The sequence below is a fragment of the Dermochelys coriacea genome, chromosome 1 (assembly GCF_009764565.3).
Source record: "Dermochelys coriacea isolate rDerCor1 chromosome 1, rDerCor1.pri.v4, whole genome shotgun sequence".
NCBI lineage: Eukaryota > Metazoa > Chordata > Testudines > Dermochelyidae > Dermochelys > Dermochelys coriacea.
In genome coordinates, this window is record NC_050068.2 from 164,779,360 (window position 1) to 164,899,279 (window position 119,920).

The window sequence follows — 119,920 nt, forward strand, 5'->3', positions numbered from 1 at the left end:
GCCCTCTCCCGACCCAGAATCTCACCTCTACCCCTGCCCCTGCCCTTCTCCCGCCCACCTCCCGAGATATTATTGCCACCCCTGGGACAGTCTCCTTCCCCTTTCCAACAGATGACTCCCAGGGAATGGCCTTTGTGTTTGCCCGTCCCGACCCACCAGGGGCTGCTATCCTCCCTCCGCCGCCCCCTATCGCCCCAGCATTCAGGTCAACCCATCAAGAGCCCCGTCGGGGGTCCGCACCCTGTCTGCCCGTCCCGCTGGGCCAGGGGGCTGTACCAAGGGCCCCATCGGGAAGCAACCAGACCATAACCCCAGCCCCCCATGCGCTGCGAGAGGAGTTGCGGGAGTTCCTAGAAGACGTCCGTGGCTCCCGCAACAAAGTCCAGCTTGCCCTCCAGCGATGGGGGGACTTTAATCAAATCCTCCGGGCCGCAAGGGCCCTCATGGGGGAGGGGAAAAGGACCGGGAGACAGGGCGCCGCGGCCTACCAGCGGGTCCGCCACTTCCGTGACTCCTTACTCACCTACGGGGTGGGTCACGGACTGCTACGCGGCCCGCCGGGAGCCACGAGCATTCCTGCCGGCGAGGATCCCCCCCAGCCCTCCTCATGGCACCCTTTACCATCGCAACATTGAACACCCGTGGCTGTAAGATGGGTCTCCGCAGGTCCCAGGTGCTCTCCTTCCTTCGAGAGGGGAGGTACTCTGTGGTTTTCCTGCAGGAGACCCATACGGATCCGACCGCCGAAGACAGCTGGCGGCTGGATTGGGGGGACAGGGTCTACTTTAGCCACCTCACAGTTCATACGGGTGGAGTGGCGACCCTGTTCTCCCCCGACCTACGGCCCGAGGTGCTGGGGGTCGCCGAGGCTGTGCCGGGTCGCCTGCTGCACCTCCGGGTCCAAATGGAGGGGCTCGTAGTCAACCTCGTCAACATCTATGCCCCAGCAGCGAGCCCGGAGCGGCTGCAATTCTATCAGCAGGCATCCGCCTTCCTCGGCACCTTGGATCCTCAGGAGTGCCTGGTCCTGGGAGGGGACTTTAACATCACCCTTGAGGAACGGGACCGCTCGGGAACCGAGCAGAGCCCGGCCGCCGTGGCCGTCCTCCAGGAGATAGTCGAACACCACTCCCTGGTGGACGTCTGGCGCGACCACCACCCGGATGACACTTCCACGTTCACCTTTGTCCGGGTGGAGGCCCATCGGTCGCGCCACTCCCGGTTGGACCGCATTTATTTATCACGCTTTCATCTTACACGAGCCCACTCCTCCAGCATCCGGCCGGCCCCATTTTCTGACCATCACATAGCCACCGTGACAGCCTCCCTCTGCGCGGAGAGGCCGGGGCCGGCCTATTGGCATTTTAACAACAGCTTGCTGGAGGATGCGGGCTTCGTGGCGTCCTTCCGGGAGTTCTGGCTGGCCTGGCGAGGGCAGCGGCGTGCCTTTCCCTCGGCACGGCGGTGGTGGGACGTAGGGAAGGTGCGCGCTCGGCTCTTCTGCCGTGACTACACCCGGGGCACCAGCCGACGGAGGGATGCAGCGATAGAGCAGTTGGAACGGGAGGTCTTAGAGCTGGAGAGGCATCTGGCCGCCAGCCCCGAGGATCCACCCCTCTGCGGAGCGTGCCGGGAGAAGCGGGAGGAGCTCCGGAGCCTCGAGGACCATCGGGCCCGGGGTGCCTTTGTTCGATCCCGCATCCGTCTCCTTCGGGAGATGGATTGCGGCTCCCGCTTCTTCTACGCCCTGGAAAAAAAGAGGGGGGCTAAGAAACATATCATCTGCCTACTGGCAGAAGATGGCACCCCCCTCACGGATCCGGTGGAGATGTGCGAGAGGGTGAGAGCCTTCTACGCAAGCCTTTTCTCCCCGGAGCCGACCGATCCTAACGCTTGCAGAGTGCTGTGGGAGGAGCTCCCGACGGTCAGCGTGGGCGACCGAGACCGGCTAGAGCTGCCTCTCACTCTGGCCGAGTTCTCGGAAGCCCTCCGTCGCATGCCCACCACTAAATCTCCGGGCATGGACGGGCTGACCGTGGAGTTCTACCGCGTGTTCTGGGACGTCCTGGGCCCAGACCTAGTCACCGTCTGGGCCGAGTCTTTGCAGAGCGGGGTCCTCCCTCTTTCGTGCAGGCGAGCCGTGCTCGCCTTATTGCCGAAGAAGGGGGACCTCCGCGATTTACGAAATTTGCGTCCCGTCTCGCTCCTCAGCACGGACTACAAAATCGTGGCAAAAGCCATCTCCCTGAGGCTAGGGTCCGTGCTGGCGGACGTGGTCCACCCAGACCAGACCTACACCGTCCCGGGCCGCAGTATCTTCGACAACCTATATCTGGTCCAGGACCTATTGGAACTTGGGTGTAGGGATGGTCTGTCGTTCGCCCTCCTGTCCTTAGATCAAGAGAAGGCGTTCGACAGGATGGATCACGGGTATCTCCTGAGCACTCTGCAGGCGTTTGGCTTCGGACCCAGGTTTGTGAACTTTCTCCGGGTGCTGTACGCTTCCGCAGAGTGTCTGGTAAGGCTCAACTGGACCCTGACCGAACCGGTCAACTTCGGGCGAGGAGTACGGCAGGGGTGCCCCCTCTCAGGCCAGCTCTACGCTCTGGCAATCGAGCCCTTCCTCTGTCTCCTCCGAAGGAGGTTGACAGGGTTGGTGCTGAGGGAGCCGGAGCTGCGGCTGGTCCTGTCGGCGTACGCTGATGACGTGCTCCTCATGGTCCAGGACCCGGGCGACTTGGTGCGAGTGGAGGCTTGCCAGGCCATCTATTCAGCAGCCTCCTCTGCGCGGGTCAACTGGGTCAAGAGCTCTGGCTTGGTGGTAGGGGACTGGCGGCAGGCGAGCCCCCGCCCACCTGCGCTTCAAGCCATCCGGTGGAGCGCGGGTCCGCTGCTCTATCTGGGCGTTTACCTTTCTGCCACGCATCCCTCTCCGCCGGAGAACTGGCAGAATTTAGAGGGCGGGGTGATAGAGCGGCTCCGGAAATGGACAGGACTGCTCCGGTGCCTCTCCCTTCGAGGGAGAGCGTTAGTGCTTAATCAACTAGTCCTGTCCATGCTTTGGTACCGGCTCAACACCCTGGTCCCAGCCCCGGCTTTCCTGACCAACCTGCGGACATCGATTCTGGAGTTCTTTTGGTCAGGACTGCACTGGGTCCCTGCAGGGGTTCTCCATCTACCTGTGGAGGAGGGAGGGCAGGGCCTCAAATGTCTGCTTACTCAGGTCCATGTCTTCCCCTCCAGACCCTGCAGAGGCTCCTTTATGGTGCAGGTAGTCCGGCGTGGAGCATACTGGCGCACGCCTTCCTGCGCTGCTTCCGAGGGCTCCGATACGACCGACAGCTCCTTTATCTCCATGCGAGAGGTCTTCCGCGAGACCTCCCCGGGCTGCCGGTCTTCTACCAGGACCTCCTCCGGACCTGGAAACTCTTTACAACGAGCAGGTCCGTGGCGGCCACCGAGGGGGCAGATCTCCTCGCGGAGCCCCTGCTACACAACCCCCAGCTCCGTTTGCAGGTGGCGGAGTCCCGCTCGGTGCGCCAGAGGTTGGTCCTGGCAGAGGTCACAAGAGTCGGAGACCTCCTGGACTATGACCGGGGAGACTGGCTGGATCCCCTAACCTTCGCTCAGCGCATGGGGCTTTCCAGACCTTGTACTCCCCGATGCATACTTCAGGAGGTGAAGGCCGCTTTGCCGCCCGCTGCTCGGGTTTATCTCGACCGGGTCCTGCACGAGGGCACGCCCCGCCCACCCACTACCCCAGGCCCGCCGGACCTTTTAATTGGACCCCTCCCCCGTGGACCCAACCGATCCCTTCACCCCTTCACTAGAAGCCGGCTGCACGAGATGCAGCCGGTCTGTTTTCAAACCGCGCCAAGAAAACATCTCTACACGCTCGTGTTCCACACCCTTCACGCCCGCACCCTCGTGTCCCGCCCCGATACAAAATGGCGGGACCTCCTGCCACCTTTGGAGGGTGAGGAGCCCCGGTGGGCCAGCCTATATTCCATCTTAGTCCCAAAGCCCGCCGGGGATGTCAGTTGGCGGCTCCTTCACGGAGCCGTGAGCACGGGCGTGTACTTGGCGCGGTTCACCACAATCCCAGACACCTGCCCCTTTTGCGGCGTGAGGGATACCCTGGCACATGTCTACCTGGAGTGTGCCAGGCTGCAGCCCCTATTCCGGCTCCTCACCAATATCTTATTACGTTTTTGGTTGCACTTCTCCCCTCACCTTCTCATTTATGCACTCCCTATCCGTGGCCCCACAAAGTCCCGGGATCTCCTGGTCAACCTCCTCCTGGCCCTAGCTAAAATGGCCATCTACAAAACCAGAGTGAGGAGGTTGGCCGATGGAGTCTCCTGTGACTGTGGGGCTTATTTCCGATCCTCGGTCCGTTCACGTATCCGGGCAGAGTTCCTCTGGGCGGCGTCCTCTGACTCCCTTGACGCCTTTGAGGAGCAGTGGGCTCTGTCCGGGGTTCTCTGCTCGGTGTCCCCGTCCGGTTCCCTTCTTTTGACCCTTTGACCGCACTCCTGTCCCTGTTATTTTATTAGTTGTCCCCCGGAATTTTTTGGGTATCTAGGTCCTGTGGATCCCCCTTTTAGGCTGGGGGGGACCCTTTAGCAGTGGACGGGCTTCGCCCGCCCACTTCCCGGATCCCAATAAGACTGCTCTCCCATAGCCTCCTAGCTTGGAGGAAGGTGGGAAGCTGCTACTCCTGCTGCTACTAGGCCCTAAGCTCTCCCTGCTGCTCCAGCTGCTCCCCTGGCTGGGCCAGACACCCCCCATTCTCTGCTGCTTGGCTGCTGGACCCCCCACTCTTGGGTGCTGCTACTGGGAAGAACCCCTGCTAGCCAGCCCCCGGATGATGCCATGGAGGGCTGGGCCCTAGTCCAGGGGAAGCGGGGCAAGCGGAAGGCTCGAGCTCCGCTCCTCCCATCTGACGCGGAGGCCCCTCGGAAGACCAGGAAGGGGGACGCCGATGCCGAGCCTTCCGCTCTACCCACGGGTGTGTTCCACCCACCAGAGCCGGCTGGGGAAGACGTGGCAGCACTGGAAGGCGGTATCTCCCCTCCACGGGAGTCCCTCCCCTCCAAGACCCCCGAGGCACCATCTGAAACCCCAGTGTGCCCCGAAGTAACCATCGCGTCAGGTGCCGGTGGGGAGAATCCCGGGGTAGCGGAAAACAATTTCCCCTCTATATATGAGGAGATCGAGGCCCTGGGTCTGACCCCGGTCACCCAAGGGGAGGACGATCCTATGCCAGCGGGCCTCGATCTGGGCGACTTCTTTCCAGCCCCCCTTTCCCCATACTCCCTCCCCCTAACCGTTGCTTCTGCTCCCACCTCCGAGGAGCCCCTGGACTCCTCCATCAACCCGGTTGCAGAAGGCACCCTGCTGAGAGCCACCGAGCCAGTTGAGGCGACGGCCAGTGCCATGCGGCTGGAACCTGAGCCACCAGGGGCATCCCTCGCTGGTGAGGAGCATTCGACCTCCTTTCCGGGAGAGGACCCTACAGAAGAAAGTCCACCTCCTGATGCCGTGGCTGCCAAATCCACCAGACAGCTTGCGCCCGGCATCGGTGAGAGCCCTCTCCTGACCCAGAATCTCACCTCTACCCCTGCCCCTGCCCTTCTCCCGCCCACCTCCCGAGATATTATTGCCACCCCTGGGACAGTCTCCTTCCCCTTTCCAACAGATGACTCCCAGGGAATGGCCTTTGTGTTTGCCCGTCCCGACCCACCTGGGGCTGCTATCCTCCCTCCGCCGCCCCCTATCGCCCCAGCATTCAGGTCAACCCATCAAGAGCCCCGTCGGGGGTCCGCACCCTGTCTGCCCGTCCCGCTGGGCCAGGGGGCTGTACCAAGGGCCCCATCGGGAAGCAACCAGACCATAACCCCAGCCCCCCATGCGCTGCGAGAGGAGTTGCGGGAGTTCCTAGAAGACGTCCGTGGCTCCCGCAACAAAGTCCAGCTTGCCCTCCAGCGATGGGGGGACTTTAATCAAATCCTCCGGGCCGCAAGGGCCCTCATGGGGGAGGGGAAAAGGACCGGGAGACAGGGCGCCGCGGCCTACCAGCGGGTCCGCCACTTCCGTGACTCCTTACTTACCTACGGGGTGGTCACGGACTGCTACGCGGCCCGCCGGGAGCCACGAGCATTCCTGCCGGCGAGGATCCCCCCCAGCCCTCCTCATGGCACCCTTTACCATCGCAACATTGAACACCCGTGGCTGTAAGATGGGTCTCCGCAGGTCCCAGGTGCTCTCCTTCCTTCGAGAGGGGAGGTACTCTGTGGTTTTCCTGCAGGAGACCCATACGGATCCGACCGCCGAAGACAGCTGGCGGCTGGATTGGGGGGACAGGGTCTACTTTAGCCACCTCACAGTTCATACGGGTGGAGTGGCGACCCTGTTCTCCCCCGACCTACGGCCCGAGGTGCTGGGGGTCGCCGAGGCTGTGCCGGGTCGCCTGCTGCACCTCTGGGTCCAAATGGAGGGGCTCGTAGTCAACCTCGTCAACATCTATGCCCCAGCAGCGAGCCCAGAGCGGCTGCAATTCTATCAGCAGGCATCCGCCTTCCTCGGCACCTTGGATCCTCAGGAGTGCCTGGTCCTGGGAGGGGACTTTAACATCACCCTTGAGGAACGGGACCGCTCGGGAACCGAGCAGAGCCCGGCCGCCGTGGCCGTCCTCCAGGAGATAGTCGAACACCACTCCCTGGTGGACGTCTGGCGCAACCACCACCCGGATGACACTTCCACGTTCACCTTTGTCCGGGTGGATGCCCATCGGTCGCGCCACTCCCGGTTGGACCGCATTTATTTATCACGCTTTCATCTCACACGAGCCCACTCCTCCAGCATCCGGCCGGCCCCATTTTCTGACCATCACATAGCCACCGTGACAGCCTCCCTCTGCGCGGAGAGGCCGGGGCCGGCCTATTGGCATTTTAACAACAGCTTGCTGGAGGATGCGGGCTTCGTGGCGTCCTTCCGGGAGTTCTGGCTGGCCTGGCGAGGGCAGCGGCGTGCCTTTCCCTCGACACGGCGGTGGTGGGACGTAGGGAAGGTGCGTGCCCGGCTCTTCTGCCGTGACTACACCCGGGGCACCAGCCGACGGAGGGATGCAGCGATAGAGCAGTTGGAACGGGAGGTCTTAGAGCTGGAGAGGCGTCTGGCCGCCAGCCCCGAGGATCCACCCCTCTGCGGAGCGTGCCGGGAGAAGCGGGAGGAGCTCCGGAGCCTCGAGGACCATCGGGCCCGGGGTGCCTTTGTTCGATCCCGCATCCGTCTCCTTCGGGAGATGGATTGCGGCTCCCGCTTCTTCTACGCCCTGGAAAAAAAGAGGGGGGCTAAGAAACATATCATCTGCCTACTGGCAGAAGATGGCACCCCCCTCACGGATCCGGTGGAGATGTGCGAGAGGGTGAGAGCCTTCTACGCAAGCCTTTTCTCCCCGGAGCCGACCGATCCTAACGCTTGCAGAGTGTGTGGGAGGAGCTCCCGACGGTCAGCGTGGGCGACCGAGACCGGCTAGAGCTGCCTCTCACTCTGGCCGAGTTCTCGGAAGCCCTCCGTCGCATGCCCACCAATAAATCTCCGGGCATGGACGGGCTGACCGTGGAGTTCTACCGCGTGTTCTGGGACGTCCTGGGTCCAGACCTAGTCACCGTCTGGGCCGAGTCTTTGCAGAGCGGGGTCCTCCCTCTTTCGTGCAGGCGAGCCGTGCTCGCCTTATTGCCGAAGAAGGGGGACCTCCGCGATTTACGAAATTGGCGTCCCGTCTCGCTCCTCAGCACGGACTACAAAATCGTGGCAAAAGCCATCTCCCTGAGGCTAGGGTCCGTGCTGGCGGACGTGGTCCACCCAGACCAGACCTACACCGTCCCGGGCCGCAGCATCTTCGACAACCTATATCTGGTCCGGGACCTATTGGAACTTGGGTGTAGGGATGGTCTGTCGTTCGCCCTCCTGTCCTTAGATCAGGAGAAGGCGTTCGACAGGATGGATCACGGGTATCTCCTGAGCACTCTGCAGGCGTTTGGCTTCGGACCCAGGTTTGTGAACTTTCTCCGGGTGCTGTACGCTTCCACAGAGTGTCTGGTAAGGCTCAACTGGACCCTGACCGAACGGTCAACTTCGGGCGAGGAGTACGGCAGGGGTGCCCCCTCTCAGGCCAGCTGTACGCTCTGGCGATCGAGCCCTTCCTCTGTCTCCTCCGAAGGAGGTTGACAGGGTTGGTGCTGAGGGAGCCGGAGCTGCGGCTGGTCCTGTCGGCGTACGCTGATGACGTGCTCCTCATGGTCCAGGACCCGGGCGACTTGGTGCGAGTGGAGGCTGCCAGGCCATCTATTCAGCAGCCTCCTCTGCGCGGGTCAACTGGGTCAAGAGCTCTGGCTTGGTGGTAGGGGACTGGCGGCAGGCGAGCCCCCGCCCACCCGCGCTTCAAGCCATCCGGTGGAGCACGGGTCCGCTGCTCTATCTGGGCGTTTACCTTTCTGCCACGCATCCCTCTCCGCCGGAGAACTGGCAGAATTTAGAGGGCGGGGTGATAGAGCGGCTCCGGAAATGGACAGGACTGCTCCGGTGCCTCTCCCTTCGAGGGAGAGCATTAGTGCTTAATCAACTAGTCCTGTCCATGCTTTGGTACCGGCTCAACACCCTGGTCCCGGCCCCGGCTTTCCTGACCAACCTGCGGACATCGATTCTGGAGTTCTTTTGGTCAGGACTGCACTGGGTCCCTGCAGGGGTTCTCCATCTACCTGTGGAGGAGGGAGGGCAGGGCCTCAAATGTCTCCTTGCTCAGGTCCATGTCTTCCGCCTCCAGACCCTGCAGAGGCTCCTTTATGGTGCAGGTAGTCCGGCGTGGAGCATACTGGCGCACGCCTTCCTGCGCCGCTTCCGAGGGCTCCGATACGACTGGCAGCTCCTTTATCTCCATCCGAGAGGTCTTCCGCGAGACCTCTCCGGGCTGCCGGTCTTCTACCAGGACCTCCTCCGGACCTGGAAACTCTTTACAACGAGCAGGTCCGTGGCGGCCACCGAGGGGGCAGATCTCCTCGCGGAGCCCCTGCTACACAACCCCCAGCTCCGTTTGCAGGTGGCGGAGTCCCGCTCGGTGCGCCAGAGGTTGGTCCTGGCAGAGGTCACAAGAGTCGGAGACCTCCTGGACTATGACCGGGGAGACTGGCTGGATCCCCTAACCTTCGCTCAGCGCATGGGGCTTCCAGACCTTGTACTCCCCGATGCATACTTCAGGAGGTGAAGGCCGCTTTGCCGCCCGCTGCTCGGGTTTATCTCGACCGGGTCCTGCACGAGGGCACGCCCCGCCCACCCACTACCCCAGGCCCGCCGGACCTTTTAATTGGACCCCTCCCCCGTGGACCCAACCGATCCCTTCACCCCTTCACTAGAAGCCGGCTGCACGAGATGCAGCCGGTCTGTTTTCAAACCGCGCCAAGAAAACATCTCTACACGCTCGTGTTCCACACCCTTCACGCCCGCACCCTCGTGTCCCGCCCCGATACAAAATGGCGGGACCTCCTGCCACCTTTGGAGGGTGAGGAGCCCCGGTGGGCCAGCCTATATTCCATCTTAGTCCCAAAGCCCGCCGGGGATGTCAGTTGGCGGCTCCTTCACGGAGCCGTGAGCACGGGCGTGTACTTGGCGCGGTTCACCACAATCCCAGACACCTGCCCCTTTTGCGGCGTGAGGGATACCCTGGCACATGTCTACCTGGAGTGTGCCAGGCTGCAGCCCCTATTCCGGCTCCTCACCAATATCTTATTACGTTTTTGGTTGCACTTCTCCCCCTCACCTTCTCATTTATGCACTCCCTATCCGTGGCCCCACAAAGTCCCGGGATCTCCTGGTCAACCTCCTCCTGGCCCTAGCTAAAATGGCCATCTACAAAACCAGAGTGAGGAGGTTGGCCGATGGAGTCTCCTGTGACTGTGGGGCTTATTTCCGATCCTCGGTCCGTTCACGTATCCGGGCAGAGTTCCTCTGGGCGGCGTCCTCTGACTCCCTTGACGCCTTTGAGGAGCAGTGGGCTCTGTCCGGGGTTCTCTGCTCGGTGTCCCCGTCCGGTTCCCTTCTTTTGACCCTTTGACCGCACTCCTGTCCCTGTTATTTATTAGTTGTCCCCCGGAATTTTTTGGGTATCTAGGTCCTGTGGATCCCCCTTTTAGGCTGGGGGGGACCCTTTAGCAGTGGACGGGCTTCGCCCGCCCACTTCCCGGATCCCAATAAGACTGCTCTCCCATAGCCTCCTAGCTTGGAGGAAGGTGGGAAGCTGCTACTCCTGCTGCTACTAGGCCCTAAGCTCTCCCTGCTGCTCCAGCTGCTCCCCTGGCTGGGCCAGACACCCCCCATTCTCTGCTGCTTGGCTGCTGGACCCCCCACTCTTGGGTGCTGCTACTGGGAAGAACCCCTGCTAGCCAGCCCCCGGATGATGCCATGGAGGGCTGGGCCCTAGTCCAGGGGAAGCGGGGCAAGCGGAAGGCTCGAGCTCCGCTCCTCCCATCTGACGCGGAGGCCCCTCGGAAGACCAGGAAGGGGGACGCCGATGCCGAGCCTTCCGCTCTACCCACGGGTGTGTTCCACCCACCAGAGCCGGCTGGGGAAGACGTGGCAGCACTGGAAGGCGGTATCTCCCCTCCACGGGAGTCCCTCCCCTCCAAGACCCCCGAGGCACCATCTGAAACCCCAGTGTGCCCCGAAGTAACCATCGCGTCAGGTGCCGGTGGGGAGAATCCCGGGGTAGCGGAAAACAATTTCCCCTCTATATATGAGGAGATCGAGGCCCTGGGTCTGACCCCGGTCACCCAAGGGGAGGACGATCCTATGCCAGCGGGCCTCGATCTGGGCGACTTCTTTCCAGCCCCCCTTTCCCCATACTCCCTCCCCCTAACCGTTGCTTCTGCTCCCACCTCCGAGGAGCCCCTGGACTCCTCCATCAACCCGGTTGCAGAAGGCACCCTGCTGAGAGCCACCGAGCCAGTTGAGGCGACGGCCAGTGCCATGCGGCTGGAACCTGAGCCACCAGGGGCATCCCTCGCTGGTGAGGAGCATTCGACCTCCTTTCCGGGAGAGGACCCTACAGAAGAAAGTCCACCTCCTGATGCCGTGGCTGCCAAATCCACCAGACAGCTTGCGCCCGGCATCGGTGAGAGCCCTCTCCTGACCCAGAATCTCACCTCTACCCCTGCCCCTGCCCTTCTCCCGCCCACCTCCCGAGATATTATTGCCACCCCTGGGACAGTCTCCTTCCCCTTTCCAACAGATGACTCCCAGGGAATGGCCTTTGTGTTTGCCCGTCCCGACCCACCTGGGGCTGCTATCCTCCCTCCGCCGCCCCCTATCGCCCCAGCATTCAGGTCAACCCATCAAGAGCCCCGTCGGGGGTCCGCACCCTGTCTGCCCGTCCCGCTGGGCCAGGGGGCTGTACCAAGGGCCCCATCGGGAAGCAACCAGACCATAACCCCAGCCCCCCATGCGCTGCGAGAGGAGTTGCGGGAGTTCCTAGAAGACGTCCGTGGCTCCCGCAACAAAGTCCAGCTTGCCCTCCAGCGATGGGGGGACTTTAATCAAATCCTCCGGGCCGCAAGGGCCCTCATGGGGGAGGGGAAAAGGACCGGGAGACAGGGCGCCGCGGCCTACCAGCGGGTCCGCCACTTCCGTGACTCCTTACTTACCTACGGGGTGGTCACGGACTGCTACGCGGCCCGCCGGGAGCCACGAGCATTCCTGCCGGCGAGGATCCCCCCCAGCCCTCCTCATGGCACCCTTTACCATCGCAACATTGAACACCCGTGGCTGTAAGATGGGTCTCCGCAGGTCCCAGGTGCTCTCCTTCCTTCGAGAGGGGAGGTACTCTGTGGTTTTCCTGCAGGAGACCCATACGGATCCGACCGCCGAAGACAGCTGGCGGCTGGATTGGGGGGACAGGGTCTACTTTAGCCACCTCACAGTTCATACGGGTGGAGTGGCGACCCTGTTCTCCCCCGACCTACGGCCCGAGGTGCTGGGGGTCGCCGAGGCTGTGCCGGGTCGCCTGCTGCACCTCGGGCCCAAATGGAGGGGCTCGTAGTCAACCTCGTCAACATCTATGCCCCAGCAGCGAGCCCAGAGCGGCTGCAATTCTATCAGCAGGCATCCGCCTTCCTCGGCACCTTGGATCCTCAGGAGTGCCTGGTCCTGGGAGGGGACTTTAACATCACCCTTGAGGAACGGGACCGCTCGGGAACCGAGCAGAGCCCGGCCGCCGTGGCCGTCCTCCAGGAGATAGTCGAACACCACTCCCTGGTGGACGTCTGGCGCAACCACCACCCGGATGACACTTCCACGTTCACCTTTGTCCGGGTGGATGCCCATCGGTCGCGCCACTCCCGGTTGGACCGCATTTATTTATCACGCTTTCATCTCACACGAGCCCACTCCTCCAGCATCCGGCCGGCCCCATTTTCTGACCATCACATAGCCACCGTGACAGCCTCCCTCTGCGCGGAGAGGCCGGGGCCGGCCTATTGGCATTTTAACAACAGCTTGCTGGCGGATGCGGGCTTCGTGGCGTCCTTCCGGGAGTTCTGGCTGGCCTGGCGAGGGCAGAGCGGCGTGCCTTTCCCTCGACACGGCGGTGGTGGGACGTAGGGAAGGTGCGTGCCCGGCTCTTCTGCCGTGACTACACCGGGGCACCAGCCGACGGAGGGATGCAGCGATAGAGCAGTGGAACGGGAGGTCTTAGAGCTGGAGAGGCGTCTGGCCGCCAGCCCCGAGGATCCACCCCTCTGCGGAGCGTGCCGGGAGAAGCGGGAGGAGCTCCGGAGCCCGAGGACCATCGGGCCCGGGGTGCCTTTGTTCGATCCCGCATCCGTCTCCTTCGGGAGATGGATTGCGGCTCCCGCTTCTTCTACGCCCTGGAAAAAAAGAGGGGGGCTAAGAAACATATCATCTGCCTACTGGCAGAAGATGGCACCCCCCTCACGGATCCGGTGGAGATGTGCGAGAGGGTGAGAGCCTTCTACGCAAGCCTTTTCTCCCCGGAGCCGACCGATCCTAACGCTTGCAGAGTGTTGTGGGAGGAGCTCCCGACGGTCAGCGTGGGCGACCGAGACCGGCTAGAGCTGCCTCTCACTCTGGCCGAGTTCTCGGAAGCCCTCCGTCGCATGCCCACCAATAAATCTCCGGGCATGGACGGGCTGACCGTGGAGTTCTACCGCGTGTTCTGGGACGTCCTGGGTCCAGACCTAGTCACCGTCTGGGCCGAGTCTTTGCAGAGCGGGGTCCTCCCTCTTTCGTGCAGGCGAGCCGTGCTCGCCTTATTGCCGAAGAAGGGGGACCTCCGCGATTTACGAAATTGGCGTCCCGTCTCGCTCCTCAGCACGGACTACAAAATCGTGGCAAAAGCCATCTCCCTGAGGCTAGGGTCCGTGCTGGCGGACGTGGTCCACCCAGACCAGACCTACACCGTCCCGGGCCGCAGCATCTTCGACAACCTATATCTGGTCCGGGACCTATTGGAACTTGGGTGTAGGGATGGTCTGTCGTTCGCCCTCCTGTCCTTAGATCAGGAGAAGGCGTTCGACAGGATGGATCACGGGTATCTCCTGAGCACTCTGCAGGCGTTTGGCTTCGGACCCAGGTTTGTGAACTTTCTCCGGGTGCTGTACGCTTCCACAGAGTGTCTGGTAAGGCTCAACTGGACCCTGACCGAACGGTCAACTTCGGGCGAGGAGTACGGCAGGGGTGCCCCCTCTCAGGCCAGCTGTACGCTCTGGCGATCGAGCCCTTCCTCTGTCTCCTCCGAAGGAGGTTGACAGGGTTGGTGCTGAGGGAGCCGGAGCTGCGGCTGGTCCTGTCGGCGTACGCTGATGACGTGCTCCTCATGGTCCAGGACCCGGGCGACTTGGTGCGAGTGGAGGCTTGCCAGGCCATCTATTCAGCAGCCTCCTCTGCGCGGGTCAACTGGGTCAAGAGCTCTGGCTTGGTGGTAGGGGACTGGCGGCAGGCGAGCCCCCGCCCACCCGCGCTTCAAGCCATCCGGTGGAGCACGGGTCCGCTGCTCTATCTGGGCGTTTACCTTTCTGCCACGCATCCCTCTCCGCCGGAGAACTGGCAGAATTAGAGGGCGGGGTGATAGAGCGGCTCCGGAAATGGACAGGACTGCTCCGGTGCCTCTCCCTTCGAGGGAGAGCATTAGTGCTTAATCAACTAGTCCTGTCCATGCTTTGGTACCGGCTCAACACCCTGGTCCCGGCCCCGGCTTTCCTGACCAACCTGCGGACATCGATTCTGGAGTTCTTTTGGTCAGGACTGCACTGGGTCCCTGCAGGGGTTCTCCATCTACCTGTGGAGGAGGGAGGGCAGGGCCTCAAATGTCTCCTTGCTCAGGTCCATGTCTTCCGCCTCCAGACCCTGCAGAGGCTCCTTTATGGTGCAGGTAGTCCGGCGTGGAGCATACTGGCGCACGCCTTCCTGCGCCGCTTCCGAGGGCTCCGATACGACTGGCAGCTCCTTTATCTCCATCCGAGAGGTCTTCCGCGAGACCTCTCCGGGCTGCCGGTCTTCTACCAGGACCTCCTCCGGACCTGGAAACTCTTTACAACGAGCAGGTCCGTGGCGGCCACCGAGGGGGCAGATCTCCTCGCGGAGCCCCTGCTACACAACCCCCAGCTCCGTTTGCAGGTGGCGGAGTCCCGCTCGGTGCGCCAGAGGTTGGTCCTGGCAGAGGTCACAAGAGTCGGAGACCTCCTGGACTATGACCGGGGAGATTGGCTGGATCCCCTAACCTTCGCTCAGCGCATGGGGCTTTCCAGACCTTGTACACCCCGAGGCATACTTCAGGAGGTGAAGGCCGCTTTGCAGCCCGCTGCTCGGGTTTATCTCGACCGGGTCCTGCACAAGGGCATGCCCCGCCCACCCACTACCCCAGGCCCGCCGGACCTTTTAATTGGACCCCTGCCCCGTGGACCCAACCGATCCCTTCACCCCTTCACTAGAAGCCGGCTGCACGAGATGCAGCCGGTCTGTTTTCAAACCGCGCCAAGAAAACATCTCTACACTCTCGTGCTCCACATCCTTCACGCTCGTACCCTCGTGTCCCGCCCCGATACAAAATGGCGGGACCTCCTGCCACCTTTGGAGGGTGAGGAGCCCTGGTGGGCCAGCCTATATTCCATCTTAGTCCCAAAGCCCGCCGGGGATATCAGTTGGCGGCTCCTTCACGGAGCCGTGAGCACGGGCGTGTACTTGGCGCGGTTCACCACAATCCCAGACACTTGCCCCTTTTGCGGCGTGAGGGATACCCTGGCACATGTCTACCTGGAGTGTGCCAGGCTGCAGCCCCTATTCCGGCTCCTCACCAATATCTTATTACATTTTTGGTTGCACTTCTCCCCTCACCTTCTCATTTATGCACTCCCTATCCGTGGCCCCACAAAGTCCCGGGATCTCCTGGTCAACCTCCTCCTGGCCCTAGCTAAAATGGCCATCTACAAAACCAGAGTGAGGAGGTTGGCCGATGGAGTCTCCTGTGACTGTAGGGCCTATTTCCAATCCTCGGTCCGTTCACGTATCTGGGCAGAGTTCCTCTGGGCGACATCCTCTGACTCCCTTGATGCCTTTGAGGAGCAGTGGGCGCTGTCCGGGGTTCTCTGCTCGGTGTCCCCGTCCGGTTCCCTTCTTTTGACCCTTTGACCGCACACCTGTCCCTGTTATTTTATTAGTTGTCCCCCGGAATTTTTTGGGCATCTAGGTCCTGTGGATCCCCCTTTTAGGCTGGGGGGATCCTTTAGCTGTGGACGGGCCTCGCCCACCCACTTCCAGGATCCCAATAAGACTACTTTTCTATAACCATCTGGCCTTGCCCCGTCACACTATGCTCTATATAATCTGTATGTTCAAAAGGTTGGTTACAGCTCCCCCTCCCGCTTTGTCTCCTCTCCCTCTTTGAATATCTGTGAAGTGGCTTTCCTCCTCCTCCTCCCTCTCCCCCTTCCTCCCAGAACGCTCATGGGATGAATGAGTTGCTTGAGCAGCTGGAAGATCAGAAGAGCTACCAAGTAGACAAGGTGTCTGAGACTCTGATTAAGCAACGATCACATGCCCAATGCATGGAAACTGCCCGAGGTGGAGAATGACCAACCAGACGTGGCCGAGTCATCTCGTGTGGCAGGCTATGAGGAGCACATCCTTAAAAGGGGAAGGGGCCATGTGCTCAGGAGCGCACTCACAAGATTGTACCTCCCGTGAAGGCCCTTTGCCTGGACCACCTGGCCAGTAGTTCACCACGTTACATTCCATCGTGCCTCAGGAAGACTTACCTTCATCGCACCATCCATCGCTGCGCTGTGGGACACTTACTTTAAAGGATCCTGACAACTCCAGTACCCTGCCTGTCCTGGGAGCGTGAGTATGCGAATGTGAGTGTGATGCCCCCCTCCCCCTTCTTTTGAGCTTAGCTATCAGTCTAATAAGCATGCTGTTTTCTGCCAAACTCTGGTGGGTCATTAGTCCTCCCTAAGCTTACTAGCTGGCCCAATTTCAGGTAACAACTTACATATCTGGGGTTTTAGATAAGTAGTTCTAGGTATGATCTGATGATTTTCCATACCTGGCTTAAAGGTTCCTATAGCATTGCTGCTGTGTCTCTCCTCTCTCCAGAGAGCAGGCAGACAGACAGACAGACAAAGGGAAAGTTTTTTCCCCCCAATTTAAAAAAGTTCTAGCCCTCCCCTTGGCTCTTTGGGTCAGGTGCCTGCTCCCTTCCTTTTACCTGTGGACTTGTTAACCCTTTACAGCTAAAGGAAGTAGAGAACAGCTATTAACATGGATTTTGTAATTAACCAGCTGGCTGGGTGTCCATAAAAGGGAACTACCCCCGCACCCTTCATTTATCACAATAAGTGATCTTTATCATCACTTGCAGAAAGGGCAATACCAACGTACATTTCTGATGACTCTCCTTACTACCCCCCATCCAGCTTTGCAAAATGTATAAGATACCTATCCATTAATTGATGTGGGACTGGAAGCATGCAGAATTGACTGATTGTGGAGCTGCTGGCAGGTACAGATTTAATTGATAGGGGGCTGCGGGTGATGCAGAATTAATTTACTGGCATGTATGCTAGAGGAGCTGAAAGCCTAAGCCCCATCAAGCAACATTTTATTCAAATGTATGTAATTATATGCAAATAATGTTTTCCCCAAAAGATGCTTGCAGCTATACTCACCTGTACCATCAAACATGGTCAGCTGGTCAGACTAGTAGGGTACAACTGCTTTAGACAGCTCAAGGGTTAGGCCCAACTACTTCAGTTTAGCTGTATAGCATAGCTCAGTATGTGTGTTTGTATGGCTGAATAGGTCTCTAAACATACTGTAAAGTTATAATCTACTTCTTATCTTGTTTTTAAAAAGGGTAACTCACTCTCAGATGGAATACTGAAATCAATTGTCAGACCCAGTTTAGCTCATCTCTATTCCCTTGCTATAAACATCAAGTTTCAAGATAGATGTGGTGGAATTTCACAGTGGTTATAAAACCATTACAAGAAAAAGTTTGAGGCCTGACTCTAGCTAGGCTGTACAAGGGATATTCAACTTTTTGTATCTGAAAAGTGCTGAGGAAAGAGAAATACATACAAAAAGAAGAAGGAGGTAAGGAATATCAATCATTCATGTATGACCATGTCATTTTCTTTTCCAGTTGTTTGTCACTGTATCCATTAAAGCAGTTATGGATAGCACTATGTGTTGTTCAAAATATTTATGCAGCCTCTAGCAAGAGTAGAAAATTAGAGAAATTTGTCTGCTACTGTCTGGATCTCCATCATTTAGATGAATATGTTAGGCCAGCTTTGAATAAATGGTCTAGTTTCTGATAAACTCCATGTGATATTTATTTAAGACACCCCTCAAATAGAAAACATTAAAATATCACCAGAAGGTTTCCCAGGAATCACAGCTGACTAAGCTCATTTACTTTTTCCATTTATCTTTAGAGTCCTAAAGAAGTACACTACTAAGAAATTTGTGCAAGAAAGGGAGGAAGTTACTTTGTTTCATTTAAACCAGTGGTTCTCAACCTATTTACCATTGTGGGTCACAGGTTGAGAACCACTGTGCTAGACAGAGGGGCCTGCCCAGCCCTGTGCTGCCAGCATGCCCCTCGGGGGGCAGGCCTGCACCACATACCACATCGACCCCCTGCTCAGCGCCACCCCCCCACTCCCTATTCCCAGAGCTCCCCTGCCCAGAGACCCCCCCGCAGACTCCTATGCCCAGCACCCCCCACCCACACCCCTCCATAGACCTTACACAACTGCATAGTACCGTGCACACCATCCCCTCACCTAGCACTCCCCACCACCACAACTGCCCAGTGCCCTAACACACAGACCACCCCCCACGACCCCCTCACTGCCCAGAGCCTTGCCATAGACCCCTCCCCCCCAAAACCCACTCTCCCGTGCCCTGTCCCCCAGCCCCACTTATTGGCCCTGCTGGGAGATGACTGTGTCCACGGGGCTGAGCCAGCAGCATGGCCGGGGCTGACGGGAGATCGCTCTTGCCTCGTTGGAGAGGCACAATCAACCAGGAGGAGCAGGAGTGAGGCCTGCCCAGGCCTGGCTCCCCCAGGACCCACGTGCCCAGCAGGGCTCCCTATGTTGGGCTACTGAGCTCTTCCCCTGCCACAGGGGGCTGCTTTGCCTTTCCTGTCGGCAGGAAAGATCCAGCATGGCTCCAGCGTGACATCATTTCCCCCTCAGCTCGCCCTGCCCTCTGCAGGACTGGAGCAGGAAACTGAATTTTTTTTGAGCACACTGTTGCGCCACAGCAGGTGCTAATTGGGGCACATGTGGCCCACGGGCCGAGAACCATTGCTTTAAACGGACAACTGCTTTAAACAGATCAACTATCAAAAAACTTTTTTTAAATACATAGTTTATTTTGCCTATTCTTTTCAAGATTGAAGCTACTTTGTAGACAAGCTAAACAGAAAGTTTGCTAAGTGTGGTTGTTTTGAAGAGTTATTTTCTGGTAAAAAAAATTCCAATTTGCTTGCTAAAATTAGCCATCTAAAACCATATGTAACCATTAAGTAAATGTGGCCTAATTTTTCAGATGTGCTGAGCACTCACTCCAGTGAGCACTTATTTGAAAAGTCAGACTGCTTTCATTTAGTGCCTACATGGGGATTTAGGTTGCCAATCTTATGGAATTAAGCTCTAAAATGTTGGGACTAAATTTTTGATCAGTGAAACTCCTCATATCTTCTTAATTTGAAAGTTAATTTTTAAGTACATGAAAAACTGCTCCAGGCACTTCTGTGCAAGGGTGTGATATGGGAATTAAGCCTAACAAACATTTTATATGATATCTAAAAGTGCTTTATAAAGGAGGGGGTCCCCATCACTATTTTACAAAGAGGCAACATGATTTATCAGTCAGTTATACAGCAGGTCAATGACAGCGGAGAGGTCTCCTAACTCCTAGTCCAGTGGTCTATCTACTGGAGCACATTGATTCCCAGCTATAAGCTGCACAATTAGAACAACAGCATATTCAGAGCATTTACAACAGTATGAGGTACTTTTTAGTTAGCCACTACTTAGACTGTGAATATTAGGGGTTACTGGCTGGATTGTTAAGCAACTTTATGACATGGAGAGCACCATATACTTAATGTATATTGGTGACTAAAGTTATTCTGAGTATATGGTAAGCCTCCCACAACAGCATCCATGGGAGGGCAAAAAAAAAAACACACAAAGCTGGAAAAAACCCAGATGATATACCCTAATAGCGTATACTATTCTTCGCCCCGTTCTAGATTTTTGAAGGCACACTTACAAACATTTCAGATGTAATCTTGAGAGCCTTTTTTGAGCCAGAGCTCTTTATAACGAAGTCTTATTTTGTCCCTAGAACACCATTTACTTACCTGTATATTTTGCTGAACTACTGACTGGAACAAAGAGGAAGAGCCATAATTAGAACAGGAAAAATATTGATGGCATCTAACATTTTTCCTTCAGTATCTGTTACTGGAAACTTGCACACAAAATGGCTGGAAGCAGTCTTCCAGCCAGCTCCAGCCTTGTAAATATATCTTCACACATGAGAATTTTAAGCTTAGAGAGAAAACAGCCCTTTAGGATGTGAAAAATGACTTCAAGACACAATTCCATTGTTTGTTTTTACAGCATGCCAATAGTTTTTCCGTCAAGAGCCTCTACTCCTGTCTCTTGTCTTTATACAATACATGATAAACACTTACTGATGTATATAACAAACAACCAGTAAATATGTTTCAAAGTAATATCTGTTCTGATAAGTTTAAAGAAGCTTTGCTTGACAAGAATCACAAAAATGTCCATATTAGAAAAGACTGACATTTCTCAATGGTGACCTGAAGAGCTCTATAAAACTTGAAAGCTTTTCTTCCACCAACAGAAGTTGGTCCATAAAAGAAATTACCTCACCCACTTTGTTTTTTCTCAATTAAAACAGCTGGAAGGTAGAATAGTGTAAAATACTGACAATTTCCTCAATGGAAGTACAAACATTAATAAAGTATATATAAAATAGGCACCTTAATAGACGTGAGTATAAAAACAAAACGATCATGAAGATATTTTGAATATTACATGGGGAACAACACATAAGCAGTCAGCCACCTAACACTCATTCACTGAGGTTCTGAATGATTGACATATCAGTGTGAAATGGTGGTCAGATCAGATGTTGGTTTAACTCTTATCACTGATTACCCTATCAGTTTGACTGGTATTTTTTTGTTGGTTTCAACATGTAGAATGGTGCTAGAGACTTGAGGTATTTCCTGGAGATTAAGTGACCTGGCAGTAGCTGATAACCTACATCAGTGCTTTCTGACTCAGCTGCTATTATGCACAAAATATTCAATAGATTACATTTTCTGGTTTTTTTTTTTGATAATTACTTTTACATGGGGTAAACACACTTCACGCATATTGTGCTGGGCAAGTCAGAGAATGAAAGCCCAATTTGTTAGCACAAACACTCATCAGTGTTTCAATTAGCTGCTCATTAATTCACACCCACCCAAGAAACAATAAAGATGAAATATTGATTTAAACAAAGATGAATGTTTTCCAATTCACTATTTTATATAATGGTGCAAAGTAATACAATACTTTTTATATATACTCAAGTCATGTCACAAATGTAAACAAATACATAAACAGGATCTGTTTTTTATGGCAAGGGGAAAAAAAAGACCAGATTAGGCAGTTACAAATATTTTGCTTTGAACGTTCAACTTTTCCCCTTCTAGGGATTGGAAATCAACTCTCTACATTTATTAGTAGTTGTGCTTCTCTGCTCAGACCCTCATTCGACAAATTTAATGGATCTGAAAAGGAATGTCTCTTTACTGTCCTGTTTGAATCCCCCAAGTCAACACTGTCATACTTTTGAAGTATGGCTTGTTAGTATGCTACTGCACAGCCAGTAGAGGGAACTCAACAGATCAGGCTCTCTGTGGTCCCATTAAAAATGGCTATTTGGTTAAAAGTGTCATTTTATCCCATTTGCTTTCCCTAGCCCGAGAAGGAAAAACTTTATTATGGTTTCCTTGGAACAACTCTAGTTTTAAACTTTAAAAATTTCCTGTTTTCTTCAGCTGCATCCCCGACACTTTCTGATTTCATGCAAGGCTGGCATTTGCCTTGCTGTGGCTGATGTCTAGCACTCAATCTGTAGCACTGATCAGTGACTATACTGGCTGCACAGGACTTTGTGGGGACCAGTAAGCTTATTGCAGGTGAGGGTGCAGGATATCACTGGGGCAGGAGGTCTACTATCCAAACTACAACTGGATAGTAGAAGATGACAGCACCAATGGTAATATGTTTGAAGAGAGGGACAAGTGGGAAACAGCAGCTGAGAGAAGCTCACTAGGATCTCCCCTCTTCCTTTTAAGAGGTGCTCTGTACATCCTGGAGGCAGCAAAAGTGATCAGCAAAGATCATCAACAAGGAGATCTGTCACTGTTTGCTGTACTTGCATTAGGAATGCTGAGGAGTATGCAGAAAAAAATTATATATAATTTTAAAGAAAAGGATTAGGGTTTTACTTCTATGAAGCCTCACTGACAAACTGGATAATAGAGCAGAAATTCTGTGATAGTTATCAATTCCCCATTAGATTAAGATAAATCAAATTCTGGGGCCTACATAACTTATCTGGCAGCTTTAATTCTTCCAAATTACTAACCAATGCTTAAAACAGTAGTTCCGACACTCTCAAATAGTCATCATCATGAAGTCATTACTTGCTCACACCTGGCCTTACTGCCCTACTTACAGTGGAGACTGTTGAAATATTTAATGGTCTTGTAAAAAGTCAAGGATATCAGCATTCTAATTACTTTTTTTCTGCAGAGGAATAAAAAAACCCTCTGTTCATCAGTCCCACATTTTGATGGGTTTTGTTGTGAAATCAAGGCACATTGGCAATGAGCTGGCTTGGTACAGGTTCTGCCAATACATGCTCCGAAGAACCGAAATTCAAAAGTGACAGTCTTGACTGTCTAAAACTTCATTTTTTTTTAAATCAATTTCTAGTAAAAAAAACAACAGTTTTGAGATTCTGCCCCACTGGTTTTACTTGGAAAGGCCTCCTGTCAAATATAACCAATCAATTTATATGTGGAAAACAAGCAACTAAGGACCCAATGTAGCCCAGATGCGAGCACAGGAAATTACTTTGCAATACTGCGAATTCTGCTTGTGAACTGGGCTGCAGAATCAGGCCTGTAGGCAACACTGAATCAGACAGAAACTACAGAGACTAATTGCACTTCTATTGGTTTACTATAGATCCAAATACACAGTACCCATCAACATACCATCTGAAGTTAATGGAGAATTTTGGCCTGTAGAAACGGGTCAGTTTATTTCACACATCATAGTTCTGCTTCTTGCTGGAAAACTCTCAGATAGCTTTCTTGATACTTCTAGAAAATTACTCACATGAGAATAAGTTACAGCGCGTGGGAATGATTATAAAAGCAACAGACTAAAAAATAGTGCATTATGGTGACTTGAAATAAAGTCAGTGATAATAAAAGAAGAATCCATTAGTCAAATACAGAGACACGTCTGACCACTGGTGCTTGTCAAAACCTGCTACTGTACTTTAAATTCCTTGCTAGTGGCAGGGTTTTTTTTTTTGGGGGGGGGGGAGGGGGAGAGAAGAAAGCACAAATTAACAAGTGTAATTTTAAGTTAGTCTTCTGTGTATAGATTCTGTATTTATTCTGACAATTGTCAGTATGCAAGCATTTAAATATCCTTCCCCTAAATCCCCAAGTTGGTTGTAGGTCCCTCAAGACACAAACCTATCAGCTGGGAGATATTTGAGTGGAACAGCCTTAGACATACCTGGAACGTTCCCTAGCTAATGCTATTAGCAATGAGACATCGAAATTGGGTTTCCTCCCACTTACGGACATCCATTACTGGGATTGATGATTCTCTTTCACAACCCCAGCAACAACTAACATATGGCCTGCTTTGGAAATCTGCTGCAGTTACACGCTCTGTAAAACCCCGGATAGAGAGACTGGAACAGATGATAGAAAGCAGAGGGCCAAGGACAGAGCACTTTAGTTTGTTAATATTCCCAGTATCAGAGCCAGAGATTTTTTCCTTAGTTGAACCTGTTGGGGCAGCTTATGCCCTCTGCTGCTTTGTGCTACTGCATGAGGGTATAAAGGGTACAGCCACCCCCGACCTCAGTTCCTTCTTACTGGACAGAGTCCAATTGAGAGGGGAAGGAGGGCGGGTTGTGGAATACACATGCAACACATACTGAACAATAGTTACAGAACAGGTAGCTGTTTTTTCTTCAAATGATTGCACATATCCATTCCACTTTAGATGACACACAAGCAGATCAGTATGGAGGTGGGTTTTGGAGTGTACTTGAATAATGTCTAAAGGACTACTCATCTGAACTTGGCATCGTTCTGGAATACTAAGACATGGCATGAATGGTAAAGGTGCATACCGATTACCAAGCTTCAGCCCTACAAATGTCTGTTAAGGGCACCTTAGTTAGCACGCTCAGCTTCTATCACCACCCTACTTGGCAAGGTTACGTTGGCAATGTCATAGCACATACATATGCAAGAAGAAATCCATGATGAGAATCTCTGAATTGAGACTAGAACACCCTTCATCCGGTCTGTAATTACTATTAACTGTTGGGATGATTGTTTAAACAATCTGCCCAAGTAAAAAGCTAACATCCTTCTGAAAGGTATGGAGTCTCTCTTCATCCTTTATGAGAATGAGGTTTATGAAAGAAAGTTGGTAAATACACCGCTGGACTGAGCTAGAATTTCAGCACTACTTTAGTCACAAATTTCAGAGGAAGATGCAAGTAAACTTTGTCTTTATAAAAAAAACTTTGTAAGGAGGGACGAAGACCAACACTTGTAATTCCCTCACTCTTCTCACAGGAGGTAATAGCTACCAAAAATGCTTTCATGGACAGATGAAGTAAAGGTTTCAGAGTAGCAGCCGTGTTAGTCTGTATTCGCAAAAAGGAGTACTTGTGGCACCTTAGAGACTAACAAATTTATTTGAGCATAAGCTTCCGTGAGCTACAGCTGTAGCTCACGAAAGCTTATGCTCAAATAAATTTGTTAGTCTCCAAGATGAAGTAAAGAGCAGGTAGCCATCGGTTGAAAGGGTGGACTCATCAACTCAACACCAGATTCGAGTCTCAGGGAGGGATTGGATCCACCTCTTGGGGATATAACTTGTCCAGACTCTTTAAAAATCTAATTGACATCAGATTAGAGAAAACAGAACATCCCATGACCAGAGGTTGGAAATGGAGATAGCTACCAGGTGAACCCTCATAGAGCTAATGGATAGGCCTTGTTGTTTCAGTTAGAATAGTTCAGGACATTGCTGAATAGAAACCCAGGCGGGTGACACCTTTTTGCTGTGACCATAAGGAGTAAGTATGTATATCTAGTAGAAAGTTTTCTGCTATTCAGGAGCATGTTTTCCACATTCTCTGAACAGACCTCCTTCTGATGCGTTAACCATGGAGAAGCAGCAACCCAAGAAAAAAAGTGTCCTTAACTAGTTAATGTGGGTAGCGGAGGGGCAAAGGGAACTCTCATTACACACACTTGCCTGATCTGTTCACCAATTCAAGGAGGCTAACACTCCTACAGGCACTCAAATCAGCATGTCTAATGGGTGACGAGCCAAGTAGTACACTGAGCTTACCCAGCCCTACTATTTCCTGAGACAAAGTCTGGCACGCCAAACCACATATGTGCAGGGGGCCATTTGCCTCAGAAGTCTGAGTTTCTTATAGTGGTGATTGGATAGGCTTTTAGGTCTGTGGAGATTGTTAACATTTTCTGGCTTGAGGAAGGAAAGCCCTGGATACTGTAGAATCCTATAAATTCTATCCTCTGAACGGGGAGAAGACTCACTTGTCCCCATTGATTGACACACCCCAGAACACTGAAGACAGACCACAATCTTGGACATACTGAATTCACCCTGGCTCTTGGGCCAACCTCACACCAGCCAGTCCTCCAGATAGAGAAATACTTGCACCATGTGTTCGTTAGGAATTTGTCCACCACCACACAAATACTTGTGATGCTTTGGGAAGGCCACAGGGCAGGATAAAATGGTTACTTACTTTCTCGTAACTGTTCAAGATGCGGTGTTCATGTCCATTCCACATTAGTTGTGCATGCAGCGCACGCACACGTGTCGGAAACTTTTTCCCTGAGCGGCTCCCGTCGGGCCGGCGGGCCCCCCGAGTGGCACCACTGTGCCATGCATATATACCCTTGCCGGCCCGACCCCCTCCAGTTTCTTCTTGCTGGTGACTCCAACAGAGGGGTAGGAGGGTGGGTGGTGGAATGGACGTGAACACCACATGTCGAAGAACAACAGTTACGTGAAAGTAAGTAACCGGTTTTTCTTCGAGTGCTTGTTCACATCCATTCCACATTAGGTGAATTACAAACTTACCTCTGGAAGAGGGTAGGAGACATGGAACAACTGCTCGGAGGACCGCTCTGCCAACTGCCGCTTCCTTTCTGGCCTGCTGGTTGACTGCACAGTGAGTCGTAAAGGTGTGCACAGAGGACCAGGTGGCTGCTCTGCGGATCTCCTGGATCGGGACCTGTGTCAGGAATGCCGTGGAAGTCACCTGAGCCCTGGTTGATTGGGCCATGACCGTCAGGGCCGGAACACCTGCGAGCTTATAGCACACCCGGATGCAACTTGTAATCCAAGACGAAGTTCACTGTGCCGACACTGGGAGGCCTTTTATCCTCTCGGCTACAGTCACAAACGGCTGCGCGGATTTGCGAAAGGGCTTGGTGGCTCCAAATAGAACGCCAGCGCTCGACGCACATCCAGGGTGTGCAAGCTGCGGTGATTTGGGTCCGTATGGGGTTTCAGGAAGAACACCGGCAGACAAATGTCCTGGCCCAGATGGAATTGGGAGACCACCTTAGGGAGGAACTTGGGGTGCGGCCGGAGTTTCACCTTATCCTTGTGAAATACTGTGTACGATAGCTCAGAGGTGAGGGCCCTCAGTTCAGACACCCTTCTGGCCGAGGTAATGACAACCAGAAATGGCACCTTCCAGGAAAGGTGGAGGAGAGAACAGGTAGCGAGGGGCTCAAAAAGGGGTCCCATGAGTTTAGAAAGGACCAAAGTTCCATGGAGGGACTGGGGGACGGGAGTATGGAAACACCCTCTCCAACCCCTTAAGGAACTGTCCCACCATTGGGTGAGAAAACACCAAGCCCCCCGAGAACCCTGGATGGAAAGCGGAGATAGCCGCTAGGTACACTCTGAGGACAGGACTAGCCCTTGCTGCTTCAGGTGCAGGAGGTACTCCAGAATGGCCTGCACCGGGGCCTGGCCCGGTTGCACCTGTCAGGGTTCACACCAACACAAGAACCTTTTCCACTTGGCCATATAGACCGCTCTGGTAGAAGACTTTTTACTGCCAAGCAGAATCGACTTCACAGGAAGAGAGCACTGGCTCTCCAGGGCATTTAGCCACAGAGCCTCCACGCCATCAGGTGCAGTAACTGCAGGTTGGGCTGGAGAAGCCACCCGCCATCCTGTGTAATGAGGTCCCGGTGTAGGGGCAGGACTACTGGGGCCTCCACCAACCGCTCTAGGGGTGATGTGTACCAGTGTTGGTGGGCCCAGGCTGGGGTGATGAGGATCACCGCCGCCCTGTCCCTGTGCACCTTGAGCAGGACCTTGTGCACCAAGGGGAGCAGGGGGAAGGCATACATCAAGCCCCCTCTCCACGGGATCGCAAACACATCCGCGAGTGAGCCCGGGCTGCAGTCCTGGAATGAGCAGAACCGCAGGCACTGGCCCTGGTGGCAAACAGATCTACCCGGGGAAACCCCCACCTGTGGAAGAGCGAAAACAAGATGTCCGCCCTGAGCGTCCACTCGTGCATGCTGTACGACCTGCTGAGGGAGTCCGCCAGCTCGTTCCGCACCCCCGGGAGATAGGACACCTCAAGGTGAATTGCATAGGCTATGCAAAGGTCCCAGAGGAGGAGAGCCTTGCAACAGAGTGGTGAGGAATGAACCCCGCCCTGCTTTTTTATATAAAACATGGTAGTAGTTATCTGTCAGAACTGTCATGCTGTGACTCAGAATGGCATGAAACGTCTGGCAGTCGAGACGAACTGCCCTGAGCTCCTTCACGTTGATATGGAGCGACCGCTCTGCTTTGGACCACAATCCCTGCATTATGAGGTCCCCCAAGTGAGCCCCCCATCCATGGTCTGACACATCCGTCACCAGCATCAGGTCCAGAAGTGAGGTAGCAAAGGGGATGCCTTCGCAAACCACATGCTGGGACTGCCATCACAGCAGGGAGTCCAGCACATCCCTTGGGGCTATCACTACCAAGTCCAGAGGGTCCCTGCCTGGGCGGTACACCCGAGCGAGCCATGCCTGCCGAGTCCCGAGTCTCAGTCTGGCATGCCTGACCACGTGCGTGCGTGCGTGCATGCTGCTATGTGGCTCAGCAGCCGCAGGCAGCACTTGGCTGTCGTCGTTGGAAATGGGCGCAGGGAGGCCACCGCTTGCTGGATATCCCGGAATCGGGATACTGGAAGGCGGTGCAGGCCAGGGCAAGTGTCCAGGACCACCCCTATGAATTCCACTCTGCATGGGTACAAGCGTGGACTTCGGGACGTTGACCAGGAGCCCCAGTTTGCGGAACAATCTCAGGGCCACCTCCACATGGCCCCGCACCTCCGCCTCGGATCAGCCCGCCAGGAGCCAGTTGTCAAGGTATGGGTACACCCGGATTCTCTGCCTCCGTAAGAAGGCCGCCACCACCGCCATGCACTTCGTGAACACCCTTGGGGCCACGGCTAGACCAAATGGGAGAACTGCAAACTGGTAATGTTCTTGGCCCACGGTGAAGTGTAGGAACCGTCGATGTGCTGGGAAGATGGCAATATGAAAGTATGCATCCTTCATGTTGAGTCCATACCAGTCCCCTGGATCCAGGGAAGGGATGATGGTGCCCAGAGAGACCATGAAGAACCAGGCCTTGACCAGGAATTTGTTGAGCCTGCGCAGGTCTAGGATTGGGCGAAGGCCCCCTTTGGCCTTGGGGATGAAGAAGTACCGGGAGTAGAACCTTTTTCCCCTTAGGCCGTGAGACATCACCTCTACCGCCCCTGTCTCTAGCAGCGAGCAGACTTCCTCCTCTAGAAGATGCTCGTGAGAAGGGTCCCTGAAGAGGGACGGGGAGGGGGTTGAGAGGCAAACTGCAGCGAGTACCCGTTCCACACCGTGTGCAAGACCCAACGGTCTGATGTAATGGTGGACCACGCATGGGAGAAACAGGACAGGAGGTTCAGGAAACAAAGGGACAGATTCAGTGACTGGTCTGGTAAGCTGACCTCAAGCGCAACTTCAAAAGCCTGGCTTAGTGCTCGGTTGGGGTTTGTGCTGGCCTTGGTTCTGGCCTGGCACATTATGGTTATAATTGTTATTGAGCCATCTCCTGTTATCCCTGCCTCACCTACGGTAAGGCTCATGCCTATGGCAAGGCTGGTACTGGCGTTGAGGGGAAGGCTGAGGCTTAAAGGGCTTCCTCTGGGTAGCCAGGGTGTGCGTACCCAGCAACTTGAGTGTAGCTCACGAGTTCTTGAGGCTATGCAGCCTCGCGTCTGTCTGGTCTGAGAAGAGCTCGGACCCTTCGAATGGGAGGTCCTGGAGTGTATTCTGGACCTCGGGGGGCAGGCCTGACTCCTGAAGCCACGCCGAGTGCCTCATGACCACCCCAACACAATTGTTCTAGCCACCGCGTCTGTCAAATACAAGGAGGCCTGGAGAGAGGTCTTGGCTACTGCCTTACCCTCGTCCACCAGGTCCGTGAACTCCTATTGGGAACCTTGCAGGAGGTTATCCTTAAACTTCCTCACCACCGCCCAGGAGTTGAAACTGTGCCTGTTGAGGATGGCCTGCTGGTTAGCAATCCTCAACTGAAGGCCCCCAGATGAGTATACCTTTCTGCCAAAAAGGTCCAGGCGTTTCGCCTCCTTGGCCTTAGGGGCTGGGGCCTGCCGACCATGGCGCTCCCTTTTGTTCACCGCCGAAACCACTAGGGAGCATGGACTCGGGTGGCAGAACAGGAACTCATAGCTCTTAGATGGAGCAAAGTATTTACGCTCCGCTCCTTTAGCCGTTAGAGCGCTGGAGGCCGGGGTCTGCCATATAGTCTTATGGTTAGACTGAATGGTCTTAATGAGCGGGAGCGCTATTCTGGATGGACCTTCAGGGCTCAAGATGTCCACCACGGGGTCCTCCTGCTCAACCATCTCCTCGGCCTGCAACCCCAAATTTTGGGTGACTCTGTGCAGCAGTTCCTGGAGGGCTCTATGGTCTACCAGCGAAGGGCCGGACACCTCTGTACCCCCCACCGCCTCATCGTGGGAAGACGAGGAGGTTAGCTGCTGCTCGACCCCCTCTGGTTGGCCCTCCTGCTCCCCATCTCCTGTGATAGGGGCCTCCAGCTCAGGTTGGGGCGGGAGTCCATGGGACGGCATCGAGCTCGGTGCCAGACTCTCCAGTCTATGCTGGGGGGATGCTGAAGGCCTGGATACTGCTGCCTCCGGCACCGTCTGGTGTTGGTGCGGAGACTGGGACCACTGCACCAAGTAACTTGCCCTGGACAGGGCCCCTTGGTGCTCCTGATAGGCCCAGGGGTCAAGAAGGGCCAATGGCCTGGCGGCCCCCATTGAGGTTGCCAGCTCCCCTGAGGGTCCCTGCTTTCTGGGCCCCGGTGCGGGTAGCTATAGTGGCCGGAGCCGGACTGTGGCGATGCCAATCGCAAAGGCCATGGCGGTGCCAACGATCTGCACCGTCGGGAGAACAAGTGGCTCCTGGCTGAGCAGGAGCAGGAGCGCTACCGGTATCCCTGGGACCGGGATCTGGACCGGGACCATCTGCAGGATGGCGAGGGCCGTCTCAACTCCTCCCGGTGCCGGTCTCTGGGCGGTTCCGGCGAGCAGAGTGCCCTTTCTGGTGCTTCTTTGTGTTGACCCGCTTTCTGGTGTCAACCTCCTTCTGGGCCGCTGGTAAGTGGGAATCTGCAGAGTTGGAGCTCAACCGGGACCAACTCCAAGAGCGGTGCCAGGACGGTGTCTTCGCGCGGCAAACCATTGCCGGCTTATCCCTCAATGGCACCCGAGGCATGGGTGCCAGAGGGTTCTCCCCATATGAGAGGGGGCTTGCCACTGACAGCTCGATGAGGTCCTTTGCAGCCTCAAAGGTGCCAAGCGTAGAGGGCTGATCCGTTATGCCCTTGAGCCCATCGTCCGCACTGAGCTCACTTAGGTCTCGGCTCGGTGGGGCTTGTGCTACCGGGACCACCTTTGTCAGTGCCGGTACCGCGGCCTTCCCGTTCTTGTCAGCGCTCAGGGCCTTGGGAGGTGCCAGCCTCCTGTGCAGGGAACGATCACGCCTTCCTTTAGGCTGTGCCGGGGGCTGCACCGGGGAGGACGATCAGTGCCAGGGCCTAGCCTGGTGCTCTGGAGCCGACAGTTTATGGTGCTTAGCTTGCTCCGGGGCACTATGCACCGAGGAAGCCTGAGCCAGAGTTGGGCGCTCCAGGCCCAGCGCCTGCAATGCAGCCTCTATTAACAGTTGTTTTAGGCAAAGGTCTCTTTCTTTCCTTGTCCTTGGCTTAAACACCTTGCAAATCCTACACCTTTCAGTAGGATGTCCGTCCCCCAGGCAATCTAGACATGAGTCGTGGGGGTCACTAACTGGCATAGGTTTGTGGCACGTGGCACAAACCTTGAAGCTGTGGGCAGGTCCAACCTCCTTGCCAATGATGAGTGGCCATTACAGACTGCAGTTTACCCCAGAGAAAGGGGGCTAGATGACTGGCAGTAGCAACTGAGGCAAGGTGGGCATAGGTAGATCGGGGGCTCCCCAGGAGAGGACACCCAGAGTGTGGGGGCACTGCTGTGGGGCAGCGCCCCAAGACAAGGAGGCCCAAAGGGCCTGAAATACAGTGGTGGAGGATGAGGAAGCAGGTACCGGTAGGGAGATACCAGCCAGCAGGAGGCGCTCTGAGGCTGGACTGAGCTAATTCCTGGACTGACCAGCAGGAGGCACCGTGGTAGCAAGTAACCGCCATGTTACAGGGACCTAGAGGGAGGAAGAACCTGGTCAGAGGAAATCCCCATGGGTTCCAGTACTGCCAGTGGTAGAGCATAGGATCCCACCTCTACCAGAGGAAAGATCTGGATCCCTAGACCATGAGGGGACCTTTGCCTGGTACCGAGGGCAGAAACCTCTTAATGCAGGAGAGGCACCTTCTAGATTGAGAGCAAGTGGCATAAGAGCCAATTTCCAATTCTGACTAAGAGTCCAAGTTGCGAGAGCAGGGAGTTGTGGTACCCTGCAGCGCTAAGGACCGGTCATGTGTCCTTGGAGACATCAATACTGATGACAGCATGCTGGGCTTTCCTGTGGTGGCACTGGGTGAAGTAGTGCTGGACAGTCTGAAGTCAGCTGCAGTATTGAAGGCTGGATGCTACTCACAAGTATGCCTGAAGTCTGGGGATCAATCGGTACGAGACAACTTGTGTCATACAGTTGGGAAATCTGGTACCAAAAGGCATAGGAGATTCTCTGATGTCAGTGCTGAGAGGTTCCATGGTATTGCTGATGTTGCACTGAAGGGGTCAACCTCAATGGCACAGGCACTATTGCTGGAGCAGAGGACCTCCTGTGAGACAAGGCATTTCTTCTTCAAGGACAGTACATCCTGCCTTCCAGCCTGTTTGCTGGTAAACTGTACCAGGGACCTTGATCTTCTGGAGAAGGTTGGCTCCTTTGAAGCATGCTGTCTATGCTTCTTACGCGGTACTGCTCCCCTTACCTGATACTGAATCTCCACGATGTCCAGAGTGGCACTTCTGAGTAAGGTAGAAGTCTTTGGTGCCCGCCCCAAGCAGGTAGGCTCTGATAATAGACAACACCGTCTCCATGAGAAGGTGACCTCTCTATCTTTCTTAGTCCGGGGCTTGATGTCTCTACAGATCTGATACCTGTCCCAGATGTGACTAACTGAGGCACTTCAAAAACTTGGAATGCGGGTCATTCACTACCATTGACTTTTTCAGCCATTGCAAGAGTTAAAGCTCAAAGACCAAAGCATTTCCCAGTACTGTTAGCCAGTACCCAGAACAAACAGAAAACTAAGTAAAACAACAAAAGAAACTTATTCTAAAGCTCTACTATCTGATGAGTACGCTAACTATATACACAAGAGAAAAATTCCCTGAAAGGGAGAACACTTGCAAATCAAGCCAACAAGCTCTGACTTCTGATCATGGGAGGTAAGAAAGAAGGAAGGCGGGCTGGGACTGCTTTTGCCCATGATGTCATTGTGCAACAGTGGATGCAGGCACCGCATGAATGGGCACTGCTAAGGTAAAAATTTCTGGCTCCAGTGCACTGGGCATGCACACACTTGAAATTGAAATTGAATGGACATATTCAATCACTCGAAAAAGACAGATTTATCATTAAAAGAAGACTCCAGCATTGTGGAAAGATGTGTTACTAATGCAATCTTTGAAAGTCGACATACTTGTAGAACTATATATTCCTTTAGCTTTCAAACTCAGACATGAAATTCTGAAGTGGAGAGCAAGCAAAAAATTAGAACCCCTGGTAAAATCATGTGACTGGAGGGTCTTGCTAAATCAGAGCCAGATGCCAATTCCCTTTCAACCAATGACCCCCATGACAAGAATCCTCCCCCCACAAACCTACTTTACCACACAGAATTTCTAATTTTTAAGAGGAGACTCCTAGATTAGCATAATTACTTTGAAATTAAGAATTTCAGGCACAATAATCCAATCCAATCTCCTGCAGACTACCATATATTGAGAGGTCTCCTTATATTACTAAATATTTAGAAATGAAAAAAGTAGTCAGGAAAAACATTTCCCAGGGAGACTAGAAACATCATTCCCTAGAATGTTGGCATAGTGTAACCCAGGGGTTCTCAAAACTTCATTGCACCGCGATCCCCTTCTGACAACAAAAATTAGTACATGACCCAGAAGGGGGAACCGAAGCCTGAGCCTGCCCAAGCTCCGCTGTCTTGGGTGGGAGTGGGATCAAAGCCGAAGCTCAAGGACTTCAGCCCTGGCTGGGGGGCCTGAGCCCTGCCAGCTGAAGCCTGAGCCCTGCTACCCAAGGTTGAAGCCCTCAGGCTTCAGCTTTAGCCCTGGGCCCCAGCAAATCTAATACCAGCCCTGGCAACCCTATTAAAATGGGGTCGCAACCCCCTTTGGGGTCCTGGCCCACAGTTTGAGAACCGCTGGTGTAACCTATTTGAAATATCTATGCTAAATGAAAACATTAATATTTCTCAACAGAAATTGGCAAATAAAAGCAATAAGAAACTCATTTCCAAAAGACATTTTCTCATGCAACTGGAATTTTTTAAAAAGAGTATTAAATTGAAAAACAGTAGAGCAGCCCTTGGTATCATATGTTTGGAGATCCTCTAGACATGGATAAAATTACATGCCCAAATTTTTCAAACCTAGGTGACTAAAGAAAGGCTCCTAAGTTCAGAGTGGTCTGAATCTCAGATGTACTGAATCTCTACAGCTCCTACTGGAGTCCATGGTAAGAGGCAGAACTACCTTTTCACACCCTGAGGGGGTGGTTCCTTCCAAATAAGGGTTGAAACATTAGCAGTACAATGCTGCAAAGAAGATAGTACTGTTATCCGCTGCGTTCCTGTTCTGTGGATAGCAGACTCTAATGCCTCTGATGCAGCATCAAGTTCACTAAACACACCATGAACATTGGGGTTGTAAAATGGCAAACTAGTTTTCAGAGAGATTCAACTTCAGAAATTATTTTGCAAATTAATTGTGGGACTTTTTCCTCTACATCTCTATAGCTTTTTAACACAACAGATAGACTGGGAGCTACAGGGTTTTTATTTGTATGAAATTCACAGTCTGGAACTCTGAATTCCAAATTGTAGCGGGGCAGTTACCCCGCTCCTGGGGAAAAGGTAGGCTGATTGGGGAAGCGGTCACTGCTGGGGCCACACCCAATCAGGCCACAGCTGGCTCTGATAAAAGGGCAAAGGGAGGAGCTGGGTTAGTCTCACTCCAGCCTTGGAGTGGGAAGGACTTAGCTGCCTTAGAGCACAGGGTACCTGAAGCAGAGCAGTGCTGGGGAATGGCAAGAAGGAGCTGGAGAGATCGAGCCTGGCAACTCCCCAGGCTGAGGCCTTGTTAAAGGCTTAGGGAGGTACTGGGACTGCAGAGAAAGGCAGCAGGTCCAACCCCCTTGCCAGTGATGAGTGGACATTACGGACTGCTGTCTGCCCCAGAGAAAGGGGGCTAGATGATGACTGGACAGACTGGCAGTAGCCACTGAGGCAAGGTGGATATAGAGGGTTGGGGGCTTCCCTGGGAGGGGAGACCCAGAGTGTGTGACTGCCGTGGGGCAGAACCTCAGGGTAAGGGTCATGGGTCCGGGAAGGACATGGGGGTCTGAGGCAGGAGAGACACACGCCAGCAGGAGGCGCTCCGAGTGCTGGAATTGAGCTAATTCCCGGACAACCAGCAGGCGGTGCCGTGGCGTTGAGTGCTCCATCTGCTACACAAATCTTTTGGACGTTGATTTCTAGAAGTCAGGAATATCCCCACACATCCTCATTTCCAAGACAGCAATATAGAACCTGGTAGTATTAAATTCCTAAAGAGAGTATCCATGTACATGGGTTTTCCAACCTTCATGGAATACATCTGAATATTAATTTGGGCAGGCAGCACATGAAAGTATATGCCTCAACTGAGATTATCTACTTGATCCCACCAAATCAAGCCTCTGTTGGGAATTTTATCTTGTGGAACCAAACAGTCCGAGATGGTTGTGACCTGAGTCCATAGAGTTGTCCTGGTTGAATCCAAAAATTCAAAGTGGAATACTCCCATTGTCTTTGAACAGGTCATAAGGCATTTCATAAGCCTTATGTGCTGATCCGAGTCCAAAATAGGCACACAAAATTAAAGACGTCTCCTGTGACTAGCATATGCCTCATTCTTATCTGGTTATGCCAATATGTCCATACATGCCTATTGCATGTAATTATTTCAAAGGAAATGCTGCTCCTAGAAAATGAAGACTTGTTGTGACAACTCACTAGGTGACCACGCCAAGTTAAAAAAAAAAAAAAAGCCTTATTGCAACCTATTATTGCACCACATAAGCCATGGAAAGCACAGGTAGTTCACAGTGCACCAGGAAGTGTCAGCCTTTTGGTTCCAAAACCCGTAAGTGTATCCTCAGCATAGGAAGCAGGAACAATAAAGTGGTGTCAGTGCTTCAGTGCTACTGCAAGAAAAGTGCACGGAACTGCGCTTAGACATTCTGATGTTTACTGAGCTGAGAACGCATCAGAACATCTGCATACACCAGCATGTTAAGAAAAGCAATGAAGCCAGCACAAGCATCAAGATGTATTGGGCCATCCATCTAAGAAAGTGCTAAGTCAGGCTAAGGCAACACCACACCTTGCTATACCTCAGCTGGAGAAGATGATGACCTGAGAAAAATGTTGGCAACCTTTGAGACAGCATGAAATTTCTTCACCATTCAAATCTAATGTGCCTCTCCGTATGAAGTCCCTGGCATTCAAAGGAGATCTTCCAGATCTAATCAATGCATAGTTTAGAACTGCATGCTAACGATCCAATTTCAGCTGGAAGATGACAAAGCAATAATGCATCAGACTGCAAAGGAGTTTTGCAGATTGTGACAAACTAAAAGATGTCATTTATGAATAAGGTGTATGGCTATGGGTGTTTGTTGGTTGGGTTACTTGCTATGCTACTTCAAAAGGTGTGTTAGAGGAACCAAGTAGGAAAGGTAAAAACAACAGCCAAGAAAAGGAACATCCCACACAAACAAAACAAAAGCCAGAATTATATCAGGGAAAAGGCAACTCCTTGGCCCCAGCCCTGGTGACATAACTGTTTGGCTAAAGCTGACAGGAGAGGGATCAAAGGGAACACTAAAATATTAGAAAGCTTCAAAGATCCTAGAAAAGGGAGGCGGTTGTATTAGCTGGGGAACATTTTCAGGAGGTGGGGCTCAGTGAAAAGAGTACAGACGACAACTGAGACACACAGGGTATATCTAAACAAAACAAACCCCGTGGCAGCAAGTCTCAGAGCCTAGGTCAACTGACTTGGGCTTGCTGGGCTCACACTATGGGGCTAGAAACAGACATTTGGGCTTGGGCTAGAGCCCAAGTTTTGAGATCCAGTGAGGGGGAAGGGTCTCAGAGCCTGGGCTCCAGTCCGATCCCAAACATCTATGTGGCTAATTTTAGCCTCACAGCCTGAGACCAGAGTCAGTTGATCCAGGCTCTGAGACTGGTGGTTGTGGGTTTTTTGCTTTTTTGTTTTTGCTATGTAACATGCCCACCGAGTCAGAGACGTTTGCTGCAAAAGTGCAATTTGCCTTCTAGGCCAGAGCAAAAAGCTGCCTAACTAAGCAAGGACAACCTGATAAGTTAGGACACAGTTATACATTGAGGTTTGCTTTACCATTTTAACCCAATGTACCTAAAGACTGTATTCCTGTTGTCTAATAAATATCCTGCTTTGAAAAGGCTGTCCTGTGTCAATGCAAAACATCTGCTGTCTGCATAGCTCCCAAATGGCTAAATTTCCAACAGGTGTCCAAACGCCTTTGGACTTGCTGAATGGCAGGGTGAGAAAGAGGTGCTGAAGTCAGGGAACCAGTCTTAGAGTAGTGGGGCTTTCTGTGGAAAAAGTGGAGGCACAGGACCTATCACTAAGAATACACCTTCCAGAAAGACTGCACAGAAGTCAAAAAATTAACCATTACAGCTGTGATTGATCCCTTAAAAGGGAACAGGCCCCGTCCATCTGTGGTCAGTTAAGTGCCTCCTAATGGGGGGCATGCATCATATAAAATCAGATAGTTATTCAGAAGAGAAAGCTGAAACAAAGTGCCGGCATGGTGGGGAAAATAAGTAATCTTGGGATCAGTAAAGGAGTCTGCCTCTGGGGACAGCCTGAGGAGGCACCATGTGGGAAGGGGGGGTGGATCTGCCATTTATTCATTTTGCTGGGGACTGTACTTAATACTGTCTGACGAAAAAGAGCCCAGGAAGAGCAGATTTAAAGAGGATCTGTGCATTATTGGTTTGGCTTGGGACTATTCTTAAAGTGGTCTTAGAAAGAGGAGGCTGCAGAGGGCAAAAGTCCCAAGGGCCAAATTATTCTGGCTGGGCAGTTGGGGAATCTGTTGGGGAACTGGAAATTTACACTTGTGCCAATAAACAAGCCCAGGTAGGGATCTGAGAAGGGGGAAAACTGAAGCAGAGCTGCTGCACTGGTGAAAACCCAACCACAAGGGGGTGCTACAGAACATCTGCTGCTGTGATATTTAAAGTGATGAACAGATCAGCAATACAATGAATGTACTACCAAATATCCAGTAGGATGACACTATAGTTCAAGTTTGATATACACAGGTACAATACCCACTGAAGTCAGAAGAAGTTGCCTAAGCTAGTCTTACATCTGTAACTTTCAGAAATTTTTCAGCCATCAACAGTTTGATTATTTACAGTGAAATCCCTCATATTAAACACAATAATCTTTGGAAAACAGCTATAACACATGGAGCCAACGAAATCTGTCTCGCTAGTAAATGATCCATTTCCAAAAGTAATACTTCACCATTAGCCATTGAAATATCAACTGAAGTATTCTCCTTAGAAGAGAAAAACAAAACAAAAGGAAGACTATTTACAAAAAATCCCCCAAAATGGAAGAATGTGTTCCAGACTTAAATACTGCTGAAGAAATAGGCTATGATTAAGAAATGCTATTTTCAAAATAACTTTTTTGGGGGAAAGTAGTCCCAGGAGGTACATCTACAGCACAAAGCACTAATGGCTGCATAAACAAGAGGACGAGATGCAAAACTATATCAAATTACAATTTGCATGTACGACACAGTTTTATAGCTCCTTTAATCTAAGGCTCTCCCAGCACCGTCACAAACTGAGGTACAGCTAGTAAGTGATTTGCTCAAGGCCCCACTAATTGATAAAACCGTACATTTAACGCAGGCAATTCTGACTCCAAGTTCCCTGTTCCAAAAAGGAGCCAACACTGTCTTTTCCAAGGCCACAGTTACCTGCAGAAGTTAAAGGTGTTTTCTCTTCACCTGCTTCTTGAACATTTTTTTTTTTTGATCTAAAGCCAAAAATGTTTGTTGTAATAGAGCCAATTAGGTGATTTAGGAACGTTTTATGTCTACTTCTAAAACATTTGGCGCTGACCACCACCAGACACAGGAGGCTGGGCCAACGAATGGGGCAAAGACTGGGCTATTCCAATGCATCTCTTGGGAGCTACAAATTAATCTCTGTGGTCTAGCCACCACTAGTGACAAAGTGCCACATGAGGTAGGCATGGCTTACACATGTATCCTCCTATAGTAAAAAACCAAACTATTCAAAAGCTCAAGGGATGTCTGGTTATTTTCAATTTACCTACAATGTTAGGAAACAAATTTGCCAAACGTTCACAAGGGCATTAAAAAAAAAACAACCCACCTGATGGGGGGGGCGCAAAGAGAAGGGAATGGTAGAGGAGAGGAAGACACAAGAAAAACATTTCTACTCTGCTCGAAGTGCCAAAAGGTAAAATAATGAACGTTTAAATCTACAAGTAGTAAGAGGAAAATTCATGTCATGTCCAAATGCTGTATTTTCCTTTCTAACTACAGGTTATTATCCTAAGCAATCCCAGCCTCACTGTCACATTGTGTACTAAGCAGAACTATGCTGGGGGGAAAAAAGACATACTATCCTGTCCAATAAGTATTGAGGATTAAGCTGGGAACACCCACTTAGATCTTACAGATCAAAAATATTCAAATTTTGACAGACACCAACAATCACCTATAGCAAGTTATAAATTTACATGAAAGCTGGAAGAGTGTGTCCTGGTTCTTACCCAAGTCAACTTTCCCCATAAAACAGGAATCTATTTTTAAAATCCCATATGACAAGAATAAGGGTGGAAAAATTATCCACAAGACTGGAGTAAATTTTTTTCAAGTGTCAGTGCAGAATGCATCATGTTTTGTATAAACAAGAGCCCACTGATAAAGAAAGATCTGAGCTGGAAAAGTTTGTAAATGGCGAATATTATTGCTATTGTCAGTCCAGAGGAATTATAAATCAAACTAGTAATTGCAGCGCAATCATAATGAGAAAACTAAATTTACCCCAGCAACATACAAAAATCACTGCTTTAAATAATTCCTCTGTGTGTATGCTTCAAAGATGATTCAACCATACCAATATCTAGATATGTAATTGTGGCACCACAACATTAAAATCAGTTGGATTCAGGTTTATAAATTTTAGCAATCATTTGGCTCTATGGCGGGGGATTGAAAGGATCCAGTTTTCCAAAGCCACTTCCATTTGATGGTTGTGTTTGCCCTTCATTTACGATCAGTAGGAATTCAAGAACAAGTTGAAAATAAAATGTTTGTTATTTTCAAATGTAGGAGAGAATTTCACATTTAACTACATCTCAGCTGTGGGTAAAAATGTTACAACTTATGGGCATCTGGTTACTAAACAGACACAAGTATAAGCTCCCTAACTTGCTTTGGCATTAAAGTGCATAATAGAATTTGTTCCGTTCTTACAGGGCTGAGATTTTGCTTTTATGCACATCTAATCTGGAAGATCACTGTTTTATTCTGGATGTAGTGCTTGTTAGGCTAGAACGATCAAGACAAAGTTGCCCAAAACTATTCTTACAACAAGCATCCACTATTTTCCTTTAACTTCTCCAGCTAATATTTACCTGAGAAAAATCCCTTTTCTGTCTCTACCTCTGCATGTTAGCTGCATGTTTTTGATCTAAAGCCAAAAGTGTTTGTTGTAATAGAGTCAATTAGATGAATTAGGGATGTTTTATGTCTACTTCTAAAACATTTGTCTAGCTGAATTGTCTCGGAGGAGGGCATATTGATAGTAATAAGTTTAAAGTTCACAGAATTGACACGAGCACATACAATGGACAAGTGGCACCAGGAGTTCCAAGAGCAGGCTTAAGGAAGCTTAGCAGAGTTTTCTTTTGAGACCGCTGTCTACATATGTTGGCATCTACCACCAGCAACATAGATGGGCAAAGATTGTCTTTTCTGCGGAGACATCACAGGACTTTTGCTGATGTTATCAGGATCCACATGGTAAACAGAAAGACTAGTACTAAATACCAACCAAACTGGTATGTCAGAAGAATATCCTTTTCCTGGAGAAGCAGTAGTAATATTTGTTCCTCACATTTACGTAATTTTGCACTACTAAAAAGCAAAACCGGAAGCTTTAGGACCAACAGTTTGACATCATCCTGCCTTTGTCAGGCAAAGACTCTTCCATATGTAATGAGAACAGCAAAATGCTAGTTAGGCTGCCAGTCTCAAGTCTGAGGTTATGTTTAGTTATGCTGTTTCCTGTTCTAGCATTTCTTATAACACTTTAGTTCCAGAAGTATCATCATCATTAGAATAATTTCCTGAATCTCGAGTGCTCTGTTTAGAGGGTTTGTAGTCTTTAAAATCAGTTTGATTTGTTTCCTCTATAACAATACTCTCAATTATACAACAATTTTCTGTTGGCTCCTCTGAAGTTGACAGATACGGACTGTTGAAAGGTTGTCCACCAAGGCACTGCAGATAGGGGAGAATGGAAGGAGAGAGGAAAAACAAAATGATTAGTTATAAGCTTAAATATGGCTTTGGTTAATGCAGCTCTTTGCAATCTTGTTCCCATTATATTCTGTAGTACAATGATGTCTCTACTTATGGTATGGCACCTTTTTTTTTTTTTTTTTTAAGGCGTTAATAACTTAACCATAAAGGTTGCTTTGGTATGTAAATACAGACAAGTATTACAAAATGTCTCTAGATATGTCCCTAAACTAGTGTAAATGGTGGATTCTTGATAACTTGAAGTCTTTAAATCATGATCTGAGAACTTCAGTAATTCAGCCAGAGGTTATGGGTCTATTACAGGAGTGGGTAAGATTCTGTGGCCTGCAATGTGCAGGTCAGACTAGATGATCATGGTGGTTCCTTCTGGCCTTACAGTCTATATGGCCATAACTAATTTTTCTCTCTCTCTCTCTTTTTTTTTTTTTAAACTGTGCTTATAAGTATTAACCACTTACACAGTGTGCTCAGCAAAATATAAAAGAAAAGATTATACAGACACTCTAGCCTTTTGGAGCAGGGAGCTACTACGTCAACACCACAAGTACACACTTTGAGACCCAGAAGAAAAAAAAACTTAGCGCATTTGAGGACAGGGAAGTGGTGGTAATAGGTAGGTACATTTTTTTGTTTTAAACTGATGGGGATTGGCATTTGCATGCTTTGCAAGGGGAGAAAAGGTTCTGAGGAAAAATTTGAAAGAGAGAGACAGTGGGTGCTGGGGCACTTAGATAAGGGAAGGAGTTCCATCTAGTCTTATGCCCCTCAGTACTTTACAAATAGTGAACTGTTAACTCAACTCTAGACTAAAGTATTTAAAATCCCTTCCTATGAAGGGGACACTTATGAATAAAGCATTACATGAACTGTGTTGCCAGTCTACAATTGATGCAAACAGCTGAAATTTTGCCTTACAATTCAATTTACAGATAATTTGATAGTAGATATATTGTTTAAGTTACAACTTGACTGATACTAATGTTTGTAAAGCAGTATGTACTGTATATGCTAAGGGCTCCATTGACACAGAAGTGCACTGGGAACAAGGTACACTGTCCAAGTGACATGCCACCTTGTCAACAATATAACGTTCTCAGAGGCAACTGGGAGAGTACTGTGAAAGCTGATTCTTGCTACACTTTAGTATTTGAATGCTGTGAGCCATAATGTGTGCATCTTGTGAAGGTGCATGTGGAGGGAAAGGGCACTCTCAAGCAAACCTAAGTTTTATGTGAACAACAATACAACTTTAAAAAGTATTTCCATACAAACACTACCTGAATATGTACAGACTGAAGAGAGTTTATAGGAACTACCCCATGACAGTGGGAACTATTTTGAGGTAAAAGTGGAGCTTATGATTTGGAAGGAAGAAAAAAGGCTTCCTTTTGTTCCATGACTACTTGCATACAGTCCTCAACGTAGTTACCCCTGAGCCTCACCTACTCCTGATTTCAGTCACTGCAGCTTAAATGACCACAGGGTTATGGTTTGGGTGGGAGAAAGTGCCAGTGGCATCCCTCCCTTACAAGATATTTGTGCTCCATCATTTCTGATGTTACTAGAAGACAGTGAGGGGATGTAACCACATTCCTTTCATCATACTGTTACATAACTGGACGGACGGGTGAAGTCAAAGAACTTCGTCTCATTAACCCTGAAGGGGAAAATGAAAATTACTACTTGTAACTGGAGTTTGAGATTGATTCTGCACATTCACACTCTTGGGATGCACTGACTGGTGCAACTTGGACAGTGGACCTTCTTGTGGCAGTGCCAGAGTGCTTGTGTGCCCCTCCTAAGCCTCACATCAGCATTTGAGCATGTTCTGAGAGCGAGGCTATAAAAAGGGACACAGTCCCTTTATAGAGCAAGGAATTAATTAGGATTCCACAAAAGGGGGAAGGTGGGCAGGGAGTGAGAATACAAAGAATCCATATCAAAGACCTTTGGTTACAAGTAACCAACCTTTTTTGTTGAGTTTCTGCTGAACATTCCCTCTCATGAGATTGTTAAATACTGCTTGCCAAACTAAGGATGGAGGCATATGGCGTCCTAATTACATACAGATTGAAACACTGCTCTATCAAACTGAGCATCAGATCTAGATACCATATTTAAAACTGTAATGTTTAATGAAAGTGAGACATGAACCCCAATTGCAGCTTACATATTTCAAAAAGAGGAACATGCCTAACATGCCACACAGGTACCAACCACTCTAGTTGAGAGAGTTCCGAGACCAGCAGGAGGTGAGAGAGAAGAGATCTTAACTCTACTCTATATGCTCTCTAGCCCATCTAGACAAGGACTGTGCAGAAACAGCTCAGCCCCTAAAGTTTCCAGCACAGGAAATGAACAATTTGGGAAAGGCCTAAACTCCTTAGTTCTAGCCAGACAACAATAAAACTATGTCTGAACACTAATCTACACTCACCCTTATGAGCATGAGATCCAAGAAAGATAACCAGTATACTGATTAACATGAAAATCTGAAATTACTTTGGGATAAACTTTGGGTGAAGTCTGTGTACAACCTTGTCCTTATGAAAACAAACAATAGAAAGAGGGTCTACCATCAAAACATGTAGTTCCATAATTCTTCTAGATAGACTAACTCCTATTATAAAGTTGTTTTTATTGAGAGAGAGAGGTTTGAAGGGTGCACATAATTGCGTTAATACCAAGTTTAGATCCTATGGAGGAACTGGATTTCCTACTGGCAGATACTAGTTCAATAAACCCTGCAAAACCTTTTAACAGCCATATGAAAAAAATAGTTAAATGAAAAATCGCTATTGCTCCCAAGTGGACTAAGTGAGGAAACAGATAAACCCATAGATTTTAAGTGTAGTAAAGATTCTAAAATACATTGAATAAGAATGGATACAGGATCAATATCCTAGTCAGTCAGCCATAAAACAAATTTTTCCATTTAAAATCATAACATTTCTCTGGTCTACTTTTCTAGAATTGATTAAAAACCATGTTGCACACCTACAGAACAAGCTACAAAAATTAAGCTCCTCATCCATCAGCCACAGTGCAATTAGGAGTGTTGGGTGGCAGAGGAGAAGGGAACATGAGTTGGAGACTCAGAGGAACTCATGGGAAAGGAGCACTCCCCATGAACTTTCTTCATTCTCATCTACTCCACTTATTCTTTATGCATCAGCTCTAGAGGATGCAATGTCCCATAAAAAGTAGGTTTTTTTTTTTTTTTTTTTTTTTAAAAGCAAAACCTGAAGCTTGGAAGAAAAAAACATTTGCACAAAGGCGTTCCTTTATTTAAAAATAAAATTTGATACAGGCTTTTCCCTTCTTTGGGTCAGCTTGACAAGGCAGAAATCCTAAAACATTATTTTGTAATGGCTTTCAATAGGCTTTCCCCTTTTTTCCATACAAATTGAAATATCTGTTTATCACAGATTTAGAGAAATCAGTAATAATCACAAAAGAGATCAGACTAATTCACATACTTTATCATTAAACTCTTGGTATCTAATCCTGGCAAGTCTCCCTGACACTATGAAATACAGAGACACTATTCTTTAGAAAAAAGAAAAGGAGTACTTGTGGCACCTTAGAGTGGTATGATGTCCATCTGTTTGCATTTGGAGAGGAAGATGATGTCTGTCTGTATCTATGCGAGTTTTTTCATGAAGTTGACAGATTTCCACTCTATACGGCTAAATTCAGTGTCTTGCATAATGACAGGTTTCAGAGTAGCAGCCGTGTTAGTCTGTATTCGCAAAAAGTACTTCTTTTCTTTTTGGGAATACAGACTAACACGGCTGCTACTGTGAAAACTATTCTTTAGAACAATGAATCAGATATATTATGTGATGACATTCTACTGTTCTTTGATCCTTGAATAGTTACATTCTTGGAAAGATAGTCAAAATCTTACCTCTATGTTTGAAGGAGGTTTGCATGATGGAAAGAACGCATATCTGATCCGTCTAAATATATAATATATACCAAAAATCAAAAATGATACAAAAAAGAAGAAGACAATCATGGCGATTACAAAGGTTTTCAAAATAGTCCAAGGTGAAGTTTTATCTAAAAAAGAAAGGAATAATCATTAATCTATCTAGGTATTCATGAAGGGTCCTATCACCAAGATCTCTATATTTAAAGGTCATATACAATGTAAAGGCTATACCATAAGACTTTACATTTACAGTGTTTTACTTCTTGAAAGCATTACATGAATATGAATAAATTCTCACACCATCCCAATAGCTTAGAGCATTCTACTGAAACAAAGCAAAAAGGTTTTAGGCACCAAATTTAGGTAGATAGAAACTGCCATTTTGGATCAAAGCCAAGGTCCATCTAGTCCAGGTCCCTGTCTGACAGTGGCCAGTACAGATGCTCCAGAGTAAAATGTAAAAACCACACAGTAGGCAGATGTGGGACAGTCTGCCCCTCACATAGGTGTCTTCCTGATTAATAGTTAAGATTGCCCTAAACTTTGAAGCATGAAGTTTAATATCTCTTCCAAAATTTGACATCATTAATAACTCTGGATATTCTTGATATCCAATCTCTTTTGGAAACTTGTTAAATTCCTGGCTTCAATGACTTCCTGTGGCAACAAACGCCACAATAATTTAGTTTAAGCATTTATGGGACAAACATATTTTAAGAAATTCACCTACTGAAGAAATACAAACACTTAATTTTTTTAAAGTTTAAGCTCAGATGGAAAGGGGTAGCAGTGTCTCACAGCTCTAGGTATCCCCAGCAGCTTGTCACAGGACCATATTCTGCTGCCTTTAATCAGGATATTGTTTTCTCTATTTAAGGCTTCATCTTGTCAGGTACCTCAATCAGCAAAGCACTGCAGTGTGTGCTTAACTTTAAGCAGGTATGTAGACCACTGAAAGAATCGGGGCCAGAATTCTCAGCCCCCTGCAGGATCAAGTGTATTTTCCATTGGCATCAAGTAGATTTGTGGAATAAGATACTAAGTGTTTTAACATGAGTAAGGCTGGCAGAATCCAGCTCTTAATTCCAAAGAATTGTAAGCATCAGAGAATAATCTCTTTTGAGGAACCTGGAATTTACTACAAGTGTTTCACCCATTCTACTCTGGAATACGATCATTTTCTTCCATCATCTTTTCTCTCTTTCATTAGCTGTCTGCATTCTGAATATACTTTCAAAAGCTACAGGCAATGCAGCCAGTACTTTCCACTTCCAGATAAGTGATGTAAAAACAAAATCCTACAGCCTGATGTATGGGGCATTATGTGCAAACCAATGAAACAATTTCTCTTTATCGAGAGTGTTGGTAAGGCATGCTTGGATCCTGATTACAGATGTAGGCTCCTTACTGCGGAAAAAAAAATCCAAAGAATAGTAAAATGGATAAGGTCTGTCATATGAAGAGAAAAAAAATCCCACATTTGGGGATTATAAATGCCAGTATGTAATAGGTAATGTTCATATGGGTGATAGTTTTAAGACAACTCCATGTTACTCTAAGACAATTTTAATATTTGAAAACATTTCTAGCCATAAGATCAGTTAGAAATTCTACAATCATCATCCCTTTGTGTTCACATAGGACAAAAGTAATCCCCTATGCTGGCCATCTGTACATGGATGGGATTTCACTCAGTGATGAGCTATACACTTTGCCCCCTTTTACCAGTACAGGATCTTTTAAACTCTCCAAGAATAGATAAAGACACAATACAATAAACTTGAAAGTATCACATACAGTATAATTCATACTTTTCTAACTTAATTTTGATTTGCATTTACTTTTATTTTCATGGAGCATCCCACGTAACTAGTGTAAGTTAAATCATGCTGATTTTTGATGTCTCAATTCACAATAGTTACACTTCACATTTTACAGTATATGGAGAAATGTGTCTTTCCAGGGGTAATTGCATATTTTAGGTTAAGTCATTTTATTGTAGCCTAAATTATAAAAATTTTTGAACTGAGTTTCAATATATCCCAAACATATATTTAAACTTTTCATACCATTAAGTGTTTTAATACATGCCACATCACTAAAATGACCATCTTTTTTATATGCTGGTGAAAATGCTTGCACTTTCAAACAGTACAAAACCAAGGGTGTCAAGTTAGAGATTGTGAATAATAACTGTTCTTCTTCTTTGATTTTCTCCTGAAAGAAAAAGAAATGCGAGTTAAAAAAACAGTAGAAGATTGATTCAACTGTATTAAAATTGTAAGCAATGCAATACTATACTGAAAAAATATTTTTTGTATAATTTTAATTATACTTTACTATTTCAAATCAAAAAAAAGTTTCAATTTCAAAACTACATTTAGATAGTAACTAACTAACCATTTTCACTATTTTGAAAAGGTGCTTGCAATAGTACACTTCAAAGTTTGTGCTGTACATACAGGAAACTTTCTGGTATTTTTAAGTGTTCTGATATCTTTTCATGTGTGCATTCTTATAGTAGTCTTGTAAAACAAAGTTAAAGAGTTTATTACACAAAAGTTTAAAAATGGAAAATCACATCAAAATGTCACCTAAAAATGTGCAAATTCATAAATGCAGAGAAATTCAGTCTAACCTTAGCTCTGAATTAACTAGAAATGCCATACAAACTTCAGTGCTGAGAATTTAAAAGGAATATTTTTAGATCAACAGGGAAACAACTGAATTAGTGTTATGCCAGCTTTTTTGTCCCTTCTTGGAGTAACTGATATAAGAATTACTGTTTTTTGAACTGAGTGGCCATAAAACTGCCAATACAGAACTTCAGAAAGAAGTTATACTGAAGTAATTTTTTTCTCTAAAAGCCTGATCCTGCACCAGTGAAGTCAATGGGAGCTTTATCAATGACTTCAATGTGCATGGGGTCAGGTCCTAAATAAACTGCTTCCAGAGAGCCATGCAGTCAACTACTCAAAAGTGATCCATTAGCAGCCATTCATGCAAGATTCCTAAAATGACTGTACAGAGGCAATATCATGAAGGATAGCTGCCATCAACAAACCAATATTACCATCTCTTTGCCTACTTCATGACGTAAAATCTTGCTGGGATGTATATATTTTATGTGAGCTCTGCAACAAGAAAATCATATACAAGACTCTTTGTGAAATTAAATTTTTTAAGAGGGAAGGTCTTAGTGCAACATTAAAATCATGTTACTTATTATACCTTTTTAATTAAAGACGTTTGAAAAAGTTTTTCTACCTCAGTATCTGAAGAATTTTTCCAGTACAGAACGCGGTAAGATAAGTCATAAAATTCACTCATGGACTTATTTTCAGACTCTCCTGGAGGAGTGAGCTGGATACGAAGCGAATCCTCACTAGAGCTTACTGTTATGTTTGGAGGGCCAATTTCATCTTAAAACAATTACACACACACACAAAAAAAAGTTAAAAATCTGTTGGCTAAAACATGTAAATAAAAAGTGTTATGGCTGTGATTAAACCCATAACAAAGGTTTTCAGATTTATGGCTAGAAATCTGGCCTTTACTAGTACCTTTACATAAACAAATAGTGGGAGATGGGAAAACAGGCACAATGATGTAAACGTTTAACCCTAATGTTTCAGCATTAATATTGTATTTGTTGTTTTTGAGCTTTCAGTCACACTGTGAATGATATTTGAAGTTGTGATATATATCAGTCAAAATACAGCTACTGAAATTTTAAAACATGCATTGCAATATCTACTTGATAGTTTAATTTAATAGGGAGAGCTAATGAAAACATGAAAATAATTTTATTTATATTAGCAGGATAAAAACATGCAAGAGTCACCAGATGGCACTGTTAGTCTTAGTTATTTTTTTCCTTAGTGTGCAAACACTATCCATTCTTTGAAGAACTGCTGTATTATTGTTAATTTTTGAGGAAATGTATGTAGTCTGTTGGGGGAGCTGTTGCAAACAGCAGGAGAGTTTGCAGTTTGTCTTATTTCCTCTGTCTGACGTCAATTCTTGGGGCAAAGCTTCTTCCTGAGAACCAGACACTAATCTATAGACTGTGATTTCTAAAAAGGGACTACATGCATGCTATTTGTGATCACCTGTGTTCAAAGATTGGCGTGTATAGCATAAAACAAGTTGAACTAATATACCCAGACTCCATACCACCAATTTATTCTCCAATAGGAAGCCCACATGCAAGCCTCTCATCTACACCCAGCAACCATTACAAGAACTATGACAGTCTTTGTGCTTCTTAAACTGATCAACTGGATCAGGAAGCAGTTCCTCTTTTACCTCCAGAGGTATAAGCCAGGTGAGAAGCATTATTGATTTTCAGTCTTCAGTAAAGGGGTAAGAAAAGCAGTGGTCTCCAACTTTTTGAATTTAAGGGCAACCTAGGATCTACCCCGCCCCCTCCCCAAGGCCCCGCCCTATCCCAAAGCCCCACCCACTCCACCTCCCCCCTCCATTGTTCCCTCTCCCCCACGCTCACTTTCACTGGGCTGGGGCAAGGGGTTGGGGTGCAGGAAGGTGTATGGGGTGCTGGCTCTAGGAGGGGGGGTCAGGGCTGGAGGGGCCTGGGGTGCTGGCTCGGGGGGGGTCAGAGTGGGGCTTGGGGTGTAGGAAAGGACTGGGGTGCAGGCTCTGGGTGCAGGAGGTGGTTTGGCTTGCGGCCTCCCACCAGGCAGCGCTTACCTCTAGCAACTCCCGGTTGGTGGAGGCTGCCTATCCTGGTTGCACACCACTCCCAGAAGGGGCCAACGCTCCCCTGCGGCCCCTGGGGGGCACGTGGCTCTGTATACTGCCACTCTCTGTAAGCACCACCCCACACAGCTCTCCCAACCAATGGGAGCTGCAGGGGTGGTGCTTGCAGGCAGGAGCAGCATGCAGAAGTAGACCTCTGCTCCACGCCCCTGGGGCTGCACGTCTGTGCTGGCCGCTTCTGGGAGTGGTTTGGGGCCGGAGTAGGCAAGGAGTCTGCCTTAGCGGCAACCACATTGCACTGCTGGAGATCGCAATCAACCAGTTGGTGACCACTGTTATAAGGTAATGTTTTCTCAGCCTTTTCAGGTTGAAACGCCTTAACTCGAAGTAAAAAAACACTTAATTTTTTTCAATACCTTTACATTTACTATAAAAGTAACAATGATAAAGCTGATAAGCCTATATCATTTGTTTGTGCATTGAAAGGCTGACAAAATAGAGGACACTGAAAAGTAACATGTGCAAGGAGTGCCAGAGCAAGATTTTCTTTATTGTAGATCAGCAGTTTTCAAACTGTGGGTTGGGACCCCAAAGTGAGTCACGACCCCATTTTAATGGGGTCACCAAAGCCAAAGCCTGAGACCAACCACCTAGGGCTGAAGCCCTGGGACTTTGGCCCTCCACACCCAGGGCAGTGGAGCTTGGACGTTAGCCCCACCGCCTGAGGCAGTGGGACATAGGTAGGCTCAGGCTTCAGTCCCACCTCCTGGGGTCATGTAGTAATTTTTGTTTTCAGAAGAGGGTTGCAGTGCAATGAAGTTTGAGAACCCTGTTTTACATTGTAGTTAAGTTTTCAGTGCCTTGCAACCCTCTCCCCAGTTGTCTGTCATAACTTCCCTGGGAGTTGCAAACCACTAGTTAGAAATAAAAATTTTTTATTAAAGCTAATGTTAAAAAAATTATATAAAATACATAGGTTGAGAACAGAGAGTGTCTGTACATCTGGGTAGTGTACTCAGATTAGAAACAAACTTTGTATTTGTGGATAAAGTAATAAGACACACAGTGCATAACCAGCAATAACCCAAATTTAAGCAAATGAATTTAAGAATACAGTTTAGATATTTAGCATCCACGCATTTGGGTATATTACTCATGAAAAACGTTATACAGAGAGTTGGTGGTGGAAAGCAAAATATATCAATGAGTGAAGACTGTCCCTCAGTAATTGAGATTGAGTCCACAATTGACTGGTTTTCTAGTTTCCCCCTTCTCTGACACATCAGGAACTGGCCCTGCGTCCAAGGCAAATGCCGGATTAGAGGGACTCCTGCTATGATCTGGTATGCTAAGATTTACCTAAGAAAATGATTAATGTCATATAGTTAATGAATGAGGAAAGTTAAAGTATGCAAAAAGTGCACAAGATGCTGTGTATCTCAATTTTAGTAAGTAATTTGCCATTTTCAAGCCAGGAGTGAAATCCTGGCTCCATTGAAATCAATGGGAAAAAAACTCCCACTGGCTTCAGTGGTGCCAGTATTTCACCCCCAGTGCTTCTACAGGGAACTATAAAAATGAGAAAAAGATTAAAAATGAAAATGATTACACTGAATGCAGATACTAATGGTGTATAAACCAACTGAGAAATGAAGAATGGTGAAGAAAATATATCCACTTACTTACTACACAAGGATCCACTTTTATTTCATTAGACCAACGTGATTTATTATATCCATTCATAGCCTGTACACGGAGAAAGTAAGTTCCACTAGTTTCTATGTCAGATGAGAAGTCACACTGTGTAGTAGTGATGTTTTCGCATCCAGAAATAGTGTTCCATTTATTTGAATAGTCTTCAGGGAGACTCTTTAAATATCCACTAGAATAAATGACATTTTGTGGTCAATATGGACTCCCTTCTCTATCAAACTAACAATATTTTTCATTTAAATTTACAGTTGAATGAATACGTCCATTTCTGTTCACTGTTTCTAAGCAAACATCTGTAATGAATGCGTAAATTTATGTCAAAGACTTCTTCAAAGTCCAAAGCTATATCAGGCAGTTCTGCGTCAACTATTTTGCTGACATGCTCAAAGAATTCCATCAGAACTCCATCTTTTTTATTGAATGTTCATTCTTAATTATAATGAAGAGTGGGGAAAATGTATTAAATGCAACATTTTCAATTAAAATCTGAACAGATCAGGTTATTTAAATTTAGCTGAGGACAGCAACATTTGTGCACTCACTGCACATACACCATGTATACTAAGTTACACATTTGCAGCCTAATCATTAATGGTGTTTGAAAATACCAGAGTATGCGTAATGTTAAAATTTCTCTGAGGACTTTAATATTTGCATTTTCTGACTTTCACATGTTTAAGTTCTCACTTCAACTCATCAATTTCCTTGGTGTTAAGACAGATTAGGAAATGTGAGTGTTCATCTTATAGGAATAGTATCTGGCACACATTTAGAAGCCTAGCCTAGAGGTGTTCAAAACTTCCGAGAGAAACTGAGTGCTGTGAACTTCTACGATCAAACTTTGGTATTATTCTTGTAAGCACACCACATGGGACGACTGGATGAAGTACCCACTACCTCAATGGAGTACATCAAGATACTTTTCTTAATATCATACTTGAGTTTCTAGGAATATTTAACTTCAGAGGCCTAATCGAGGGCAATTTAGAACCGTCAAGTTTAAAGTCTACTTAAGCAGCAAAGCTTTAAAAACTATTTAACTTACCTGAGGTATTGTACCGTAAAGCTCACATTTTGATCATATTGATTATCCCAGGATAGAAGAAACTTCATGTTCAAAGCATGAACTTCCACATTCACTGGATAAGGTAGCACATTCCATGCTAAATTGCAAAGAAAACAAAACTCACCATCGTTGTCATCAAGAAGTCCTAAGTCATGTACACTTATTTTTCCCCACAGTAAGAACATCTGTATAGTATATTTTAAATAACTGCTTGAATAGAACTTTCAAATATTCTTTGATTTGCCATCATAGCACACAACTGATTAAGTCATAGGGGTAAGTAGCTCTCAGAGCGTTCTGTAGGAAAGCATCAGTTTTTAAAGAGATTATTAGGCAGCCCAAAAATGTTAGCATAGGGAAATATGCCGAGAAGCCAGTATCAGTGAGAATCTGGCTGGAATAACGTACATCAATACAAATTTACAAATTATATATTCTGGAAGATCTGCAAATAAAGAACGCTATGATGCAACTCATTATGTTCTCGTCATAGCATTATCTCAAATCTTGGGGATTTTATACAGTGCAAAATTTAGCTACACAAAAGTAAAGAATCTGGAACAATAGACTATTCATTTTAAGCAAAACGTAAATTGAAACTGAGGTTAGCAATATATATAATAAGTTTTGGATTCCAATTCCTTGGTTGCCGTCTGTGACAACCCAAAGTAATAGCATACTTTGAACATAAAATCATGAATTCCATTGTCAATTATTGGAACAGAGTAAGAAACCCCATACCAAACCAATAATAAAAGAGAGCATATAGTTAGTGGATTTTTTCTAAAGAGGTCACAAATTAAGCAGGATAGAACTTTGTCTGTACCTGGATGGGATACCAGCAAGGAAAATCTTGGTGCTACATGAAACTTTGTTGGTGATGTATTTTTTTTTTCAGGGACAGTTTTGAACCAATATTCAAAACAGTGATATGAGGAGGCAGGGCACTCTGGTGGAGGTACATAAAATCAAGTCCTGACCCTTGTGGTCATTAAAAGTCTCATGGCACTTTTTTGAATGATGCTATTTATTGGTTTTAAAGAAGTCTACTATACGTACAACACAATAATGCTGATAATTTAACCAAAGTTTACAAGCTAAAAAACATAAGCCATATACAGTTGAACGTTACCATGGCACTTTCTGCAAGAAGAGGGATGTTAACCCTATTCAAATTGCAAATTAGATAACTGCATTAGAAATTCTTCTTGTGAAGACAGCTCACTAAATAAATATTATTTCCTGGTCTCTTCTCTCTTACCAGAATGAAAGCAGCATTTATCAATATGTTAGTTTTATTTGTTCAGTAAGCCCTAACTCAGATCTACTATGTTTCCTGCAAGTTCCACTGAACTAGGGCATTGGCACTAAGAGGATAATTCTTTTTTTTAAACTCATTTGTTTCTGCTTTGAGGTAGCAGATTTAGTTACCGTTCTACTCCTGCTTCAACTGTTTATTTTTGTAATGCATGAAAAAAAAAATCATTTGGGTTTCATCAGTTACTTGAAACTTTTAAAATAAGCGTTTCAGGGATAAACCATCTCCAGCTACTGGAAAAAAGGAGGAAACCTTCTCTGGGGAAAATTATCCCATAACTGTCTCCAAAAAGATTTCTTCTACCTCTCCTGAATCGTCTGGGACCAGCCACCCTCTGACTGGATTCTGGACCAGGTGGGCCACTTGTGTAATTCAGTACTGAAATTCCTATGTTCCTACATACACAACATGAAGAGTACAAAATCCTTTCAATGTCTATTTTAAAAAAATAAGTCACTTGGACAGAGGATAAAGGCACTTTGCAAGACAATTCATGAGCTGCAAGCAAATACACTCTCAATCACTTTTTGGGGCTTCAGAACAAAAAAAGTCAGGGTTTGCACAAAAATAGCATGTTAACTTGGCAAAATCATGCATTTCAACTAAATGGATTCAGTTTTTCCACATATGCACAACAATATCTTACAGGAATTGAACTAAGTTTTATCCTAAACCAAACTCACAAAAACAAATATTCCTGTATTTGTATCTAGGACCACAACAGAATCACGATAATCTAAATGTAATGGTGGACACTGAATATGTTTGGGTAACTGAAAATTCCTTTCATTATCAAAAACCTCAGTAGATACTGGAAGACATTAAGCTGTCCATAACAGGGACTTTGGATAACTGATGTTCAGATTAGCAAGGTTACACGGAAATCAGTTGAAATGCTGGTAATTTTGCACAGTTCTACTACTTTGGAGCAAAGGATTTTGAAACCTGTCAAGCTAGTTGTAGGATTTTGATTACTAGATTTTTACCTTGATCTGTAGTTTTAATGCAGTACACTGGACTGAAGGAACCTACTTTTCTTTCAGAAGTTATGCGTGCTTGAACCTTCAGACAGTAAGTAGCCTCTGGCACGAGATCATAAATTGTTTCTCTGCGATGAATAGTTTTGCTTTTTGGCTGCAATACATAAACAAAACAGTTGTAAACAACATATTAAGGAAAAACTGTTCTTTCCCAAACAGCCTCAACTTGTGACAAAAAGTGTTACTGTCCTGAAGAATCACTGGACATCACCCACACACATGACATTTGGATACATTCAGACATTAGGGATAAGGTAATATTTATACTATATGTGATTTTGCACGTTTAATTTGTGGGAATTAATTGTGAACCATCTTAAGCTACAGTATACTCAAAACTCACCTGAAACTTACAAAGAGTACAGAATGGAAAGAAAAAAGCTTTAAATGTCTGAACAAAATAAACTGACTCCATGTTTTTGTAATGCTTTCTAAAATTTTCCAGTGAATTTAAATAGTTCCCCTATTTGATAGTTTGCTATAGAAAGTAACCCCAGCAATAGATTTTTTTTTCTTATGCTGTAGTATTTGTTGCATGTCAAATGATACATTTCTCTCTACTCTTAATGTTCTGAAAGGCAATTTCTTATCTGATAATTTAGATTTTCCCAACTTTCCTACACCAGTCAGACAAATTTACAAATCCTTTCCCTGCCACAAACCAGAAGATAGAAGACGAGGAAAAAGGTCAGCCTGTACTGTTCAGCAAAATAATGGTAACAAATGACCTTAAAATGCATAGACCTTCCATACACCCGATTCACATACCTCTCCTTTAAAAGATAAGAAATGGGATTTTCCTTTCAGAAGTGGTAAGATCTTGAGTCCTTTCACCCCGAGTTTTATGGCATGCTAGCTAGAGGATCTGTGCTCCAGTTTTCCAATGTGTAAAATGAGGATAAAGATACTTATTCTCCTTTGTAAAGTCCTTTGAGCTCTATTGACGAAGGTTCTGTCTACACTGGAACCTGAACAACAAAACTTTTGTCGTTCATAGGTGTGGAACCCCACACCCAACACCACAAGTTTTGCCAACAAAAAAAACACCAGAGAGCTCTCCTGTCGACAAAGCTACTGCCACTTGTTGGGGGTACAAGCTGTTTTGTTGACAGGAGAGCTCTCTTCTTCCGACAGACAGCAGCTACACTGTGCGCCTTTTAGCGGCATGGCTGTAGTGGCACAGCTGTGTCGCTAAAAGGTGCGTAGTGTAGACACAGCTGGAGAGTAGTGTTGTTGTAGCCATGTCGGTCCCAAGAGAGACAAGGTGGGTGAAATAATCTCTTATGAACCAACTTCTGTTGGTGAGAGACAAGCTTTCAAGCTTACACAGAGCTCTTCAGGTCTGGGAAATATACTCAAGTGTCACAGCTAAATACAAGGTGGAACAGATTGTTCAGTATAAGCCTTTAACATATTTCAAGGGCCCATTCAAGGTGAAGTTGACCGTTAACACCACTCCAATCATATGGTGGTGGGGCGAGGGGGAGGCAGCTGAGGGGTGTTACTGAATTATAGATTGTTGTAATAAGCCATAAAGTCTCTATTCAGTCCTTGATTTTTAGTGTCTAGCAAAGTTATGAATTTTAAGTTCCCTGCCTTGTCTTATTTGAGAGCGTAGTGATTGTCTGGCTTCACCCACATAATTGTTATTGGGGCATTTGGGTTGGGTTCCAGTGTGGGGCGGTAGTTGACAACTAGGGGTGTGCAGTCAGATGGAGTTTTATATATAAATCCCTAGTTGTCGCTTGCCACCCCACGCTGGAACACATAAGGGGTATCAAACCATCACCCATGCTCGATGGGAGCCCCATCCTGAAATTAATCTTTCCTGAACCCTCTCTTCTGGCCTTCAAACAACCCCCCATCCTCTCCAAGCTCATCATCAGAAGCAAGCTCCCCACAGACCAGGACACCAGCTCAGGTGTCAGACCCTGCCAGAACAGATGCAAAACCTGCAGACATATCTGCACTGCTATGATGATCAACACACCTTTCAAGATCCATGGATTCTAAACATGGCTACCACAATATATGGTGTACCTCATCCAGTGCACTAAATACCCCAACAACAACCACGTGGATGAAACCAGACAATCACTACACTCTCGAATGAACTCGCACAAGACAAATACCTGATTGTCTGTGGGTGAACACTTCACAAAGTGATCACTCTATATCTGACCTCTCCGTTCTCATTCTCAGAGAAAACCTGCACAATACCTTCAAATGATGAGGCTGGGAGCTTAAATTCATAACTTTGCTAGACACTAAAAAGGAAGGACTCAAGAGACACTTTATGGCTTATTACAACAATCTATAACCCACTAACAAATCCCACAAACTACCTTCCCTCCTTCCTTCCTTTCCCCCCATTACTGGAGGCCTGTTAACAGGCCACTTCATCTTGAATAGCCCCTTGAAACAAGTGTTAACTACTTATGCTAAACAATTTGTTTCACCTTTTATTTAGCTGTGACACGTTAAGTACCCTTCCCAGACCGGAAGAATAACTAAGCTCAAAAGCATGGGCTAGTCTACACTGGCAACGCTAAAGTGCTGCCACAGCAGAGCTTTAACGTGGCTTGTGTGGTCGCGGCAGAGTGCTGGGAGAGAGATCTCTCGATGCTATAAAAAAAAAAACCCACCTCCATGAGAGGTGTGGCTCCCAGCACTGGTGAACTGTTTACACTAGCACTTTACAGTGCTGAAACTTGCTGCACTCTGTTCACCGAAGTGTTTTCACATTAAGACTGGCTCTACCTTCCAATTCATTAACTATTATAGTAACAGAAAATCCACTCTTCTATAGAAAATATAGGCTCCATACTGAGGACAAGATTTACTGCACTTGTGTCACTAAACTTTTTAGTAAAAGTTCAGCTAACTGGATTGACAGATTTGTCACTCACCTTTTCTTGAATGCAAGAATGTATTAGGGAGGGCCTTGGGATTTTTTCCTTTAAAAATGCCCAAACACAGTAGGTCTCCCAAATGGACATACACATCTTCTCAGTATGTACCTAATCTGACCGGCACTCATTCTGGTACTGCTGTGTGGAGTGGGAGATAATATTGTCTATATTGATTCTATAGAATAGATTAATGATTGCTTGCCTCAGATCTGCAGAGAAACTGGGCAAAGTTTTCAAATTCCCTTCTTAAGCCTCACAAAGAGCTCTAAAAGCCTGCAAAGAGCTGTGAGCCCACCAGAGTAGCATTAACTTCATAGAGGGGAACTACACAAAAATGAGGAAGCTAGTTAAACAGAAATTAAAGAGGTACAGTTCCCAAAACAAAATGCCTGCAAGCTGCATGGAAACTTTTTAAAAACACCACAACAGAAGCTCAAATTAAAGGTGTACCCCAAATTAAAAAACATTGTAAGAGGACCAAAAAAGTGCTACCATTGCTAAACAAAGTTAAAGAAGCAGTTAGAGGCAAAAAGGCATCCTTTAAAAATTGGAAATTAAATTCTATTGAGGCAAATAGAAAGGCACAGAAATGTTGACACATCAAGTAGAAAAGTATAATTAGGCAGGACAAAGAATTTGAAGAGCAACTAGCCAAAGACTGAAAACTAGTAGTAAATTTTTTTTCTAAGTATATCAGAAGCAGGAAGCCTGCTGAACAATCAGTGGGGCCACTGGACAATTGAGGTGCTAAGGAGCATTCAAGGAAAATAAAGCCACTGTGGAGAAATTAAATGAATTCTTTGCATCTTTACTGTAAACGATGTGAGGGAGATTCCCACACCTGCCCCATTCTTTTTAGGTGACAAATCTGAGGAACTAGCTTAGATCGAGGAGTCATTAGAGGAGGTTTTGCAATAAACTGATAAATTAAACAGTAATAAGTCACCAGGACTAAATGATATTCACCCAAGAATTATGAAGGAATTCAAATATGAAATTGCAGAACTATGGTATGTAACTTATTGCTTAAATCAGCCTCTGTACCAAATGACTTGAGGATAGCTAATGTGACACCAAGTTTTAAAAAAAGCTCCAATAGCAATCCTGGCAATTACAGGCCGGTAAGCCTAACTTCAGTATTAGGGAAACTAGTTGAAAGTATAGTAAAGAACAGAATTATCAGACATATATATATATGAACACAATTTGCTGGGGAAGAGTCAATATGACTTTTGTAAAGGAAAATCATGCCATCAATCTATTACAAGTCTTCAAGGGGGGTCAACAAACGTGGATACGGGTGATCCAGTGGATATAGTGTACTTAGACTTTCAGAAAGCCTTTGACAAGGTCCCTCACCAAAGGCTCTTAAGCAAAGTAAGCAGTCATGGGATAAGAGGGAAGGTTCTCTCATGAATCAGTAACTGGTTAATAGATAGGAAACAAAGGGCAGGGATAAATGGTCAGTTTACAGACTGGAGAGAAGTAAATATAGTGGGGTTCCCCAGCAGTCTGTTCTGGGATGAATGCTGTTCAACATATTCATAAATTATCTAGAAAAAGGAGTAAATAGTGAAGTGATTAAATTTGCAATTGATACAAAACTACTCAAGATAGTTAAATCCAGAGCAGACTGCGAAGAGTTACAAAGGAATCTCACAAAACTGGGTGACTGGGCAACAAAATGGCAGATGAAATTCAAATGTTGATAAATGCAAAGTAAAGCACATTGGGATAACGTTTTCCAATTAAAAAGAAAAGGAGTACTTGTGGCACCTTAGAGACTAACAAATTTATTAGAGCATAAGCTTTCGTGAGCTACAGCTCACTTCATCGGATGCATTTGGTGGAAAAAAAACAGTTTTTTTCCACCAAATGCATCCGATGAAGTGAGCTGTAGCTCACGAAAGCTTATGCTCTAATAAATTTGTTAGTCTCTAAGGTGCCACAAGTACTCCTTTTCTTTTTGCGAATACAGACTAACACGGCTGCTACTCTGAAACCTGTTTTCCAATTACACATACAAAATGATGTTATCTAAATTAGCTGTTACCACTCAAGAAAGAAATTGGAATCATAGTTCTCTGAAAACAACTGCTCAATGTGCAGCGGCAGTCAAAAAAGCTAACAATTACAGGAACCATTAGGAAAGGGATAAACAGAAAACATCAGTCTCCCTATATAAATCCATGGCATGCCCACATCTTGAATACTGTGTGCAGATTTGGTCACCGCATCTCAAAAGAGATGTATTAGAATCTGAAAAGGTACAGAGAACGGCAACAAAAATGACTAGGGATATGGAACAGTTTTTATATGAGGAGAGATTAGAAAGATTGGGACTTTTCAGCTTGGAAAACTGAGGTCTAAGTGGGAATATGATAGAGGTTTATAAAATCTTGACTGGTGTGGAGATAGTGTATAACATTTCCTTATTAACCTCTTCACATAACACAAGAATTAGGGGTCACCCAATGAAATTAATAGGCAGCAGGTTTAAAACAAACAAAAGGAAATACTTCATGCAATCCACAGTTAACCTATGCAACACGTTGCTAGTGAATGTCACGAAGGCCAAAACTGTAACAGGATTCAAAAAAGAACTATGCAAGTTCATGGAGGATAGGCCCCTCAATAGCTATTAGCCAGGATGATCAGGGATAGAACATCATGCTCTGAGTGTCCTAGCCTCTGTTTGCCAGAAGTTGGGAGTGGGCGACAGGGGATGGATCACTCAATGATTGCCTGTTCTGCTCATTCCCTCTGAAGCACCTAGCATTGGCCACTGTCGGAAGAAAGGATATTGGGCTAGAGGGACCATTGGTCTGACCCAGTATGGCTGTTATGTTCTTAAGCAACTAAGCATGGACCAGCTTAATGACATTAGCAACCGAACCAAAACCTTGAGTAAGAGATGTAATACAGTCTAGCAAATCAATGCACTTTATTTTTTAACCTAAATGTACCAAGCTACAGGCAGAAATTAGGATATATTATATGTATAAAATAATAAAAAGCAGAATTTAATTCTAGGAAGCGACTAAGCAACTGAAGTAAATCAAACAATATTTTAAACTTAATTTAGAAAGTCAATCCCTATCATACCTCTGCATTTGATGAGTTTTCCCAGAACACTGCATTGTAGGTAAAACTTATATCGTTTGTCCACATTTTTCTGTTCTGATTTTCTTCTGGAGGGGAAATGTTGATTTTCACCACTCCATCTATGGATTCTAACTGCACTCCTGGAGGACCAATTTTAGCTGCAAAAATTAAACATTATCATGAAGCACAACAACTTTGTTGAAACACCAAAAGTTACATGTTTGAACAAGTAAACTACAAGGAACCGCCTACAGTATTTAATTTTCAGTTCTTCAGGTAGAATCTAACAGTAGTTTAACTGAATAAACTCCAAGTGTTATCTGGGACCGAAGACCGTTAAAGTAATACTTACTGGCTGTAACATTATTACAGTAACTTCCCGATTCTGAAATGAAGAGTCATAAATTTGTGGAATAAGGTTACAAGACAGACTTACTTTAAAAAAAGCCCATTCCCCAAGAACCAACCCAATATTTATGGAAGGATTCAGCTTTATATAGGTTATCATTCGTGGTAAATTAAAGGTAGACGGTAGGACTGCCGGAACGCTAGCTTCTCAAGTACATTTGCCAACATCAGCACTGGGGAAATGACACATATGGTACTCAAGGAATCAGCTCTCCCCCAATCCGGACCATCCTGCCTCTTCCCTAATGTAAGGAATGAAATTCATTGGGGTGGGTACAGCATAGAGATGGCCACCAAAGAAAACCATGACCTGCAAAAACAAAGAGCCCTACATCACACCACTTTACCACTGAAGCTCTGCATAGCTCAAAAGTTGGGAAGACTAACAGACACCATGAACAGTGGGCTCATCAGTCATAAATTTTCCATGACAATCACTTAAAGCTGCTTATAACATTTGATACATTATAGCAATGTTAAACTTATAACTTTAAGCACACAAGTCAGAATAGTCAGAGTTAAGGGTCTCAAAATAATCTTAACGTACATACTTCACAGGTATTTTGATTACTGATTAGATTAAACGTAAATATTTCATTACATATTTGATAATAGAAACAACATGGTCGAAGCAATACAAGTCTATTCACTGCATATTTCATAGTGCTATAATGTAGTAAAGGTTGGGAAATTAGCAATTATGGGCAAGATTTTCAAAGGCACAAATGGGATTTAGCCATCCTTATGGAAGAGGTTTGTACTGCTTTAGTCAAGTTATTTAAAACAGCACAACTTGTGTTCGGACAAGATCTCAGGAAAGTTACTATATAAATATGATCACTAAAAGCATAAAAAGGCAGTTGCTCTATAAAACAGCAGAGCCAATAATAATAGGGAATACAAATCTCTACACTGTATTTTATATTGAGCTGTTACACTGTTGAAATAATTGAAAATAATTGAAAAATTATTAACCTGTTTAATAAGAAAGTACATATGTAGTTCATACCTATTGAATATGGACTAAATGATAAAGTAGTAGACCACGGAGATTTTTCTTCCCCTTTTTCAGCTCTTATACGCACATTATAGAAATCTAAATAAGCTGTCATTGCTGAGGAGAAGTCACATTCTGTGACAGTGACATTCTGACAGCCAGATATCTCTTTCCAATCTGTTTCTTCTTCCACCTCCTCCTCCTCATAATCCTCAAATCTTCTGCAAGTAAAAAAATAAAATTAGGTTTCTATTGGTGATAAAAGATAAAACATAAACATTCATTTTGTATTTTGATCACCACCATCTGGTTGTCACAAAGCTATTCAACTGGTCTCAGAATTCTAGAATACCTGTCTAATTTAGGTTACTTTATGAATGCTAGTTAATTATTGAATAAGGAATCCCGAAGACATGCTGGCAATTTGCTCTTCTAGTCCAACACTTAAGCACAACAGAAAAAAAAATAAAGATCATTTCAGGATTATTATTTCTGGGATTAAACCCTGAGAGCACTAGCAAACTGGGGTGTATTTTATTACCCCTCAAGTGCACTGATAGAATAGGGGCTGCAAAAAGTGCTTGGAGGAGACCTAAGTGGCAAAGGAAAGGGATAGGAAAAAAGAGCAACAGCTCTGCATCCGATGAAGTGAGCTGTAGCTCACGAAAGCTTATGCTCTAATAAATTTGTTAGTCTCTAAGGTGCCACAAGTACTCCTTTTCTTTTTGCGAATACAGACTAACACGGCTGCTACTCTGAGCTCTGAATAGGAAAGAGTATAGCTGAGGGGAGAGTAGACTGCAGGAGGGAAGGAGAGAAATGGAGGAAAGGAGACAGAATAGGAAATCAGAAAAAACAAATGGGAAAAAGAAAACAGAATAAAATGAAAACACAGGAGAGTTAACTATTCTATCCTATCAGAACAGGGCTTCTCAACAAAAACCATCTGTCTTCAAAGAACAATTCAGACATCAGGAAGTGGCACAAATAAATAGGGGAGAGATGACTCTCCTGATTAAAAGTGGAAAAAACTGGAAAACTGAGAAATAACCATTAAAGATGTTGATCCTGTTGTATAACCACTATATTTTGTCTTCAGCAGGACAGTGTTATGTGTTTCTGAGGTAAACCCTGTATTTTTGAAGCCACCTTTTTCCCCACCCAAAAAATAGAGAGAAACACATCAAATCTTCATATTCAAATACATAATATGATTCTCTCTCTGACATCTTAATTACAGAGTTACTAATAAGCCAGACAAGTTTGTGCATTTATTTGTTGGGAAAGGGGCAATGAGAAACAGTAGCCAAATTAGAGAGAAGCAAGAAGCACAAACTTAAAAAGAGCTAACTGAACATAAGGATATACAAATAGTTTAATCTGATGACCAAAGTTTGTAAATTAAGAGCAACCAGCCAATGTTTCTCTTTCTGTGTTTATAAAGGCCTTGACCCGCTAATCAGAGTTCTGTACTGGGGAATATTCCCAAATCTTGTGTTTTTCAATTCTGAACCAAACAAATGATTTGAAACACACAAACATCTGCAAATCAAAAAAGGTATGGTTCTCAATGAAGCCACATAATCTGTTAAATGCATCTTTTACAGTTTGCAGTGTTACTATTGAATGTGCTCTTACAAGTTATATGCATGCCAATACTGGGGAACATCTACACAGGAATTATATGATTTGCAAGAACTATGCTGAGGTTGCTTCTTAGGTGTGCATCACTTTAGGATGGATTTTCAGACACTTAATTCTACTGTGTTTCCCAAACACAAAGAAGTACCATGAGTCAGTGTCCTAGCTGCAATGGAAACCATAATTTGGTGTTTTCATAGTGAAATTCTCAAGTTTCTAGGATTTGCTATTTTTCACTTTTTCAATATGTTGAGAAGATTCATATCATCACAGCTACAGACCTACAGATATACACACTGATACATAATTAGGGCTCTACCAAAGTCACAGTCCATTTTGGTCAATTTCACAGTCATAAGATTTTAAAAGTAGTCAATTTCATCATTTCAGATACTTACATCTGAAATTTCAAGGTGTTATAAGCATGGAGGTCCCAACCAATAAGAGGTTTGTGGGCAGGGGTGCCACAAGGCTATTATGGGGGGGGTCGCAGCATTGCCACCCTTACTTCTGAGCTGCTGCTGATGGAGGAGCTGCCTTCAGAGCTGGGCAGCTGGAGAGTAGGGGACAATGCTGACATGAAGGTTGCATGGTATGGTGGAGGCCCTCACTTTGGGGGGGGGTGGCAGGGCCAGCATTATGGGTGGGTGATCGCCCAGGGCCCTGTGGTTGGGGGGCACCATGGCCTGTCCCCCCAAGCTGGCCCAATGTCCCTTTAACTCATGAGTGCTGGGCCTGGAGATGGGATGGGGAAGGGCTGGGGACAGGGTCCCAGAACCTTTTTTAGAAGTGGACGGGGGCCACCAGTGCTAGAATTGCAGGATCAGGAGCCATGTCCCCCCCCCCTTTTTAACATGGGCATAGTTTGGGGGCAGGGGACAGCAACTGCAGGCAGCAGGGGAGCTGATAACTGCGCAAGTCTTGCAGTTTGTGGGGGCAACACTGCCCTCTGCCCCCCAACCTATACTCACATTAAAAAGTGGAGGGGCATGGCCCCCTAGCCACCCCAATTCCAATGCTGTTGACTGGGGGTGCCTCAGCCAGGGGCTCCTACTATGTGTTAGGCTCTAGCTGCTAGTCTTGGCCGGGCTGGAGAGGGACAGGACTTCCTTTTCTCCTGCAGGAGCTGCTCCCAGGGCTGGGTCAGATCCACCTCAAGGAGCCACTTCCCCGCCACAGTCTGCAAGAAGCTCTGCTGCTGCTCCATGTACAATGACCCCTCCGCCCACAGCTGGGGAGTGATAGGGGAAGGAAGCAGAGTGGAGGTGTGGAGCTTCCTGCAGCTGGGGGAGGTTCCTAGAGGTGGGTCTCACTGGCCCCAGGAGCAGCCTGTGAAAGAGAAAAGCAAGCAAGTCCCCAGCCCCACCAGGACTAGCAGCCAGAGTCTGGTGCATGATAGGAGCGCAGGCTGGGGTGCCCCCAGCCCTGCCCCTGCTTGGTAGATTTCACGGCCGTGCGGGCCCCTACACATAAGTCATTCCATTATCCAACTGTGACCCTAAGAGCTCCTTTACGGCAACTGGCAAAGGGCACATGGTTATGTAATAATAAATCCCAACAGGTCTGATAAACTCACTACAACCAACACAGAATCAGAATAATTAGCCCAACAATGTCTTGTAATGTATCGTATGAAAACTAGTGACACACTGGTCATGAATATCATTGTGTGATGTATGTACAAGTTGTGTATAAGGAGTTTATTATATATAAAATAAAATATATATGCTGGAAATACGTTCTTAATATGCTCTTATGGAGGTTCGGTCCATCAGTGGCTAATAGCCAAGATGGTCAGGGACACAACTGCATGCTCTGAGTGTCTGTAACACAGTCCTTGATGGTTCCTTGCTCAGGCAGTGGGGGAACCTGACCACACCCAGTGAACTACACTGGATGGTCACAACCCAGGTCCCATTTCCCCACTATTACCAGGGGGTTTCTTCCTTTTGTGGAGCTCCTTAAGTCTCTCTGACTTGAAGATCAAAATGGAAGTCAAGAACTCCCACACATTCAGGGATACACCCTCCCTGCGATCCCAGCAAATGGGGGTGGGGGAAGTGGCAAGTCTATAGTGCTGTCAACAATCCTGCCCCTGCGCAACGAGTTTGGGGAAATTGCTCTGGCTTGGTTTCTGGGATAGGCTCAGCTTGTCCGTCTTGCCCTGTGAATCCACTGCACTCTGCTCAGGGTCAGTTTGTAGGTTTCCTGCCCAGAAGTTCCCTCCACAGCTCCTGCAGTCTGCTGCTTAGGGTGATCCTGCTCTTTCTCCCACTGCTGACTGCAACTTCCTCCCTTTTAAAAACCTCCTCCCTATCATGCATTATTGACAGGGCCAGTGGGATGGGTTTAGCCCTGCTACCAGGGCCTCTTTGGCCCCTACCTCATCCGTGTGCGGCCTTTACACCCAATCACAGTGTTCCTAAGCCTCCAAATGCCAAAAGCTGGGAATGGAGGACAGGGGATGGATCACTTGATATCTTCCCTGTTCTGTTCATTCCCTCCCGAGCATCTGGCACCAGCTACTGTCAGAAGATAGGATCATGTGCTAGATGGACCATTGGTCTGACCCAGTATGGCCATTCTTGTGTTAAAAATGTTGTGGAGGCAGTTGATAAACGAGCTTGCCCTAAATAAAGGAATGTGGATTTGCCTGTCTCTATGAATCAAGCTAACAGGCAGATGAGAAAAACAGTGTGGCTTGATTACAAGAAAAGGACAAATACATTTGCATCTAAGGTAAACAAAGTGATCAAGCCAATTGAGTAAGCAAGTTGACCAGAGGATGAAGAAGGGGCTTGGCACCTGCACCATGAAGAACAAGCAACAGGAGAGAGGAACTTTTTCTGGGTTTATTTTTCAAATACGTTTCAAAGGTTTTCTAGATTATAAAAGGAAAGAAAGAGGACTCCTTTGTTATCCATCACTTAAGAGACAAAAAAGGGGCCAAACACACTTGGAATCTGTGAAAGGTAGATCCCCCAATGCTGTGGGTTGAAGATGCTGAAAATGAACTGTAAGTGAGAAATTGCCTGAGACCAGGATTGTAATCTGTTAAATTATAGACATTAGGAAGGGTGTTTTATTTGTTTTACTTGTATCCTTTTCTATTTCTATTATCTCTGTTTAGTATCACTTAAATCTGTTCATTAATAAATTTAATTTTAGTTTTGCCATAATCACACCAGTGCTGTTATATTAAAGCAAAGTGTGCAATCTCAGTTGAGCCAACAGACTGGTGCGTAGTCTGTCTTTTTTGAGACAGCATACTTGGTATTTCTGTGGGCACCAAGAGACAAGGTCTGGATGCTGTAGGAGAATGCTTTTCCAGCAGGTTCAGGAACTGGGACTCTCTGAATTTTACCCCTCTGCCTCAGCAAGGAAGAGTTTTGCTGGAGCTTAAGCTGTGTGTCAGTTCCCTGCCACACCAGTCTATCCGCTTCACCAGCATACTCCTTGAGACTCTGCTAGTCTTAACCTTGCCTTGCATGTAACAGTGGCTTATGGTTCTGGGTACCCCGAAAATTGCAACAAACATGCATAGTCTACTGAGGACTACCGCACCAGCCAGAGTCATCACAGTTGATGACATTGACTAGGCACGGTGTAATGAAATTCCCAGAACTAATTCAATCCTACGTATCCACAAATCTCTAGGCAGTCCTGTGGCACCAGTTAGCAGTGCATGACCTGACCCTTCACATGTTGATGGACAGTGAGAGAGCATGGTGTGCTGGGGTGTTTTTGTCTGTAACGGTGGCACAACCAAAACGCATGCAACACAGCTTCACAAATACAGGATATACATATATAAATAAACTGTGCGCGCATTTGGTACTAAATATTTAAGATTAATCTGTCCATGCTCTTCAATTTGATATACTCAGGGATAGCCTTCCTTTAGATAAATTTGTGTTATGTCTCCAGGCTCTTACATCAATGTTTTGAAACTCTTGTAACCAAAAACAGTTCCAGATTTTAGGTGTTAAAAATGTGGCTACATGTTCAAACTAAGCAGTGATGAAAAGAAACACAAACCACTATAAAAGCATCACTTTTCTTGGATCACCAGTGTGCTCTTGTGCTTATTTTTAACAATTTTTATATCAATAAACAAAAAAACAAAAAACAAACAAACAAGCCACAGTGGTGGGTTTTTGTTTTGTTTTTTCCCCATTCTTACTTTCTGTGGAAATGGATGTCAAATAATTTTGGCTCACAGTAAAATAGTAAGCTTACCGTTGGTATTGAGCTGAAAATGTCACATTGAAGTCATTCTCACTATCCCAGCTCCATCTTAGAGTGAAATTTGTGTTTACAACATCGACTTGAACATTCTGAGGGCTTGTCAGATTCATTTGGCCTACAAAAATGTTGGGACAGGGGGAGAGATAGGAAGAAGTTGGAGAAAATGTTATTGTACACAAAGTTTAAGGATGTGTGACATCAGTTCCACAACAGTAATCTTTACATGTTAAAAATTAAAATAGAATACCAAGTTTAGTACAGTTTAAAAGTACTCAAGCCTATTGAAATAGCAAGATAATTCATGGCTTCTTAGCCTGTTAAGACAGATTTCTCCTCTATAACTGGGATTCAATTTTTTTCTCTTTTTATACAGAGTTTCAAGACTTAGTGCATGGAAGAATTCACTGGTTCTGAACGCACGTCAACCAAAGCATTTAAAAAGCAAGTGCAGTGGCAGTTTTCAGTGCTTGAGATCTCTGCTACAAGCTCTACTAGAGATGCCTCTGCTGCTCTGAACTACTTCACAGCTGTAAAATGGACCCAGAAGATCTATGACCTTTCTCCCTACTACAATATACTCCAAAATACAATCACCACAAAGACTTCTCCACACATTATGACCCTGGGATTCCTTTGCAGCAACCCAACATTTCCTCTTGAGCAAGAATAGTGCTGATTAGTCTCCTCCATAAAAAGGTTGGAGGATAAAGGGTAAAAATGCATCAAGACACAAACAAGATCGAGCAGAGAAGAGAGACTGAAGATGGACGAATACTCTGCATCTTTTTATTTCAGGATGATGGAGATTGTGGGGAAATGGGAATCAGTCTTGAACAGATTTTTTGTTATTTTGAAGACAGGAAAATGGTGGCAGGCAATGGGAAGACAGTTATTGTGTGTGCATAAAAGCGAAACTTGCAGACTTTTTTTTTTAAACACATGGTAACTTCAGACAACTGTTCCACTTTTTAATATTCCTTTAAGAAATGGAAGGAAAGACCATTACCTAATTCTATAGTGCAGAGCATGCCTGGCACACCCTGTCAGTACACAGGAAGTAGAGGATTTCCGGCAAGCTGCCTTCATTTTCAGATGTCAGAAAAAAACTGCATGGTTGATAAGTTTTGATCTGAAAACAGATTAGATTTTTAAGTATTTCTACTCTGAAGAGTGAGTGTGTAAAAATGTCTCCTTCCTCCTCAGCGATCTGCGCTCTGTATGAATACAAAATCATATGACCTCCATTTTGTGAAAAAGATCAGATTTTTTTTTTTTTTTAACTGTCTGCCCTGAAAAAGTAACATAACTCTGCGAGAATGAGAGATTATTTTCCTACTCGTGTAACATTACAGTGGGTAAATAAATTCCATTTGCAAGGCTACTTTTGCAACAGTATTGTCTTTGAATTATGCAACCCTCAGTGAAAGGAGTAGGGTAGCAGAGGTTTAACTATGGCCACTAATTGAAGACAATGCGGTCACACAGGTGTAATAGAGGGCAGCAGTTGGACTGAATATTTATTACTGGTAATAACCTGTGAGCTGAAAAGAACACAGCCTTGACTTTTGTCTTGGCTCCCAAGCTGAGGCAGCAGAGGCTGATAGGAAGGGCGGAGGAATGGGTAGGGGGAGACATGCAAATCTGAGCTGGAATTCACTGAAGCAGTAAAACAGGAATCTCAAAAAAATTCTCAGTCACTTCTCAGACTAGAACTGCACTTTAAGTTTCTAATGGGATACCAGTAATAAAGCTTAGTTTAATACACAAATATTAAGATTGTATCCCTTTTACTTTGTTATAACCATTTTTAAAATTTTAGCAAACATGCTTGTCCAATGTAAGTCATAAGTTCAATCAAGTATCCCATAAGAAAAATCTGCCAAATTCTTTTTTTAAAAAAAGAAAAAAAGGGCGGGGAAGTGGGGGGTGCTAAAGATGTCAAGTGCTATGAACAGAAAAAAGTGTTAACTCCTAGGGCCATAATTCATGAGATTACAGGAGTTGGAGAGAAAGAAGTTCAGTGAACCTTCATGGAGTATATCATTGGTTCTCAAAGTTTTGTACTGGTGATCCCTTTCACACAGCAAACCTCTGAGTGTGACCCCCCCCCCCTTATAGATTAAAAACACTTTTTTATATATTTAACACCATTATAAATGCTGGAGGCAAAGAAGGGTTTGGGGTGGAGGCTGACAGCTCACAACCGCCCACGTAATAACCTTGTGACTCCCAGTTTGAGAACCCCTGGACTACATCTAAGAAATTCTGCAACACAAAATCCAACTCTTTTCAGTTAGCCATATACAGTATGCTAAAAAGCTTATGTTGTATGATGATCACAAAGGAAGGAAAGGAGGAAATAATTTTCTTACTAATCAAACATCTGTGTAGCAGAGCAGCTCCAGCCACAAACACATGCTCATAAATTACTTTAGCTAGACACCATGTTATAGCAAAGACTTGTAATAGTTGAAGAGGAAAAACTGTAGCCGAAGAGTAACTGGATATTTCCAGGACCAGTCAGCAGAGGTGTAAAAAGGAAGGGCTATTTAAGATTTGGGTGGAAAGAACAACATGAAATTCAGTATATTGTTTTCTAACACTGTAAAGGTTTTACTTTTTTAAAAAAATAAAAGCATCGTCTATCTTAACACAAGCCGATTAAAGCAGTTCATGTGATCTTCAAAGAGACACTGTCAACTTTAATGCTTTTAAATGATTATTTTAAAAAAAACAAACAAACCTAGTTTCTGATAGAGGACTCTTTAAAGAGCTTGTCCTGATTTACGTTTCAAAATCATTCTCCTCTTAACGTTTACAATGCCTTTTCAGCTAAGGTGAAAATGACCAAAACCCCAGTTATGTAAACACTTATACACATACTTAGCCTCATGCACGTGAGTAGTTCCATTGAATTCACAACCAACTCAACTGGATACTCATGGTGTGAAGTTAAGCATAAATGTGAATGTTTGCAGGACTGGGAGCTAGCTGGCTATACAAGAGAATCAGTAAAACCAACTATACACAGTGCTGTCAAAAGCAAAACTAAATAGAAAAAAAATGTTTCATTCATTTTTTAAACTGACAAGTTACTCCCTAAGATTACTATAACTGTAGGTGGTACAAAACTCCAGACAGAAGTGTGATTTTAAAGTTGACCGTGTCCTTTTGATTTCAAAGGAACTGCCACTTATCTTACTCCATTTGTACATAAAAAGTCCCCAAACCATGCTCCCTTAAATTCACTTCAGAGAAATCCTCAAAGCACTTTCATAAACATTTATTTGAAGGTCCCCTTTCGTTCTCTCACACACAAATAGTTTCTTTCACTGGAAAATATTACAGTCAGACATGAACACATCATGGAAAAGAAACTTCAGACAACCACAAGAAACTATTTTCACATTTAAAGTTACCTTGTGTTTGTTTTCAGTCTCATCCCCAGTTTTAAAGGTTATTTCATCTATTCATATGATGACTAAAGAGTTTCATCTTTGTAAAAGAAGACACACACAAGATTGAGTGTGTCACCAAACACAAGTGTAGCAGCAATCTCTAAGGGATGTCACTGGTGGCTAGATTCCCAGATAGGCAGACTACCCTTGTCCACCCCTTTCCATATGCCTCTTTCCCCTCCTCATCCTTTCCCATAAACGCTCATCCTTTCCCATAAACTCCAACTTTTTCAGTAATGACCTGAGAATTCGCATTTCTTTTCTCCACTGCAACATAGATACACTCACAAATGCCACCACCGGTTGTATACTAAAATAAATTTAAGAAAAAAATAGTATTTTGTGTGATCAAGGCATTTTTTATTTTTCATTTCAAACTGAGTTGTATCTGCCTTTATTAATATAACTTTTTACATTAATAATTGTTCAGTGTCCCTATACGAACACTAGCTGAGAGTTATTTTACAATAGTAAGGCTCTTCACACCAGAGCCAACAAAGCACACAGACAGGAGTGCCAAATCATTAGAAAGAAAAAAAAAATCTGTCAGTCTCAGTCCTAATTCAAACAGATTGATAAATCACATGATGATTATCACCCTGCATTACATAACCATCCATGGTTACATGGATTTTTTTTAAATCCCTTCATCTGCTCAATCTATATTCAAATAGTCCCTTGTGATAAAATACAGCCAGCCCTATGTTAAAGTGCACTAGGAAACATTTAATGAGCCCCAGCGGGGTCTACATGGACAAAGATGCTAGTGTTCAATATGTTATCGTGGTTCAGAAATAACACTATAGTGTGCATTACCCCACCATGCACACAAGCCCTTGCCTGAACACAATTCAAAAGCCCTCTTAGACCACATCTACCCCAGGAAAAATGGAGTTATTTTTACAAGGTGATAGCTAGCACATGATAGCTGACACATTTTAAAACACTAATGCAGACCAAGCAATCTGTACCTTGATGTAGCTGGCTAAGGTGAACTGGGGGAGCGGGGGAAGTCAAGGATGTCTCCAATGGGGCTTCTGTTACTGGTTTACAGTGGACAGAGAGAATCATAGGGCTTGTCTACACAAGAACACTCAAGAAAAATCAATCTGAATTCAAGTGTGAATTTGAAATGCATTAGTTAAACCGCATTAAACCCCAATGTGGTTGCCCTCAATGAGAATTAAAGTGGCCTTAATTCAGTTTATGCAGTGGTATTGTAGACCTGTTGGTACCAGGATATTAGAGAGACAAGATGGGTGAGGTAATATCTTTTATTGGATCAACTTTGTTGGTGAGAGAGACAACTTTTGAGCTTACACGGAGCTTTTCTTCAGGTCTGGGAAAGGTACTAAGGCTTTGTCTATACTGTCAAGTTGACAATAAAACTTGTCTTTCACAGGTACCGCTCGCGGGGGTTGAAGTATTTTGTCAGCAAAAGTGCCAACAAAGAGCCTTTACACATGCCAACTTTTAGTGATAAGGCTGTGTTGACACAGCCCTGTAGCTAAAAGCTGCGTGGTGTAGACAAGCCCTCAGAGTGGCACAGCAAAATACAAGAGGAAACAGATTGTTCAGCATAGGTAGTCACCACATATTTCAAGGGGACCATTCAAGGTGAAGTGGCCTGTTAATAATTCTCCAGTCCTAAGGGAAAAAGGAACCAAGTTGTCACCTACCACCCCACAATGGAACCCATCTGGGGTATCAAACAATTAGAACTCATACTTCAATCTTTCCTGAACCTCCTCTTCCGGCCTTCAAACACCCTCCCCCCACCAACACACACACCAGAAGCAAGTTCCCAGCAGACCAAGACACACCAACTCAAAGCAGCACCAGTCCCTGCCAGAACAACAGATGTAAAACTTGCAGACATCTCTCTACTGGTACAATGACCAACAACTTCGACAATGCGCTTTTCAAGATCCATGGGTCCCACACATGCCTATCATTTGATGTACTTCATCTAGTGCACTAAATACCCAAACAACAACTACGTGGGTGAAACAAGACAATCGCTACACTCTCGAGTGAACACACACAGAAAATGAGAAGACAAAAATACCACATCACCCTATGGGTGCACACTTTTCACGAAGTGATCACTCCACATCTGACCTCTCAGTCCTCATTTTCAAAGGAAACCTGCACAACACCTTCAAAAGACGAGCCTGGGAGCTTAAATTTACAACTTTGCTAAACGTTAAAAAACATGGATTATATAGGGACACTGGATTTATGACTTATTACAACAATCAGTAACCTGCTAATTTTCCCCCTCCAGCAGCTTTCCTCCCTCCCTTCCCCCCCCCCCGCCATGACTGCTCCATCTTGCAATTAAGTGGGACACCGAGTACCTGTCCCAGACCGGAAGAAGAGCTCTGTGTAAGCCTGTCTATCTCACCAAAATTAATTGGTCCAATAAAACATATTACCTCACCTACCTTGTGTGCTGAGCCTGGCCTACACAACAGGACTAGGTCAACATAAGCTGCTTTGTGTTGACCTAACTGTGGAAGTGTTTTCACGTAAATTTGACTCCTGCCAACGTAAGCGCCTCTCTACACCAATATAGCAACACTACCTCCCTGAGCAGCATAGAGCAGGAGTGAGCAAACTTTTTGGCCTGAGGACTGCACCGGGTTTCTGAAATTGTATGAAGGGCTGGTTAGGGAAAGTTGTGCCTCCCCACACAGCCAGGCATGGCCCGGCCCCCTATCTGACCCCCCCTGCTTCTCGCCCCCACATACCCCCACCCCATCCAACCCCCCCCGTTTCCTGATGGGCCCCCCAGACCCCTGCCCCATCCAACCCCCCGTTCCCTGACAGCCCCCCTGTACCCGTCCCATCCACCCTCCCCGCTCGCTATCCCCTGACCGCCCCTGGACTCCCCACCCCAACTGCCCCCCACCAACCCATCCAACCCCCACTCTCCTTCCTGACTCCCTCTCTGGGACCCCTGCCCCATCCAACTCCCCCTTTTCCCTGACCGCTCCTGAACCCCGTCCTGTCGTTTGCCCACCTATGGCGTAGAGTCATGGTCGACCTAAGCAGAGGCAACACTTAACTCTTGATAGTGGGGTGGGCATAATTTAAAGGTTGGCGGGAGCACATGACTGCCTCACCTCTGGGCCCTTTCCCACTCCTCTCATGCCTTCCACAACGGCTCCAAGCTGGAATTAAATTGTCTCCACTCCCATCACAGCTCCTTCCTCACTTCTCCCCTTACCTCCCCGCTGCAGGCAGAGGCTCCAGCCACCTACTGCCAAGCATCATAACTGCAGCTGCGGGTGAGGAAGGGATGGGACTCAGTGGGCTTCCCTGCGCTCCCTCTGGCAGAGCTGTGCAGCCAGCCCAGACCCTCTTCCCTGTCCCAGGCCCCTCCTAGCAGGGCTCAGCAGGAGCGCTAGGTGCCAGTGCCTTTGCTAGGCATGTCACTCCAGCCCCGCTCAGCCCAACTCCTAACCTGGCAAAAACCTGGGGGTTGTGAGACACCCCCTCCCCCATCCCCTCAGGATGTCATTAGGGTCAAGGCAGCGTCGGTGTAGCCACAGCCTGGCTTATGCCTACGGTTACGGGCTTTCAGGAGCTGTCCCGCAGTACCCCCACCCTGACAACGCAACCGACGCAAGCGCTCCCAGGGGAGACCCTCCTGGCCAACGCAAAGCGCCGAGTCTGCGCACACGCGCTGTAACAAGCGCGGGGGGCCGCATGCCAACGTCAGCGAGGCGCTCAACTCCGCAGCGCAGACGCGGCCTGAGCCAAGTTAGTTTAATTCGCTTACAAGGAAACGGAACCGAGCCCCACAGGAAGGCCCCTCTCGCGCCACGGGGCCGCTTAACGAACCCCCTTGAACAGTCCATTTGGACCATCTCTCCTGGCGCGGGCGAGCCCCCGGTGGAGGAGCCCCGCCGCTGGACCGGAGGCCTTGCCCCGCGGCCACTACGGGGGCTGCTCTCGCTGGCGGGCAGACACAGCCCGGCAGAGCCGCCGGCGCGGGACTCGGGGGGGGGGGGCGGGGCTCCGAGGCCGCAGGCCGGACACGCAGCGAAACCCCGCGGCGGACACAGATCGATGGCGGGAGGGAAGCGCGCCACAGACCCCCCCCCCCCCCCCGCAATTGCCGCCGCGCTCACCTGCGCCGAGGGGAGCCGCCGCCGCCGCCAGCGGGAGCAGCAGCAGCAGCAGCTCCGGCGGCGCCATCCTCCCGCGGGGGCTCTAGCGACCCGCCGGCTGCGCGCCTCAGCGCCAGCCCCACCCCCGGCCAGCTCGCGGGATAACGGATATCAGCGGAAACCGCCCGGGGCCCCAGCCGCGGCCTCGAGCCACGCCCCGCTCTCGCGCGACGCAGCCACCTTCGGCGAACCAGCGACTCTTCCCCGAAACCCGGGCAGAGCTAGCGCGAGAGCCGGCGGGGGCGGCGTGGGGAGTGACGTCACAGCCGCAGCCGGCTGCCGCGCGCCTGCCTTCGCCCGCCCCAGCCAGCCGCTGGGTGTGTGTGTTCCGGAGCCGCAGCCCTGTTAGTCTGTATCCGCGAACAAGCACAGGCGGACTTGCGGCACCTTAGAGACTAACACATTTATCTGCGTGTCAGCCTTCCTGAGCTACAGCTCACTTCATCGGATGCATTGGGAGCGAGCTGTAGCTCACGAAGGCTTACGCGCAAATAAATGTGTTAGTCTCTAAGGTGCCACAAGTCCGCCTGTGCTTGGTTGTGTGTGTGGTTGCTGCCTACGGGCAGCGTGAAAAGGGGCATGGCAGGGCCCGTTTCTGGGTCTGTGTAGTTCCGAGCAAAATGCCCCCACCTCAGCCTGGTCAGGGCCTCTGAGTGCAGCTGCAATGCAAATAACGTGGGGCAGATTGGCCCAGACCGATGGGCACTAGGTGTTTTATTGCAAACCCATCACAGTAATTAATATGTAAGAGCATCATTTCTAGGGGGAAGGAGGAGAAGCTGCCCCTCCCCATTTCCTTACACCAATTGTTATTTCTGTTGCTAGCGCCTTGGGCCCTACTGTGAGTCACAGTCTGTGACAAAAAGAAAAGGAGTACTTGTGGCACCTTAGAGACTAACAAATTGATTAGAGCATAAGCTTTCGTGAGCTACAGCTCACTTCATCGGATGCATTTGGTGGAAAAAGCAGAGGAGAGATTTATATACACACACACAGAGAACATGAAACAATGGGTTTATCATACACACTGTAAGGAGAGTGATCACTTAAGATAAGCCATCACCAACAGCAGGGGGGGGAAGGAGGAAAACCTTTCATGGTGACAAGCAGGTAGGCTAATTCCAGCAGTTAACAAGAATATCAGAGGAACAGTGGGGGGTGGGGTGGGAGGGAGAAATACCATGGGGAAATAGTTTTACTTTGTGTAATGACTCATCCATTCCCAGTCTCTATTCAAGCCTAAGTTAATTGTATCCAGTTTGCAAATTAATTCCAATTCAGCAGTCTCTCGTTGGAGTCTGTTTTTGAAGCTTTTTTGTTGAAGTATAGCCACTCTTAGGTCTGTGATCGAGTGACCAGAGAGATTGAAGTGTTCTCCAACTGGTTTTTGAATGTTATAATTCTTGACGTCTGATTTGTGTCCATTCATTCTTTTACGTAGAGACTGTCCAGTTTGGCCAATGTACATGGCAGAGGGGCATTGCTGGCACATGATGGCATATATCACATTGGTAGATGCGCAGGTGAACGAGCCTCTGATAGTGTGGCTGATGTGATTAGGCCCTATGATGGTGTCCCCTGAATAGATATGTGGACAGAGTTGGCAATGGGCTTTGTTGCAAGGATAGGTTCCTGGGTTAGTGGTTCTGTTGTTTGGTGTGTGGTTGCTGGTGAGTATTTGCTTCAGATTGGGGGGCTGTCTGTAAGCAAGGACTGGTCTGTCTCCAAAGATCTGTGAGAGTGATGGGTCGTCCTTCAGGATAGGTTGTAGATCCTTGATGATGCGTTGGAGAGGTTTTAGTTGGGGGCTGAAGGTGATGGCTAGTGGCGTTCTGTTGTTTTCTTTGTGGGCCTGTCCTGTAGTAGGTGACTTCTGGGTACTCTTCTGGCTCTGTCAATCTGTTTCTTCACTTCAGCAGGTGGGTATTGTAGTTGTAGGAATGCATGATAGAGATCTTGTAGGTGTTTGTCTCTGTCTGAGGGGTTGGAGCAAATACGGTTATATCGTAGCGCTTGGCTGTAGACAATGGATCGAGTGGTATGATCTGGATGAAAGCTAGAGGCATGTAGGTAGGAATAGCGATCAGTAGGTTTCCGATATAGGGTGGTGTTTATGTGACCATCGCTTATTAGCACCGTAGTGTCCAGGAAGTGGATCTCTTGTGTGGACTGGTCCAGGCTGAGGTTGATGGTGGGGTGGAAATTGTTGAAATCATGGTGGAATTCCTCAAGAGCTTCTTTTCCATGGGTCCAGATGATGAAGATGTCATCAATGTAGCGCAAATAGAGTAGGGGCATTAGGGGACGAGAGCTGAGGAAGCGTTGTTCTAAGTCAGCCATAAAAATGTTGGCATACTGTGGGGCCATGCGGGTACCCATCGCAGTGCCGCTGCAAGATCTCTATCATGCATTCCTACAACTACAATACCCACCTGCTGAAGTGAAGAAACAGATTGACAGAACCAGAAGAGTACCCAGAAGTCACCTACTACAGGACAGGCCCAACAAAGAAAACAACAGAACGCCACTAGCCATCACCTTCAGCCCCCAACTAAAACCTCTCCAACGCATCATCAAGGATCTACAACCTATCCTGAAGGACGACCCATCACTCTCACAGATCTTGGGAGACAGACCAGTCCTTGCTTACAGACAGCCCCCCAATCTGAAGCAAATACTCACCAGCAACCACACACCACACAACAGAACCACTAACCCAGGAACCTATCCTTGCAACAAAGCCCGTTGCCAACTCTGTCCACATATCTATTCAGGGGACACCATCATAGGGCCTAATCACATCAGCCACACTATCAGAGGCTCATTCACCTGCGCATCTACCAATGTGATATATGCCATCGTGCCAGCAATGCCCCTCTGCCATGTACATTGGCCAAACTGGACAGTCTCTACGTAAAAGAATGAATGGACACAAATCAGACGTCAAGAATTATAACATTCAAAAACCAGTTGGAGAACACTTCAATCTCTCTGGTCACTCGATCACAGACCTAAGAGTGGCTATACTTCAACAAAAAAGCTTCAAAAACAGACTCCAACGAGAGACTGCTGAATTGGAATTAATGTGCAAACTGGATACAATTAATTAGGCTTGAATAGAGACTGGGAATGGATGAGTCATTACACAAAGTAAAACTATTTCCCCATGTTATTTCTCCCTCCCACCCCACCCCCCACTGTTCCTCTGATATTCTTGTTAACTGCTGGAATTAGCCTACCTTGCTTGTCACCATGAAAGGTTTTCATCCTTTGGATGCATCCGATGAAGTGAGCTGTAGCTCACGAAAGCTTATGCTCTAATAAATTTGTTAGTCTCTAAGGTGCCACAAGTCCTCCTTTTCTTTTTGCGAATACAGACTAACACGGCTGCTACTCTGAAATCTCCTTACAGTGTGTATGATAAACCCATTGTTTCATGTTCTCTGTGTGTGTGTTTGTATATAAATCTCTCCTCTGTTTTTTCCACCAAATGCATCCGATGAAGTGAGCTGTAGCTCACGAAAGCTTATGCTCTAATAAATTTGTTAGTCTCTAAGGTGCCACAAGTACTCCTTTTCTTTTTGCGAATACAGACTAACACGGCTGCTACTCTGAAACCTGAACATTTGGTGTTCTCTCTTGAGCTAAATGCCAATAAGAATACTTGTACATATGGTAATATCTATTGCTATAGATAACAGTCTGTTTCTTTTATTGTATGTATAAGAAAATAACAATTATATGCTATTGGCCCCAAATTGAGGCTTGGCAAAAATAAGCATTTACAAAATGTAATAAGATTGATAGAGAATTTCTTATGCATCTTTATATGTCATTGGAAAGGTTTAAACAAACATTCCCCCTCATTATTTGCAAATTAAACATTGTATCATCGTGCTAGAAAAATGTTTTGACTGGTGTGTTATGTCCCCTGGCGTGGGTATGTCTGAGGGTGGAGAGAATCACAAAAGGTCATGAGGGGGATAACCAGGTGCTGAATATTTTATTACAATCGAAACAAAGAAACTCTTACTTCCCCCATTCCCTGCACAATTTAACTCTTTAAGGTCAAGTTTCTCTGTCAAACTCTTGAAACACACACACAAATTAATTATGCAGATTTAGCATAATCACTTATGCTTATACAGTTAATGTAAGGAGTTTGCAACAATTTTGCCTTCAAATATGGGGTTGCTAACCTGAAAAAGGTGGAGAAACACTGTGGTAGAATGCAATGCCATAGCTGTTAAATATCTGTTCCACAGATGGGTATTGTACTTCCATTAGTACAAAACATGTGCTCATAACATAACATGTGCCTTTTAAAAAGATGTGGTAATCTATGTTGAATCTGAAATTGTTATAGTCTTAACAGCCTAATCTGGGTTAGTAACTCTTTAGAATGGCTCTCTTTAAAGAGTATCATCCATAGGCAAATTGCTGTAGACTTAAGGCTTTTAATGAACATTGCTTTGCTGAGGATGAAGCCATGTGGAGGATACAGTACACAGGTTTTGCTGTGGCACATAACATGGAAGGTTTTGACCAGTGCTCATTTTTGGAATTAGAGTTAAACCCTTTCTATACACAATTCTGCACAGCCGTGCATTTTCAATGTTGCTAGACAAGTGTCCAGCAGAATACAAACATCCACTGAATAAAACTTCAGAGTACAACCCTGTAAACTTATATCCTAGAAGTGATAATTATTAAATAGTTTATATATGACATGGGAACCATCACTGCTTCTCTGGGTTATCTCTTTCTCCATCATATACCTGATAATATAACTATTGGCCTTTAGGTAAAGAAGTCGAATTATGACTAGCTTGGAGAATCTGTAAGGTTGATAAAAATAGGGGACCTGCAGCTTGTCTTTGTTTTTTCTATTTTGACAGTTAAACAAATGTTGTGGTTGCATGTCTGTGGGCTTCTGTAAATTTGTCAAACAAGATAAACAGTTTTCTAGTATAATCCTTCTGCATGCAATTTCCTTGATTTAAATTACTGTACAATTATTGGCTGGGCTACTGCATGTGAGAAATGAAATGGAGCATTTTACAGGCAATTCTTCTCTCTCTAAGCATCAGTTTATTTAAAGGATGAGGTAGTCCTGAGATTACTCTGACAACACCAGCAATAGTATATTCCAAACAATCTGAAAGTTTAACATTTTTCAGAGGGTTGGAATTAAACTGGAGGGGTATGCCAAGATCTGTTAGTATTCTGTAGGTTTCTCCAATCTTGTTTCCCACCTGAGTGGTGTGGTGATCTGGCAAGATGACTAAAGCTGGATAATTCATTTCTATCTCATACTGGCTATACCATGCTGCAATGGGCATCTTTGCACCACGTTATATTGTGTTGCTTCTTTGCCTTTTAATTTTGGAGCACCGTATGTACTTGGTAACTGACTTTTGATGCTCATGTAGGAGATAGCTTAAATAGTCTCAATATATATAGTTTAATATGTATATAGTTTATGTATAGTCAATACTGTTTAAAAGAAAATCTTTATATGTCTTTAAAAATAGAGATGTCTTATGCCAAGAAAAGATTATGGCAGGACAGTAATCTCCACAAATTGAGCAACAGACAATACATTTCTCTAAAGTAGTTGAAAAAATAGTGTCCAGAGACTCGCTTCCTCTTTCTCTCAAGTGATACTGCTGCAGTTGAAATCAGCTGGGATGGGAGAGCTAAAACCTCCCCTGTTTAAATGGGAGGGGTTGGCATCTGGAAGTTCAATGAAGAGTCGTTGTGACCCAGTGCTCCTGGCCTCTTTGCTTTGCACAGACTGCTCAGAGATCTTCTCTTACGTAGATACCACCTTACAATGTTTTACTCAATTACCTTCTACATACTAGTGCAGTCACAATATTTTACAATGTTTTCCAGCTTTACTATCCCTTCTCCAAAGGAGGGGAAGTGTGTCTGCCCCAAGAATTCCCTTTTGCCAGGCCCCACTAATCCGCCTGCCCACCCTCCCCCACACACATTCCCCGGTGCTCTTTTATCCAGTGTCCTTGTTAATGCATAGTAGAATTTGGTTTGTATTTTTTATAATTTAGAATGAAGGATAAAGAATAATAAGATAATAATTTAGCATGTATTAAATGTATTGATGTATGATTTGACCATATCCTGCCAGCCACTCTTTTTGAATAGCAGAAAGGAATGGCCTAATATGCCATTGGTAGAGATGCATCAGCCAGAATTTCTTTGTGTCTGGACTGATTTCAAGGCAGTAACAGACCTTTGAGGGGTCACCACTTTGTTGTAGGTTAGCATTTTAAAATAAGTAAAATAATGCCATGATTGGTTTGTTTTTTTTGCATTGCACTTGATGTTCCTGTCAGATTGGTCTGTGTAAATTAATTTTGTTTGTGTGTGAATGTGGAATGGCTGTAAAGAGATAAGTGTGAAGGCATCGCTGAACCAGATGTTTCTAGGGAGGAACCGGGAGACAGATGCAAGAGCGCCAGGAGGCTGCAACACGCCTCTATTGAATGTCGAGGGAGGGCAGATTGACGAATCTAAAGATGAGACAGGCACCTATCAATGGGGACAAGATGACTGTGATCAAAATAAGCATGGGATAACTCCCTGAGGAACTTGATGAAAGAACAAGATAAAGGATGAGAAGGACAATTTAAGAAAACAAGCACTCATCAAACAACAATTGATTAAGGCATGACTCATTGGTGCAAAACTCATTGGTCCCAGTGAAGGAAAATCACTATATAAACAGGGTGCCTTGTCATGAAACTGTGGGTTCGTCCTGCCAAGACTTCCCTGGAGCATCGTGTTGCGACTGATGGAACCTGCCTCCTACCTACCTATGATCAACCTAGGGGGCCACTAGGTTGATCTGGGCTCTGGACTGGTAACTATAAGATCGACTGGTGAGACAGTGTGTGTGTGGTGTGATTGAATGCATATGCTAATTGTTGTATCTTCAATAAACGTGGTGTATTGCCTTTTCCACTGAAAAAGATCCCATGTGCTTCTTACAAGCATAACAAATGTGCTAGTTAGCTCATTAGCTAACCAGCCCCCAACCTGATCTGGTAATCATAGAATCAAAGACATGTAGGACTGGAAGGGACCCTCGAGATAAGGTGACCATATGTCCCGTTTTGCTGGGATAGTCTCTCTTTTAAGCCCTGGCCTGGCTCTCCCAGCTTTTTTGACAAAACGGGGCATTTGTCCCATTTGCTCTTACCAATTTGATCAGTTCAATAACTTGATCAGTCAATAATTAGACCGTCCCTGACAGGTGTCTGTCTAACCCATTATTAAAAATCTCAGTGACGGAGATTCCAACATCGTCCCTAGGCCATTTGTTCCAGTGCTTAACCACCCTGTCAGTTAGAAAGTTTTTCCTAATGTCCAACCTAAACCTCCCTTGCTGCAATTTAAGCCCATTGCTTCTTGTCCTGGTTTCAGAGGTTGAGGAGAACAATTTTTCTCCTTCCTCCTTGTACTTTTATGTACTTGAAAACTTTTACCATGTCCCCTCTCAGTCTTCTGTTCTCCAGACTAAACAAACCCAATTTTTTCAATCTTTCTTTATAGGTCATGTTTTCTAGACCTTTAATAATTTGTGTTGCTCTTCTTTGGACTTTCTCCAGTTTGTCCAGATATTTCCTGAAATGTGTCACCCAGAACAGGCCACAATACTTCAGCTGAGACCATATCAGCACAGATCCTCCCCAGATCCCGTTCTGCTGTATTCCTTCCTATGCAGTCATTTCCTATTTTGTATGTGTGGAACTGATTGTTCCTTCCTAAATGGATTTCTTTGCATTTGTCCTTATTGAGTTTAATCCTATTTATTTTAGACCATTTTTCCAGTTTGTCCAGATCATTTTGAATTTTAATCCTCTCCTCCAAAGCACTTGCGACCCCCCCCCCCCAGCTTGGTATCATCTGCAAACTTTGTAAGTGAACTCTCTATGCCATTAGCTAAGTAATTGATGAAGATATTGAACAGAATTGGACCCAGAACTGATTCCAGCAGAACCCCACTCAATATGCCCTTCCAGCTTGACTGTGAACCATTGATAACTACTCTCTGAGAACGGTTTTCCAACCAGTTATGCACCCACCTTATAGTAGCTCCATCTAGGTTGAATTTCGCTAGTTTGTTTATGAGAAAGTCATGCGAGACAGTGCCAAAAGTCTTACTAAAAATCATGATATACCACATTTAATACTTCCTCCCTATCCACAAGGCTTGTTACACTGTCAAAGAAAGCTATCAGGTTGGTTTGACATGATTTGTTCTTGACAAATCCATGCCGACTGTTATTTATCACCTTATTATCCTCTAGTTGTTTGCAAATTGATTGCTTAATTATTTACTCCATTATCTTTTCAGGTATTGAAGATAAGATGACTGATTTGTAATTCCCTGGGTAGTCCTTATTCCCTTTTAATAGATTGGCACTATATTTGCCCTTTTTCAGTCCTCTGGAATCTCTCCAGTCTTCCATGACTTTTTGAAGATAAATAGAAAAGGAGTACTTGTGGCACCTTAGAGACTAACAAATTTATTAGAGCATAAGCTTTCGTGAGCTACAGCTCACTTCATCGGATGCATTTGGTGGAAAAAACAGAGGGGAGATTGATATACACACAGAGAACATGAAACAATGGGTTTATCATACACACTGTAAGGAGAGTGATCACTTAAGATAAGCCATCACCAGCAGCAGGGGGGGGAAAGGAGGAAAACCTTTCATGGTGACAAGCAAGGTAGGCTATTCCCAGCAGTTAACAAGAATATCTGAGGAACAGTGGGGGGTGGGGTGGGGTGGGGTGGAGAAATAACATGGGGAAACTCATCCATTCCATTTCCCCATGTTATTTCTCCCCCCCACCCCATCCCCCACTGTTCCTCTGATATTCTTGTTAACTGCTGGAAATAGCCTACCTTGCTTGTCACCATGAAAGGTTTTCCTCCTTTCCCCCCCCCTGCTGCTGGTGATGGCTTATCTTAAGTGATCACTCTCCTTACAGTGTGTATGATAAACCCATTGTTTCATGTTCTCTGTGTGTGTATATCAATCTCCCCTCTGTTTTTTCCACCAAATGCATCCGATGAAGTGAGCTGTAGCTCACGAAAGCTTATGCTCTAATAAATTTGTTAGTCTCTAAGGTGCCCCAAGTACTCCTTTTCTTTTTGCGAATACAGACTAACACGGCTGCTACTCTGAAACCTGTCTTTTTGAAGATAATCACTAATGGCTCAGATATCTCCTCAGTCAGCTTATTGAAAATTCTAGGATGTATTTCATCAGGGCCAGCTGACTTGAAAACATCTAACTTGTCTAAGTAATTTTTAACTTGTTCTTTCCCTATTTTATCCTCTGATCCTAATTCACTTTCACTGGCATTGACTATGTTAGATGTCCAATCATTACTAACTTTTTTAGTGAAAATTGAAACAAAAAAGTCATTTAGCACTTTTGCCATTTTCACATTTTATGTTATAGTTTTCTCTCTCATTGAGTAACGAGCTTATCCTGTCTTCCTATTGCTTCTAATGTATTTGTAGAATGTTTTCTGGTTACCCTTTATGTCTCTAGCTAGTTCAATCTCATTTTGTGCCCTGGCCTTTCTAATTTTGTCCCTACATACTTATGTTGTTTATATTCATCCTCTGTAATTTGACCTAGTTTTCACTTTTTGGGGACTCTTTTGACTTTCAGATCATTGAAGATCGCCTGGTGCAGACAGGGTGATCTCTTGCCATACTTCCTATCTTTCCTATGCAGTAGGATAGTCAGGAACTTTCCTATGCAGTGGGATAATCAGGAACTCCTCTCCTTAATCAGCCCCCTCGCCCAGCATAATTGATTAAACAGTGACCAGAACGCTGGTTCTGTTGCATCCCAGCACTTTGTCACAGTCCTCCACTACTGTTCCCCCTAAGCTGTGCACGCACACACAGATCCTAAACCCCACGCACACGGCGAAACACCACGTGCACAAAACTTTGCACAGAAATATTTTGCGCACATGGCCTGTCAAAAATTAGAGGGAACATTGTCCTCCACTATACAATTTACTGCTTGCTGTGGTCTAAAGCAGAGGTTATCAACCTTTTTCTTTCTGAGCCCTGCCCCAAAAAAACATGCTATAAAATCTCCATGGCCCACTTGTATCACAACTGGTTTTCTGCATATAAAAACAAGGGCTGGCACTAAAGGATAGTAAGACGGGCAATTGCCTGGGGCCTCACGCCACAAGGGCCCCTGCAAAACTACATTGCTCAGGCTTCAGCCGTGAGTGGTGGGGCTTGGGGCTATCGGCTTCAGTCCCATGCATTGGGGCTTCAGCTTTCTACTCTGGGCCCCAGCAAGTCTAATGCTAGCCCTGCTTGGCAGCCCCCTTGAAACCTGTTCACTGTCCCCCGGGGAGACCCAGACTCCTGGTTGAGAAGCACTGGTCTAAAGCATGGCTGTGGATTTCTTATCCTTCAGGGATTGTTGCAAGATCTATTTTTCTGGGCCTTTCCTGGCTGGGCTGCAAGTATGGTGTTCAAAGAATTATTTTTTAATAAATATTGTACAGCTCCTACAAAGTAGGCTCCTTTTTATATATTTAAAAGTAAATAGATCTCTTCCTTTTAAATTACTGCTGCAAGTAGGCACCTGTCAAGAGAACTAAAAACCTGCTGCCATTGATAGACATGATTTGTTTGACATTGTCTCCAAAAAGCTATCTCCCTCCAACTTCCTGAAATCGGTTTAGCTGAAGGTGTAGTGTGGAAGCAGGGAAAAGGGAGAGGGGGTACAACAGTGTGAAATAGTTCTGTGTGACTTTCTTCCTTGCTAGCTGTAGAAGGTAGACTCTTTCATAATGAGTACAGTGAATATTGCATGAATCAGACACTTTTGTAACTATAGATTTTATTTACATATACTAGGTATTATTACTATCTTTACAAAATAAATCTATAAAATATATCATTCACATCTCTCATAATGTGAATCAGTATTTTACAAAATATTGTTGTTCTTCTGCACATTTAGATTACAACAAATACATATGAGAGAAGTAGCTCTGAGGGTAATTGATGCAAAACTGTCCCTGAAACAACATGCCTTTCTTTAATGAAAATGCCTCTAACCCTTCCTCCATTTCCTCAATATTTTGTCCTTTAATATTTTTAAAAAGAGACAATTTTTTTCCCAATAATACATTTGTATATTAAGCATACTATCATGTGATATGTTGAAGAAACATCAATTTTCTTTATTTTTTGTGTATTTTCTGAATTAGTTCTCTAAAAGATACAAATTTATCCTATCCCTATAATAAAAACAAAAATTAGGGCAATGAATTTTGCCACCCACATAACAAATTATGTTTTATACATAATATACTCATTGCAATCCACTTTTGCTGAGGAAAAAATTTGACTTTTTGCAGACATATAATACAGTACGTTCAGATAATTTTGCAGCAATTGAAGGATTTGTTTCTATTAAACTAAGACCAAACTTATACGCCCAATATTATTTTTCTTTGCCCATACAGCTATTATCCTCTTTTTAGGCACACAGCAATATAGTCTAGCTGCTGGCCATTTCTGAACTGAGTATTAATTAAGTTATATGGTCTAGCAGATTCATGGAGGTGTGTTTAATATTTAACCCCATTTCCCCATTTCTTTCCATTGACTTCTGTGATTTTGGATTAGGCTCAATGTGATTTGCTATAAGAACTAGAGGCAGATCCTTAAAGGGTGTAAACTGTCATAGCTCCATTGCCCCACTGTAAGCCAATGACGAAGTATGGCCCATAACTAATTTCTCACATTTAAAACATACTGAAATTGTTTGCTACTATTTTATTAAGGTAGTACCTATCAAGAATAACTTCATAATTTTAGTGTCATGTATAAATCAAATATAAAATATTTTACTCACTACTAGTAAGATTTTAAGCCAACCACTGAAAGAAAATACAAAGATTTTCATACTAAAATCAGTTAAATCTAAAGTTTTCTTGGAAAGGAAAAGTTTTCTTTGAAAACTATGCTGTGCTGTTCATAATTCTGATGAACTTTAATATTCAATAAAATAAATGTTTCGAATTATATATTTAATACTTACTTTAAAAGAAGTACCATATTATGGTGCAATATAGTTAGTGCCACAGGTTATAAATAAGCCATTAAAAATTGCATCCTACTTCAGGACTCATTTATAATAATGTTTCTCAGAGTTGAAAAATAAATATGATTGACAAAACTCTCTTTACACATTTTAAATCTGGAATTTTACCAAGTGGTTGCTGCTGCATTCTCAATTTAAAGTCACATTTAATTGTCTATTTGGGTATTTGTTTTCAGCCTAATCTGGTACAAGACTGAACTTGATTCCTTTTCAAAAGATAAAACTTTTTTCTGAATAGAAATCTCTTCTTGGGAGTCCTGAAGCTGCTCCTTTGTGTTGCTTGTCTCATCGCTACAGTTTTCAGATTCTTCTGAAATGACAGTTAACTTGTCAAAGGAGTGATCCTCTTCTGATGAGTGCGGTGAAAGAAACTGTGAACTGTAGGAAGGCTTGCTCAAAAACTGGAGGAAAAGAGCGGAAATAACAATCAAACTGTGCCTGTTCCTCTTTTCCAGCATCAGCAGCAGTTTTCTCAGCAGTCTTTAAAGACCTTGCACTGGTGACTCACTGTCTTAGGCCTCATCTACACTAGAAAAGATCTAGCTATGCTAGCAAACCCTCCTAGACACAGCTTATACTGGTAAAAGAGTGCTTTTGTCTATATGGCTTAAACCAGTTCCCTGAATGAAATATGCTATACCAGCAAAAGGACCAGCACCACTGCATCTATGCTAGGGCTTTAGATGGTATTGGTCGTTGGGGGTAGGGGCAAATAATTGCACCCCTGATCATAATAGCTACACCACCAAAAATTTTAAGTGTAGACTACTTTAAAGTGTATCTGTTAATTTTTACTCGCTATTCAACGTGCATTGAACCACCTCTCCTCCAACGTGACGTAATCAGATTCTCTTTATGGATACACAACGATGCTCATCCAAGAAGCAATGGGTACTCCAATGCACTGAAAAAATTCTCTCTGGAGTAACACCACAGTAACAAAATATAGAAAGGATTATTACCACTTTTAATAGATCCTTGTCAAAAATTCTGATGGAAACTATTTCAAAGCAAATCACATTAATCTGAATTATTACTCACATGAGGGTTAAATGCAGTGCAGAGCCATACCAACATTTTTCCTTTAAGTCATTTTTTAACATTTGTGAGAACTGTACAATGATAACAAAAGAAAAGTTTTGTCTGGTCTATTAACCCCTCTGGAGTTTCTAGCACAATTTTATTTGACTGTTAAAACATGGGCATAGCTGGGGGTGGAGGGTGCTGCCCCCCAAAACTGCAAGCCTCAGGCAGGAGTGGAATTTGCCCCCCTACCCCATGCATGGCCCTATTGGCCTGACTGGAGCTACCCTCCTAAACATATGCATACATTTTAAATTCACATAATCTAGGCAACTACTATTTTGCTGATCTCTCAAACTGTTGCTCAGTTTGCAAAAACAAATACCATCTACAGAAATGTGGTTGATTAGAATAAAGTAATTAAGACAAAAAGTACTATTTTCTGCCTGTATTAGGCTATTGCGACAGAATGTACCTGTGTTCACACCCTGCACACTATTGTAATAATCTTTGTACAAACTATGCCTTGTGAGGTATAATTTAAAAACTCATAATTTGCTGATCAATAATATCACAGCAAAATGCATGTGGCAGCATTATATGTGAAGTTATAAACATAAGAGGAGAGATCATGACTAAACTGTTTGTTTTCCAGAGAAGTCTGTGGAGTGGCCAAACCAGTTCCTCAGAGACAAAGGGCAAGTAGACACCTCAGTCAGGTGTAAACAAAGCTGATGGACCATTACTTGCTAAGTGGCCATTCTTTGGCAGGAAAGGGGGCAGGAGCAAAAAAATCTACATCTTAGCAAAGAAACATGGGAGTTCCCTTCCACGCAGACTACTTGTTTCCTTAGTCCCAGCTAGAAATGCTTCTCAAAGGGGGGATAGGACTATAAAAAGAAGGGGCAGATACCCCAAGTGGCCTCCTTCCTCTTTCTGACCATCGATTCACTGCACTGAAGGACACTGCCAACATAGCTACTCCCTCTTGTGGAGGTGGAGTTATTAAGCTGACGGGAGAGCTCTCTCCTATCAGCTTAAAGCATTTTCATCAGATGTGCTACAGCAACACAGCTACACTAATGCAGCTGTAAATTTCTAATGTAGACCTGCCCTTAATGTCCATAACATTCTGTATTACCTACAGTTTCTTGATGCACATTCTGATAAAGTGTAACTCAGGGCAAGTCTACACTACAAAATTAAGTCGACTGAAGTCACGTCAACTTACAGCCACTGCAGCGATTACATCACTTTTGCATATCCACACAATGCTCCTTGTGTTGGGGGTGCGCATCCTCACCAGGAGCACTTGCCTCGATTTAACTGTCAGCATGGGGCATTGCGGGATGACTTTTGAAAGGCAACAGTCGACATAAACGACGCAGCGTCTACACTGATACTGCGTTGACCTAACTACATTGACCTAAACACTACGCCTCTCATGGAGGTGGAGTTATTAAGTCAGTGTAGTGGATGAGTTACATGGGTGGGAGCTACATTTTAGTGCAGACACTTACAGACTTACGTCGACATTAGCTGCTTTATGTCAACCTAACTCTGTAGTGAAGATAAGGCCTCATTCAAACAACTCTCTGCTCAACAGAAGCCTGGTCATATTCCCTTACAAAAATGAGTAACATTCATTACTCTGTTTATGTGAAGGTTTCAGATACCTCTGAAACTCTTAGGTTATAGTGCAACTCAATTTAAGCCAAGAGTTTCAGAGGTATCTGACACCTTCACATAATCAACGGATTAGTGAATGTTACTCATTTTTGTCAGGGAACATGACCAGCCTTCTGTTACGCAGAGAGCAGTTTGAATGAGTTACACTGTATCAGAATCTGCATGAAGAAACTGGAGGTTACACAGAATATTATGGACATTAAGCAAATCATCTTATATTATTGCTGCACTGTTCTTGTGTCCTTCATTTTGGCTTATTTAATTCTCAACTGGAGTTCTAAAATGAGACACTGGAGGTAGTTCTCAATGGTTCCCCTCTCCCCCGCCCAAATTAAAAGAAAATAAAGTTACATGTTACCCCTCCCAAACAATTTTAGGATGCATCAGGGTGGATAAACATCTATGATTTAAAAAACAAAAAAAACAACAAAAAAAAGATTTTTTAAATTTAAATCAGATTTTTTTTGATAAAATGCTTTGAGGAAAAAACCTATCTAAAGATAATTTTAATTAAAATACATTACAGCTCAAAGATATCTCATCACGGAATAGGAATTATACATTCTAATTCTATAGTAGGAGACAATATATTAATGTAATGTTTAAGAAAAGTTTTGTAAATGAGTCCTAATAGTTCATGGATTAGGCACCCAATCTTACGTGGTTCCAGGGGTTTCTGTATAGATTATTTAGGTTAATCTTTCTATCTACCCAATGGGACTCAGTGCTCAGTCTAGAAGATGCCATCAGAAATTATTAGTTTTGCAGTTCTCAAACTATGGATGTCTCGAGAGGTAACATGCTTGTTAACAGAAAAAATTGTTTTAAATAAATAAATAAATAAAATAAATAAATAAAGGTAAGAAATAACAGACATCAACCCTATCGTCACTCTGCAAATTTGTACACAGAGTCAATCCCTTACGTCTCTCCAAAAGTGCAGAGTTTCAAAAATTTCAACGAATAGAAGATTGTTGGGGGCGGACTAGATCTGGATAGGGAGAAGAAGTCTGGAGATAAAATGTGAGAGGGGAGGGACAGGCAATAGAAACAAAAGCAAAACTGTTTGAGCAGCATATTCCAGAAGTCCTGAGGTCTTTGAGTGTAGCCTTCATTGATTTGAGTTCTACCATACCATTCTCTCACTAGAAGGGAAAACCTATAATGGCAGCAGGCAGGGCTGGCTCTAGGCACCAGCTAAGCAAGCTGGTACCTGGGGCGGCGCTGCTGAAGGGGCGGCATTCTGGCAGCAACTCTTCTGACTCAGGTCTCGCCATCGGCGGTAATTCGGCAGCAACTCCCTCCGACGTTCCTGTTCTCTCTGGCTTCGTCTTATTCGGCAGGATTTTTTTTTTTTCCTGCTTGGGGCGGCAAAAAACAGAGCCAGCCCTGGAAGCAGGCTGTAAGAGACACCCAGTTTGGGAATATTTTATTGAAGTTCCTCTACTGTGGGTAAGACAGGCATGCGTGCAAAATGCAAACAGTGCAACAAAGAAATGCAAGGCCTGATTATCCAAATGAAACAGTGCCCAAAGGAACAAGTGTTCCTTCTCAGGAGGAAGCTGCGTTGAAGATGATGAAAGGAACATGTAGGATCTTCAGGTTGGTAAACTTTTTTATTTCATACTTCTTTCTTAAGGACTGCCTGTCTTCCTTCTGGACTATTCTTGAATTCTCATGTTTGAGCAAAAATATAGTTGTTACTCGACGGTACTATCATTTGAGAGGCAGTTGTGATAAAATAAATAGCTAAAATAGGCAGATCTTCCTTTCACAATTTCACCCTTAAAGTAGTACTGAGTGTCAGTGAACGTAATGAGGAATACTAAAGAAGTAGTAATGGTAATAATAATTAAATAACTGCATTGACTTATTTTGTTTAGAAGAATCCATCCTCAACATACAGGATTCTGAAGACTATCCACCTTCAAGATCACCATCATTTTCTATAGTTTCAGAGTTATCTACCAATGATAGTGTTTCGGTCACATCAAGATTGTCACATAGCCACAATATATCACTGTAGCAAAAAGGAAAAAAAAAATTTCCATCATCTAGAAATAACCATAGATAAATTTGTGATAAGAACCAGCAGATTACAAAAAGGTAATTGATGAAAAAATTGCCCGGTTTGTTTATGGAACAAATTCTCCTTTCCGTATGATTGAGAACCCACACTTCATTAACATGGTTCAGTCATTAAGACAAGGATACAGTTCACCCAACAGAGCAGATGTCACAGGTAAATTGCTGGATAAAGTGTATGAAAGAAATTGAGCAGTGTGAAAAAGGTCTAGAGGGTAAAATTGTTAACCTGAGTTTTGATGGGTGGAGCAATGTCCACAATGATCCTGTTGTATGTGCTTGCGTGACAACAGAAGAAGGGAATGTCTTCCTTACAGAAACAATTGATACATCAGGAAATGCACACACAGCAGAATACTTACAAGTAGCAGCAGTAAAAGCTATAACAAACTGTGAAAAAAATTCAAATGTCTAGTACGCAGCTTGGTTACAGACAATGCTGCAAATGTATCCAAGATGAGAATAAATTATATAGAAGAGAGTCCCAAGCTAATAACATAGGGTTGAAGTGCTCATTTGATGCACCTCCTATCCAAAGACTTCAGTGTTCCAGAAATGAAGGCTAATGTTATTGAAATTGCAAAATTCTTCTGTAACAATCACTTTGTAGCAGCTGCTTGAAAAAAGTGGGAGGAACCAAACTAACTTTCCCACAAGATGTGCGATGGAACTCAGTGGACTGTTTTGAGCACTATATCAAGAATTGGTCTAATCTGATGACAGTTTGTGAACAAAATCGTGAAAAAACAGATGGCACTGTCACAGCCGAAGTTCTCAACATTGGGTTTAAGAGAAATATTGAAAACATGCTGCGTAACCTGAAGCCTATTTCTGTAGCCTTGAAAAAAAATGCAGGGAAATAACGGTTTTATTGCTGACGCTATTGAAATTTGGAAGGAACTGAGTGAGATCTTAAAAAGAGAAATGTGCAATGACAGAGTTAAGTTACAAGCATTAAAAAAAACGAATGGGACAAACACTATCGCCAGCTCATTTTCTTGCAAATATTCTCAATACTCGGTACCAGGGTCAAACCTTAACTGCTGAAGAAGAGGAGTTGGCTATGACATGGACATCCAGCAATCACCCCTCCATAATGCCAACTATAATAAACTTCAGCGCTAAGAGTGAACCATTCAAGAACTATATGTTTGCTGATGTTTTAAAGAAAGTCACACCAGTGAACTGATGGAAGTCACTTAAGCACTTGGTTCAGAGTCTGTTGAAGTGATAACTTCACTTTCAACAGCAGTAGCTTCTTCTGCAGGTATAGAAAGATTTTCTTCCTTTGGACTAATTCATTCCAAATTGAGAAATCATTTATGTCATAAATATAAAGGGAAAGGTAACCACCTTTCTGTATACAGTGCTATAAAATCCCTTCTGGCCAGAGGCAACATCCTGTTACCTGTAAAGGGTTAAGAAGCTCAGCTAACCTGGCTGGCACCTGACCCAAAGGACCAATAAGGGGACAAGATACTTTCAAATCTTGAGGCTTTTGTTTGTGTTCTTTGTTTACGTGGTTGTTCTCTCTTGGGACTGAGAGAGGCCAGACAGAAATCCATCTTCTCAACGCATCCTAATCCAAGTCTCCAATATTGCAACCAGTATAGGTAAACCAGGCAAGGCAGATTAGTTTATGTGAATTTTCCCTGTGTTAAGAGGGAGGTTTATTCCTGTTTTCTGTAACTTTAAGGTTTTGCCCAGAGGGGGATCCTCTGTGTTTTGAATCTGAATACCCTGTAAAGTATTTTCCATCCTGATTTTACAGAGGTGATTCTTTTACCTTTTCTCTAATTAAAATTGTTCTTTTAAGAACCTGATTGATTTTTCATTGTTCTTAAGATCCAAGGGTTTGGATCTGTGTTCACCTGTACAAATTGGTGAGGATTATTATCAAGCATTCCCCAGAAAATGGGGTATAGGGCTTGGGGGGATTTTGGGGGAAGACGTCTCCAAGTGGGCTCTTTCCCTGTTCTTGTTTTAAACGCTTGGTGGTGTCAGCCACACTGTTCAAGAACAAGGCAAAGTTTGTTTTTTTTTTTTTTTTTTTCTTTTTTTTTTTTTTTTTTTTACTTGGGCAAGTTTTTAACCTAAGCTGGTAAGAATAAGCTTAGGGGGTCTTTCATGCGGGTCCCCACATCTGTACCCTAGACTTCAGAGTGGGGAAGGAACCCTGACAGTTTGGGACCTGAAAAAGCAGGAAAGCTTTTTTTCTTTTCCAGATTATGAACAAACAGGAAAACGAAAGTGAAGACGACTGAGTTGGCTGCAGAAGCCAAATATTTTAAGTTTCTCATGTTGACCTGGCTGACATAGTAGATTTAATTTTTTTTTAAATATTTCAGTTAAACAATTTTAACAAAAACAAACCTGATTTTAAAAAACTTGAATGTTTAACTAAATTCAAAATTCATATGCTTGTTTTGTTATAATATTATATGTTTGCTGTTGAAGAAAAAAATCCAGAATACATAACGTTGTTGTTTTAGTTAAATAAAAAATTTAAATGTCTGTCTGGTGATATTCTCCTCCCAATACAGCATGGCAAGAAAATCCTCTAAATATTAATGATTAAACTATTGAATTGGAGATAGTTCAACCTCCCAATAACTTCATAAATATCTTCTTCAATTACCTTTGGTAAATGAAATAACCAAACAATCATTCATTTTTTGATATAGTTGTAAAACTAATCCGAAAAGTTTTCAAAATAAATCACTTTAAAAATGTAGAGTGTGTACCTTCTAAAACTGAAACCTACATCTATCTCTGAGTTGTGAAGAATATGTATTAAGGTTATAACAACCAACAAGAATGCACTTTTATGTAGAAATCCATGATTAAATAGAGTCTTCCTGACTAGTGATTTAAATCAATTCCACCCTGGGATATTGTTATATTTTCCTACAAACGTCTAACACAATAAAAATTTTTAAGGGTCTTCTCTTCACAAAATACATATCTAACCTCCTTTAACTTTAAGGGGCATTGTGTGTATACTGAGGAGAGAAAAGAACACCTAAAATGGAATTATGTATTTCTTCTAAATATTCACAGATTTCTTACATATACTTGCACTGAACATGGGTATTTTCAACTCACAAAGGGACAAGGCCCTCCTCCACACTGGGAAACATTTCATATTAACTTATTTTTAAAAATGAAGTGACCACGGAGCAGATGAGGCAAAATGTGATTACAAACCTCTTAGAAACATAAAGCACTACTTAAACATATGTTTCCTCCCTTCATTCTGGACAGTCTAAATCAGTGGTTTTCAACCTGTGGTCTGTGGACCTCAGGGGTTCTGCAGATTATGGTTAAGGGGACTGCAAACGGTGACTATAAAAATAAAGTTTCAGATCCCAGAAAAGGCATTCTATTTTTCTGATAAATCAAAATTATCTGAATATCCCCACCTGCAGTCAAAACCTGGAAGTGTTGTTGTTACAATCAAAGCCCGGTTTAGTGCCCTTTCTTACGCTGTGTCAAATGCTTTGCCAAACACATGCAACATTTATAATTGAAGACTTCTGTGGTAGGGGTCTACAGACCACAGATTGAATTTCCAAAGGAGTCCGCACCTTCATTCACATTTTTTTTTTTAGGTGTTCGCATATGAAAAAAGGTTGAAAACCACTGATCTAAATGGTCCTTGGCTGTAATATTAAACCAACCACAAGAGGCCAGCCTTAGGCTAAAATTTAGAACAAATCCACATGGCTTCTGTTTTGCATTCTTAACAGTCTTGAATAGAATTTATTTACTTATTTATTGAATTTAGGAATGGGGGGGGAGAAGGGGAGAAAACATGCAAATCAAAAATATCCAGTTTCTAAAGCATGCACATAATTTGTAAAACAAGGTTTTAAAATCACCAACATATGGGTAAATGACTAAAAAGAAGGAAAAAAACCAAACAAAAACAAACAAAAAACACACTACAAAAGATGAGCCTGGGAGCTTAAATTAATTACTTTGCTAGACTCTAAAAATCAGGGACTGAGTAGAGAGACAGGATTTATGGTTTATTAAAATAATATATAACCCACTAACAACCCTCCAACTGTCCTTCTTCGCCTCTTCTTTCCTCATTGCTGGAGGTGGGTTAACGGGCCACTTCACCTTGAATAGTTCCTTGAAATGTGTGTCAACTACTTATGCTACACAATCTGTTCTACCTTGTATTTAGCTGTGACACCGAGCACATTCCCCAGACCTGAAGAGCAGCTCTGTGAACCTCGAAAGCTTGTCTCTCTCACCAACAGAAGTTGGTCAAATAAGGTATTACCTCACCCATAGTGTCTCAGTGATATGGCTGAGCTTTTGAATGCTTCCTTTAAAGCATTCTGTTAGAACATATCAGATGAGTAAGATTTCATCATTTACTAAAAAGTGACACCACTCTTACTCATTCTGAGTAGTGCCATAGAAATCAACAGAAACGGACGATGGAGTAAGGTACTAGGTTATGTCTATGCTAACTAGGGTGACCAGATGAAAAGAAGAAAATATTGGGACACATGGGGGAAGTAAAGAAAAAAACCCAAAAAAACAAAACCAACAAAAAAAACCCAAAAACCAACCGCCCCCCCCCCCAAAACAAAACCACCCCAAATGCCGGAGCGGAAAAGCTGCAATATCGGGACAAATGGCGTCCTGACCGTGCATCGGTCGGGACGCGGGACAAAGACTAAAAATCGCGACAGTCCAGATTTTATCAGGATGTCTGGTCATCCTAATGCTAACAGAGTATATGCTGGCATAGCCCCCTAGATGCAGCGTACACTGACAGAAGGAGTTCTACCTGTATAAGAAAATCACATCCGAAAACAAGGTTAGTTATGCTGTTAGAAGCCCTGTACTGTTAGCATAGTTGCATTTACATGGGGGGGGGGGGAAGGATTGTCAGCATAGCTATGTCACTATGGGGTGTGGTTTTGTCACACCCCTGACCTACATAGCTATGTCTGTAATAATTTAAAGTGTGGCCCAGTCGCTATGCAGTGTGGGAGAAGGTTGTGGAATGAAGCCAACTGAATGCTGAATCAAGTCACATTATGTCACTATTTACACTCACTTGAATTACTGCTCAGTTTGGTCCAAAGTCTTTGGTAGCAGATTAATCAACTTTTGCAGTTGATTGAGGGTTTGAAATGATAGTCAAACACACAAGCAGTTTATCACAAGTGAACTAAAGTAACCAAAGATGACATAGCTTAAATAGATCATACCATACAGCTGCTAAGACTCATATCTATTATTTTGCAACATATACACTGCACCTGAGTTTTTAGCTTGCGCGCCTAATAACCAGCATTACCCCATATATTCACTTCAGGCAAAACCTGTGTAACACTAACACAGCCAGTTAATTATCCAGGTGCATGGGTAAGAACGAGGAACTGCTGTCAGAAGGTTCACATGCATTAATCAGAAGAGTTGCAAGCTTTTTGGGGGTCTTTGACAGACAAAAGGCTCTTCTGGAAGGCTTACTTAATTATTTTATGTAGAATACAAATATACAAACCTCCTTCAGATGTTGTGGAAAAGAATACACAGGGCAGAAGACATATCTGGCCTGTCGATATACATAAGAAAAGGTAAAGAAACAGGCAGGAACTGATACTAGAACAACCAACATTGATACTAGAAGAACAGTGACAGTTATCCACACTGGAGTTACACCTGCAAGAGACAACAAGAAGAATTCTTCTTAATCTGATTATTCTTTATTATTATTATGAAAATACAATTTTTAAAATTTAATTCTCGTAAGCGAATAAAACATTTTTTCCTCCACTTTTTCATATTAACAACTATTTTGATGAACGAACAAATACATTCTTCCTTTTGGGAACAAAAAATATGTATCAACCTTTGTTTTTACTTCAACCACTCAAGATATTCTTACTAGATAAGTTTAACCTACAGCCATGATATGTATACATTTACAGAAAGAAAAAAATTCTAGGTAAATGCGGGGAGGGGGAAAAGGAGGGTAACAACATGTAAACTCCCAGTATACTTATTCCTGGATGCTTCAAACCAGAGCACTGAATTCTGTTTCGCTCTAAAGGAAAAATGAAATAATGGTAACAAAAATGACAACTAATTTGGAGGTGGTGGTAGTCCAAAATTCCTTAACTTCCAAAATATTGTGTCTTCTGAAGCTTGGTTTTATGCACAGGGTTGTCACAGCATGTGATATGAATAAACATTGATCAAGGTATCACTTTAAAGCTGTCTATGATTGTTAAGCAGCCGCTTACTAATTAATCTGGGACTGCACTTTTCCTTTTAAATGAAAAACACAAAGCTCTCTTCTAAAAGGAGTCCACCTGACTGTTGGTGGCTATGGCCACCATAAATAGCTATTCCATAGATAGCTATTGAGGTGGAGTGGTTGGAAATTGGAGCGTTCAGCCAGTTTCCACTGTGAGGTTAGTGCTATAAAAAAAATGAAAGACTGGAAACTTGATTAGGCATTGCAGAGATTACACTGGAGAATTTTTTATGATTCGTACTTACTGGTATAGTTGCATAAAATAAATATTTAAACAAAGAAACTAGTTGTTTATACTGAGAGTTGATAATAACGGTAGCTTTGGATTGCACCCAGAGAAAAACATCTTAGGTACAATCTGAGTCCCACTGGAGACAAGGGCAAAACTTACATTGACTTCAGTGGATCAGGAATTCACTGCTTTGGAAGATCTACCTTGACTAATAAATTGCATGCTTTTTGTAACCATGAAGAAAACTGATTCTCTGGCATGCTTGCCTAATTAAAGATTTTAAACATGAGAACAGAAAAAGAAAGCATGACTGAGCTCTATCCATTAAAAAAAATAAAAATTCAACAATGTAATTCTGTTACAAAATGTAAACAGAATCAGACTTTGCAATATAGCGCCAAATTCTACTCTCAGCTATACCTGTGGAAGCCAAAGGGTTCACAAACAAATGTAAATTGGTTTATGGGTAGATGAAGTTTACGCCTGTGCAGAGGGGCCAGCGCAAGGCCTATGCACCACTTAAATTGCACTTAAATCTTGCTTTGAAGAGCTTTAGGGGTGCATGTGCCTCATCTGGGTCCTCTGCACTGGAGTAAATTTCATCTGTTGTGTATTACTATTTGTAGTTATAAGAGACTGAATTAAAGCTCTCCTTTTTTCTGGCATGAAGGTTTCAAATTTTTTTTGCAAATTAGAGATATGCTTGGATATCACAATGAACAATACGGAAGTACCAAAACATTTCTGAAGGTTTACATGCACGTTTTTGTTTCTTTTATGTCAATCAATGAGTGCCTTACAGTGTTTCATAATTAATCAGGATGTTTATAATGTACTGGTGTGTTAGCTATTACCATTATCAGTTGTCCTATCACAGAACTCCTCACTCAGTTCTCCTATTTTGTTCCATTCAGGAATAACTGCTTGAACTTGAAGGCAATATATTGTCCAAGGGTCCAAACCAGATAATATTTCTGAGTTATATTTAGTATCTGTGGTTTCAACCTATATCAAAGAAGAATACAGAAAATTCAAAGGCAAATTCAAGTTCCAATAAATGAACAAACTACAGCCTCTAGTTTCTAGTTACAACACCATTTAGTAGTCTTTGCATTTGTAGCTGCACTATAGATTGGATTTACACAGTATATAGTACCTGAAAAAGTGAAAGTTTAAAATATCAGCTGTTAAAACAGTTTTGTAATTTTCCATATTACTTACTTGACAAGAATCAAAGAAAAGTTTCCTTTTAAGAATTACTTAAAAAGGACACTGCAAATATTAAAATTAATCAGCTGACTTCAAATTCCTTTCTATTTTAGAACATCCTATTGATGGTGAAAATAATCACCTTCCAAAACAAAAGCTGTAACAGCATTGAAATCCTAGCTCCTAAGCTGGTTGACCAACAACCGGAAGTGGGCTCTAAGTTTCTTGTGATCAGACTTACAGTTAGTCTCTTTCACTATACCATAAAAGAATTTTCCAAGAGAAACACTGTAACAAAAAGAGGGACTCTAAAGCTATTATATAAATGTACACAGAATTTTAAATAGCAGTATTTTAAAAAAATCATGCAACTAACAAAACCAAACAAGTGTTCATGCAACACACTCTATTTAGGGTTATATATGAAGACCACTCATACTTTAGCTAACGTAGAATGTGACACACTGCCTGATTAAAACAGCTGATCAATGTATGTACTTTGTGCAATTGTTCACCGCACTGACTTTTTCCATCTTCTTCTGGGTACGTTTAATGGTATTGGTTTTAAGAGTATAAATCCTTATATGGTTAAGAAGGTGCTACCAAAAGAGATTGCCTCTCTCCCTGTGCAACATCACACTAGGTGACACCAGCTAAAAGTGCGGTTATTTATAGACATGGCTTACAGTAAACTAGGACACATTTTTTTTTGTGGTGGATCTTAGGAGACTTGGTTGCTTTGAGGGAATAAATATACTCGAACAAACTATTCAAGTACTAACTTAAAAAAAAAAAAGCGCTAATGAAATCCCATTGTCTGGCACTTCTTGGACTCCTCTTTAAACACTGAGGGAATCTCCCAGGTTTGCACTCTAGTACTGGAACCAGAGTATTCTCAGTGAAATCTCCCTTTGGGTAACTTGCTCCCTTTGGCAGTTTGCCAAAGGTTGCTTGACTATGTATGGAATCACTGACTTTCCCTACAGAATAAACACTCTTTTCCCCCTCTTCCTCAATTATTCATGAGCTGGGACTAATAAGGTGTTTGGGATGAGAAGATTCCTTTATTTCTGGAACTGCGTATTAAGTACTAGATTGGGAATTGTGAAGGATACCTAATATGAATCAGAAATGCAGCTGCACCAAAGTCTTCATGTATAAAAATTTCCTGTGTTGTACAGAGATCTAGTTATTCCCATTTTTCAGAGTAGCAGCCGTGTTAGTCTGTATTCGCAAAAAAGAAAAGGAGTACTTGTGGCACCTTAGAGACTAACAAATTTATTAGAGCATAAGCTTTCGTGAGCTACAGCTCACTTCATCGGATGCATTTGGTGGAAAAAAAAAAAGGTTTTTTCCACCAAATGCATCCGATGAAGTGAGCTGTAGCTCACGAAAGCTTATGCTCTAATAAATTTGTTAGTCTCTAAGGTGCCACAAGTACTCCTTTAGTTATTCCTATTGATATTGATAGAAATTTCTGTCTTTCTTGGATCAAAAGCAAGATTCTATGATACTATAATTAACTTATTATTTATTTAAAAAAAAATGTCCATGCATATAGTGTGGTGGAGTCTGTGGGGCTGTGGAGCATGCCCACCTCTGGGAGAGAATCTCTCTCTAGCTTAGGGGAGGGTGACCATAATGGAAGTGAGTAAATAGATTATGTCTGATGACAGGGAAGATGGTAGCGGGAGAGAAACTGACCCTATGGCAGCAGCCATGTTAAGCATCCAAAATCCAGTCTTTTTTCAAGCCAGTATTGTACAATAGATCATTCTAGCAAAACTGATTGAATCACATATATTTGGTTGCAGAACAGCTATTCATCACATCCCTAGATATTACCTATGTAGGCACTTTTAAGTTACATTTGTTTTTTTGTGCAGCGTGCATTGGTACTGTTGTGATGATTGCAGTATATACCACTGAAAAAATAAAAACATTGATGCATAAAGGGAATAAACCCTCATAATTTAATAACTATTTCTAACTATGGAAGGATAATTTATGCCTAATTTAGTCGGTGGTTACTCATTCTCTCTGCCAGCTTGCTACTGAATGCAGATTGTGACAATTACAAGTTCCTGATGACATTGTAACTTTCAGAGATCTTGTTTTTGCTTCAGCAATGTTATGTCTCAGAACATTATCAATATTGTGTTATAACTAGAAATGCTTGTTCAAAGCTGCAGCTGTAAAGCAGAGTTACACAATAGTCAATTCAGCAAAAGTTACCTCTTCACTATTGCTTTTTTTCCAGTATAGCACCCTGTAAGCCCAAGAGCCATAATATTTCTTTAAAGGCCACTTGTCCGACCCTTGTACAACAACAGGGCCTGTGAAATCTACATGCAAAGATCCGGATTCAGATTTCACTTTTACATCAGGTGGTCCAATGATTGCTATATGAGAAGAGAGGAGAAAAAAAAATCACAAAAATATGATTTCTCACGCTGTTCTCAGATTGATATTTTTATATGGCATACAGCACTACATCTAATCACTATCAATCTTATTTACTTGAAGAAAACTTTCATCTCAAAGAATCAAGGATAAACAAACTCTTCATTCACAGATGTGTCATAAAATGAATTTGTCTTTACACTTTAATAGATTATCTTCCATTGCTGTATACAGTATAATTGTAGCTGTGTTGGTCCCAACCACAAAAGTTGGTCTAAGAAAAAAGATATTACCTCACTCAGTTGTCTCATTTAAATAGAAAAAAGAAAAGGAGTACCGGTGGCACCTTAGAGACTAACAAATTTATTAGAGCATAAGCTTTCGTGAGCTACAGCTCACTTCATCGGATGCATTTGGTGGAAAACTCCAAATGCATCCGATGATGAAGTGAGCTGTAGCTCACGAAAGCTTATGCTCTAATAAATTTGTTAGTCTCTAAGGTGCCACCGGTACTCCTTTTCTTTTTGCGAATACAGACTAACACGGCTGCTACTCTGAAACCTGTCATTTAAATAGAAGACATTTTTGGTGTCTGTGCCTCCTCCACTCACTAAGCCACCCTCAGTTCTGTCCTGCCAGCTGCTTTTACTAATGGAAGAGGTAAGAATACTAAGGAACCCGCTCCCAGGGCATCTTATTGCCTGCATGTCCCCATGGAGATGCAGCTCAGAGACATCAGACTTCGCTGAGGAAAATTTCTGGTGAAGTGTTTTTATTGCTCTCCTCATTGCAACTCATTTGAGAAACTGCAACTCTTGAATTGCTTCTGAATTTATTAATTCTTTTTTACATCAAAGGATATATTTTATATTTTGAAACTGGCTACTTTACTATATTTTTGTTCCACCAAATATCTTAGTTTAGTGAGTACTTTAGTCCTCAGTTAGGTTGTGTCTACAATGAACTCTTTCATAAACTCTCCCAATGTTCCACCTGAACCACTGTATGGGTGCTTCTCATCTAAACCTGCACTCAGGTTGTAAAAATGCCGATGGTCAGTTTACACTAGCACTCCAACCATTGCTACCAGTAGTGAAGTTACACCAGGGCTACAGCATCAGTGAGAGATTTTAAGAAGCAGCTCAATGTAGACAAGGCTTTGCATTTTTCCAGAAATTCAAACTAGTTATAAAAACATTTCTGGCTGTGGCAGCCTTGGCTACATGGTAATTCCAACTGGTTAAAAGTTATGGAAAAATTTCCCCATTGGTGACTCTGATGTTCCTAGGCTGCATCTATACATTAGGGTCTGTAATTTCCCAACAACTACAACTCTGTTGGTGGTAATGCTGGTGGAAACTAAGATACACATATAATACACCTGGTTAGGTGCTCTGAGCAGTATTAAATAATACTTTGGTAAAAATGACACAGTGATTAAGAGTCCTATCTACATTGCAGATTTCACCAGTGCTGCTCCCTCAATTAGTTTTATACATAGACTCTTTAGTCCAATTATAAATTGGCTTTTGTTGCTTAGAAGTTAACTCTTTCCTTGAAATGTGAATCAAAATCCTGTTTTCAATGCAATTCTTTATAAAACTCTGACTTGTTAATGGTTTTGTTCTCTGATATGGGGGTTCATCCTAAGTAATACTCTTTCTGTCCCCAAACTCTCATAATATTTGTTAAATACTTCAATTTTCTATGTTATAGTTCAGCTTTTCTGGTTGGACAGTTTTAATTCTCTCCAAGTTAAGCTTTGGAAAAAACACAAACCCCCAAAACGTGTTCTCATTTTCCAAATTTCTTTTTCTTCCTTAAGTATTACATTTGCACTAATGTATGCAACCAACCTTTCCCTTGTAAGCATTTTCAGATTTCCTAGAGAGTAACTGGTCATGTTCTTGTCCTACTGTGAGGAATTTTTCTCAATTAATACTTTAAACTGATCAATGCTTTAAAGTCTTTTTTTAAAAGTCCTTCAAGAGTTAGTGCATGGATATGGGAGTGAGTTTACAGAGAGATGTCCAAGTGAAGAGATCAAAGAGCAATGGCTACCACATCTTATGAATTTGGAATTTAATATGGAAAAATTATGTCATAAACACTATCCTGATATAAATAACAATTGCACTGGGAAAATGAGACTGGAAACTTAAACTCTGAAAACCAAGGACTAGAAAGGTTAAGCTTTAAGAAAATCCAAACCAAGCCAGAGAAGAAGGGAAAACTAAGAATTGTTTCTAGAGGTAGAGAAACCAAAGAGGCCTCTTGCGTAGTTTCCCATTAACATCTGTGCAGTGGAGAAATAGAAGTTTTGGATAGTCTGACAACATTAGTGTTTTCTGATGGATGAAGTAATTTTGAGAATGCATTGACAAAGATCCTGTTCCCCCCAAACTCAGACAACAGCATGCTGTCCAAGATCTCTGCTATAAGGAAGTGATGAAGCGCCAAGTTCGACCACCTTTCATACAAGACAGCAAACATGGTACTTTCAAAATGATTTTTTTTAATTGAAGAGTAAATTTTTTCCCCTTGAACATGTCCAAATATAGGATGGGGTGGAGTGGGGAGGGGGGAGGAGAGTTAATTTTTTCCCCCGGCTTAGTAACAAGAAAGTGGCTGAACTGATTTAAATATGTAGGAAGTTAGAATCCTTGGATGTAAAGCACGCCTGCTCTAAATATTTGTATGCAATATTTTTTTAGTGGGGGAATATATAGCTATATCTATACGTGTGTGTGCGTGTGTGTGTGTGTGTGTGAGAAAATCCCTCAAAAGATGTCTCAGAATGGAAGAATAGTCAGTGATGACCTACATATACTTTTGATTTTACTACATTTTCTGTACTCCTGGGGGAATTCTGCACCACTTCATTTGCGCGGAATTAATGAGCCATGAATATTTTTAATTTTTTTTGCAGAAAAAAGTTTCTGCCAAAATGTTGTTGCACTTCTGCCTTTTGCCTACCAGAGGGCATTGTGGCAATAAAACAAAGCAGCAGCTCCCAGCCAGTTAGGGAAGAGAAAGAGCCTGCCTTCTTCACAGCGCCTGTCAGGCCAGGTCAGGAGAAAGCAGATATGGGAAGACAGACAGCATGGGGCTGCTGGGTGGTCAGACAGGGACTCATAAGGGCTAGTGGGGGAAGACAGAGTGGGGAAGGGGGCTAAATGGGAGTGGAGGTGCAGAGCCACATAGGAACAGGAGAGTGGCTGGGTGGGGGAAACAGAAACACATGGTGACAGGGAGGTGGGTTCAGGGCCACATGGGATGGGGGGGAGTGAGTGTCTACGTGGGGATGGACGGACACATGGACAGGGGGTGCAACACATGGGGGTGCAGGGAAACATGGACGGGGAAACAGAGGGAGTGCGTGACACAGAACGGAACGAAGGACGACGAGAGGCAGATGCGCTGACCGAAGGGGAGGCGAAGGATCAGCCAGGGTTTACATGCGGGAAGCTCCCTAACAATCCCTCCCTGCCTCCCACAAAAAGCTGTTCCATACTTTTCCCACCCATACCCAACCCTCCAAGTTCACCCAGACTCCTTCCCAGCAATTACTTCCCTCTCCCTGAGCTCCTCCATTACCCCTGACTCCTCCAACCCTTTGCACCGCTACTGAGGGGTGCAGGAAATACATTTCTGTATTGTAGTTTAAATGAATTATTACACAGAGTTCTGTATTAATATGCCTAGTAAGGAATCTATTTGCAAAAAACATTTCCTGAATTTTTGTTGTCTGTATTGTTACAGACATACTTGCTGACAGGTATTTTGAAATAAATGACCAAAATAATTGAAACTTGTGTTATTTTGACAAATAAAATATGCAGAATTTTGCAGAATTTGAAAATATTGTAAACAGAATGTTTAATTTTTTGGTGCAGAATTCCCCCAGAAGTATTTGTGAGAGCAACTCTCCTCTTCCCAAAAGTATACCAAATAGGACTCGGATATTTCATACTTTGTTTTAAATTTGCAAATTATTTTAAGTAATCTGTATTTTAATATCTCTACTTATTCAGATAAATTGCAATTTTATTTAATTAACAGTTCACTGTTAGTGGGCAAAAGTTTCCCATGTAGGGGAAGCCTTACTGTCATCAAGTGGCTTAAAGATTGTGTTCACCCAGTCAGACTCTTCGTTCTCTGATTCAGCTCTGACTCGCAAGATGTAGTTTCCATATACAGACAGAGAAGAGAAGTCACACTCCGTGATGACAATGTTCTCACACACATTCCTGTTATAAAGACTGCTGTATAGGAGGCAAAAGAATTGCATCAAAGTCATATATTAGGAACAAGAAATATCCTTCATTTCAGTGAAGCAGGTAAGTGGCAGTACTCACTCACCATGTATTAACATTGCTAATTATCACTCAGCCAAAAATCATTAGCCGAAAAAAAAAATAAAATAAGAACATTGATATATCTATCACACATACTTATATATAGGTATTAGACACATAATATCTATTAGGATAGTCCACTATTACTTTATGATAAAGATAGAGATTAAGGTGACCATTCAGCAAAAAGCATATTTTTGCTCTGACTTGGCACCTGCAAATCCTGATTGAGCAAACAGAAAATGCCTGATACCAAAGCCAAGTTCAACTATGCCTGAATTTTCAGTCTAATTCTCACCTTCTACAAATGGTCCTTTGGATAGGCCTTACACGATCCTAATCTTTCATTATACGCCCAGGTCTTGAATGGGTACTAGTTAACATGTGGAATGTTACTTCTGTTTTGTACTTAGAGCCCACCCCGGAATAGGAGCTTGCTATCCTGGCAGTTTGGGGGTCCCACACATCCCTCGTACCTTCCCCCCGCTGACCGACATAGCAGACACCCTTACTTTGTATTCTACATCATTTTAGAGGCCCTTGCTCAACAGGCACCCAACTGTCTGACATTCCCCCACCCTAAGGTTCTGCTCTTTCTTTGCCGAGAAATGAATCTTTTGACTCATTGGGGTAATTTGCTGTCTAGGCTTTGTTCAGCTACTGAAGCAGCCAGGAATCTAATATTAGACTAGAGGAGTCCTCAGCCTTCTTTAGAGTGCTCCCCACAAAATTCTTCCCCTCCCAATCAAAGACCAATCTGGAGTGAAACCTGGGAAAAATTCCTGACAAAAAGAGGCCTCAGAGTAAGCTGCTGAGAACCTCTGCTTTTGAGCACAGAGGCAGCAGACAGGGGAACATTCTTGCTGCACTTCACTAGCCATGTCTGTAGAGGGCCCTGAGAAACAGATTGCTCTGGAGAAAAAGTGGAACCTGTTGCCTGCATTAGAAATTGGCAAATGTGGGAGAATGCATAAGTACTAAGACTGTGAAGTAGTAGTTTCTGTGACAGAAATGTAATTTACATGTAGCTGACCGATTACGGTTAAGATTACAAGTGTTTCCCACTCCAGATGATATGTGACAACTAATGAATATTAAACTATAAAACATGGCCTCTAATATGATATAGCTCAGGAGAAGGTGTCTTAGGCATAAGCCAAAAGAAGGGACAGTCCACGTCTGGAAAAAAAAGTCACAAGAACAATACTATAAACTTAGTTTATCCCACGACATCTTGCAAAGTGTAAATACACAACGCTCCTAGCCTACCTTAGACTCGACTGTATAAGTAATATTTTCTTTGTTGGAAAGTAGGTGGATCCCACTGTAGAGTGCTATTCAAGTAACTGAATTAATTCTTACATTTTTTGGTTGCCGCACAATTCCAAAATGCTGAAAACAAACAAACAGTGTAATTATGTTCATCCAATGACTCAAGTAACAAATAACCCTTTTTGAAAACTGGAAAAGAGACTAGAAGTATTGCTGGAATATACACATACTGTACTGCTAACTAGTAGTTTCCGTGACTACTGAGTTATGATCATCATTTTGATTCTTTGCAGATGAGTTAGAAATTATACCAGTCAAGCCAGTTACAAAGCACAGCTCTTAGTGTTGTGCTTCAGAGCCGATTTCATTTTAAGTCACAGGAGAGAAACCAAATAATGTGCATGCTCTTTAAGAAAAAAAAAAAACTAGTTAGCAATTTTATGTGCATATTTTAGATGTAATAATGCATGAAACTAATGTGTGAGAAGTACACTCCATGCACCTGCACAAGACAGAAACTAAATTTTAATACAAGAACTCCATTTTAAGTACAGAGTTTACTTCCTCAAATGTGACCTCTTCCTGTACCCATAAAATTTCAGTCAGAACGTCCATTAAATTAGAAGAGAATGTCACTTATGTACATAATTTTGATCTAGAATTTTTGATTTAAAGAAATTCTGGTATTTCACTTTTCTCCTTGCCAAATGAGCTTGTGGGGTGAAATTCTGGCTAATTAAAGTCAATTGAAGAAGTCCCATTCACATCAGTGAGAACAGGATTTCATCTCTGGCCATCAAGCTATTTCCTGATCTGCTACATACTGAGGATATATTTACGCTACGGAGACTATACCGGCATTGCTATACTGGCATAGACCCATACTGCAGATGCAGTCCACACCAACAGAAGGAGTTTTTCTGTCAGTGTAGAAACACCACCACCTTGGAAGACGTTAGCTATGTAGATGGAAGCAATCTTTCATTGACATAGTTGTATCTATACTGGGGGGTTTGTTAGCTATGTTGGTCAGGGGTGTGGATTTTCACACCCGTGAACAATGTAGCTATGCCAACATAACTTTTCAATGTAGACCAAGATGAAGCTACTGTAAATGGACCAAGTTCAAAACTGTCTCTCTGTCACAAGTTATCAGTGCTGTAGAGGTGTTATGCTCAACCATGGGAAACAGGGAGGTACAGACTCCCATACACTCTACAACACCCTCTGTGGCCAACTCAAGAGTGCCACTGACTGGCTCCAAAGGAAATCACATCCAGTCCTCTATGGGGCCATCTATACTAGGGCCTTATTGGAACTAGGACATTGGTTACTAATTTTTCAGCAACGGCGCAGCTTCCCCAGTGCTTCCAAAGGGCATAAAGTCCAGTATAGACAGTTATTTTTCACCCCATGTCATTTTCAGAGCTCTACACCATTGCTGAAAAACTGGAAAGAAATGTCCAGTTTCCTAGTGTAGAAAATAATCTAAGAAAATCAACTGTTGCAGACAACATGAGGTAACACTGTTTTGGCAAAGCAGCCTTCTGTCTGGGTCAAGAAGCTTCCATTGTACCTCATTTTCTCCAAAGGGGCTACACAACTGTCCACACTCACGATTTCAACACAACATAAATAAAAGTGACCTGGAAAGGGAAGTGGATTTGTGCCCCTTTATACATCATAAACAAATGAAAAGAGGCGTGAAAGATTTTTGTTTAAAAAAAGTTCTGCTTGGTGATTTCCTCATCTCTCCCAAAAACCACATCTTGTCTGTCTGACTGGAGAACTAATTAGAAGATAACATCAACGGAGGCAAGAGTCTCAGCTCTCTGCAATTCAGAAGAGCAGGGATTTTAGACTATTTGAAGTTTTAATTTTTATTATCTATTGACTCCACTACCCAATGAATCCTTTGTTAAAATTTCATCACCCCACACCTTCAACTACATGTGAGAGCTCCACAATAGCACCTTCACAAAAGTCCTCCAGCAAAACCATAAAAGGCCAAACTTGACATGCTTGTTATTTGCAATGTGGAAACAAACAGATAACACTTAATTTTATTTGTAAAGTAAAATGGCCCTCCCAAATTATCCCCAATGTTTCAGGCTCAGATCCATTTAAAAAGAAATTCCTTTTCAGATCACTTTTAAGACTTAGTAAGATAGTCTTTCGCTATAAGCACAGGGCCAGATTTTCAGCTGTTGTAATTTGCGGTAGCTCTATCTGGCCATAGTATAAATGTTATTTTAAAATGTTTATTGTTCAAATTTCATTTAAAATATAAATATCAGCTCCAGTGCTCTCTCTTCACTGCTGTTTTCTTCAGTTGCTGCATGGAATCTGGGGTGTTTCAGTTATTCAGACATATTCCCCCTACACAAATCACATGGTCTTTGGCTGATCGATGCACTTAGATGTGGAGCAGGGGTGGGCAAAGCAACAGCATCCAGCCCATCAGACCTTTAAATCTGGCCCTTGAGCGCCCGCTAGGGAGCGGGGTCAGGGGCTTGCCCCGCTCTGCGCATGCTGTGGCTCTGCACAGCTCCCAGAAGCAACGGCATGTCCCCACTCCGGCTCCTATGCATAGGGAAAGCTCCTATGCATAGGAACTGCGGCCAATGGGAGCTGCAGGTGTGGTACCTGTGGATGGGACAGTGCGCAGAGCCGCCTGGCTGGTGCCTTTGCATAGGAGCTGGAGGGGGGACATGCCGCTGCTTCCGGAAGCTGCTTCTGGTAAGCGGCGCCCGTAGCCCGCACCCCTGACCTCCTCCCACGTCCCAACCTCCTGCCCCAGCCCTGATCCCACTCCCACCCTTTGAACTCCTCAGTTCCAGCCCAGAGCACCCTCCTGCACCTCAAATCCCTCATCCCCAGCCCCACCCCAGAGCCTGCACCCCAGCCAGAGCACTCATGCCCCCCTCCCCACACCACAATCCCCTGCCTGGAGCCCCTTCCCACACGCTGAACCCCTCAGCCCCAGCCTGGAGCCCCCTCCCCGCATCCTGAACCCCTAATTTCTGGCCTCACCCTGGAACCCGCACCCCCAGCCCAGAGCCCCTCCCACACTGCCCCAGCCTGGAGCCCCCTCCCATACTCTGAACCCCTCTGCTCCACCCCCAGCCTGCAGTCCCCCCAGCACTCCAAACCCCTCACCCCTGGCCCCACTCCAGAGCCCACACCGCCAGCCGGAGCCCTCACCCTCTTCCACACCCCAACCCCCAATTTTGTGAGCATTCATGGCCTGCCATACAATTTCCATACCCAGATGTGGCCCTCAGGCCAAAAAGTTTGCCCACCCTTGATCTGGAGGGTCAAATTATCCTTGTTCATAGTCTTTTGATTTCAATAGAATTATATCAGTGCAACTGAGAGGAAAATCTGACTCTTAATATTTAATTAATACCAAAGATCAGCTGAAGACCATTCTCTTTCCCTAATCATACATCGTGTAAACAAGATATTAGAATGCAGCAATATTTAAACTCTAGAGTAAATGTACACTAGACTGATATTTTGAAAATGAAAAGGTTCTGAATTGGCCAAGTGGCCCCAGCACAAGGGTTTTAAAGATAGGGATTTCTCAGATCTGGGCCTTTGGGAAGTCCTGAGAACCAAGCAACTCAGCAGAGTACTGGGGAAGTCAGGAATGAAAACCATACACTTAATTGCAAGGATCAGTCAACTCCTGATCCCGCTGCAACAGCCATTATATACAATATAGGCATGATTTTTTTTTCTGAGCATTGCCTGCTTTTTTTCAATTGGTAGCACTGAGCACGAGGGCCAGGGGTATGGTAGGAGTAAGAAAGACATGATAAGTAATTCTTCCACTCTATTGAGTGCTGATAAGGCCTCAGCTGAAGTAATGGGTCCAGTTCTGGGCGCCACATTTCAGGAAAGTGGACAAATTGGAGAAAGTCCAAAGGAGAGCAACAAAAAGGATTAAAAGTCTAGAAAACATGACCTATGAGGAAACATTGAAAAAACTGGGTTTAGTCTGGAAAAGAGAAGACTGGGGAGGGGGACGATGACCCGGATATCCGTTTTCAAGTACATAAAAGGTTGTTAAAAAGAGGAGGCAGGCCAGGGGCCCATGGCCCCGTCACTTTTAAAAGTGGGAGGCTATGCCCTCCCCCTTTTTACTGGCCATGAGGGCAAATGATTGGGGTGGGGGAGGGGGAAGAGGTGGAGAGGAACAAGCAGGTGGCGGGGTCTTGGGAGGAAGAGCCGGTGCATGGGAAGAGCCATGGTTCGGGCACTGGTGGCTCCCTACTTTTAGGGAGCTTCCACCACTCCTGGGAGGAGGGTGAAAAACAGTTCTCCTTAACCTCTGAGGATAGGAGAAGCAGCCATAGGCTTAAATTGCAGCAAGGGGGAGGGATAGCTCAGTGGTTTGAGCATTGGCCTGCTAAACGCAGGGTTGTGAGTTCAATCCTTGAGAGGGCCATTTAGGGATCTGGGGCAAAAATTGGGGATTGGTCCTGCTTTGAGCAGGGGTTGGAGTAGATGACCTCATGAGGTCCCTTCCAACCCTGATATTCTAAGGGCGGTTTAGGTTGGACATTAGGAAAAACTTCCTGTCACGGTGGCTAAGCACTGGAATAAATAGCCTAGGGAGGTTGTGAAATCACCATCATTAGAAGTTTAAGAGCAGGTTAGACAAACACCTGTCTGGAATGGTCTAGTTATTACTTAGTCTCAAGTGTAGGGGACTGGACTAGATGACCTGTTGAGGTCCCTTCCAGTCCTACACTTCTATGGTTCTATAATCAGTCCCCTTGGAGAACTACCCAACCAACCCCTCTCAACTCCCATAGTGCCAGGAGGCAAACCGGGGACATCTGTCCCGGTCCCGTGCCATGGACGTGTTTCAGCACCATGTCCTTTGTTGGGGGCTATGGGGAGGGGAAGAACACATGCCTGCCTCAAGTGGCTTGAGTCTGCAGCTAAGCCAGCTGAGCTGGAGGGAAAGTCAGGGCTGTGGAGAGGGGAAAGCCTGAGATGGTGTTGGCCAAAGATCTAAGTTTAAGGGCAAAATCCCGGCCCCCTTGAAGTCGATGGGAGTTTTGTCATCCAAGTCCGGGGGAGGGGGCCAGGAACTGCACCAAGTTCTCCCCCACCTAAAAATCCTCCCTCAAACCCCTCCTCCCAGCTCCCTCCGCGGGGCTGCCTACGGAGCAGGTGACGAGGGCGGGGCTGCTGGCGCCCAGTCTCGCCTGGGGGGCGCCCAGCCCGCCCTGGGGCTCTGCAGCCCGCCTTCTCCCTAGCCCCGCTCGGGGGCTGGAAGCTCGGCGGGGCGGGGCGGGGCCCGGCTCTGCTCTACGCGAGCCCAGCGCCCAGGGCTCCTGCGCCACGGCTAGTTCCCCTGCCGCGCCACTGGGGGGAGGCGCCGCCGCCGCCGCCGCCGCCGCCTGCGCGCTGGGGGCTCCCTTGGGAAAGGGGCGCTGGCGGGGCAAGTGCCGGAGCCCCGCTGTGGCGCACGTGGTCCAGGACCCGCGGGGAAGTAGCCCAGCGACCCCCCCGCTTCCTGCCTCCCTGTCGCCGCCCGGCAGGAGCCGCCCCGGCACTCACCCGACGAGAGAAGACAGCCGGCCACCAGCGCCAGGAAACGCCGGCCCATGGCAAGGGGCGGCCGGGTCCCCCTGGCTGCCCGCGGGGTGCGGCGCGGTGCGGCAGGAGCGCCCGCCTGGCTGCTGCCCAGCGGAGGCCCCCCGCTCGCCGCCCCGCAGTCCTTTCCCAGCCCGGCACCTGGTCCCGCCTCCGCACTGGGCGAGCTCGCCCGGCCCGGCCCGGCCCGGCGAGGCCAGGCCCTGCCCGGCCCTGCCCTCCTCCCTGCAGGTGAACTGTGTCCCCAGTGCGGGGCGCTGGGAGGAAACGCGCCGCCCGCTGCGCTCGCAAACGCCCCCGCAGCGCCGGGCCGTGCGCGCTGCAGAGCAGGAGCCGCTGGCCTCGAACTGGGGTAAAGTGAAAGCTCCGGGAGGCGTTTGCTGCCACCTTCCTCTATCCCGCTGGGGACCGCGAAGGACAAACCAGTCCCCCGCCATCTCCAGGCGGACCGGGCGCCCAGCCCCCGGGGGGGAGAAACCCATCGCCGAGATCATGCGAGTCACCCCACTGGGTGTAAGCGCGGATGACAGATGTCCTGTGTTTATAGGGACAGTCCCGATTAGGGTGACCAGACAGCAAGTGTGAAAAATCGGGACAGGGTGGGGGGGGGCAATAGGCGTCTATACAAGACAAAGCCCCAAATATTGTGACTGTCCCTATAAAATCGGGACATCTGGTCATCGTAGTCCCGGTATTCGGGGCTTTTTCTTACAAAATGCCTATTACGCCCCACCCGTGTCCCGATTTTTCACACCTCCTCTCTGGTCACCCTAGTGTAAATCGATCTTTTCGGCTCTCCCCTCGTTATCCACTCACGAGCTCCTTCTCCCGTGTGTGCCGGTGGGAATTTCTTGTGCTACCTTCTTGTAGTATTGTAGCAAAGGTGGTGGGCGGGAGTTTACAAGAAAAAACGGTTCAGGTTTGTCACTCTTAATGTACCACGGGGTAACTATCAAAGAGAAATGATACCTTCTTCCATTTATCCACCCCTGGAACTGGGGCAAAAGCTGTTGGTTGCTAATAAAAGGGGAAATATAATTCCCTTTACAAATACCTTACATTTTTTCTGGGACCATCTGTCCTGCTCTTTGGGATTTTTATATATATTTACTATAATGACAATCTTACCTAGTGCATATACATTTAAAAATATCTCTTAACAATCATACATTTGTAGCTATTCCCAGTGGGTCAGACCCTGTTTAGATACAGAGCATCTTCAGCCGCCATTGGAATCAATAGCAGAGTTAACAGTGCTCAGCACATACACCAGTATACATCTAGATCAGTGATTCTCAAGCAGGAGTATGTGTACCTGTGGGGATATGCAGAGGTCTTCCAAAGGCTACATCAACTCATCTAGATAATTTGCCTAGTTTTACAACAAGCTACATAAAAAGCACTAGCAAAGCTGGTACAAACTAAAATTTCATACAGACAATGACTTGTTTACACAGCTCTCTATACTATACTATACAATATTTATATTTCAATTGATTTATAATTATATGGTAAAAATGAGAACATAAGTAATTTTTCAGTAGTTGGCTGTGACACGTTTTGTATTTTTATGCCTGATTTTGTAAGCAAGTAGTTTTAAAGTGAGGTGAAACTTGGGGGTACGCAAGACAAATCAGACTCCTGAAAGGGCACAGTAGTCTGGAAAGGCTGAGAATCTCTGATTTAGATATTCCCCATCACTATAGTACCTGAGTGCCTTGCAAACTTTAGTGCATCTTTACAGATCTAGAGAAATATTATCTGCACTTGACAGAGGAGGAACAGAAGTACAGGGACATTACGGGTCTGATTAGATGTAAGTAGTCCCATGACTTCAGTCTTCTCAGGCCAGGTCTACCCTACACATTTACTTTGGTATAACTACATCACTCTGAGGTATGAAACCTATGTCAGCTGGAGAGATTCTTACAGTAGGACAGTAGAACAAATTGCCTCAGGAAGTTGTGGAAGCTCCTTTGCTGGAGGTTTTCAAGAGGAGGCTGGATCTATCATAGAATCATAGAAGATTAGAGTTGGAAGAGACCTCAGGAGGTCAACTAGTCCAACCCCCTGCTCAAAGCAGGACCAACACCAACTAAATCATCCCAGCCAGGGCTTTGTCAATCCGGGCCTTAAAAACCTCTAAGGATGGAGATTCCACCACCTCCCTAGGTAACTCATTCCAGTGCTTCACCACCCTCCTAGTGAAATAGCGTTTCCTAATATCCAACCTAGATCTCTCCCACTGCAACTTAAGCCCATTGCTCCTTATTCTGTCATCTGCCACCACAGAGAACAGCCGAGCTCCGTCCTCTTTGGAACCCCACTTCAGGTAGTTGAAGGCTGCTATCAAATATCCCCCCTCACTCTTCTCTTCTGCAGATTAAACAAGCCAAGTTCCCTCAGCCTCTCCTTAAAAGTCATGTGCCGCAGCCCCCTGATCATTTTCATTGCCCTCCGCTGGACTCTCCAATTTGTCCACATCCTTTCAGTAATAGGGGGCCCAAATCTTGATGCAATACTCCAGATGTGGCCTCACCAGTGCCGAATAGAGGGGAATAATCACTTCCCTCGATCTGCTGGCAATGTTCCTACTAATGCAGCCCAATATGCTGTTAGCCTTCTTGGCAACAAGGGCACGCTGCTGGCTCATATCCAGCTTCTCATCCACTGTAATCCCCAGGTCCTTTTCTGCAGAACTGCTGCTTAGCCAGTCGGTCCCCAGCCTGTAGTGGTGCATGGGATTCTTCAGTCCTAAGTGCAGGACTCTGCACTTGTCCTTGTTGAACCTCCAGATTTCTTTTGGCCTGATCTGTCTTGGCTGGTTTAGACACAACAAATTTTGCATCTTGGCAGGGGGATAGACTACATGACTCTTGCGGTCCCTTCTCACCCTATGATTCTATGAAGCAGGAAGGTTGGGAGAGATTCATGAAATCTCCATGCCTGGTGTCAGTACAGAGGAGACAGAAAGTCAGCTAAATGAAGATAAAACAGGAGATAATGGAACACCACTAGGTAACAGTATGGACAGAAAGGAGAAACAAAATATATTGATTGGCGTAGTAGGCAGGTAAGTGTTACACTTAGGGTATGTTTACACTGTATGCTTCTTTTGGCAGAGTGTAGAGTACCTACCTGGGTAGCCTCCCCGCACCCAGCACAAGTATAAACAGGAGTGTAGAGAGTAAGGCATGGCATAGGAGAGTAAAGTCATGCCTGAAGGGTGTGGATATGTACCTGAATACATGCCCTATATGGCTCTCTACTCTCCCGTGCCATGCCTCCCGTGGACACTGCTATTTGTAGTAGTGTAGTGTCCTGCTGCTGGAGCCTTTTCTCTCTTCAGGAAAAGACTCCAGCGGAGGGGAGAGGTTTTCAAAGAGGCAAGGCAGCAGAGAAAGGTTCCACCAACTCCTCTGTTGCTGAAGTCTTTCCCTGATACAGATACAGACTGGCAGTGGGGAAAAGCTCTGGAAGGTGTGAGGCAGTGGGGAAAGGCTTAGCTTCCTTTGTCGTTTCCTCCCTTCCAAAGTCTTTCCTTGCCACAGTGAAAGGCTCCAGCAGCAGGGAGCTGCTGAAGCTTTTCTCTGCTGACTCGCTCTGCCTGATCCTTTCACTGACACAAGTAGTTGTGTCCTGCAGTATGCCTTTCAGTGTGGCGTGTAACTACATGCACCCTACACGTCACCTCCAGTGGTATGTAGTGTAAACGTAACCTTAGTGAAACAACTTCATCCAGTCTGGGTAGAAAACTGGGTGAGATGCAAGAAAAACAAATGAAATGCTTGTAGTGGATGCAAAGGGTCTGGATAATAAAATGGAGGCACTGGAACTACTGGTGCAGGAGATCAAACCAGATATAGGGATAACAGAAACATTGTGGATTAGCTCTCCTGACTGGAATACAGGTATTGGAGAGTATTTGCTGTTTAGGAGAAAGAGGAATAACAGTAAAGGTGGTGGGGTAGTGTTGTACATCAATGAAGCAGCAAGCTGCAAAGAAATACAAAGTGATGCTATGGACAAGAGAGAATCTGTTTGAGTCAAAATAACTTTGTGGAAGGATTATAAAAGAAGTTCTGTTGGGATAATGTTAGGGGTGTACTGTAGACCCCCAAGGTCAGTCTCGGATATGGATAGTAATCTCTTTAGTATTATTAGAAAAATAAATCCTGCCAGGAATTGTGTCATAATATGGAGACTAGCTTCCTGGATATTGATTGCAGAATAAATGCTACTAATACTGGTAGGCTCCCTTATTCCTGTATGTGATAGATGACAGATTTCTTCCTCAAATTGTTACTGAATCAACACGAAGTGATGCAATTTTAGATTTGGCTTCCGTAAGCAGTGCAGACATCCTAGAATAGCTCATCATAGGAAATAAGGAAGGATGAGGTTGGGCTGTTAGGCTGTGTGGATGAGGAGTTTAAAGATAATCCATGTATGGCCCAAAAAGTAAATGAATACTTTGTCTTGGTTTTCAGTAAGGATGATTATATGAACCGTGTGCATGAAGGCAGTATGGCTGATGGAAATGAGTGTCTAGAAATGGAAATTACCACATTTGAGGTGGAAGAAAATCTTAAAGAGCTTAATGGGCTGAAATCAGCGGTATTGGATAATTCCATCCCAGAATACTGATAGAACTGGCATACGAGATTGCTAGTTTGATAGTAATGATTTTTAATAAATCTATTCGGGGTAGTACCATATGACTGGAGAATAGTTATGTCATACCTATATTTTAAAAAGGAAAAAAATGATCCAGGTAATTACAAACCTGTTAGGTCTGACCTTAGTAGTCTTTAAGGCTTAGAACAAATTATAAAGGAAAAAATAATTAAATTCATGGAGGTAAATGGTAAAGGAATGTAATGTAACATGGATTTACCAAAAATAACTGATTTTATAGATAAGGGAAGTGCAGTAGATCTAATATATTTTGGACTTAAAGAAAGTGTTTGAGATGGTAGTATATAGGTAATTATAGTTAAATTAGGGAAGATGTGGAGGATCAGTACAAAAACTGTATGGTGAATAGGAATGCGCTAATGAGGGAAAAGACAATGGGTTGTGCAGAAGCACGAATAATAGGACTGAAGGAAGTTACTTGTGGAGTTGCTCATGGATGGTCTTGGGGACCAGCCTCATTTGATATTTTTATTAATGACCTTGGCACAAAAAAACAGCAGAGGGCTAATGAATGTGCTGATGATACAAAGTTGGGAGGCATTGTCAGTACAGAGGAGGATTGGGAATATTACACAGGAAGATCTGGATGACCATGAAGACTGGGGAGGTGACAGAAATGGGATGAAATTCAATAGTACAAAGTGCAAAATCATCCATTAGGGTCTAATAATCAGTAGTAATAATACT

General features: G+C 44.9%; 2 protein-coding genes and 1 long non-coding RNA gene across 5 annotated transcripts; 1 reads left to right on the forward strand and 2 right to left on the reverse strand.

Annotated features, from left to right (window-relative positions):
* Positions 1–40,182: 40,182 nt before the first annotated feature.
* Positions 40,183–76,410, reverse strand: IFNAR1 (interferon alpha and beta receptor subunit 1). Of its 3 annotated transcripts, none has more exons than XM_038391399.2 (11): positions 76,133–76,410; positions 68,527–68,650; positions 62,659–62,867; positions 61,242–61,399; positions 55,171–55,318; positions 52,846–52,963; positions 51,770–51,969; positions 48,636–48,790; positions 47,438–47,585; positions 45,342–45,496; positions 40,183–41,389 (listed from the first exon to the last, which is right to left on the reverse strand). In XM_038391399.2, the coding sequence occupies exons 1-11, from the start codon at positions 76,197–76,199 to the stop codon at positions 41,189–41,191; spliced, it is 1,683 nt and encodes a 560-aa protein (XP_038247327.1). In that variant the 5' UTR covers positions 76,200–76,410; the 3' UTR covers positions 40,183–41,188. The 3 variants fall into 3 exon arrangements, with proteins under 3 accessions (XP_038247327.1, XP_038247336.1, XP_043364340.1); XM_038391408.2 differs by having other exon boundaries at positions 62,659–62,864; positions 76,133–76,394; XM_043508405.1 differs by lacking the exon at positions 76,133–76,410 and adding an exon at positions 69,542–69,659.
* A 10,663-nt stretch (positions 76,411–87,073) lies between these two features.
* Positions 87,074–115,765, reverse strand: IL10RB (interleukin 10 receptor subunit beta). The gene is given in 11 exon segments (XM_043505692.1): positions 87,074–88,763; positions 98,693–98,850; positions 100,535–100,685; positions 103,125–103,291; positions 107,400–107,557; positions 108,520–108,587; positions 108,920–108,955; positions 108,957–108,994; positions 108,997–109,042; positions 114,500–114,928; positions 115,733–115,765. Coding segments are annotated over 11 exon segments (1,539 nt in total). The 3' UTR covers positions 87,074–88,508.
* On the forward strand, positions 92,308–93,156 carry LOC122458791. Its single transcript, XR_006279060.1, has 2 exons — positions 92,308–92,676; positions 92,958–93,156. It is a non-coding gene; the product is annotated as an uncharacterized LOC122458791 (long non-coding RNA).
* Positions 115,766–119,920: the final 4,155 nt, after the last annotated feature.

Coding starts and splice junctions, on each gene's coding strand:
- IFNAR1 (XM_038391399.2), bottom strand. CDS start 76,199: ATGGCGCCGCCGGAGCTGCTGCTGCTGCTGCTCCCGCTGGCGGCGGCG. Junction 62,868..68,526: donor TTTTCAGCTCAATACCAACG/GTAAGCTTACTA, acceptor TTTTACTTGCAG/AAGATTTGAGGATTATGAGG. Junction 55,319..61,241: donor AAAACTCATCAAATGCAGAG/GTATGATAGGGA, acceptor TATGTATTGCAG/CCAAAAAGCAAAACTATTCA.